The sequence below is a fragment of the Ornithorhynchus anatinus genome, chromosome 12, assembly GCF_004115215.2.
Source record: "Ornithorhynchus anatinus isolate Pmale09 chromosome 12, mOrnAna1.pri.v4, whole genome shotgun sequence".
Classification (NCBI taxonomy): Eukaryota; Metazoa; Chordata; class Mammalia; order Monotremata; family Ornithorhynchidae; genus Ornithorhynchus; species Ornithorhynchus anatinus.
The window spans coordinates 60,133,163-60,271,647 of NC_041739.1; the positions used below are offsets into that span (position 1 = coordinate 60,133,163).

The 138,485-nt window shown below is 55.6% G+C and overlaps 5 protein-coding genes across 7 annotated transcripts; 1 reads left to right on the top strand and 4 right to left on the bottom strand.

The window, feature by feature from the left end:
- Positions 1-4,429: 4,429 nt before the first annotated feature.
- On the bottom strand, positions 4,430-14,543 carry COMMD8 (COMM domain containing 8). Its single transcript, XM_029077038.2, has 5 exons — positions 14,449-14,543; positions 12,751-12,906; positions 12,341-12,493; positions 10,018-10,173; positions 4,430-6,903 (listed from the first exon to the last, which is right to left on the bottom strand). Exons 1-5 carry the CDS (start codon positions 14,512-14,514, stop codon positions 6,883-6,885), a joined length of 552 nt encoding a protein of 183 aa, XP_028932871.1. The 5' UTR covers positions 14,515-14,543; the 3' UTR covers positions 4,430-6,882.
- Positions 14,544-24,459: 9,916 nt separating this feature from the next.
- ATP10D (ATPase phospholipid transporting 10D (putative)) lies at positions 24,460-52,018 on the top strand. 2 transcript variants are annotated; one of them, XM_029076577.2, is made up of 23 exons: positions 24,460-24,547; positions 33,663-33,986; positions 34,976-35,170; positions 35,383-35,587; positions 35,965-36,050; positions 36,785-36,891; positions 38,144-38,275; positions 38,572-38,699; positions 38,835-39,087; positions 39,494-39,630; positions 39,896-40,084; positions 41,621-42,131; positions 42,710-42,816; positions 43,202-43,328; positions 43,575-43,759; positions 44,087-44,336; positions 44,534-44,610; positions 44,888-45,013; positions 45,329-45,529; positions 45,695-45,775; positions 45,947-46,051; positions 48,065-48,252; positions 50,466-52,018. In XM_029076577.2, exons 2-23 carry the CDS (start codon positions 33,703-33,705, stop codon positions 50,701-50,703), a joined length of 3,912 nt encoding a protein of 1,303 aa, XP_028932410.1. In that variant the 5' UTR covers positions 24,460-24,547; positions 33,663-33,702; the 3' UTR covers positions 50,704-52,018. The 2 variants fall into 2 exon arrangements, with proteins under 2 accessions (XP_028932410.1, XP_028932411.1); XM_029076578.2 differs by lacking the exon at positions 24,460-24,547 and adding an exon at positions 28,328-28,432.
- On the bottom strand, positions 51,985-82,341 carry CORIN (corin, serine peptidase). 2 transcript variants are annotated; one of them, XM_029076580.1, is made up of 22 exons: positions 82,205-82,341; positions 77,629-77,788; positions 75,316-75,699; positions 72,557-72,767; positions 68,076-68,257; positions 67,145-67,276; positions 66,532-66,639; positions 65,350-65,460; positions 64,588-64,710; positions 64,245-64,343; positions 63,411-63,642; positions 62,758-62,903; positions 61,861-61,968; positions 59,414-59,527; positions 58,852-58,962; positions 58,311-58,440; positions 57,794-57,934; positions 56,038-56,087; positions 55,355-55,529; positions 54,660-54,931; positions 54,292-54,425; positions 51,985-53,545 (listed from the first exon to the last, which is right to left on the bottom strand). In XM_029076580.1, exons 1-22 carry the CDS (start codon positions 82,274-82,276, stop codon positions 53,363-53,365), a joined length of 3,378 nt encoding a protein of 1,125 aa, XP_028932413.1. In that variant the 5' UTR covers positions 82,277-82,341; the 3' UTR covers positions 51,985-53,362. The 2 variants fall into 2 exon arrangements, with proteins under 2 accessions (XP_028932413.1, XP_028932415.1); XM_029076582.1 differs by lacking the exon at positions 64,588-64,710.
- A 5,116-nt stretch (positions 82,342-87,457) lies between these two features.
- On the bottom strand, positions 87,458-116,104 carry NFXL1 (nuclear transcription factor, X-box binding like 1). The gene is made up of 22 exons (XM_029076805.1): positions 115,736-116,104; positions 111,964-112,137; positions 111,146-111,255; positions 110,298-110,431; positions 107,482-107,660; positions 107,163-107,324; positions 106,963-107,063; positions 105,329-105,443; positions 104,052-104,176; positions 103,341-103,463; positions 101,484-101,574; positions 99,411-99,531; positions 98,872-99,031; positions 98,016-98,107; positions 96,743-96,764; positions 96,080-96,223; positions 93,603-93,769; positions 92,742-92,811; positions 91,199-91,303; positions 90,301-90,387; positions 89,623-89,676; positions 87,458-88,528 (listed from the first exon to the last, which is right to left on the bottom strand). Exons 1-22 carry the CDS (start codon positions 116,007-116,009, stop codon positions 88,352-88,354), a joined length of 2,787 nt encoding a protein of 928 aa, XP_028932638.1. The 5' UTR covers positions 116,010-116,104; the 3' UTR covers positions 87,458-88,351.
- Positions 116,105-127,026: 10,922 nt separating this feature from the next.
- Positions 127,027-135,707, bottom strand: CNGA1 (cyclic nucleotide gated channel subunit alpha 1). The gene is made up of 7 exons (XM_001517137.4): positions 135,601-135,707; positions 134,836-134,898; positions 132,817-132,852; positions 132,604-132,726; positions 130,040-130,147; positions 129,047-129,153; positions 127,027-128,429 (listed from the first exon to the last, which is right to left on the bottom strand). The coding sequence occupies exons 1-7, from the start codon at positions 135,705-135,707 to the stop codon at positions 127,027-127,029; spliced, it is 1,947 nt and encodes a 648-aa protein (XP_001517187.3).
- Positions 135,708-138,485: the final 2,778 nt, after the last annotated feature.

Below are 138,485 nucleotides of genomic sequence, written 5' to 3' on the forward strand. Positions count from 1 at the left end.
CCTCCAGCCTCTCCCTTCTCCAATCCCTACTTTAATCAATCGATAATGTTTACTGAGCGTTCACTCCGTGCAGAGCACTGCATTAAGCACTTGGAAGAGTCCAGTGAAGTTAGAGAGGAGGCAGCAGGTGTAAACAGCTCACTCAAACTTCACTCTGCTGCCCGGACCATTTTTCTCAAACATCATTCTGCACACATGTCCTCACTCCTTCACAGTTCCGTGAGGAGGCCTTCCCTGATTAATTTCTCATACCCGATCAATCATGTTTATTGAGCTCTATCACTTCGGCACTTCCAGATTCCCCCGTACACTTGCGTACTCGCAGCCTGCTCCCTCTGCCTCCTCCAAGCATTTCTGTATTTTTTGAAATTTCTTCCCCCTACCTGGAAATTATTTTAGTCCCTGTCTTTCTTGTTAGATTTTAAGCTCCCTTGGTGCAGGGATCATGTCTACTAATTCTGCCGTCCTCTTCCAAGTGTTCAATACAGTCCTCTGCCCACAGTGGACACTGATTGATTGCTATGTGTACATCACTGCACTAGGAGCTTGGAAGAATAATTTTAAGCTCCCTTGGTGCAGGGATCATGTCTACCAATTCTGCCATCCTCTTCCAAGTGTTCAATACAGTCCTCTGCCCACAGTGGACACTGATTGATTGCTATGTGTACATCACTGCACTAGGAGCTTGGAAGAATACAATAATGTTATTTATCAGCGAGGATATAGTCCCTGACCCACACAGGGCAAACAGTCTAAGAGGGAGAGAGAACAGGTATCTTATCCCATTTTACAGATGAGGAAATTGAGGCACAGAGAGGTTGTGACCTGCCCACGGTCATACAACAGGTAAGTGGTGGAACTGAGACTAGAACCCCCATCTCCCCACTCTCAGTCCCATGCTCTTTCCACTAGACTATGCTGCCTAGTGGAATAGTATAGTAAACTTAGTGATGATCTCTTCCCTTGAGAAACTCACAGTCTCCTTCTGCCCTGTACTGTCAAATCCCTCCTCACTGCCCATCCAGTAACATAGCCTGGCAAAGAAGGACCCAGGGTTTACCAGCCTAACGAAATGTTTAGCTAGTTAGTGTTCCAGGCTCAGTGGTGGGCGGGGTTCGGGGAGAGGACTGGTGTTTGGAATTTGAAACCGAACTTTATAGCCCTCAGGAGAACAGTACCTCCATCGCTCTTACCACCCACCTCTTGCCCACATCCTACCTCTGGCCTGGAATGTTCTCCTTCCTCATGGCAGACAGATAATTGCTCTCCCCCACTTCAAAACTTTATTGAAGGCACACCTCCTTCAAGAAGCCTTCCTTGACTAAGCCTTCCTCTCCCTTCTTCGCCGCTCTTACTTGCTCCTTCATTCATCTTCCCTTCCATCCCCACAGCACATATGTATCTCTTATTTATCTATTTATTTATATTAATGTCTTGTCACCCCCTCTAGACTGTGAACTTGTTGTAGGCAGGGAATATATCTGATGTTATACTGTACCGTCCAAAAAGCTTCGTACAGTGCTCTGTACTATACACGATTGAATGAATGAATGAAAGAGGGGGCTGAAAGGGGCAACGCTGCCAGGAAATATAGAATGCCTGAGAGCGGGTTCACCAGTGTCAATGCCCTAAGGCAGTTTCGTCTGCGCTCAAAGCTTTGGACGATAAATGTCTCCTCTCCCTCCCCTCCCCACGGAAAGTCTGGGGAATGGCTTCGGGTCAGTCCCGGTGCTTGGCTGGGAGGAAGCTATTTTTAATGTCAGAAGGAGATGGCCAGGGGCACATGCCGGCAGACTCCTTGCCTAGTCCAGGGCTGAAAGATCAAGAGAATGTGACAAGGTCAAGGGCACTGCAATCATCCAGGATCCCACTTCCGCCTCCTAGGGATGGATGTTTGACTCATTGCCACGGCAACCTCAAGGCTGACTTATTCCTGCTGATCTTTAAGGGAGGGATGGAATTCGCTCAAGAACGTTTGGTTCCTGGGGTTGCGGTTCCATGGGGGGCTGGGAGTGAGCCATGTGAGCAGGCCTTTGGCTGAAGCCTGATTTTATCGTGACTGAATTGAGCCACCTGCAGCTTTTAGTAACTAAGTTTCCTACATTAAGCATCCTTCATTTTTCTTCCCATTTGATCTTGGTTTCTGAGCCAGACCCCCTGCCCAAAATATGCAACTCCTCTGTGCCTATACACAATTCTTCACTTCCTTGGGCTATAACCCCCCACCACTGTTCTTGTTGGCTACTTTCACCATGATTTATTTGATTGGCACTTTGCCACTCTAGGAATGAGATGGGCAAAGATGGCCACAGGCATACAGAGTAAGGTGAAAGCAAAGAAAAAGACGAGGGCCAGACCAGCTACCGTGGAAGTGATAGTTTCCTGCTCCTTCCTGGCCCCTCAGAGTCCAGAGCCCCTGCCACAGCCACCCACTGCGGCACGGAGTGCTCTCCCTATCCCATTCATCTTCAAATTCTCAGGATCTTTACCAAACCTGGCTGGGGAAGAATTGACCATACCCTTCCAAATGTAGGTCAACTCTTAGTTCTTGAGGTGACCCCGGTCACTGTTCATTTAGAAAATAAGATCAAGTGGCCTTGAAATTGTGACCTTGGGTTTTACTAAATTCCCCACACACAGAATAATTCAACTTTCCCAACACATAGCGGCAAGACAACTTCATCGAGGATGTGTCTCTTGTTCCCTCCCTTCCAGGAGCCCCATTCACCCCCCGTGTTCCTCATCTCGGATGCCTCAGTCTGCTGGCCGCCTCTTGGGCCAGTATATTCTGAATATGTTTAAGCAGCACACCTGAAATCAACATAGGGCAGTCTGGAAAAGTGTATTCAAAATTACTAACAGCCAACCAAACTACACCCCATCTCGCACTCTTGGCTCCTTCTCAAGCAAACCTATACTTAATGTGTTTGGTTCTTATCGTTCTCTCTCCGCCAACTTTTTGATCGCTCACCTCCTTCTCCCTGCCTGGAGGTCCCTCCCTCTTCACATCTGGCAGAGCACCCATCTCCACATCTTCAAAACCCTTCTGAATGCACCTCTCTCCCAGGAGGCATTCCCTGATTGATTTCTCACCTTATAACCGCCCCCAAAACACTCTTCAGCCCCTCTGCCCCAGCTAAGCGCTTGGATACCTCCACTAATCCCAATACGCATCTATCTAGCTTTATACTCTATTACTTCCTCTTTAATGTCATTTATTTGAGAGTCTGGTTTCCCCACTAGAGAGTAAGCTCCTTGAAGGCAGGGATCATGTCTAACTGTATTATACTCACCGAAGTGTTTAGTTCAGTGCTCTACACATCGTAGTTCAAATCAACACTGAATACTGATTGTTTTCCCACTGGATGTACAGCCCTGTACTGGATGCTTGGCAGTGCGCACTATTGGAGAAGGCTTGTTGGAGTGGGGACCTGTAAGGATTTGTTTTTCCAGGATGTGAGGGAAAAGCAACCAGACTCATATTTCAAAGTTGGGACAAAGTTTCTGTAGTTCAGTGACTAATGCACAGAAAACTAGATACTTTACTAAATGTGCTGGTTCTTAACTTCAAGATTCACCCAACGGATATCTTCACACCTTGCCGGGATCAAAAAGCATCAAACAAATAAATCCTATTTAATTAAATACCCTAACTGACATGCTGATCAAGTAGTGTTGGAATACAAGCGGAGAAGGCCAGCCCTGGGCGGACAGGATGGGGGGGGCAGCAGAGAAGACCAGCTCTGGGCCAACGAGAAGGAGGGCAGGGGAGCACAGCAGAGATCAGCCCTTGGGGGGAAAGACAAGGACCTACAGAGAAGATCAACTCTTGGAGAGCCTCTGGCTCTGTTTTGGGGTTGTTTCCTTAGTCTCAGTCTTATGCACTCACCCTCAGCCCCCCTACATTCAGCCAAAGAGCCAGAATGCTCTTCTTCCCACCTGGAACCCTCTTCTTCCTCTCCTGGCCCTCTGAAGAACGGATCTCTGAACCTCTCCACCCTAGCTCAAGGTCTGTCCACAGCAGGTTGAGGCGGCACCACCCCTGCAGCCCCCACTGCCCCCCAACCCAGCTCACTTGCCCACCAGAGACAGTCTTGCTGAGGACCAGGATGCTCTCTCCTTCACTCCCACCCAAGGTACAGGTTCACTGTCCCCCCAACCCCCATCTCCCCTTTTCCTTCCCCAACCCCAGACACTACTCTGTCCTCATTCCTCCAAACAGCTAACTAGAGTGGAAGAAAAACAAGCCCCAACTCTGGGCTTCTACTGCTTTCCTGCCTGCCCCTACCGTCGCCCAGCTCCCCCTCTCCAGGCCAAGATCGGGAGCAGAAACCTGGCAGCAGGGACCAGGCTGGAAGCTCCCGTGCCCCCATCCCTGAGGGAATAAGGTCCCTCGGAGTCTCGTCTTTTGAATGACAAACACTGATGCTAAGTGCATTCATTTGATTTATTTTCTCACCAATACTACTCCCTCAAAGTAACTGTCTGTTGAAAGCCAGACAAGCAGCTCACACTTGCTCTCAAAAAGCAGGCGTCAGCATGTGCTTAGCAGCATTATTCCAGGTGTCACGTAGGGCTGTGCTGTGTGAGACATGTGGGGGGGTGGGGTGGAGGGTAGAGGGGAGGAAAGGGGGCAGCCCATGATGAGTAGCTGATTTACAATGGGATTGTGGGTGGTGTGTGATCGGTGAGGGAGGCGTGACACGTAGGCGGTTTGAAAGTGTGGATTGTGTGGATTTGTACAGGGCTCACTCATACACTAGGCTACTCATCAGCGGCAGGTTAAAACAAAATCAAAATCAATCCTGCATGTAATTAGTAAACAGAGCAAAGGGAAAGCACCAGAAAACGGCAAACACAGATACACACAAGCCAAAGGCAGCATGCCCAGGTACAGAGTGCCTCGTAGGGGTGCTGGCGCTAGCCTGGTGGACTCGGATGACCTCCATCGGAGCCCAGGGCCAAGTGACCGGTCTCCCTATCCGGTACGGCAGCTCCCTGGGGGAAATGACTGTGGGGGGCAGGGGAGGAGGAGAAGAGGGGGGAGGGGAGGGCAGCCTCGACAGGCGAAGCCCACCGCGCCGGTTGGGTCTCCTCCAGGGGCACCTGGATGCCTGCCTGCTCCAAAAGGGTTTTTCAGCCTCTTCCCCCCCACCACCACCTGCTCCCCAGGGCACCCTCTCACGCACAAAAGCGCTCCAAATCACAAGGGTATCGACCCCGTGGCCAGAGAGGTCTTCCAGTTGGTAATTCATAGCCACGATCACGTCTCCCTGCTGCTTTTGTCCAAAGGGGAAACATCCTAAAATTCTAAAGCCTATTCAGCCTTCCGGCAGGGTTTCCACAGCAACGGTGGAGATGGAACATTCTGTCCTTTTCAAAAATAACTGATCTGACGAGCCAGGAGATTCTCAGAAGCTCTCCCGGAGCTTCCCTTACCCTGCCTCAGAACCGCCCCGCCACTGGGGTCACCGGCTGCACCACAACAGGCCCGTCGGACAAACTGCCCGGGGCCCCGGTTGGTTCAAGCCCAAGTGGCATGGACAGTGGGTGGCTGTTTGTCTGGGGTGCCATCGCGGGGACGGTCCAGTGTCCGGCCCCTGCCCAGCACAGAAAGGCACCGGTCTCCTCAATTGCAGCCCACAGCCTTCCTCCGGCACCATTCAGCCCTGGGACCCATTTTCCTAGGCTCTGGAGCCGGGGGATCAGAGCACACTCTAGGTTCAGGCCGACTCATACAGGCCTGTGCTAAACGGTGCAAATGATATCACCACTCTTGGAGCTGGTGTCACAGGCAGCTCACGACTCACGTCTTCTGCCCCTTCGTGGAACCGCAGATCCGGGTGGAAACCGGGATCTCACCCAACCTCACACTTTTGGTGCCCCTGTGTTGCGCTTCCAGTCTCCTCTTTTTCGTCAACAAATGCACTGGCCATGGTGGGGACCACGTCCTGGCCTCATTTACCTCTTCCCTCCACGCCCCCAACCCACTGCATGGTTGGTGTTCACCCCACATGGCCTAGTTTGGGGGAACCCGTCCTTGGGCCGCAGCTGAAAGGTTTCAGGGATGATCATGAAGCCCAGATGGGGACTGGGTGTTGACTGGCCTCTGAAACAGAAGTTTCCTAGTGTGTGTGGGTAGATGGTGAGGACTGGTCTCATTCCCCAGGACTGGCCCGAGATGACCAGGGCCTCCCAGTTATGTCCAGTCCACAGGGATTCCATTTTCCCTAGTTGTAATGTAATCTCTCTCTAGACCATCAGCTCATTACGGGCAGAAACCGTGTCTACGAACACTATTATCCCGTACTTTCCCAAGCGCTCAATATAGTGATCTGCAAACAGTTCGCACACAATAAATACCACTAATTGACCAATCCTCTCTTTAGGCTGATTTGACCACTACGTATTTTTAAACACTTGGATTTCCAAACCATTTTAATTCTTCCCATGAGGCACCTATAACCCAAGACATGGATATTAACATACAAATGAGTTAGCAATATACAGGTTAGGATCAGATTAGAGTGTTGAGAAGACATTTTCAAGATTTTTGTACTAGAGTTCTGGGATTCAGAAAGCCCAAAGAACACAAATGTGCACAGGCTCATCACCAATTTCACTCATGGGACATAACAATCCCTCTTAGACACCAAAAATGCCACTGTGGTTTTCAGAGCATCTTCATTTCCCACGATGAGCCCGTCTGGAGGATTGGCTTTTGGGGACTTTTGCAGCTTGCTCCGTGGGTCTCGTCTCAGGGTGCCAAGGCCCATTTGGCTGTCCAGTCCAGGGGAGAGCCTCCACTCCCTCGGCCTCAGGAGGAGGAGGGAGCCCCACAGTGAGAAACCGGCACAACAGGCATCCATCTCCCCCCCACCGTCACTTCAACTGTAGGACAACCTGAGGGGACCAATGGAGGAAAGGTGAGAAGCCACTCAGAATGCACAGCTGGCTGGGCAGTTGAGTCCTGAGAGGGCAGGTGGGCAGGCGGGTGAACCCCAGGCTCTCCCGTCACATCCTCCCTCCTCCAGCCAGGGGAGGCGGTGGGGGTGGTCCATGCCCTAACGCCCTGGGGCAGGGAAGGGCCGCACGGATACATTCCTTGCTCAATTGCCATGGGAACTGTTTGGGCCCAGGGAACCCAGCTTGGGGCCAGAGGGGCATTGGATCATCGATTTATTCAATTGTATTTACTGAGCACTTACTGTGAGCACAGCACTGTATTAAGCACTTGGGAGAGTACAACACAGCAATAAACAGTCACATTCCCTCTCCACAACGGGCTTACAGTCTAGAGTTGGGGAGGCAGACATTAATACAGATAAACAAAATTAAAGATATGCACATGCGTTCTGTGGGGTTGGGAGGGGAAAAGAGCAAAGGGAGCAAGTCAGGGTGATGCAGAAGGGAGTGGGAGATGAGGAAGAGTGGTGCTTAGTCTGGGAAGGCCTCTTGCAGGAGATGTGCCTTCAATAGGGTTTTGAAGGGGGGAAGAGTAATTTTCTGTAGGATTTGAAGAGAGAGGGTGCTCTAGGCCAGAGGTAGGACGTGGGCTAGGGGTCCGCGGTGAGATGGAGGTACAGTGAGGAGGACAGCACCAGAGGAGTGAAGTGTGCTGGCTAGGTCGCAGATGAAATGTAGCAAGGTGAGGTAGGAAGGGCCAAGGTGGTGGGGTGCTTTAGAGTCGGTGGTGCGGAGCCTTTGTTTGATGCGACGGTGGATGGGCAACCACTGGAGTGTTTTGAGGAGTGGGCTGACGTGTCCTGAACGTTTCTGGAGAAAAATGATCTGGGCAGCAGAATGAAGAATGGACTAGAGTGGGGAGAGACAGGAGGCCGAGAGGTCAGTAAGGAGGTTGATGCAGTGATCCAGGCGGGATAGGATGAGTGATTGTATTAATGTGGCAACACTCTGGATAGGGAGGAAAGGGCAGATTTTAGCTAGGTTGTGAAAGTGGGACTGACAAGGTTTAGTGATGGATGGTATGTATGGGTTGAATGACAGAGAGGAGTCGGGATAACACCAAGGTTTTGGGCTTTGTGAGACAGGAAGGATGGTGGGGCCGTCCTTCTACAACCCAGCCCGCACACTCCGCTCCTCTGGTGCTAACCTTCTCACTGTGCCTCAATATCGTCTGTCTCGCCACCGACCCCGGCCCACGTCCTGCCTCTGGCCTGGAATGTCCTTCCTCTGCAAATCTGCCGAACAATCACTCTTCCCCAACTTCAAAGCTCTACTGAAGGCACAGCTCCTCCAAGAGGTCTTCCCAGACGAAGCCCCGCTTCCCCTCAGCTCCCCCTTCCTTCTGTGTCACCACAACTCACTCCCTTTCCTCTTCCCCCCTCTTCCCGCCCCACAGCACTTATGTATATATTTAAAATTCTATTTATGTTGTTGCCTGTTTACTTGCATTGATGTTTGTCTCCACACCCCCCAGACTGTGAGCCCGTTGCGGGCAGGGATTTGTTCTCTTTATTACTGTACTGTACTTTTCAAGTGCTTAGTACAGTGCTCTGCACACAGTAAGCGCGCAATAAATATGACTGAATGAATGAATGAATAAATGAACAGTCATGGGAAAGTCACGGGATGACAGGGTTTGGGTGGGAAGATAAGGAACTCTGTTTTGGGCATGTTAAGTTTGAGGTGACGGAAGGACATCCAAGTAATGATGAGGTTCAGTGGTTCATTGTGAGTGCTGAGGTGAAAAGGGGACAGAGATTTTAGGAGGAGACAGGTTTCAGCAAGTTAACAGAAAGCTGCCCTTTTGGGAGTTCGTGGCCCTACCTGAACCCCCTCGAGGCTAGTCTGAGATGTGGGATGGGAGGGGCTGGTGGCCCGGTTCAAACGGCCAGGGAGGCCCTCCTATTGCCGGCCCCCCACCCCGGCCCTCTGTGCCCGGGACCTTCCAGAGGCCCTGAGGCCCCTCCCTGCACCCGCATACCCGCAGAGCAAAAAGTGCCTGCCCAGGCCTTGGGCCTGGGCCTCCTGCAAGGCCGCTGCCCAGTTTGGGCAGGAGGAGGAGAACGAAGGAAGACTCAGGTGCTAGACAGCTAAGCCGAGAGAGCCCCCACACTAAGCATGGAGACAAAATGGCAGGCGTGGCACCATTCTAAATGTCATCCTTCCACTTGACTTCATTGCTGTTGCTTACTCCCCGGCACCAAACCCAACCCCCAAATCAACTGTCATTTCCATTCCTCCAAAATAAGGATAAAAGCCAACAAAGCCCTGGGCGCCCCAGCTGGCCCAGGGCTTCCTTTGAACACTGGCGGGACACTGGGGACCCGCCAGGAGACTCCCAAACCACTAGGCATTTAGTCGATTCTCACAGCTAAATAGTTTGGCCTGCGAAACAGCTGCCGTCTCGAGCAGAGCCCGGGCGGTCGGAGCCTTCGCACACACGTTTCACCGGCGCAGCAGGAGGCGTTTTCCTCCGGTACCACAGCACCATCCTCTGGTCAAAACAGTTCCTATTCAGACTCTGGGACGTTTTTGTTTTAAATCCCGCAGCGAAAATGCACAGTTTGTTTCTGGACTACTGTAGGCACTCAGTCAAGCAGCAGTCGTTGCTCAAGTTTAACTGGGTATGCAATAGATTGTAAGCTCCTGGAGGGCAGAGAATCGAGTCTAACTCTCCCAAACGCTCAGCCCGGAGTCATGGACAAAGAAGGCGGTCAGTAAATTTGGCCAACTGATCGAGAGGTACCTCTCAACCCTATCCCAGGGCCAGTGAAAAACAGCTGCCAAGGAGAAGGGGCAAGAGGGGAAGAGGGGGAGAGGAGAGAAGGGAGAGGTTGCCCCTATTTCCTGGGGCCTACTAGCTGCTCGGTTTGAGTTTGGAGCACTTGGGACAGTGAGACATACCCTCCGGGGGTGGTGAGAAGGAGGAAGGGGGAGGAAACAATCAAATACTACTCAATAGAGCTTGACATTGGCATAAGGGAAAAAGGAGGACACCAACTTGCCTTCAGTTCACTGGAACTTGACTACAAGCTAGGAGAGAACTAATACCTTGTTGGCGGCCTCCAGGGCACTGATGAGATTCTGAAGCTCGTCCTTGCTCATCTCAATGGAATACGGTTTCACTTCGCCATTTTCTCGCACATCGAGATCGAGATTCACAAGTGGCATCTGCAATGTGGCGAGCTTATCGCTGGAGAGGGCGAGCTGTTCAGAGGGCAGGGGGCAGGCAGCCATTGGAAAACAGAGGAAAAAAAAGTACGTCAGTGGAAAGTGCACCTTGAAGGACCCTGGCCTCCAACTCCTGTCGGTTTGGGGAGAAGGAAGGGTATGTTGCTCCCCTATATGTCCCTTTACTGTTGGAGTCCCTCAAGGCTAAATTCTGGGTCCCTTTCTATTCTCCATCCAAACCCAATCCCTGGAATTCAGTCACACCTACAGCTTCAACTACCATCTTATCTGAGAAGCAGCATGGTGTAGCGGGTAGAGTACGGGCCTGGTAATCAAAAGGTCAAAGGTCATGGGTTCTAATCCATGGGAAGCAGCGTGGCTCAGTGGAAAGAGCCTGGGCTTCGGAGTCAGAGGACATGGGTTCCACTCCCGGCTCTGCCACTTGTCAGCTGTGTGACTGTAGGCAAGTCACTTAACTTCTCTGTGCCTCAGTTACCTCATCTGTAAAATGGGGATTAACTGTGAGCCTCACGTGGGACCACCTGATTACCCTGTATCTACCCCAGCGCTTAGAACAGTGCTCGGCACATATTAAGCGCTTAACAAATCCCAACTTTTTTTTTTTTTAATCCCAGTTCCACCATTTCTCTGCTGTGTGACCTTGGGGAAATCATTTCACTACTCTGTGCCTCAGTGACCTCATCTGTAAAATAGGGATCGAGACTGTGAGCCCCACTTGGGGCAGGGACTGTGTCCAAACCGATCCGCCCCAGGATTTAGTACAGTGGCTGGCACATGTTAATCGCCTAACGAATACCGTAATCATTAAATTATTATTATCTGTATAAGGTTGATTTTCAAATCTACCTCTCCAGCCTCTAGAGCTCTCCTTCTCTGCAGTCTCACATTTCCTTCTGCATTTAGGACATCTCTACTGGCATGGTCTGCTGACACCTCAAGTTTAACATTTCCAAAACAAAACTCTCCATCTTCCCACCCAAACCCGTCCTTCCCCAAACTATCCCATAACTGTAGAAATCAAGACCACCCTCACTGTCTCATAATCCCATAATCTCAGCATTGTCCTCAACTCATTTCTCTCATTCAATCAGCATATTCAGACTGTCACCAAATCCTACCAGTTCTATCATCACAACACCTTTATAATCTGTCCGTTCCTCTCAATTCAAACTTACCACCATGCTGATCAAGCACTTATCCTATCCTTTCTTGACTAAGCTCCCTGCCTCCTATCCCTCCCCACTCAGATTTATCCTTGATTTTACTGCCCAGATAATTTTTCTAAAAAAAAACAGTTCTGGGCACGTCTCTCCACTTCTCAGAAACTTCCAACAGTTGCCCATCTACCTATGCATCAGGGGTAACTTTATAAGACATTCATTCATTAATTCATTCAATTGTATTTCTTGAGCACTTACTGTGTACAGAGCGCTGTACTCAGAGTACACTCAATCAGCTCTTCCCTTCCTTCCTCACCTCATAAATCTCCTTCTACAATCCAGCCTGCACGCTTCGATTTCTCTACTGCCGACCTACTCTCTGTACTGCAATCTCATCTGTCTTGTCACACATCCCTTGCCCACATCGTCCCTATGGCCAGGTATTCTCAACCCCTTCATATCCAACAGATCACCGCTCTTCCCATCTTCAGAACCCTACTAAATCCTATCTCCTCTGAGAGGCCTCCCTGACAAAACCCTCATTTCTCTGTCCTATCCCTGTGCACTTGACTGTGTACCCTTTAAGGACTCTGATACTCACCCCGCCGCCACGGCTTTTACGTACATATGCTATCCTCTAACATTCCCCTCTCTGTAATTTATATTAATGCCTGTCTCCCCCTCTAGACTGTAAGCTCCTTGTGGGCAGGGATCGTGCCTACCAACTCTTTTGCATTATATTCTCCCGCGTTTAGTAGATTGCTCAGCCTAGAGTAAACACTCAGTGAATACCATCGATTGATGATCATGTTAGCGGGAATAGGCTTCATTCCTGAACGCTGCTTTTGAGGGAAAGCCTTGCACCGTAAACTCCTCCCAATCCTCACCTAAAGCACAATTCCCAAGAAGAAGGCAGACCCTGCAAAGTGTATGAGCTACGCCAAGCGGGGGAGGCACCGGGGACACTGCCCGTGACAACAACAGATGGCTCTGGGAGCAGGGCACCCGGGGTCTGCACTCACCTTTAGTTGCCAGTCAAAGTCCTGCAGCTGGGCGGAGGAGATTGCAGTGACCTCCCCTAGCAGGGCCTGCCTGATCTCTTCTTTCCTGCCTTTCAAACACTGCATAACGGTTTCCTGAAGCCTGGGGCTCAGCTGACCCAACTGCTGCAGGGCCTGAAAAAGAAAAAGGAGAAACTGTTCTGCTTGGAAAGCACCAACTTCTATTTTTCTGTCACAGTTCTTTGTTTTGTGGAGGGTTTTTGCCCTCTACTTTTCCCCTGACGGCTTTGCAAGAAGGTGGTGAAGCAGAGCAGCAGGAGGAGCTGGAGGAGATTCTCGAGAGGTGTTGAACGCAGGTGCCCCTGGCCCATGGGACAGTGAGGGCTCTCGAGGCTCAGGGAGCCGAGTAAGGAAGGGGTCGGGGCCCTCACCTCTTCGTCGGGCCGATCGTGACCCACGGTGGTTTTGAAGAACACGGCGATGTCTTCCCGCATGGCTTCCCACTCGGCTGGATCCCAAAGTTGGTCTCCATTTTGACCCTGGGGGGCGGCACGGCCACAGAGGCTATCCACCGCCCTGTGCAGGAGCTGGGGGTGGGCAGACAGACACACACCATCATCATCATCATCAAGGGTATTCACTGCATGTGGAGCACTGTACTAAGCGCTCGAGAGAGTACAGTACAGCGTGGCTCAGTGGAAAGAGCACAGGCTGGGGAGTCAGAGGTCACGGGTTCAAATCGTTTAGACCGTGAGTCCGTCATTGGGAGGGGACTGTCTCTGTTGCTGAGCTGTACACTCCAAGGGCTTAGTACAGTGCTCTGCACATAGGAAGCACTCAATAAATACGACTGAATGAATGAAATCCCGGTTCTGCCACGTGTCAGCTGTGTGACTTTGCGCAAGTCACAACTTCTCTGTGCCTCCCTCATCTGTCAAATGGGCATGAAGACGGTGAGCCCCATGTGGGACAACCTGATCACCTTGTATCCTTCCCAGCGGCTAGAACAGTGCCCTAGTAAGCGCTGAACAAATGCCATCATCGCTATTTTGATTGTTAATGGAACTGGTTGTCTGGGCGCGGTCATGACTCTGGTCCTGGCCGGGGTCGCGGGCTTGTCCTCTGGTCATTAAGGCGGGGGGCACGCGGCCCAGGCACAGACAAGAGCAGGGCCCGCGTCCCAGAGGAGGTCAGTCACGACGGCCAACGCTCCGGCCATGGAGGGTGGTGGGCAACCCAAGCTTTGCGGGACCCCAACACGGTCGTGTCACTTTCAAGCTGAGAAGAGATGCACGCAGAGAAGCAGCGTGGCTTGGTGGCAATAATAATAATGTTGGTAGTTAAGCGCTTACTATGTGCAGAGCACTGTTCTAAGCGCTGGGAGAGATCCAGGGTCATCAGGTTGTCCCCCGTAGAGCTCCCACTCTTCATCCCCACTTGTCAGATGAGGTCACTGAGGGGCAGAAAAGTGAAGTGACTTGCCCCCAGTCATACAGCTGACAGGTGTCCGAGTCGGGATTCGAACCCATGACCTCTGGTTCCCAAGCCCGGGCTCTTTCCACGCTTCTCCAAGAGCCCGGGCTTAGGAGTCAGAGCTCATGGGTTCGAATCCCCACTTAGCTGGGTGAGAAGCAGCGTGGCTCAGCGGAAAGAGCACGGGCCTGGGAGTCAGAGGTCATGGGTTCGAATCCCAGCTCGGCCACTTGTCAGCTGGGTGGCTGTGGGCAAGTCACTTCACTTCTCTGCGCCTCAGTGGCCTCATCTGTAAAATGGGGATGAAGACTGTGAGCCCCACGTGGGACAACCTGATTCCCCTGTGTCTCCCCCAGCGCTTAGAACAGTGCTCTGCACATAGTAAGCGCTTAACAAATACCAACATTATTATTAGTCTTATTCTTATTTCGGGGCTTCCGGCCAGAGCGCGGCCTTCCTCTTCCCCTCTCCTCCCGCCCTGTGGGGCCTGGCGGGGGGGGGGAGGGGGGGAGGCGCGCGGGCGGGGCGCGCGGGCGGACGGGGCGCGCGAGGGGACGGGGCGCGCGCCCGCTGAGGGGGCGCGCGGACGGGGGAAGGGGCCCAGCGCGCGCGGCGGGAGGTCAAGGGTCGGGGCCCCAGGGGGCGCCCTTCCTCACCTGAGCGCCGAGCTCCGCCGGCACCTTCTCCAGCCGCCACAGCGGCGCTCCCTCTTCCGGCTCCATTCCCTCGTCACGTGACACCGCCCCCCTAATCCGTCTCCCTCACCACGTGACCCGCGCCGCGCGGCGGCGGATGCGCAGGCGCAGACGCGCGCGCCACGGCGTGGACTCCTCCCGCTGGCAGCCGTTAGGCGCTTACTACGTGCCAAGCCCCGTCCTAAGCTCTGGGGGAGATACCACGTTATTCCCCCCCCCCCCCCCCGCTTAATCCCCGTTTTCCAGATGAGGGAACTGAGGCACAGAGAATAATAATAATAATGTTGGCCTTTCTGCCCGGGCTTGGGAGTCAGAGGTCATGGGTTCGAATCCCGCCTCTGCCACTTGTCAGCTGGGTGACTGTGGGCAAGTCACTTCACTGGGCCTCAGTTAACCTCATCTGCAAAATGGGGATTAAGACTGTGAGCCTCATGTGGGACAACCTGATGTGTCTACCCCAGCGCTTAGCACAGTGCTCTGCACATAATAAGCGCTTAAATAATAATAATAATGTTGGTATTTGTTAAGCGTTTACTCTGTGCAGAGCACTGTGCTAAGCGCTGGGGGAGATACAGGGTCATAAGGTTGTCCCACGTGAGGCCCCCAGTTAATCCCCATTTTACAGATGAGGTAACTGAGGCACAGAGAAGTGAAGTGACTTGCCCACAGTCACACAGCTGACAAGTGGCAGAGCCGGGAGTCGAACCCATGACCTCTGACTCCGAAGCCCAGGCTCTTTCCACTGAGCCACGCTGCTTCCCAACAATTCCCAACATTATTATTACTATTAAGCGCTTACTATGTGCCAAGCGCCGTCCTAAACGCTGGGGGAGATACAAAGTCATTAGGCTGCCCCAGGTGGGGCACATGGGCTTAATCCCCATTTTCCAGATGAGGTAACTGAGGCACAGAGAATAATAATAATAATGTTGGAATTTCTTAAGGGCTTACTATGTGCCAAGCACCGTCCTAAGCGCCGAGGGAGATACAAAGTTATTAGATTGTTCCAGGTGGGGCGCATGGGCTTAATCCCCATTTTCCAGATGAGGTAACTGAGGCACAGAGAATAATAATAATAATAATAATATTGGCATTTCTTAAGCGCTTACTGTGTGCCAAGCTCCGTCCTAAGCGCTGGGGGAGATACGAAGTTATTAGGCTGACCCATGTGGGGCGCACAGGCTTAATCCCCATTTTTCAGATGAGGTAACTGAGGCACAGAGAATAATAATGTTGGTATTTCTTAAGTGCTTACTGTGTGCCAAGCACCGTCCTAAGCGCTGGGGGAGATACAAAGTTATTAGATTGTTCCAGGTGGGGCGCACGGGCTTAATCCCCATTTTCCAGATGAGGTAACTGAGGCACAGAGAATAATAATAATAATAATCTTGGTATTTAAGCACTTACTATGTGCAAAGCAGCATCCTAAATGCTGGGGAGGATACAAGGTGCTCAGGTTGTCCCACATAGGGTTCACAGTCTTAATGCCCATTTTACAGATGAGGTCACTGAGGCACAGAGAATTTAAGTGACTTGCCCAGAGTCACACACCTGACAAGGGGCAGAGCTGGGATTAGAACCCGCAACCTCTGACTCCCAAGCCTGGGCTCTTTCCACTGAGCCACGCTACTTCTGATTCTGATAGTCCACGCTCAGCGGGACTGGCTTATCCTGGCTTTTCTGCCTCCATGACCCCTCAGAGCTTCTTCTTATCTATTTATTTAATTATATTAATGTCTCGCTCCCCCTCCGTTCATTCGATCGTATTTATTCAGTGCTTATTGTACTAAGTGCTTGGGAAGGCCAATTCAGCCACAGATAGAGACAATCCCTGCCCACAACAGGCTCAGAGTCTAGAGGGGGGAGCCAGACAACAAAATATGTAAATGGGTATCAGTGGCCTCATCATTCATTCAATCGTATTTACTGAGCACTCACTGTGTGTAAAGCACTATACTGAGCGCTTGGAAAGTGGCAACAAATAGAGACAATCCCTACCCGACAACGGGCCCCCAGTCTTAAATAGAATTATAGATATATACACATCATTAATAAAAATAAATTGAATTATAAGTATGTGCCTAGATACACAAGTGATGTAGGGCGGGGAGGGGGATAGAGCAAAAGGGAGCGAGTCAGGGTGATGGGGAGGGGAGAGGAGGAAAAGGGGGTTTAGTCTGGGAAGCCCTCCTGGAGGAGGTGAGCTTTCAGCAGGGTTTTGAAGGAGGGGAAGTGTGTTAGTTTGGCGGATTTGAGGAGGGAGGGCATTCCAGGCCAGAGGTAGGATGTGGGCCAGGGGTTGACGGCAAGACAGGCCAGAATGAGGCACAGTGAGAAGGTTAGTACCGGAGGAGCAGAGTGTGCAGGCTGGGATGTAGAAGGAGAGGAGGGAGGTGAGGTAAGAAGGGGCAAGGTGATGGACAGCTTTGAAGCCAATAGTGAGGAGTTTTTGCTTCATTGTGGGCAAGAATGTGTTGATCTGTTGTTATATGTACTCTCCCAAGCGCTTAGTACAGTGCTTTCTCACACTGCGCTCGATAAATACGATTGAATAAGTGCTACTCTAGCAGAATTGTCGGTTCATTTGAAGATGACCCTGCCAACAGTGAAGCTCCTTCCATGAGGGTGACCTTGAGAAAGAATCTCTTGCGTGTTTTATCTATGAAAATAGTCAGGTACCTTTTCTCACCTTTCCTCCCCTCTGCTCAGGTATCAGGAGCGATGATGGAGAGATGTGTCCTATCGCCACTGGGACCTGCGCTTAAACTGTCTGAGGCAGTGGGGATGGTTCACCCTGAGCCATCGCAAAGAATAAAAGCAACACAAAAAATATGCAGTTGTCTGCTGCACGACTAGCCAGAGCAGAAGAGGAAAACAGCAGGGTGTATGCAGGTAAGGGTGATTGTCCTAGGGGAGCGCAGCCACACCGGGCCTCAACCGTGGGCAAAGAGAGCCCGTCTCTGTGAGCCACCCTCTGTCAGGCTATACTGTCCATCTGGGGCTGCGGGATTCACTCCACCCCAGGCCAGATCGCAAGCCACACGAATGAAACCCTGATCTCAACCGATTAAGTCAAAGGACCAGGATCAGCACCCCCTCCAATCCATACGTCACTCTGCTTCCCAGATCACTGTTCTGCAAAACTTTTCAATCCATGTTTCCCCACTCCTCAAAAACCTCCAGTGGTTGCCCATCCACTACAACCTCAAACAGAAACTCCTTACCATCAGCTTTACGCCACTCAGTCTCGTCCCTCTCCTGCCTCACCTTGTTGATTTCTTACTACAACCCAGCTCACACACTTCACTCGTCTAATGCCAACTTACTCAACTGTATCTTGAGCTCGTCTAGCTTGCCACTGAACGCTCTCGCCCTTGTCCTTCCTCTGGCCCACAACGACCTCCCCCTTCATATCCGACAATCACTCTCTCCACCTTCAAAACCTTATTAAAAGCACATCTCCAAGAAGCCTTCCCGCACTAAGCCCTCATTTCCTCTTCTCCCTTTTTCTTCTGAATCACCCTTTCGCTTGGATTTTCACCCTTTATGCACCCCGCCCTCGGCCCCAAAGCACTTATGTACATATCCATAATTTATTCATTTGTATTAATGTCTGTATCCCTCTCTAGACTGTAAACTCCTTTAGTGCAGGGGAATGCGTCTACCTACTCTTTTATATTACGCTCTCCCAAGCGCTTCCAAGCACACGATAGGTGCTCGATAAATACAATTAATTGACTACTTTAAGACAAAACTGTATCTTTGATTGTGAAGAACTTACAGATCACTTTCCTGATTTCATTTATGTCTCCAAACCTGCTTTTCAGGTCTCCCACGCACAGTGAGGTTGACAAAAGCATTCAAATGAAGTAAGTTTCTGAGTTGCAATGACCTGTTCTGAGCTGTTCCCACTGCCGCTTGCATAGTGTTATCCGTTGGTTCTCATCTACCACCTGGGGACCCGAGAGATTAGATTTTCAAATTCCAGTAATTTCAATACCCTCTTGTGATAAGGTTGTCTTTTGGTTGGAACAGCCGTGGAACGGTCTGAGTCTTTGGCACAAACGCTCGTCTGTTGGGGACCCGGCCTCAGAACCTTGGTGCCTTGGACCCAGCTTGGCCTCCCTGACCTCCCTGGCTCCAGTCTCTCCTCATTCCACTGTTCAGACTGTTTTTCTAAAAAAAATTCAGTCCGTGCTTCCCCACTCCTCAAAAACCTCCAGTGGATGCCCATCCAACTCCTCATCCAACAGAAACTTCTCAACATTGGCTTTAAAGCACTCAATCCACCTTGCCCACACCTGTCTTACTTTGCTGATTTCCTACTGCGACCCAGCATATTCACTTCACTCCTCTAACGCCAGCCTGGTCACTGTACCCTGAACTCGCCGCCCACCCCTTGCCCACTTCCTGCCTCTGGCTGGGCACTCTCTCCCCTTTCACATCTGACAGACCATCACTCTCCCCTTCTTCAAAGTCTTGTTACAAGCACATCTCCTCCAAGAGGCCTCCCCCATTCAAGTCCTCATTTCCCCTACTCCTTTCTGCATCACCCCTGCACTTGGATTCATACCCTTTACATGACCCACCCTCATCCCCAAAGCGCTTCTGTAAATATCCATAATTCAATGTTTGTCTCCCCCTGGAATCTGTGAGTCTTTAAGTCCCTTGTGGACAGGAATGTGTCTACCAATTCTGTTATACTGTACTCTCCCCAGTGTTTAGTCCAAAGGTCTTGAGGACACACCCCGAGATCTCCATGAGAGCACTCAATAAATACGATCGATTGTTCTCATGGAGATCTTGGGGTGTCTCCTGACAACAATTCCTGCCCTGACCCAGGCCCAATTTTGCCCCCAACTCTGGGGGTGACTCCACAACTTTGTTTCTGAAAGGGAGGAAAAGAGTCCTGATTCTCAGCTGACCCTTGGGGCTCTTAAATTTCCTGGTGGAGTTTTCTTTCCTCAGGCAGGTGATGAGCCCTTAACGCCTTTGCCCTGAGTGGCCAATGGGCCTTTAGAATAATAATAATAATAATAACAATGGTATTTTTAGGCTCCTAACTCCAGCCTCCCATAATTCCCTAAGTGAATAAAGCCTCCGACAATTCCTTAAAGGAATAAAACCACTTCCAGGTCTACTTTGGCCTTGGACCCCAGGGGAAGGAGTGACATTCTACCTTTTCCCAAATGCACAGCTAAAATCCCAGCAGGCTGGGTGAGTGGAGGTGTTGACTGCCCCCTTTTCCCGGCTCAGCTTGTCTAGGCAAGCCACAGAAGCTGCAAATCCATGGGGACTCCAGGCTCCTCCCTCGTTGTGCCTTGAGACATTTGAGTCATCGCTTCTTCCCAACCCTAATTTAAAGCTTTCAGCTCTCCGCTTCCACGAAGCCCCTCCCAAATACTGACTAGCATCCGCCGTTCCCCTCTGTCACCTCCCTGGGCAGTACTTTCTCTCCAAGCCCCAAAATCAAGGCCCCAGACCAACTCTTACAGCCCAACAGCTCAGTTCTGGGGAGTCTGGGGCTCGTTATTTTCCTCCTGAGCCGGGGAAAGTGTCTCTTCCAGTGGTGGAAAGGGTGAAAGGGAGGGGAGCTGCTGGCCTCTAGAGGGGAAGTTACCCTTCCTTGAACCTTTCAGAAGGAGTATGAATCAGGCCTACCTGATCCTGGGAGAGACCTGAGAAGCCATTTGGGCCACCTCGCTATGGTGAGGTAGAAGAGCCCCCCATCAGTGAGAATTAGATTCTGGAGAAGTTGCTGCCACGTTGTTCTCGGGGGTCCATTTTAGTGCTGCCTGATGACCCTCATCCAATACTTCTTTCTGTTCGTCCTCGATGCCTCTGCTCCTCTGCGCTCCCCACCGTTGTCCGTTCCATGTCCGGAGAGGGACGTTTCGCAAGGGGCTTTTGATATTGTGTTTCAGTGGCTGTGGGTGCCTTGTCCTAGAGTCCTTAGGGTGCCAGGATGATCAGAGACCCCAATTTTTCAGAGAGGAGAGGGTTTGATGATGGGGCAGGGAGTAAAATTTGATTTGGGAAGACGCACAGCCCAGCATCCTGCAAAGATGCCTTTAGGCTGGGAGACGAAGATCATTTACTGAATTCGGCCACCAGGGGGCGCCGTGGACTCTTAGCTCAGCATTATTCATTCATTTACTCGTATTTACTTTTCATTCATTCATTCAATAGTATTTATTGAGCGCTGACTGCGTGCACAGCACTGTACTAAGCGCAAAGGAAGTACAATTCAGCAACAAATGGAGACAATCCCTGCCCACAACAGGCTCGCAGTCTGGAAGGGGGAGACAGACATCAAAACAAGTAAACAGGCATCAGTGGCATCGTTATAAATACATAGAATTATAGATACGTACACATCATCCATAAAAATAAATAGAATTATAAATATGTACCTAGAGACACAAGTGCTGTGGGGCGGGGAGGGGGTAGAGCAAAGGGAGAGAGTCAGGGCGGTGGGGAGGAGAGGAGGAGCAGAGGAAAAGGGGGGCTTAGTCGGGGATGGCCTCTTGGAGGAGGTGAGCTTTCAGTAATTATTAATTAATTATTATTATGGTGTTTGTTAAGCACTTACTATGTGCCAAGCGCTGTTCTAAGAGCTGGGGTAGATACAAGGTAAGCAGGTGGTCCCATGTGGGGCTCACAGTCTTGATTCCCATTTTCCAGATGAGGCAACTGAGGCACAGAGAAGTTAAGTGACTTGCCCAAGGTCACACAGCAGAGAAGTGGCAGGGGCGGGATTAGGGCTCTGAAGGGGGGAAGTGTGCTAGTTTGGCGGATTTGAGAAGGGAGGGCATTCCAGGCCTGAAGCGACAGAGTGTCCGGACATTACCACCCAATCTGCTGGACACTGGAGCGCTTTCTCAGAAACACCAACAGACAAACCCCACAGAGGACCTTTTTCTGGCGAGGTGGATAGAGCACGGGTCTGGGAGTCAGAAGGTCATGGGTTCTAATCCCTGATTCCACCGCTTGTCTGAGCCAGCGCTCAATAAATACGATTGAATGAATGCTATGTGACCATGGGCAAGTCACTTCACTTCCCTGGGGCCTCAGCTTCCTCACCTGTAAAATGGGGATTGAGACTGTGAGCCCCACATGGGGCAGGGATTATGTCCAAACCGACTGACTTGTCTCCATCCCGGTGCTCAGTGCAGTGCCTGGCGCATAGAAAGCGCTTACCAAATACCCCAATCATTATTACTATCGTTATTCTGGAGACCAACGTAGCAGGGCCCCGAGACAAGTGGGGCCCTGACAATGATGAGAAGGAGCGTGGCTCAGTGGAAAGAGCATGGGCTTGGAAGTCAGAAGGCATGGGTTCGAATGCTGGCTCCGCCACCTGTCAGCTGGGTGACTGTGGGCAAGTCACTTCACTTCTTGGTGCCTCAGTGACCTCAGCTGTAAAATGGGGATGAAGACTGTGAGCCTCACATGGGACCACCTGATGACCCTCTATCTACTCCAGCGCTTAGAACGGTGCTCTGCACATAGTAAGCGCTTAACAAATACCCACATTATTATGATGATGATGATGGCATTTGTTAAGCGCTTACTATGTGCAGAGCACCGTTCTAAGCGCTGGGGGGTACAAGGTCATCAGGTGGTCCCACGTGGGGCTCCCAGTCTTCATCCCCATTTTTCAGATGAGGTCACTGAGGCCCAGAGAATAATAATAATAATAATAATGTTGGTATTGGTTAAGCACAGTTCTAAGCGCTGGGGGAGATACAGGGTCATCAGGTTGTCCCACGTGAGGCTCACGGTCTTAATCCCCATTTTACAGATGAGGTCACTGAGACCCAGAGAAGTGAAGTGACTTGTTCACAGTCACTCTGCTGCTAAGGGGCAGAGCCGGGATTGGAACCCACGACCTCTGACTCCCAAGCCCGGCCTTTTCCCACTGAGCCGCGCTGCTTCTCTAAGGACAAGGACACATAATAATAATAATGTTGGTATTTGTTAAGCGCTTACTACGTGCAGAGCACTGTTCTGAGCGTACATTATGCTCGTACATACGGGATGTACGTACACATTACAAACGTATTATATACAACCCGAAACCCGGTTGCATTTCTACTTCTCCAGAGCGTATGAGCTCCCTCTTTCAAGAGTTAAGCGGTGGAGGGGCTTTTCCCCTGGAAGGAGAAGTCGCGGCTGGCAGAGGATCAGAGGTGGGGCTTTTCCGCAGGGCTCATTTTCCTTCTCTCCCACGGTGGCGGGGGGCGGAAGAGCGGGGCTGCAGCTCCCCAGGACCGACCGTCCCCCCACCCTGACATTCCCCCATCAGGCGGCTTCAGTCCCGCAGGGCAGGGCTGGGCCGGGCCGGGCCCCCTTAGCTCGTCCAATCAGTAAAGGCCCCGCCCCGTCCCGCAGGTGCGGCCGCCGCGGGATTGGTTAAAAAAAGTCGTGGGCGGGCTTTATTGGGGTTTTTGGAGGCGAGGTCGAGCCGGGATTGGCTGCCGGAGGGGCGGTAGGGGCGGGGCCCAAGCGCCGGCTCTGTCTCGCACGCGCTTGGAGGGGCGGGGCTCCAGCGCGAGCTCTGTCCGTCTCGCGCGCGGAGGGGCGGGGCCCAAGCGCCTTCCCTCTGTCTCGCACGCGCTTGGAGGGGCGGGGCTCCAGCGCCAGCTCGGTCGCGCACGGGGAGGGGCGGGGCCCAAGCGCCAGCTCGGTCTGTCGAGCGCGCGGAGGGGCGGGGCTCAAGCGCGAGCTCTCTGTCCTGTGCGCGCGCGGAGGGGCGGGGCCCAAGCGCCAGCTCTCTGTCTCGCGCTTGGAGGGGCGGGGCCCAAGCGCCAGCTCTCTGTCGCGCGCGCGGGGGGGCGGGGCTCAAGCGCCGGCTCGGTCTGTGTCGCGCGCGGAGGGGCGGAGCTCAAGCGCGAGCTCTCTAATAATAATAATAATGTTGGTATTTGTTAAGCGCTTACTATGTGCCGAGCACTGTTCTAAGCGCTGGGGTAGACATAGGGGAATCAGGTTGTCCCACGGGGGGCTCACAATCTTAATCCCCATTTTACAGATGAGGGAACTGAGGCACAGAGAAGTTAAGTGACTTGCCCACAGTCACACAGCCGACAAGTGGCAGAGCTGGGATTCGAACTCATGAGCCCTGACTCCAAAGCCTGTGCTCTTTCCACTGAGCCACGCTGCTTCTCTCTGTCCTGTGCGCGCGCGGAGGGGCGGGGCTCAAGCGCCGGCTCGGTCTGTGTCGCGCGCTTGGAGGGGCGGGGCCCGAGCGCCAGCTCTGTGTCGCGCGCTTGGAGGGGCGGGGCCCGAGCGCGAGCTCTGTGTCGCGCGCGCGGAGGGGCGGGGCCCGAGCGCCAGCTCTGTGTCGCGCGCTTAAGGGCAGGGGCCCAAGCGCCAGCTCTGTCTCGCGCTTGGAGGGGCGGAGCCCGAGCGCGAGCTCTGTGTCGCGCGCGCGGAGGGGCGGGGCCCGAGCGCCAGCTCTGTGTCGCGCGCTTGGAGGGGCGGGGCCCGAGCGCCAGCTGTGCCTGTCTCGCGCTTGGAGGGGCGGGGCCCGAGCGCCAGCTCTGTGTCGCGCGCTTGGAGGGGCGGGGCCCGAGCGCCAGCTGTGCCTGTCTCGCGCTTGGAGGGGCGGGGCCCGAGCGCCAGCTCTGTGTCGCGCGCTTGGAGGGGCGGGGCCCGAGCGCCAGCTGTGCCTGTCTCGCGCTTGGAGGGGCGGGGCCCAAGCGCCGGCTCTGTCTCGCGCTTGGAGGGGCGGGGCCCAAGCGCCAGCTCTGTGTCGCGCGCTTGGAGGGGCGGGGCCCGAGCGCCAGCTGTGCCTGTCGCGCGCCTGGAGGGGCGGGGCTCGAGCTGCCTGTGTCGCGCGCGGGGGGCGGGGCGGAGCCCGCGGGGCGATCGCTCGTGAGGCGTCCGCGCCCGCGCCCTCCCCGGGTGAGGAGCGAAGAGAGGAGGTGGGAGGGCCCCGGTGGCCGCGCCCCCACAGCGGGGGGGGGGGGGGGAGGAGTCGGTGGTGGGGCCCGGGAGGCCTCGGACGACGCCGGGCCCGACTGTCCCTTCGGCCGCCGTCGCCGCCGGCCACCAGGTGGGTCAACGGCGGCTTCCCCGCGGGGTTTCCCCCCTCCTCCTCCTCCTCCTCCTCCTCCTCCTCCTCGCTGTCCTCCCTTTGCTTCCTCTCATTCACTCAGTCGTATTGGTTGAGCGCCTCCTCTGTGCCGAGCGCTTGAAACGTCCAGTCGGGCCACCGAGACCAGTCCTGCCCGACCACGGGCTCCCGGGCGTCTCTCCCTCCGCCGCACCTCGCTTTTCACTCCTTCTTAACAATAATAAGATCCATGAGAAGGTTGGTGGGTGTTAAAGCGCTTACTCGGGGCCGAGCACCGTTCTCAGCGCCGGAGACGAGGTCATCGGCTGGTTCCCGTGGGCCCCCCCCCCCCCCGGGGGGCTCACCGTCTGAACCCCCATTGTACAGATGAGGCAGTCGAGGCCCAGAGAAGTGAAGGGACTGGCCCAGAGTCACGCGGCTGACGAGCGGCAGAGCCGGGATTTGAACCCACGACCTCTGACCCCCAAGCCCGGGCTCTTATCACTAAGCCACACTGCTTTAATAATAAGGTTGGTATTTGTTAAGCGCTTCCTATGTGCAGAGCACTGTTCTAAGCGCCGGGGGAGAGACAGGGGAATCAGGTTGTCCCACGTGAGGCTCACCGTTAATCCCCGTTTGACAGATGAGGTAACTGAGGCACAGAGAAGTGAAGTGACTTGCCCACAGTCACACAGCTGACAAGGGGCAGAGCCGGGAGTCGAACCCATGACCTCTGACTCCCAAGCCCGGGTTCTTTCCACTGAGCCACGCTGCTTCCCCACTGCTTTCTCTCCCTCCACTCGTCCGTTACACCTCACTTTTCACTCATTCTTAATAATAATAATATTATGCTAATGTTGGTATTTGTTAAGCGCTTACTCTGTGCCAGACACTGTTCTAAGCACTGGGGCAGAGACGAGGTAATCAGGTTGCCCCACGTAGGGCGCACCGTCTTCAGCCCCATTTTACAGATGAGGTCACCGAGGCCCAGAGAAGTGAAATGGCTCGCCCGAGGTCACACGGCTGACGAGCGGCAGAGCCGGGATTTGAACCCACGACCTCTGACTCCCAAGCCCGGGGTCTTACCACTAAAGCCACACTGCTTTCTCTCCCTCCACTCGTCCGCTACACCTCACTTTTCACTCATTCTTAATAATAATAATATTATGATAATGTTGGTATTTGTTAAGCGCTTACTCTGTGCCAAGCACTGTTCTAAGCACTGGGGCAGAGACGAGGTAATCAGGTTGCCCCACGTAGGGCGCACCGTCTTCAGCCCCATTTTACAGATGAGGTCGCTGAGGCCCCGAGAAGTGAAGAGTCTTCATCCCCATTTTACAGATGAGGTCACCGAGGCCCAGAGAAGTGAAATGGCTCGCCCGAGGTCACCCGGCTGACGAGCGGCAGAGCCGGGATTAGAACCCACGACCTCCAACTCCCCAGCCCGGGCTCTTCGCACTGAGCCACGCTTGCTTCTCAAACCGACTTACTGTGCCTCTCCTGTCTCCCACCTCCAACCCCTTGGGCCTTTCTCCTGCCTGGCACCTCCTCCCCGCCCCCAAATAATAATAATGTTGGTATTTGTTAAGCGCTTGCTATGTGCAGAGCACTGTTCTAAGCGCTGGGGTAGCTCCAGGGTCATCTAGGTTGTCCCACGTGAGGCTCCCAGTTAATCCCCATTTTACAGATGAGGGAACCGAGGCACAGAGAAGTGACTTGCCCACAGTCACACAGCTGACAAGTGGCAGAGCCGGGATCTGCCAGGCCACAACCGTCCTCCTCGTCAGGCGCCCTCCCGGACATTTTTAATTCACTTTTACCTCTCTTTCTCCCACCCTGCTTTCGTCCCCCGCGGCGAGCACCTTGTGCCCATCGTGCCCTCTCCCAACCATCTGCAGTGCCTCTGTTCGTATCGACATAATTCGCTCAGTCGTATTTATTGAGCGCTCAAAGTGTGCAGAGCACTGGACCGAGCGCTTGGAAAGTACAAGCAGTTCTAGAGGGAAAGCTGGGATTGGTGTCCGGAGTTTTGACTTCTGTATTTCCCCCCCAATACTCGTATGTACTACATGAAGTCATTCTGAGATGGGGTGAACTGTAACCTGAGGGAGGGAACTGGATCGATATCGGCTTCACTTTCTCTTTTCAGTAGTAGTCGCGGAGATAGGAGTAATAGCTTAACTTTTACTGAGCACCCAGTGGGTGCTATGCGCTCGGGAAAAATAAAACGAGCAAGTGACGCAATTTAAGATAAGGTGACTACCAGTCGATGATGGTTTCTGCAAGGGGGAAAGGGGGCTGTTGCTTTTAAAAATAATTGTAGACTTAATGTACACACCCTGTTGCTTAAGCACTTACTCATCACCCTGTCCACCATTCCTTATTCCTCCTATCTCTAAATCACTTTAATGTCTGTCACCCCCGCTAGATCATAAGCTCATCGAAGGCTGGGGTCGTCTCTTCAAATTCCACTGTACTCTTCTGAGCTTTTAGTACAGTGCTCTGCACCCAGTAAGCGCTCGGGAAATACGATTGAATGAATGAATGAGTGCTCTGCCCACTGAGGTGCTCATTAAGTACGTTTGCTCTGTCCGCAGAGGGAATCGGGCAGCCACTGGGGTTTCTGAAGAGAGGAATGGGATGGTAGTGATAATTATGATATTTGTTAAGCATTATTACGTGCCAAGCGTTATACTAAGCGTTGGGGTAAATACAAGATAATCAGGTCCCACGTGGGGCTCACGGTAGAAATAGAGATTGAATCTCCATTTTGCCGGGGAGGGAATTGAGGCCCAGAGAAGTTGTGACGTGCCCAAGGTTACGCAGCGGGAAAGTGGCGGAGCTGGGATTAGAACCCAGATCCTCCGATCCCCAGGCCTGAGCTCTCTCTAGTAGGCCACGCTGCTCCCCTATTCCAGTGGCCCATTGGCAGCGGGGAGAACCACATAGGATGGAATCTGGAGAAGAAAAGGAAACTGTTGCCGCCTTGTTGGAGCTAGTGGCCGGCCACAGAATGGGGAAGCGGTTGGGCCCTTGTGTGTGGGGCCTGGATTGTTTGTTTGGATTTTGGGCTTTGGAGCCCACGGCACGGTAGGCCGGCACTGCGCCGGGCTGGCGTCGGTCTCCTGAGAACGAGCTCCCAGTCAAACCCGAGGGGGCTGAGCATCGGGGCGGGTCGTTGACGCGGCTCCACGAGAGGAAGGCGGGCCTGGGGTTGGCGCGGCCGATGCTCGTGGCCTCCGGTCCCCGGGGTGGGGTCCCCGGCAGTCAGGCCAGCCGGCCGGTACCCCTCGGACCTGTCTCTGGGATGGGACGAGGGGCTGGCCGCGTCCTGGAATCTGGAAAGGTGTGTTTCTTTGTACTGCGAGAGAGGCCTCTTTCCCACCTCCTTCCGGACTCCGGGAACACCACCTTCTGGAGCCGGTGAACCAAGCTTTGGTGAGGCTCGAGGCTCAGTGACGCTATCGCCGCAGACGGGTGTCCCCCCGCCCAGCTGCCGGTGAGTGCAGCCTCGCTGCCTCTTTGTGGGGAGAGACGGCTTCACGGGTGACTCGTTAGGTGCCAGAATCAGAAACCCCGCTGGGTATCATCAGGGTCTCAGTGAGTCGCTCAGCCTTGCCGGCTGACGGGGTCAGGCCTGGTTCATGCTCTTCGAACTGCATTTTGCTTTCTCTCTGCAGCGAGAAGGTCACGTGGGTAAGACCTTATTCCCCAGAGAAAATGCTCTTTCCAGAACTTCCCCATTAGGACCTCCCCTCTGATACTTTAGTTTCTGTTAGAGGAAGCCGGAAGAGTTCGGACTGACTTGGAGAACTCTATGGGTCTGTCCCGGAACCAGCCGATGGTACAACCGCCTCCGAGCAGCCTGCGGCCCAGAGTGTTCACGTAAGGGATAAGCGGGTCCCCGTTCGCTTCTCCTGCGTTCCGGTGCCTTTGCTTCTCCCGAATGACGGGGATGCTCATCCTCCCCGCCCCCTCCCCGGGGACCAGATCCTCCCCTCTTGGCAACCGGAAGAAGGAACCCGTTGGCCCCACCTGGGCCAGCCCCAGGGGAGGAGGAGGAGGGAAGACACCCCACAGGGGAAAATGGAGCCGACCCCTTCTCTGGTCCCCCACCAGCTCCCATGTGGAATCTCACACCTCCACTATGAGAAGGGCCCAGGGTAGGCAGCGGGTGGGAAGTTTTCGCTCTCTCCGCTCCCTCAAAGGGAGGGGGGCCGGCCGTGCCTACGGGCAGCGACCGACCCTCTGGCGCAGCAAAGGGAGAGGGGCCGGGAGAGGGTCGAGGGGCTCTTGGAAGGGAAGAACACTCAGCAGAGGGACCCGGGGAGCTTCTCAGATGAAACTAGAGGGGTGAAAGGGTTGGCTGGAAGCCCAGCAAGTTTCCGGAGCTCCCACGCCGGCTGGCGCAATCGAGAACTCAAGGCCGGCATTCCTGAAGCGCCCAGGATGCCCGCCGAGGACACCCAGTACCAACTCTGCCAACGATCCGGTCTGAGATCTTCAGTCGGATATCTCTGGCGATCCTGCCAAGTTGCTTGGGGTGAGATGGAGACCTGCTGCAGGCCTGGGAGAGGCAGAAGCACAGCCTGCCCCTGCACAGACGGGCCTGGGGGCCATTGTCCTGCCTGCAGGGAAGTCTGTGGCTGAGGGGGCCGAAGGCCCCCAGGCATAGGGAAGAGGTGTAAAAGGGGCCACCTGCTTGCGCCACAACCACCCACAACGTGGCTCGGGACCAGCTGGGCGGGCGCTGAGCGGAGTCCCTGGCCGGTGGCAGCGGCGGGGCCCAGGGTGGGGAGGGGCGGACTGGCGGGGCAGTGCTTTAACAGGGAAATGCTGCCAACTCACCCTTCCTGACCCGCCTAAGCCCTGGGAAATGCCAGTGACTGAACTAGTAAAGCCATATGTCTCTGTTCTCATGCTGGAGAGATTCCCGGGAACAGGTGGGCTGAGGAAAACTCCTGGTCCCCCCTCTCCCCATTTCCCTCCCCATCTGCCTGTCCCATCGCAGCCACCCATCGCAGCACCTTGCCCATGTCTCTCGGGCCCAGAACCTCGGCTTCATCCTCGACGCCTCCCCCTCTTTCAATCCCCATGTCTGTTCAGACACCAGATCCCCCCAGTTTTTCCTCCGCAGCATTTTCTTGATAAGCCTCTTCCTCTCCATCCAAGTGGCCACTACCCTGATAGAGACACTTGTCAGACTCGGGCCTGACGACTGCATCAGCCTCTTTGCTCGTCTCCCTATCTCCAGTCTCTTCTCATCTCCAGCCTGTACTTCACTCTGCTGCTTGGATCATTTTTCTGAAAGATCATCCTGGGTACATCTCCCCACCCCTCCAAAACCTCCAGTGGTTGGTTGTCCGTTTATCACCGTATCAAGCGGACACTCCTGACCTCTGGCTTGAAAGATTGTCCATCAGCTCTCTCCCTCTACTTATATGGTGCTTATACTTAATAATAATTGATATAATTCTTCTTACCATCCAGTGTATTTGAGCGTTTACTGTGTGCAGAGCACTGAACTAAGCGCTTGGGAGAGTACAATATAACAAGGTCGGGAGACAGGTTCCCTGCCCACGAAAGAGCTTATGGTTTTGAGGGGGAGGCAGATATTAAAATAAATTACGGATAGGTACATAAGTGCTCTGGGGTGAATAAAGGGTACAAATCTAAGTGCAAGGGCAACCCAAGAAGGGAGAGAGAGAAGGGAAAATGAGGGCTTAGGTAGGGAAGGCCTCTTGGCGCAGAAGTAATTTTAATAAGGCTTGGAAAATGGGGAGAGTGATGGTCTGTCAGACATGAGGGGGGAGGGAGTTCCAGACCAGAGGCAGGATGTGGGCAAGGGGTCGGCTGTGAGAAAGGTGAGATCCAGTTACAGCGAGTAGGTTGGCGTCAGAGGAGCAAGGTGAGCGTACTGGGCTGTAATAGGAAATCACTGAGGTAGGAGGGGGCAAAGGTGGCTGAGTGCTTTAAAGCCAAGGGTGAGGAGTTTCTGTTTGACGTGGAGGTGGATGGGCAACCACGGGAGGTTCTTGAGGAGTTGGGGAAATATGAACTGAGTTTTTTTTAGAAAAATCATCCAGGCTGCAGAAGGAAGTATGGACCAGAGTAGGGAGAGACGGGCGATAGGGAGGTTGCAAGGAGGCAGATGCAGTAGTCAAGGAAGGATAGGATGATTGCTTGGACTTGTGTATCAAGCAATGTTTTAAGCTCTGGGGTAGATACAAGTTAATCAAGTCGGAAACAGTCCCCGTCCCACGTGGGGAGGGAGAACGGGTATCGAATCTCTGTTGTAGAGTTGAAGAAACTGAGGCACAGAGAAGTTAAATGACTTAACCCAAAGTCACAAAGGAGGCAAAAGGCAGAACTGGGATTAGAACCTAGTTCCTCTGACTCCCAGGGCCAGGCTCTCTCCACTAGGCCACGTTGCTTCCCAGTGCTGAGCACTTAGTACGGTGCCCTTCCCATAGAAAGTGCTCAGTAAGTACCGTTGACTGATATCCTTGCTCGCCCGCTTGGTTCCTCTCCCCCTGCAGCCCAGCTCACCCACTTTGCTCCTCTCCCCCTGCGGCCCAGCGCGCCTGCTTTGCTGTTCTCCAGCTATCCTTCTAGCTAACCACTTCACCACTTTGGTGTCACCTAAGCCCTTACGAACTCACAACCCCCCATAATACTGAAATAGCTTTAAGTATATACCCTACCACTTCCTCAAATTGGTAATTTGAGTGTCTGCTTCCCCTATTAGGCTGCAAACTCCCTGAGGGCAGTCAGCATTTCTGCAGTCTGTGTTGTGCCCTGGCTGCTGGCCAGCAGTGGCCTGGGACGGGGGGCTCCTCGGCGTTAGATTTGGGAGCTCGGCTTCCTCCGGTCGGTTGGCTAGTTGGACTCCTGGCCTAGTGGATAGAGCACAGACCTGGGAGTCAGAAGAACCTGGGCTCTAATCCTAACTCTGCCAAGTGTCTGCTGTGCGACCTTGGGCAAGTCACTTCTGGGCCTCAGTTATCTCAACTGTAAAAAGGGGATTAAGACCGTGAGCCCCACGTGGGACAGGGACTGGGTCCGACCCGATCAGCTTGTATCTACCCCATCGCTTAGTTGAGGGCCTCGGCACAGTGAGTCGTGAGTGATCGTGGGGCGGGCTAGCTGGGAGAGGAGGCCACAGTAGCTCCATTCCCTGAGCTGGATTAGACCCGTTGTCTTTGTGGGCTTGGCGTGGCGGCAGTCCATCCGAGTCCAGGGAGTTCTGGGAGGCCCAGAATAGCGGTCTGGACCTCTGCCCTCCAGGAGTCGTCCACTCTGGTGCCGCGACAGGACCGGAACCCGGGGACTCTGGGGCCTGGATTGGGCCGGTTTGGGGCGCAACCGACCAGCCCCGGGCTAGGCGGGAGACTGTGATGCTGCTGGACTCTCCATTTAATAATAATATTGGCATTTATTAAGCGCTTACTATGTGCCGAGCACTGTTCTAGGCCCTGGGGTAGATACAGGGTAATCAGGTTGTCCCACGTGAGGCTCACAGTCTTAATCCCCCTTTTCCAGATGAAGTAACTGAGGCACCGAGAAGTGAAGTGACTTGCCCAAAGTCACACGGCTGACAGGTGACGGAGCCGGGAGTAGAACCCGTGACCTCTGACTCCTAAGCCCGGGCTCTTGCCACTGAGCCACGCTGCTTCTCGGTGACAGTGGGGCAGGGCGGGTGGGGCAGAGAGCAGTGCTGGATTAGAGGGTAGTGGGCCTGAGAGTCAGAAGGAGCTGGGTTCTAATCCTGGTTCCGCCACTTGTCTGCTGTGTGGTCTTGGGCAAGTCACTTCACTTCTCTGTGCCTCAGTTCCCTCATCTGTAAAATGGTATTTAAGACTGCGAGTCCTATGTAGGACAGGCACTGTGTCCGACCTGATTATCTTGTTTCTATCCCAGTGCTTAGAACGGTACCTGACACATAGTAAGCGCTTAACAAATACCACAATTATAATTATTAAATATCTTTCCCCGATCTCCATTTGCTAGGAGCCGAGGGGCCGCCCTCTCCCCTCCCGGCAGTCTTTGGGGGTCTCACCAAAGACTGGGATATGCTGAGAGGGGGGCTAGGTGCACCGTGCCAAGGCTACGTGGGTGGAGGCTAGACCAGTTTGGCCATCCTTCCTGTCAGAGCAGGGCAGCCATTTCCAGGAGGCGCTTGCTGACTGGCCCCGCTGCAATCTGGACACCGGGCTGGCTTGTCCGGCCTGGCACGGTGTGAGGTGCCCTTGGCGTCCACCTGGGGAAGCCATCTGTTCCATTTCCATCCCTCCCCGTCCTGCTGTGACTGGGGGAACCCGTGGCTGGTGGCCGGGCAGCGTCTGGCCGCCCTCCCGGTCTGCCGACACCTCAGTCGCCGGCTCCAAGCCTGTGGGCGGGCTACGGGCGGATGTTATGATTGGCTCCAGTCGCTGTCCGGAGGCCGAGGGCCTCCTCCCTGTGCCTGCTCTCTCTCTCCTCTCTCTGAGCTGCCGTTGTTCCCTTCCCCAAGCTTGCTGGGGAATCAGCCCCCAGCCTGGCTCCGGACCAGCCCTGGGGCAGAGTGTACAGGTGGCCTCACAGAACCCTCCGGGGGTTGGGGGCTTCCCCAGCTTCCAGAGTGGAGCATCCCCCGATCAGACTGTGAGCCCATCATTGAGCAGGGATTGTCCCTATCTGTTGCCGAATTGTACATTCCAAGCGCCTAGTACAGTGCTCTGCACCTAGTAAGCGCTCAATAAATTCGATTGAATGAATGAATGAATGAAAGTCGAGGGGGATTTTGAGATTGCCCTGGATGCTTGATGATCTCTGTTCGGGAGCAGCCTGTGGCCTGCGAGGCAGCGGAGGCGGAGCAGGAGGCCAGATTATGAGCCAGATTGAGCGGGGTGGAAGGCAGGGCGAGAGCCAGAGGGTCTGCGGCCGCTTCCCCCATTCCCCCAGGGGAGGCTGGCAGGGCTCGGGAGGGCGGCTCTCTGGTTTCTGGCTGGGCACAGCCCCAGGGTCACGGTTCAGTCCCAGTGGCTACACTGATAGTCTGTGCCAAGGAGAGGGCATTTATAAAGCGACTTGGGCTTTCAGTTCTCTGTCCCTGTGTCTGTTTGTTTCCGGCCAGATGACGGAGTGGAGCCGGGCCTCCCATTGGAGTTTTGGCCATGACGGCCCTTTTCCAGTGGGCCAGAGAGCAGTGGCGACGTCTGGTCTCCCCCGCCGCCGGCCGGGGGGATAGAGAGAGATCGTACAGCTACTCGTCTCTGCTGGCGTGCGGTCGCCCCCCACCGCCCCCCTCCGGCAAGCACAGGGTGGTCGTTCCGCGCCTGCCCCGCTCTCAGGGGGGTCACGAGAGCATGCTCGACTTCTACATGGACAATCGAATCCGGACCACCAAGTACACCCTCCTCAACTTTGTGCCCAGGAATCTCTTTGAGCAGTTTCACAGGTGGGTGGAAACCTTCCTCTGACTTCCTTCATTCTCGAGTGGTTGCTGATGATTTTGGAGTTGGCTCTGGATGCCGGAGCCGGGGGCAGGACCTTGGTAGTGCCGGGGATTCCCACTCTGGTGGCAGGGTCTCAGGTTTCCTGGACAACTAATCCCTAGGCGCTGCCTCTCTGTCCCTCTGGCCCAGCCCTCTAAGCTCTTTTGTCTTGCAAGTGAAGTGTGCCTTAGCCTAAGCCCCCTTCCTCCTCCACCTTGGAGCATTAGCCTTTTCTGGAGACAGGGGACCGGGATCAGCCGGGAGCGGAGTGGAGGGTTGGGAATCCCATGCTCTCTGAGCCACCCTCTTCCCGTTGCTGCCTGCTGTCTGTCTTGTACGGCCTTATCTCCGACTGGTCCCTGAGGACAGCGAGAAGGGCGGCTGCTGGGTCACCAAAAATGACCTCGATCCACTTAGCGTGTTTTCAGGTTACTCTAAGGGAGCCATGTTCCAGCATATGCGAGGCTCAGTTTGCCATGAAGTGTGGGCAGCGTCCACATCACCTTTCTTCCAGAATGAACATAACATGTGGGTCTTGTGGAAGTGATCTTGGACACTACCGGAGGGTGTCGAGGCTATGGGGAGGAGGTGAGGCGGCCCGGCCTATTTCCAGGGTCGAGGTCGGGGCCTCGGAGGGTGTGTTGTCGCATTTTGGAAAGGTCCTGCGGAGCCGTTTGTGCAACTTTGCAGTGAGGTTACCTGTCCGTACTCCCAAAGTCAGGCTATCCACCCAGTGGTGCACAGGAATCCCAAGCAGCTGGAGTTGGTGGCGGGTGAAACGCTTTCCCAGAAGGCAGAGTTGGGCGCTGGAAGCTTTGTGTCCACCCACCGTCCCATCTATTGGGAGGGTCTCAGATGGAGCTTGAACTTCTCCGTTTTTCAGAGAGATCTTAATTCCGGGCATGTCGCCCTCCGGCCTGAGTGGCAAGAGGCTGCCTACGTTTTATTTCAGGGCTGCCAATCTGTACTTCCTATTCTTGGCGGTGCTGAACTGGGTGCCACTGGTGGAGGCTTTCCAGAAGGAAATCACCATGCTGCCGTTAGTGGTGGTCCTCACCATCATCGCCATTAAAGACGGCCTGGAAGACTATCGGAAATACACCATCGACAAAAAGATCAACAACCTGCTCACCAGGGTGTACTGCAGGTGACGGGAGAACCGGGCTGAGGCGGGGGGAGTCGGGGACCGAAGCCGGGCACCTGCCAGTTGCCAACATCTAGCTGAAACGTGCCCTTCGCCATACTGCCCCGTGTCCCTGTGGGGCCCTCTCCTCCCACCCCCACCGTGGGGAGGTACTGGCAGGAGGGTGCGCCTCCTCCAGGGGCCGACTGCTCCTTCAGTGGCAATACGCATTTCAGGACCCAGCGGCAGTACGTGGCCCGGCGCTGGAAGGACGTCAGGGTCGGAGATTTGGTTCGCCTGTCCTGTAATGAGCTCGTCCCTGCAGACCTGCTGCTGCTGTCCTCCTCCGACCCGGACGGGCTGTGCCACGTCGAGACCTCGGGCCTGGATGGGGAGAGCAGCCTGAAGCAGAGGCTGGTGGTGCGAGGCTGTTCAGAGCCGGTAAGGCCCTGCCCAGGCCCTCTCCCCAAGTGCCCCATCTCACCTGGGTAGCAGGTGTCATGGGCCCGTCGGGAGTCATGGATGCCAGTTGGTCACCCGCATGGTTCCTGGCCAGGAGGTTCCGGATCTTAGCCTGCCGTGTCCCCTCGCTGTGGGGCTGTGGGGCTGGGGACCTGCAGATGGGAGGGATTGGGCTCGCCGGGGGGCAGTGAGTGGGGGTCCTGCTGCCCGAGTCATCCCTCAGTTTCCCCGTGGTGGCCCCATCACCTTCCCCAGCAGAAGCGGGCAGACCGTCCCGCCGCGGAGCCCCGGCCTAGCCCCATCCTCTGGGTGAACTCTGGGGACCGACGTGGGTGCATGTTTGTCCCCCGACTTAGGACTCTGAAGTCAATCCCGAGACCTTTTTTGGTCGGATAGAATGTGAAAGTCCCAATGCTGACCTCAACAGATTCCGCGGTTACCTGTGAGTCACCCCGAGGTGGTTCTGGAGGGAGTGGGGTTCTTGGGGGTGGGCTGAGGGATATAGGCTCCAGGGGGCATTATGGTGGACTGCAGTTTGACCCAGCTGTTCCTCAACATCTCGCAGGCTCAGTGCCCATCCTTGGGGCTCTGGAGCCTGGTATTTAGTCTATCCAATCGATCAATGGTATTTCTCGAATGCCTACTGGGGGCTGAGCACTGTTCTAGGTGTTTGAGAGAAAATGATCCCATAGACAGTCCCGGCCCACAAGGAGCGCACAGAAGGATATTAAATTATTGATTAGAGGAATGGGAGAGTATAGGGGAAATGCACATAAGTACAGTGTGGGACTCGGGGGGGGGGCGGAATACCCTGTGCTGAAAGGCTGTGGATTCAGGTGCCTAGAGAGGGTGCCTAGAAATGGGGGTTTTGTCAGGGAAAACTTCTTAGCAGCTGGTTTGGAATGTCCACCCAATCACTTTGAGTGGTCTCCGTGGACTGAGCTTCACGACTCCGAGGTCACTGGGGTGGAGGGTGGACCAGCCGTGGCTACGGTTGTTAAACTAGATTTACCAGCCGAAGTCTCTATGGGCCAGCTCTCGGTTTCGAGTCGAGCCACCACCCAACGTTCCCGAGCCGAGGGGCAGGACACCGATGGGAGAGCAGCCCCGGGGCTGCGTGGCCCCACCGCCGCTCTGCCCGTGGGGTTGAAGCAGCCGCGTCGTTCTGTCTGGCAGAGAGCACGCCACCCGGGAACGAGTGGGTCTCAGCAAAGATAATCTGCTGCTGCGGGGCTGCACTCTCCGAAACACCGAGGCGGCCGTCGGCATCGTGGTCTATGCAGGTGGGTCAGGCCTCTCACTGTCACCATCACCAAGAGCGAATGGCTGTGAGCAGGTGGGCACCTGGGAACATACACTAGCTGGAAAAGGCATGGCCCTTGCCCTTGAGAGAAGCTCCCTTGAGAAACAGTAAGGCCTAGTGGAAAGCGCCTGGGCCTGGGAATCAGAGGACCTGTGTTCCGTATAATCCCGGCTCCGTCTCGTTTGCTGTGTGATCTTGAGAAAGTCACTTAACTTTTCTGTATCTCAGTTCTCTCATTTGCAAATTGGGGATTCAATACCTGTTCTTTTGGCTTTTTTTTTTGTTGTTGTTTTTTTAAAGGGTATTCATTAAGCACTTACTACGTGTCAGGCATTATATTAAGTACCGGGATAGATACAGAGTAATCAGGTTGGACGCAGTCCCTGTTCCACATAGGGCTCACAGTCTTAATCTCCGTTTTATAGATGAGGTGACAGAGGCACAGAGAAGTAAATTGCCCAAGGTCTCATAGCAGGCAAGTGGCAGAGCCGGGGTTAGAGCCCAGGTCCTTCTGACTCCCAGGCCTGTGCTCTATCCACCAGGCCACATTATTCTCCATCCTACTTAAACCGTGAGCCCCATGTGGGACCTGATGGTCTTATATCTACCCCAGCGTTTAGTACGCTGCTTGGCTCATAGTAAGCCCTTAACAAATACGACTATTATTAAGCTCCCAGACAAATTCAAACTGGCAAATAGAGAATATAAATGTACCCCATGAAAGGCTGAAGTAAGGGAATCATTAAAGAGTAAAGGAGCAGATCAGTAGTATTTGTTGAACAGCACCTACTCTGTGCAGAGCCCTCTGGACTTGGGAGGGTACAGAGGAGTTTAGTGGCCTGATGGTTGCCCTCGAGGAACTTAGAATTTAGTGAAGGGACGGGTAGCTCCCCACCACTCCCGACCGTGCTGAGGTGACTGGTGGGCTGGGAAAGCCCGAAAGGCAGGACTGGGCCAGGAAAGGGAAGACTGGCCCAGAAGGCAAGGGAATGGGGCCTGGGAGGCACAGGGAGAGCCTAGACAAGGGTTTGGTTCCTCTTAGTTCAGGTGATCAGGGGAAAGAGGAAATTCTGTCCTGAGAGGAAAACTCATTGTTTTCACGGCGCGCCCGATGCAGTCAGCCTACCGGGGTTGTGCCCCATCCCCACCTGACTGGCCTGCCTGGGTTCCTTGGGTTTGTGGGGCCAGTCGCGGTCGTGTCCGGTCACGGCCGTCCGGCTTGGGTTCTGCAGGCCACGAGACCAAAGCCATGCTGAACAACAGCGGGCCCCGCTACAAACGCAGTCGGCTGGAGCGGCGGGTCAACACGGACATACTGTGGTGTGTTCTGCTGCTGCTCCTCATGTGCCTCATCGGGGCTGTGGGTGAGTTGGGAGGGCCCTAGTCAGGTGAGGGAGTCTTGGCCGCTGGCCCCGTTGGGTGCTGCTCCTTCCCGCTGGTGGGGCGGAATTCCGTGGGCACCCGTTCCGTTGGTATAACAAAGAATCCCCCGCTGGCTGGTCCCCAAGTCCCCCCGGCCCCATCCTGTGCTCCGGTTGCGGCACCGGGCCTCTTGGGGGATTTGGGAAGGAAAGGGCCAAACCCCTCAGAGTGGGGGCGGGGATGGACCAGCGGCAGCGCCGCTTTCGCCCCATGTGATTGGGTTCGGTTCTCTGGCAAGGCCACGGAGTCTGGCTGAGCAGCTTCACGTCGTCACCCCCCTTCGCCGTCCCCGCGCCGGATGGGCAGCCCCTTTCTCCAGCCTCGGCGGCATTCCACATGTTCTGGACCATGATCATCCTCCTACAGGTAACGGTCGCCTTCGGGCCCTCCCGGTTTTCTGCCTCCTGGGCCGCGGTGGCCCCCCGGGACTCCCGGCCGGGACCAGTGGGGCTGCGGGGACTGCCTGCGACCTCTCAATTCCCCCGCTTACCGCCCCTGCAGGTCTTGATCCCCATTTCTCTGTACGTCTCCATCGAAATTGTCAAGCTGGGCCAGATCTACTTTATCCAGAGTGACGTTGACTTGTACCACGAGAAGACGGACTCGAACGTGCAGTGCCGGGCACTGAACATCACCGAGGACCTGGGGCAGATCCAGTACCTGTTCTCGGATAAGACCGGGACCCTGACCCAAAACAAGATGGTCTTCCGGCGCTGCAGCATTGCCGGCCAGGATTACTGCCACCGAGCGAATGGTCTGTGTGGGGCCCGAAAACAGTCTGACTGCGGGACGGCGGGGCGAGACGTCCCTCTCTCCTCCCCACCGCGTTCCCACTTCGGCATTCCCTGGTCCGGACGGTCTGGGCTTTGCAGTGGGGTGCTGGTCTCCTTTACCCTCTCTGTACCCTGCAGAGGGCATTCTCCTCACTGGTCCCTGCTCCCGAACGCCACCTTCTTCCGTGCCTGCTCCTTCAGGGGAACCCCGGGGTATTTTGGGGAGGAGAGAGATGGCAGTTGATTTCCCAGCCTGTGTCCGTGTATGTCCCCCAAGGAGTCCAAGGGCTGATCCCTGGCTGGGGTGTTCTTCCTCACTGCTGTCATGTGGGGAGGAGGGGAGGGCTCTCTTGGACCTCCATGCAGTGCTGTGTGGCTCTCCCCTAGCCAGGAGGCTGGAATCCTACCACGAGGCCGACTCCATGGATGAGGACTCGGCCGACTCCCCGAAGAGCCCGGCGGGTCAGGGGCCCGGCCCTGGGGGTGTCCACTCTCGCCCCACGACGGCGTTCAGCAGCCCCATTGTAAGTGCTGGGGGTGCCCGGAATCCTCCCGTGTCACTGGGGTCACTCGAGGCACCTGGAGCCCTTCCCAGCGGGAGGGGGGCGGGGAGCGGTAAGCAGCAGCCCGCTCCGAGGGCCCGCCCGTGAAGGGGTGGGATCCGGAGAGCTGTGCTCTTGGGCCGGGGCCAGGGAGGAGCGTGGGGGGAGTCCGGGATCACACGGCCGCAGGGGCCACCGGCACCGCCGCAACCCCCCTGACCTAGACGTTTGGTCCCCCGGAGTCCAGGAGACGGACGTGGTCCCGGACCCCGGCCTCTGGCAGGAGCTCAGCCAGGCTGCTTCCCAGTTGGCGTCCCGGCCGGGGGACGCTGACGATACTCAGTCCCCCAAGCCGATGCATGTTGTCGACTTCTTTCTGGCCATGGCCATTTGTAATACAGTAGTCGTCTCTGTGCCCGACCAGCCCCGGCAGAAGGTAAGAAAAGACTCTCTCGGGTGTGCGTCCTTGGGAGCCGGGAGGAGCCAGGGACTCGGCTGTCCAGAGGGAACACCGGGTGCACAGGGTGGTGTCCGTTCAGGGCGGTGGCCTGACCGAGCAGGGCAGGGGGTAGCCCACTGCGTGTTGTAAGGCTTGGGGCGGGAGGTTTGGAGGAGGCAGGGAGACCGGCGAAGGGGCCGACGCCACGGTATGCTCGGCGAGGAGAGAAAGAGGCGGATCGGGGTGAGCCGGTGGGATTTGGAAGGAGATGGCATAGGCGAATCGAGTGATCACCAAGAGTGGGGAATGACCCTGAGGTTACGGCGTCCGTGACGGGGAGGATGGCGGTTTTACTGCCTGAGAAGGGAAAGGGAGGAGGAAGAGTGGGGTAGGGGGAAGGAGGAGGAGGTCAGCTTGAGGCAGATTGAGTTTGAGGGGCCATGGAGGTGTTCCAGAGGCGAGAGGAGAAGAGGGAGTGCGAGTCAGATGAGCGGTTGGGTTCGGGGGGCAGATTTGGGAGTCCCCGGCATAGAGGTGGCAGTTGAGGCTGTGTGAGCAGATGGGCTTTTCCAATAGTGTGAGGGCAGAGTGAGAAGAGAAGATCCAGAACAGAGCCGGGGGGCGGGGGGGTAACACCCACAGTAAGAGGATGAGAGGAGGAAGAGGGACTGGCAGGCGAGACGGAGAAAGAGCGGTCAGAGGTGAGAGAATCGGGCTCGTCCCGGGTCAGCCTTGCCGAGGCCCGATAGAGTTTCCGGGGGTCGAGGGGAGGGCAGTCCGTGGCATCGGAGGATCTAAGATCACGGCGGATTGTCGCCGTCGATTCTTAGAAGGCCGGGGAGGCCCCCGCTGGGGCTGCCGCTGTGACTGTCGAGATCTCCGGTGTGAGCCGCGAGGAACCCGAGACCCCGCCGCTCCTGTCGTATCCATCGGTGTTCTTGTCTCTGCGCTTTTGGATTACCTCTCCTTGGGTATCTGCCACCACTTTCGCTGCCCCAACTTATCCTTAGTCTGGGAGCCCCTTGGGGCCTGGAACCCTGGCCTTGCTCTCGCCTGCGGATTCCTTTCTGGAGCTTAAGCCGTAGTAGGCATTTAATGAACTTGTGACTGTTACTAGTATCACTAGGCCTTTGCACTTGGCTCATAGGAGGCGACTGGTGATCTTAGACTGAAGCGAAGGGGCTGGAAACCCGACTGCAGTGGACCAAGGAGAGGCACCCCTTCCCCCTCTCTCCACCCACCAGCACACAGTAGACCTGAAATGGGCCGGGCCCAGCGGTCGGCCCGCACTGGGGCCTGAAGACGAGGCGGCCTGGGGCTGGAATGTGGCCACCACTGCCCCGGGCAGGTGGAAATCTGGGCCGATTTCCTCTGGGCCCAGACTCCTCCTTCCCTTTGGACGGGGGCATCCACCCCGTGGCTTCCTCTGCTGTGCGCTGAGTGAGGTGCCCCTGGTGGCAGGTGGGGCCGGGAGATTTACCCCTGCTTCTTCCCCACCCTCCCCCCTCCCTCCTGCCCTGTCATCCCCCACAGGTGAGACCGTCCTCGCAGGCAGGGCTGCCCGCCAAGTCCCTGGAGGAAATCAAAAACCTCTTCCAACGCCTCTCGGTCCGAAGGTCGAGCTCGCCGGTGCCACCCTCGGGGAAGGAGCCATCCGCCGGAGGCCCGGGCACCGGGGTTGGCAAACCGTCCCCGCTCGGCCCGGGGAAGTCGGGGTCCCCAGGCGCCGACTGCCCCGAGCCTCCCCCTGGCCAGCCCCCGGCCTCGGGCCTGTGCTACGAAGCAGAGAGCCCAGACGAGGCCGCGCTGGTGCACGCGGCGCGGGCCTACCGCTGTACCCTGCAGGCCCGGACCCCCGGGCAGGTCACCGTGAGCCTGGCGGCACTGGGGCCTCTGACCTTTCAACTCCTTCACGTTCTGCCCTTTGACTCGGTGAGGAAGAGGATGTCCGTCGTGGTCAGGCACCCCCTGTCCGACCACGTGGTTGTGTACACGAAGGGCGCGGATTCCACCATCATGGACCTGCTTTTGTCAGCCTGTGACGGTAGGTCGCTGGGGCCCCCTCCTCCCTATCGGTTCCTCCTCCCTCCAACCCCCAGACAGAAGGTTTTATTTTGTTAAGCGCTTACCGTGCCAGGCACTCTACTGACTGCTGGAGTAGATAAAAGAAAATTGGGTTAGACTCAATCCCTCTCCTGAATAGGGCTCACGGTCTTAATCCCCATTTTACAGATGAAGTGACTGAGGCCCAGAGAAGTCAAGTGACTTTCCCAAGGTCACACAGCAGACACGTGGCAGAGCTGGGATTAGAACCCAGGTCTTGAGACTCCCGGTCTCTTTGCACTGGGCCACGCTGCTTCTCTGACTCAAGGATGACGAGGATTATCCCGCTGCCTCCCCTGGAGCTGTCTCAGCCCTGGTCCCAGCTTGGGTGGGCTTAGTCCAGTGCCCGCTCCCAGAAAGCTAGGATCCTGACTGGAATTTCAGTCTGAAAGGCTCCTGTGGTGCTTGAGAGTTTTCTCAAGGACTGCCCCGGAGGCGGCCTGCCCTCGTCGGATGGCGGGGTTGGGTCGGAAGGGCCGAGACCACTGGAATCTCTTCCTCTTGGCTCATCCCTCTCAGCGGGCGATGGTCCCGGGCAGCAGCAGATGGCGGTCAGAGAGCAGACCCAGAGGCACCTAGACGACTATGCCCGCAGGGGCCTGCGCACCCTGTGCCTCGCCAAGAAGGTGAGCCGCCTCCGCGCTCTCGGCAGCCCGGTTGCGGGCCCCCACCCGACCAGACTCGGAGCTGTAGGATATGGTGCCGTGGGGCACCGTCGGGGCTGGGACGACCCTTTCCGCGGGTCCATCTGCCCGGGCCGCCTCCTTCCCTTGGGGAGGGCCCGGGTCCTCAGCTGGCGAGTAAGCGTCTCTGCCCTCAGCTCCCAGAACCATGGGGACAAGGTGGGGGCAGTCCAAAGCGGGTCCCAGGGTCGGGGCCCGTGGCCTTGGGCTGGGCATGATTGGAACAGGGGCATCACCTGAGGCAGGAGGTAGGGGTGACCATGACAACCCCTCTCCCTCCTCCTCCCTCTTCCCATCCCCGACCTCTTCTGTCCCCTACCTTCTGAAGGTGCTGAGCGACGCAGAGTATGCGCAGTGGCTAGAGCGTCATTCGGTAGCCGAGACCAGCATTGAAGAGCGGGAGCAGCTACTCCTGGAGTCCGCCGTCAGGCTGGAGAAGGGGCTCACCCTGCTCGGTGGGTGGCTGGAGGGCAGGTGGAGACCCAGAAACCAGAACCCTGGAGACGTGGCGGGGCCGGGAGCTGGAGCGTATTGGGAGGGGGAGGGACGAGGGGGAGGATTCCTGCTCCCCTCCTGCCCTCCCTGCCCCTGCCTCTGCCCTTTCCCCTTGGCCCCAGGCCGGCCCAGTGGTCCTGGAGGCCCTTTCTGTGTGGCTCCGCACACCTGCCCTGCCTGACCCTGTCTGTGCCTTGGTGTCACAGGGGCTACGGGCATTGAGGATCGCCTGCAGGAGGGGGTTCCCGAGACCATCGAGGCCTTGCGGAGAGCGGGAATCCGCATCTGGATGTTAACCGGGGACAAGCAGGAGACCGCCATGAACATCGCTTACGCCTGCCGCCTCCTGGAACGGGACGACAGGGTGTTCGTCCTCAGCACGCAGAGCTCGGTGAGTGGATGGACGCGGGGGTTTAAGGGAGGGAAGGATTTGCCTGTGGCCCAAGCTCCCTCTCACTGGGCCCCCGTTCCCCGGGGAGGATCAATGATCCTCCCAGCCGAGGGTGGACGGTGCGGCCCCCGGGCCCGTGAGCGGCCGTATTCAAACGTGGTGAGGGTGACTTTGGGCAGCGCCCAGATTCTGATTCTTCAAACTGATGTTTTGGGGCCTCTGTCCTTAGGTACGGCCTCTGGGCATTTCCGGGGAGGGAGGTCTGACGGCAGGGCCGGGAGCGGGGACGTGCCGACCTCCCCGCTCCACCACGTGTCCCCAATCCAGGATGCCTGCGCCCTGCTGCTGAGCTCCATCCTGGAGGAGCTGGCGGGTCTCCCCGGCGTGAGACCGGCTGCCGGGCTGGTCGTGGATGGGCGGACGCTGGAACTGGCGCTGCAGGAGGGGCTGCAGAGTCGATTCTTGGCCCTGACCGGCCGCTGCCGCGCCGTGGTCTGCTGTCGGGCCGCGCCGCTGCAGAAGAGCCAGGTGGTCAAACTGGTGCGCAGCTCTCTCCACGTCATGACCCTGGCCGTCGGTCAGTCTGCTGGGGAGCCCGGCGGGATGGGACCGGACGGGCGAGGGGGTCCAGGGGATGGGTTCAGCTGCGACTCCTTGCTCTGGAGTCTGGCTGCTGGGCACACAGTGATTCCCTAACAGTCGCAACCTTCTTTCCTTCTTCCCTGTCCTCCCCCTCCGGTCTCTCCCCCACTGCCCCGGTCCTCTGCCGCAAAGGGGATGGCGCCAACGATGTCAGCATGATCCAGGTGGCAGATATTGGCGTCGGGATTTCAGGCCAAGAGGGCATGCAGGTAGTGTAGGTAGTATGTCCCGGGAGGGTTGCGGGGGTATTCCGGCCACACAGTCTGACCCACTCCCACACAAGCCACCTCACTGACCCGCTGAGTTTAGGGTGGCCGCCTGGTCCTGGCTGGGCCCTGTTGGTCGGTTGGGAAGGCCCATGGAAGAGGCCGGGAACGGGACCTGGGGATTCAGAGGGATGCGGGGCAAGTAGTTAACCTGCTATGGGTCGTCTCCACGGAGAGATGGCCGCCCTGGACCTCGCCGACCGCCTTCCCTCCCCCGCAGGCCGTGATGGCCAGCGACTTTGCCGTGTCGCGGTTCAGGGACCTCCGCAAGCTACTGCTGGTCCACGGCCACTGGTGCTACATGCGGCTGGCCAACATGGTCCTCTACTTCTTCTACAAGAATGTGGTACGGTTGCCCCGGGGGAGAGGCCAGGGAGGCAGCGGCGGGTGCATGGGCTCTTCTGATGTAAGGGTGTCCCCGGGCCGGGCTGCAGATGGACTCTGCTGCGGCCCCTGCTGGACCCCTTCCCGGCCAAAGGCGCCCAGGGCATCGAGCTACTGTCTTGGCCCGTGGTTGGTCGAGCTATACCGTCCTCCCTCTCCCCCTGCGGCCGGGCGTTTGGGAGGTTGGTTCCTGACCGTTGCCCCTCCTCGCTCTGCCTCTCGGACCCCCGCTGAGGTCGAAAGCATTTCTACCCCACACCCACCTCTGCCTCTCCAGACCTACGTCAACCTCCTGTTCTGGTACCAGTTTTTCTGCGGGTTTTCGGGGACATCGATGACAGATTACTGGGTCCTGATCTTCTTCAACCTCCTGTTCACCTCCGCGCCCCCCATCGTCTACGGCATCCTGGAGAAGGACGTCTCGGCTGCTACCCTCCTCCGGCTGCCCGAGCTCTACCGGTCCGGCCAGGAGTCCGAGGTGGGGCCCGGCCCCGGCAACCCCCTCGGACTCCTCCCATCGCCCCTCCGGGCTGGGTCCTGCAACCCTCGAAGCGAGGCTGACCGACGGGGGGACCCGGCCCTGGCAGGGTGTCTGACGGCTTTTTTTCCCCATGCCCCGGTCCCACTCCCCCCCCGGATCCAGGCGTACTCACCGCTCGTGTTCTGGGTCACGCTGCTGGACGCCTTTTACCAGAGCCTGGCTTGCTTCTTTTGCCCGTACTTCGTGAGTATCCTCCTCACCTCCACCCCCACCCCAGTCGCTGCCCACTCTGGGTTATGGTTGCTGATACCGACACCCTCCCGCCCCTCCGCCCCTCCCCGCCCCACCTCCATGATCTCCCACACATCTCGGCCCAACCCCCTGCCACCCTCCCACCTCTCTGTCGCTGTGCAGGCCTACCGCGGCTCGGACGTTCACATCTTCACATTTGGGAACCCGCTGAACACAGCAGCCCTGTTCATCATCCTGCTGCACCTCGTCATCGAGAGCAAAACCCTGGTGAAGGCCTCCCCCGGCTGCCGTCCCCTCTCCCCCTCCGCAGGGCTCACAGCCGAGCCAGGAGCTTTGGGCCTTCAGGACCTGCTCCTTTGCCCGGACCTGCCCCGCCGGGGACTGCCTGCTCCAGGCCTCCTCCTCCCCACCTCCTTTCCCCCTCGCCTGAGCCTCCAACTGGGGAAACGTACCAAAACCTGGCTCTCGGCCCAGCGGTGGGGACCTCTGGGGCGGGGGTGAGAGCGTTTCCTTGCCTCAAATGGCATCGTGGTCAGTTCATTCAGTCAGTTGTATTTATTGAGCGTTTACTATGTGCAGAGCAGTGTACTAAGCGTTTGGAAAGTACAATTTGGCAACTTAGTCAATCTCTATCCAACAACGGGCTCATGGTCTAGAAAGGGGAGACAGACAACAAAAGAAGTAGGCATGAGTAGCATCAGAATAGATAAATAGAATTATATATACATCATTAATAAAGTAAATAGAATAATAAATACGGACAAATATACACAAGTGCTGTGGGGCAGGGAAGGGGTAGAGCAGAAGGAGGGAGTAGGGGCGATGGGGAGAGGAGGAGGAGGAGAAGAAAAGGGAGGATTCAGTCTGGGAAGGCCTCCTGGAGGAGGTGGGCTCTCAATAGGGCTTTGAAGCAGGGAAGAGACCTTGTTTGGCAGATGAGCTAGTTTGGCAGATGTGAGGAGGGAGGGCATTCCAGGCCAGAGGTAGGATGTGGGCCAGGGGTCGACGGCGGGACAGGTGAGAATGAGGCACGATGAGGAGGTTAGCGGCACCAGGGGAACGGAGTGTACAGGGTGGGCTGTGGAAGGGAGGTGAGGTAGGAGGAGGCAAGTTGATGGAGAGCTTTGAAGCCCGTAGTGAGAAGTTCTAGTTTCATGCGAAGGTTGATAGGCAACCACTGGAGCTTTTTGAGGAGGGGGTGACATGCCCTGAGTATTTCTTTAGAGAGATAATCCAGGCAGCAGAATGAAGTATAGACTGAAGTGGGGAGAGAGGAGGATGGGAGATCAGAGAGGAAGCTGAGAGGATGCAGTAATCCAGTCGGGATATGATAGATTGTACCAACAAGGTAGCGGTTTGGATGGAGAGGAAAGGTGAAGGTGAGACCGGCAGGTTTTGGTGACGGACTGGATGTGTGGGGTGAATGAGAGAGCGAAGTCAAGGATGACACCGAGGTTGCGGGCTCATGAGACGGGAAGGATGATAGTGCCATCCACAGTGACGGGAAAGGCAGGGAGAGGACAGGGTTTGGGAGGGAAGATAAAGAGCTCAGTCTTGGACGTGTTGAGTTTTAGGTGGTGGGCCGACATCCAGGTGGAGATGTCCTGAAGGCAGGAGGAGATATGAGCCTGGAGGGAGGAAGAGAGAACAGGGGAGGAGATGTAGATTTGGGTGTCATCTGCCTAGAGATGATAGTTGAAGCCGAGGGAGCAAATGATTTCACCAAGGGAATGCGTGTAGATGGAGAACAGAAGAGGACCAAGAACTGATCCTTGAGGAACCCCTACAGTTTAGGAGATGGGAGGGGGAGGAGGAGCCCGCGAAGGAGACTGAGAATGAACGGCCAGAGAGATGAGGAGAACCGGGAGGGGACAGAGTCCGTGAAGCCAAGGTTGGATAATGTGTTGAGGAGAAGAGCGTGGTCGACAGTGTCAAAGGCAGCCGAGAGGTTGAGGAGGATTAGGATAGAGTAGGAGTGTTCTCAGAGGAAAGCACTGAGCTGCCCCGGCTGCCTGCTCCGATTGTGGCCCCTCTGGCCAGGATGGGGCCCCAAGGCGGTGGTCAGAGTGGGACAGTTTCCATTTGGCTTCCTCAGGGAGGGGGAAAAGGGTGGGAAATCCCACCCTGGATGGAAACTGATCTGGGAGGTTTCTCCTGTAGGAAAGGCCCCTCTAGGCGGGTGTGGCCCCTCTTCAGAGAGCTAGCATCACACTTGACACCCTCCCACTCTCCCACCCTTCCCGCTCTCTTTGCCTCTGTGCCCCCATCTCCCGTTTGCAGACCTGGGTTTACTTGCTGGTCCTTGCTGGCAGCATCTTGCTGTACTTCATCTTCTCATTGGTGTTCGGGCTCACCTGCGTGACCTGCAACCCGCCCTCCAACCCCTACGGGATCATGGCAGATCACCTGTGCGACCCCACCTTCTACCTCATCTGCGTCCTCACCCTCTGCGTGGCCCTGCTGCCCAGGTAATAATAATCATAATATAATAATGATGGTATTTCTTAAGCGCTTACTATGTGCCAAGCACTGTTCTAAGCACTGGTGTATTTATAAGGCAATCAGGTCATCCCACATGGGGCTCACGGTCTTAATCCCCATTTTACAAATGAGTTAACTGAGGCACGGAGAAGTTAAGTGATTTACTCCAAGTGACACGGCTGACAAATGGCAGAGTCGGAATTAGAACTCATGACATCTGACTCCCAAGCCCGTGCTCTTTCCACTAAGACACTCTGCTTCCGCAAGCCCCCTCGCGCCCTCCCCCCAACTACCTGACCGGCGCAGCCTGATGCCTGGCTGTCTACTAGTGGGGCAGAGCACCTGGGCACTGTCCTCCTCCAGGGTGGGCCAAGCGGTGTCGGGCCTGGGAGCGTGGGGGGCCAGGCCCACGGCTCGAGTCTCGCTGGTGTTCAATGGCCAGAACGATGAGGAGGAGGGAGAGGATGCGGGTGGAGGCCGGCGGAGAAGGTCAGGGCTGGTTGGTGGATTTGGGTATGCGTTGGGAGCATTTGCCGGGGCCCCCGGACTGGGGGTGAAGCCGTCGGGTTCGCTCTGAAGACCAGAGGGTAGCCCTGGGTGGCAGATGGGGGGCATCGTCAGGGCTGGGGGAGGATTTTTCCCAGCCATATGTCATGAGGGTGAGGGCGGGCAGGCCCTCCTAAAATAGGAAATCCCCAGCCAGAGCACGTGGGAGGTGGGTCTGGACCTGGAAATGGAATGGGATTCGTCAGTAGTCAGTGTTTGCACAAGTAGTACTGGGTGGGGTGAGTGCACAAATGTGGAGTTGGCACAGGCCTGCCCAGGCAGCGGTTTGTAGGATATGACATGGGAAAGCCACAGAGAGAAGGATTTGTGATTTCAGAAAGGCCTTGAAGACCTGGAGACCAGTGGCCCACCATCAGGATATGAAGAGGGGAGGAAGTTCCAGGCAGGAGGGAGGGTGGGAATCAAGAGGTCAGCAGTGGGAGAGACCTGACTGAGGGCCTTAAAGCCAACACAACGGTCAGTTGTTTCTGCTAGAAATGGGCAACCAGTTGCAGGTCTTGGAGGAGTGGGGAGATGAGCAAAGACCTGAAAATGACCCAGGCAGCAGAGTGAATGAAGTCTGGACTGGAGAAGGGAGAGGCTGAGGCAGGGAGGTCAGTGAGGAGGCTGATGCAGGAGTCAGGTCAGGATATGACTAATGTTTGGACCGGTGTAGAGGCAGTTTTGATGGAGAAGGGGTGGATTCTGGAGCTGGTGTGGAAGGAGAACCGGCAGGATTTAATCATTGAATTAATATGGAGGTTGAAAGAGAGGGAGGAGTTGAGGCTAATGCTGAGGTTGCGGGCTTGAGAGACGGGAAGAATTATGGCGTGGTCAACAGGGATGGGAAAGTGAGGAGGAGTAGGAGTGAATTTGGGAGGGAAGATGAGTTCAGTTTTCAACCGGGTGAGCCTCGTGGCTAGCGAAACAATCGGGGAGGAAAAGGCCTGGTGGTAGCAAGGAAACACAAAACAGACTAACGGGCCGAGCTGGGAGCCAGGGGTTTCAGCGGCAGGATCGGAAACCTGGGGAAAGGCCCTGCTCCCTGAACCTGCGCCGACTGGCCTGTGAAACGGGGCCCGTCGGGCAGCCCGGGCCAGATAGTGGTCACGTTGTCACCCTTCCACCACAGGCCCTGACATCCTCTGCCACTGGGTCTCTGCCTCTGGCCTTGAAAACTTAGCCTGTGAACATGCAGCCCTGCCCCTTGGCAGTCAGGGACCACCCCTGAGGGGCTCGCCCGGCAGACCGAGGTCACGCCCTTCCCCTCCCTACCCCAGGAGGCCTCTGGAACAAGGAGACTCTGCATCAACCTGGCCTCCGGGAGGCTCGGGGTGTGTGTGTGGGGGGGGTGTGCGTGCGCGCGCGTGTCCGGCCGACGGGGAAGTCGGGGGTGGTGGCCTCTGGTGGTCTCCATGCCTCCGGCAGTGCTGTCCGGCCTCTCCCTGTCTGGTCTTGGCCACCCACCAGCGTTGACTCCTCTGTGGCCACGAGGGCCAGGAATCCAGGTCCAGTCTCCGAGCCTCCCCGGGCCACTGCACTGATTCCGGTCTCCAGCCTGGCAACCGTCACCCGGGCGGCTCTGGTCTTCCAGCCACCCTGTGCCTCGTGCCTCAGGCCGGGGAGAGCGGCTGAAGCCCCTGTTTCCACGTAGGTTCACCTTCCGCGTTCTTCAAGGAAGTCTCTGTCCGTCTCTGGTGGCCAAGGCCCAGCTCCTGGACAGCCTGCCTGAGGAAGAGGTGGGGGATGCCCTGAAGACCTGGGAAATCGCCCAGTCTGAGCGGGAATGGAGGAGTCAGGGGCAGGCGGATGGGAGCGGGGGGACTGAGCTGGGCCTGAGGGTGCGAGGAGCCGGCCCTGAGGGTCTGGGCCCGACGCACACCTGCCCGTAGAGGATGGGCCGTGGCAGTGGCAGCGGGACTAAATTCCCCAGCAGGGATGGAGAGTGTCTCCTCTCTGCACCGAGGGTTGCCCGGCTTGAGCCACTGGCAGGCAGGTCGCCTGGGGAGCCAGGGGAGGGACACCCCTCTCTCCCCACTACTCTCTCCTCTCTCCCGGGGCCTGGCTCCCATCCCCTGGTGGAGGGTCGGGGGGCGGAAGGAATCTCTGGAAAAGTTTCTGGCCCGTGGATTGCCGACGTCTTAGGCATTAGCTCCGGCTTTGGCGGGCGGCAATTGGCGCGGCCCGCTTTGGGATACGGCAGAGCCTGCGAACCCCCCCGGCTCCGCTCAGGTGTCGGGGGCGGCTTCACCAGATGAGTGCTCTGGAAAAGCCACGCCCCAGGACTCGCCGCGGGGCCCATGCGGGAGGCCTCCCTCCACTGCTCTTCCACCACCGTGTCCAGGCAAGGTAGTGCCAGAACTTCTCCCAGTCCTGCCGTCGCATTGGAGCCGGAGCCTGTCCTGCGGCTGAGTGTCCCATCGGTGTGTGCGTGTGCGGTCCCGGGTCACACGGGCACGAGTGCGCGTGGAGGAGGCCGCAGACACTCTCCCAAGGTCACCCTCTGGCACTCTGGGCCCCCTTGTTTCAGGTCTTTAGATAAAGTGGAAAAGACTGCGGGTAGGGGACCCTGGTTTTTTTTTTTTTTGATGGGGTGGGCTCTAGGGAGAAAGAGAATGTCTCCTTGGAGATGGATGGTGGGATGGCAGCAGGGTCACCCCCTGCTGGCCGTCCACTCCTGCCTATGTTCTTGAGAGGATCGGGGCAGAAAGGCTACTGTGGCTGTAGAGGAAGGGACTCGACCAAGTTGTGTAGGGTCGAGCTGGCCAGGGAACCTGGACCCAAAGATCACCCCGATGGTGGGGGGGGTGGGGCGGGCAGAAGCGGGGCTCAGGGGTGTCAAAGGGTCCAAGAGAAGAACTGACCTAACGGTGGTCATGCGGGCTCAGGACCACAGTGACGGGCCGTATCCCAGAAGTGGGGGCGCAGGGGGACACTGGAAGGCCACTTCCGATCCCCTGCATGGGGAGCGAGGCTCTAACTTGGTGGTGTCAAGGGAGGAAGGGTCTCAACGTGTTGCACTGTAAAACCCTCAGGTTCTTGGAGCTGGCGGCTGGGCCGGGGCTCCTGGGGCTCCCGCGGGACCCCCTTTGCCCAAGGGACTTGGGGTAGTCTTCCTTTTTTTACAGATTCTATTTTCCAATGATTCCCAAACTGCAGGCGCTCAGTCCAGGTTATTGTAAGATTGAATAAAATCAATTTTATTAACACAGTGCCACGTTTGTCAATCACCCCAAGTGCTTAGCCTAGACCTACACCCATGTATTCCCAGAGGGAGGAAACTGAGGCCAGGAGAAGTCCGTTTATGGCCCTCTCCTGGCTACGGAGGGCCGACCTGGTTCTTTGCCCCTCTGCCTCATCCCTGCCCCCACAGGGGGCAAGCAAAGCTGCTCACGCGGGGCTGTGAGCCTGACCCCGCAGCTGGCATGGCCTCATCGGCCCAAACCCGTGGAAAGGAGTTTCAGCGTCTCTGGAGCCGCAGCTGTCCTCCCGTGCGGGATCCGGGAGCTGGGGAGAAGCTCGTCGATGGGAGCGTGTCTCTCAGGGGGGCAAGCAAGGGCAGGCCGAGGACCAGAGACACTGGTCACGGAGCAAACTCTTGCAGCCAGCTCCTGATCCTCCTGTTTTTAAAGGGCTGCCGAAAAGGGAGATTATTTGAAGCTCTTGGAAGATTTGCTCGAGATCGGAACTGTGGAGACGCAGCTTAAAACAGGTGGGTTCAGTTTTTCGGTTGGTTTGTCTTTGTGATGAGTGGGCCAGAAGAGACTGCAGCCAGAACGCTTTGGAAAACTTTTCAAAGCGTTGTGACTGTCCTCGAGCCCGGGGTCAAACAGAGCCCAGTGATCCCGGGAACTCTTTGCCACCCACTACCTGGGTCTCCGGGCAGGCTCCCGGCCCCTGCTGTGGACCACACCTGTCTCGCTCCCAGAACCAGCTCCGGGCCGTCCGAGCCACCGAGAGCTACCGCTAGGGCCGGGCTGGCCCCGGGGGTGGTATTCAGGGGGAGCCCTGGACTCTGGAGCTTCCAGCCAGTTAGGTACCCCCACCTTCCAGCCCCTACCATTCATGGTAGGCACGAGCGGGCTTGAGCTAAACACCCCCCTACCCCACCACAGGATTGCCCGTCCCCTCATACTTAGCATCAGCAACCCTCCAACAAACAGGTTTCTAAGGTGGGTTGCATTGGCACCACTGGCCAAGCAGCCCACCTCTTGCGTGAGTTGACTCCTTCAGCCCCGCTCACTCCGTCCTCTCCTGGGCTGGACTGACAGACGTGGGAGAGAGAAGGCACCCTTTTGGCCTTGTGCTAGCTGCAACTCACCTGCATGAGCAAGTGGGTCAGGGTTTTTTCATAGGTTGGGGGGGCAGCGGCAGCTTCCGCTCTCTGGGAGCATCGGGTCCCTCGGCTCTTAGGTTCTGTCCCTTCCCCAGGCCAGCCGGCACCAGTGTAGGGGGCGGGGAAATACGCTCTGGGTTTGGGGGAGTCTGAGCAAACCAAATCAGGGCAACGCCCCGGGCGGCCAGCCGCCCCGCGCCCACCTTCTCCGGGACTCAGTGGAGCAGGAAGGTGCGGATGTACAGCTGGCGTTGAATCCAGTGGACGAAATGGGAGATGTTGCTGTAAACGCCGGGGCCCCCGAGCTTGGAGAAGCAGACCGAGCCCCAGGAAGTCAGGCCGAACAGCGTCCACCGCCCTCCAGTGCTCTCGCAGACCAGTGGCCCCCCACTGTCCCCCTGTAGAGAGAGGAAAGGATGAGCCATCGGCAGAGCCGCCCGCCTGCCCGCATCTGCATGTTGTCTCTGGCCTCCCCTAAACTCCCCCACCTCAACTCAGGATTGCTGGCGGGGCAGAACCAGCCACCACAAGGGTGGCTGCCTTGCTCCTGACCCCTCCCTCTCTGGCGTAGTGGATAGAGCACGGGCCTGGGAGTCAGCAGGTCACGGGTTCTGATCCCAGCTCGGCCACCTGTCTGCTGTGTGACCTTGAGCAAGTCACTTCACTTATCTGAACCTCAGCTACCTCATCTGTAAAATGGGGATTGAGACTGTGAGCTCTACATGGAACAGGGACTGTATCCAACTCGATTTGCTTGTATCCAGCCCAGGACTTAGTATAGTGCCTGGCACATAGTAAATGCTTAACAAATCCCATCATTATTATTATCATTAATGTCATAGCTCAGGTCCAGTGACCAGTAACAGGCTGCCAGGGCTCAGAATAGGATGCTAGAGTGGCAGCAGCAGGAAGCCATGGCCAGCCTTAGGCCTGGCGCTCCTTCACAAAGCATGTGCGTGACCAGTCCACATTTGAAGGGGACCAGGGAGGCCCGAGGTCTTAGGATGCTTTAGGCGTCTTCACTTGGCTGTTCGCCTGAAGCCCGCTGGGGCAGACAGACTGATGGAGGGACAGATAGACAAGCACGCACCCGTCTCTCCCCGCCCCTGGAGGTGGGCACGCAACGGCAAGGAAAGGGTCCTACCATGCAGGAGTCGACAGTGCCAGCCTCGAAGCCTGCACAGAGCATCCTTGCCGTGATGGTTTTCACGTCGAAGAAGGACTGGCACTGCTCTGAGGCGATGATCCGCACTTCTCCTTCCTGGAGCTTGAACGGCACTGGGGGGAAACCAGAGAGGGTTGGGTCACCCTGGCCCCAAGATAAGTGGGCTCGGGTGCATGTCCCAGGCCTGAACCCCCCACCAGGGACAGGGAAGGGAAAGCATGTCTCCGGACTCGGCTGGACCGCCCTCAAGATAATCCCCCTGATCTGTGGGGGTTAGCCTGGTGCAGGCTTCCCCGCAGCTGAGCATGGGGGAGAGTGCACAGAGTTGAGGGCTGGCCCGGGCTTACTCTTGTGACCCACGTGCCCCCAGCCTGTGATGGAGCAGTAGGTGTCCGGCTCCACCAGCTGCCCCGGTCTGGGCAGGCATACGGGCTGCACATAGTTGGTCTGACCAACGTCCTCGCTGAGCTCCACAAGGCTGATGTCGTAGTCCACCACGGCTTGGCTGTAGCGGGGGTGCAGCACAATGTTCTTCACCAGCCGGGTCTGCGTGTGGGCCGACGGCTGATCCAGGTTGCTGAGGCCAAGGACCACTTTCCACGGGGTGGAAGTCTCTCTCCTTGGATGGGCAGAGAGGAGGGAGTGAGATGTGCCCGTGCCCCTCCTCCCTCCAACTCTCCCCTTTGTGGAGGCCGCCCCGTTTTAGGGGCCCAGACGCCTCGGATCGCGGCCTTGTGAGTGTGAAGAGAAGGGAGGTTGCAAACTTGACTGAGGTCAGTCTGTTTCAGGGTAAGCCCCCAACCACCACCCCCGTAGTTGTCTCGGGCCCACCGGCCTTCTGCGACACTGTCTGTGGGCTCTCTGGACCAGACTTTCCAGGTTGGATCTTGGAATCCTCAAGTTCTCTCCGTTTCTCTCAAATGAACAGGGTGATGCCCAAGGGGCTCCCCGAAGGAGCAGGGAGATGCCTAGAGGAGGCTGGGTACCCCCACAAACCCCACCCTATAGGCTGGGTACCCCCACAAACCCCACCCTATCTTACCCCTCAAAGCAGTGAGCGACGGTCAAGACCCATCTCTTGGTGATGAGCACACAGCCGCAGATGTGCCCGCTGGGCTCCGTCTGCAGGGAGCACTGCCACGGCCAGCGCCCGGGACGGCTGGTCCTGCCCCCGACGACCCTGGTGTTCAGCCGTGCCATGGGGCGGCGCCCACAGTCTGCAGCCGATATGCATCGGGGTCACGCCTGCTCCCCCTCATCCACCCTGGTCCGCCCTCCCCCGAACCTTGTGGCCCCTGGGCCATGGGGCAGTGCCTGCAGGCCCGTAGCAGGGTCACGGCTGTACGAGTGCCCAAATAGAGATCGAGGGCTGGGCTGTAGCTGGACACCTCTTCTCCCCTAGCCCCCACCCCCAGTGGCTACCCACACCCGATCTCAACCCTCGCCGACCACTCTAGGCAGCCTGTCTCGGAAGTCTGGGGTTAGGGACAGCTGCCCAGCCAAGGCTCCCCGTTTCCACACCAAGCAGACACTTGCCTGGACCAACAGTGATTGGGCTGTCCCCGGATACCCGTGATCCCACCCGCAGAGCCCCAGCCCTCTGCTGCCACAAGATTTGTGGCGTCGGTTTCCTTTGCCAAAAACAGGCCCGACAGGGCCATAGGCCAGGGTTTGGGGCTCTGGTTTCTCAGCAGCCCACTGTAGCTGCCGCACTGCCTGGCCTACCTTGTTGGGCACAGAGAAGGGAAACCTTGCTTTGGCTTTGACAGGTCTGCCTAAGAGGGAGACAGAGAGGGACCCGGTGAAATGATTGTTCACGTGCCAGGAAGGGCTCCTCACTCCCCCAGTATCGATGGCGGTGACCCGGGTGCCCCGCTGGCCGGGCCCTGTGGAGGGGAGCTGTCACTGGAGAAGCCGGGGAGCCGGAAAAGTGGCGCTGACACCTGGCCGGGGCTTGGGAAACAGAGGGAGGGGTGCGGGGAACTGGCTCGACAAGGGTCTATGGACTCTGTTGAATTGTGTGATAGCAAATTCACAAACTGACTTCTCCACCTGCCAGGGCCACGAGCATGAACACTCTGGCTTTGTGAATAGAGCATGGGCCTGGGAGACGGTAGGACCTGGGCTCTAATCCCAGCTTTGCAACCTTTCTGCCCTGTGACCTTGGAAAAGTCACAACGTCTCTGTGCTTAAGTTACCGCATCTGTAAAAAATGGGGATGGGTGTGAGTCCCATGTGGGACAGGGCCTATGTCCAACCTGATGAAGATGTATCCACCCCAGTGCTTAGAACATTGTTTGGCACATAGTGTTTAAGAAGTACTATAATTATTATTTGTTATTATGAGCACAGCGGTCCCCCGGACAGCCACGTCCCAGTCGGCCCAGACCAGACCGTAAATACTATCCCTCAGCGGGACTAGATGCTGCCTGGACTACAAGCTCCAGAGTAAACTGGAGCCTGAGGTGAGCGGGTGGAGAGACCCAAGTCTTTTCATAGATTAGGTAGATCGAATTCAGGTTGTGAGTGGATTGCAGAAGATATTCAGAGCAGGGTAATAATAATTATGATATTTAATTCAACAGTCTCTGACGCATTCAGGGGCTCAGAGGGCAAGGCGGCTCGCTCTCGCTCTCTAGGCATGTCAACCTCTCTCTGTCCTCTCCCCTTCCAATTCTATCGGTCTTTGCTCACTTACCTCTGTCTCTCCTTCCCCAACAATCTCCCTCTCCATCTATATCTTTGTCCTTCAATCTCTGACCAACTCATTCTCCATCTGTTTGTCTCCACCAAGAGTCTCTCCTTGTGCCTCCCCATAGCTCAGTCTCTGTCCGCCTCTGTCAATCTGTGTCTCCTCATCCCGTTCATTTCAGTATTTCTCTCTACCACTCTCTCTGCCCAGCTGTTTCTGCCAATCTCTGTCCAGCTGTGTGTCTCCACTGTCTTTTCATCTCTGCATCTGTCAACCAGAGAAGCAGCGTGGCTCAGTGGAAAGAGCATGGCTTTGGGAGTCCAAGGTCATGGGTTCAAATCCCGGATCTGCCGCTTGTCAGCTGTGTGACTGAGGGCAAGTCACTTAACTTCTCTGTGCCTCAGTTACCTCATCTGTAAAATGGGGATTATGACTATGAGCCTCACGTGGGACAACCTGATTACCCTGTATCTCCCCCAGTGCTTAGAACAGTATTCTGCACATAGTAAGCCCTTAACAAATACCAACATTAATTAATTAACCTCTATATATCTGTGACTTTCTCTGCCTCGGCCTGGGTGTCTCCACCTCTGCCCATTTCTAGGCCTCTGTCTTTCTACCTCTGTGTTTCTTTCTCTGTGTTTTTCTGCCCGTTTCTGTGTCTCCCCATCCGACTTGCTGCATCCCCTTTTGTCTCCCCCGTCTGCTTACGTCTGTCTCTCTCCCACGTGTCCCTAGTTGTCTTCTCTAGGGTCCCGCCCCCCGCCTGGACATCCCCAACTTCCTTACCCTGCACTCAGCAGCCCTTGCAGTGGTGTCCTCAGCCTCGTGGCATTTTCTCTTCTGATCTGCCAGTCCGAGAGCAGGTTCAACCACTGGCCCGACTCCCGGGGGACTGCTCCTCGCACCATCTCTGTCCTGGATGCCTCCCTGAAACAAGGGTCGGTGGGTGTGGTGAGCCAGGCAGACCAGCCTGCACAACCCCATCTCTTGTCCTGGGCACCGGTGCCTGCCCAGGACCCCGGCCTGACCTCTGAGAAGGGGAGAAGCAACCGGGACCTTGCTTTGAATGTTCATAAGGGAATTTTATGCTCATCTGTCCCAGAAGAGCTATCTCCCCAAACAAAACCGCCCTCACCAGCCCAGTGCTTGAGATACACGGGCCGCCCTGTCCCTAGCAGGGCCCCCGAAGGGACTCTGGACCTGCCCTTCTCCCCACAGCCTGCTCGTGAGAAGTAATGGATATGAGAAGCCAGGCCATTCCCACCCACTGCCAGGTCTTGTTGCGACCAACTACTGACCTTACCCTAAACCCATCTGCTGGCAGGCCAGGTGACTCAGTGGCTCTTCCCACTCGTCGGCACACACGTCGTGGTCAGCGGCCGAGCGGCGGACGGTCAGGAAGGTCGGAGAGTCCCCGGCCTTCGACAGGGTCACTGGGACAAAACCACAGCCATCTGGGTAAGAACCTTTTTGCTTCAGCCACTGTATTAAATGATACCCAGTGCGCTGGGGGACCATCCGGGCGCCTACTCCTCTAGAGGCAGGGTTGGGGAGGAGGATGGACACAGGGGGTTTGGGAATGTCCCTAGTTGGTCCTGGGGAAAGTGGACAACCTGGTGGCACCTCGCCAGAGGGGAAGGGAGGGCCATTTACCCAAAGCAACGGGAGCCTAACATCTCCCTCCAAGTCCCGTTCCCAGCTGTGCCTTCTGTGCCTTGGCTGGTCAATGCCATCTGTGGTCTCCCTTACCCCAGTCTGCAGGGGCCCGGGGGTTTCTGGAGTGGGGTGACTCCTGGGCACAGGGGAAGAGGCCCGGGAGGAACTGTCCCGGAGCCTCGACTCACCGCAGTCCCACTCATCTGAACCGTCTGCACAGTTTAGCTGACCGTCACACCACAGGTCCCGGGCCACGCAGGCATGGTTGGCACATTCCAGCTCATCCTCTTGGCACCATGCTGGCTGGCCGGCACGGACACGGGGAGGGAGGGGAGGAAGACAGAGTAGGCATGAGTGACTGAGGGCGTACAGCTCCCCCTCCCGCCACGGTCGGCCTGCGTTTGTGTTAGTGGCACCATCTCTCCTGCTGGGACCTCCCCCCACGGACTGCTAGACGGTTGGCCCCCGCGGGCCCCGGCCCAATCACCTTCACTCGGCCACTTCCTCACACTCCAGACCAGATGGTGGGAGAGGAAAGGTTCAGTGGTTTTCTGATCCGTCTCAACTACAGATTCACTGATGCTCTTTTCTGGGGTTCCAGCGGGTGTGTGTGCGCATGCACACACACTTGTGCAGGGAGAAAAGCATCGGGAAACACTGAACCTCCAGCCCCGCTCTGGGGCCTGCTGCAGTTCCCGTTTGGGCGGTGGAGGGTCAGGGCGCCGGCCCTGACAGTGGGAATCAACTCACAGCAGTTTCTCTCATCCATCTGGTCAGGGCAGTCGGGAAAACCATCGCAGACCACTGTGGGCTGGATGCACAACTTGCTGGCTGGACACTCCCACAGCCCCCTCACACTGCAGCCTGGAAGCAGAAATGCAACCTGTGGGGACTTGAACAGGGGGACTGTGAGGCCCAGGCTGGCGGGGGCTGATCTGGGAGCTGCGCATGGGGTCGGTGGGCTGGCCTGACAAGGGGGACTTTCCCTGACCCCACCCCAAACTCCGCAGGGACTTTTAAGATCCTCAACTGTTTCCCTACCCCTTTGCAGGCACAGGTCTGTGGAGGCAGTCCGCTGACTCCCCAAACCCTACAAGAGCCCTGACTACTGCTGCTGGCCGCAAGTTTTTATTTTATTTTAATGGTACTTAAGTGCTTACTTTGTGTCAAACACTGTTCTAAGCACTGGGGTAGGTACAAGCCGCATGGCTCGGTGAAAAGAGCCTGGGCTTGGGAGTCAGAGGTCATGGGTTCTAATCCCAGCTCCTCCTCTTGCCAGCTGTGTGACTTCAGGCAAGTCACTTCACTTCTCTCTGCCTCAATTACCTCATCCGTTAAATGGGGATTAAAAACTGTGAGCCCCACGTGGGACAACCTGATCACCTTGTATCCCCTCAGCACTTAGAACAGTGCTTTGCACATAGTAAGAGCTTCACAAATACCACCATTACTATTATTAATTAGGTTGGACACAGTCCCTGTCCTACATTGGGCTCATAGTCTAAGTAGGAGGTAGAACAGGAGAACTGAGGTACAGAGAAATTAAGTGACTTGCCCAAGGTCACAGAGCAAGCAGTTGGCAGAGTCAGGATTAGAACCCAGGGCCCATGTGGGGTTCACAGTCGCAATCCCCATTTTACAGATGAGGTAACAGGTACAGAAGAGTGAAGTGACTTCCCCTAGTTCACACGACAGACATGTAGCGCATCAGGATTAGAGCTCAGGTCTTTCTGACTCCCAGGCCAATGCTCTTTCCACCAGGTCATCCTGCTAGTTCCACTTTTTTCTAGGCCACAAAGAGGCAGTGTGCCCTAATGAACAGAGCAAGGGCCTGGGAGTCAAAGACCTGGGCTCTAATCCTGACTCTGTGAACTGGGGCAAGTCACTTGACTTTTCTGTGCCTCGGTTAACACATCTGCAAAATAGGAATTCAGACTGTGAGCCCCATGTGGGACATGGACTCCATCCAACCTTGCATCTATCCCAGTGCCAAGAAGAGTGTTCAGTCCATAGTAAGTACTTAAATACCAGAAAAAGAAAAAAAAAAAAACCTTGCGCAGGGGCGAGCCCTGGCTCATACTGTAAAGGCTCAAAGAAGAAAACACAGTCTAAGAAAGGGATGGCTGGCTTTATTTTTTTAAATAGAATTAAGTGCTTACTATGCATCAGGCACCGTACTAAGCACAGGGGTAGATACAAGGTAATCAAGTTGGACACAGTCCGAGCCCCACAAGGAGTTCACAGTCTTAATCCCCATTTTACGGATGAGATAACAGGCACTGAGAAGTTAAGTGACTTGCCCAAGGTCACACAGCAGACAAGTGAAAGAACCTGGGTTAGAATGCAGGTCCTTCAGAATCCCAGGCCCATGCTCTATCCTTTAGGCCTCCCTGTTATCTCCATGCTGGAAAGCCAGGGTCAGTCAAAACCACACTACCCTCTCAGTCCACTCCCCCTCTGTCTTGTTTCCCTCCACTCCCAGGAAGAAGGGTAGACGGTTGTTTATAAGAGGAGGCTCAGAATCCCCACCAACGCACACCCGGGAGATATCCTGGCAGGGGGGGTCCTGTCAACTCCCCGGAAGCCTGGACATTTACCCTGAGTGTGAACCGGATGCTGTAATTTGATTTAAAAGCTACCACAGAGAAAGTAACCACCTGAGCTAAGGGTAAAAGAAGAAACGGGGCGAGAATGGGGGTCAAAATGGGGGAGAGGGTAGTGAGAGCAGCGTGGGGCAGGGGAAGATGAAAGTACCAGGAAGTAAAAGCAGGCTGGGTTGGAGGGGGCAGGGATAGTGCGGGGTAGGGGGAGTGAAAGGGGTTTGGATTTGGGTCCCAAGACGTTGAGCAAAGCGTGATGGGGGGCAGGGGTGGGCAGGCTCTCGGTGGTGACCCCCAGACCCACAGGATCAACACGGGCCTGGCAGCCACCAGATCACGGGAGAACAGACGCTTCCGCCCAGCCGCCGGGGCTGGCCCGGAAGGCCCCGGGGACAGGAAGACATGGACCCTCGGCAGCCCGTGGACCCTCGGCCCATCAGCCCAGTCCAGGAGAGGTCAGTGCCGGGTCTCACTGGCTCGGGAGCCCCCTGCCGGGTCACTGACCCTAGTGGCCTGTCTCTGACCACATCGACCCTCCTTGCCCGCGGCCCCTCCCTCGAAGCTGCCCCACCTCCCATTCCACGCCCCGCTCCTCACCGCAATCTTCCTCGTCGCTGCCATCCGTGCAGTCAGCCTGGCCGTCGCACCTCCTGGCCTCCAACACGCACCGGCCCGACCGGCACTGGAAATGCTTGGGCGAGCATTCTGCCGACGGCACAGCCCAAGCTGAGCCCCCGGCCCCGCGTCCCCCCACTCCCACCCGCTGACCAAGGGCAGAAAGCAAAAGCTACCGCTATGAAGAAATTCCTCATTCGTGGAAGTCAATCCATCCCTCCCTCTCCCAGCTCCTCCTCAGGGCTCCCAGAAAGGGGAGATCGGGGCACAGGAGGAGAGAGACCACGGTCAGGGGCAGTGGGCCCCGAGGCCAGCCCCTGACGCTAAACTAAGATCACCAGGGAGAACTCAAGCCCGTTTGAGGGAAAAAGAGGGTTTTTTCTGGGCCCAAACCTTTCCTAGCAAGAACGGGGTGGTCCTTTGTATGGGGGTCTAGGGAGCAGCCCAAGTCTGCAAAGGAGAAAAGTGAAAGAGGAGAATTGCAGAGATTCCTCCGCTCTAACTGCTGCGCCTTGGGCAACGGGGCAGACTGGGCCAGGGATTGCAGGAGCTGGTGGCGGGGTGGGGAGCGGGATTCCTAGTGCAACTTGGGGAGGGTGCCTTGGGGGTTGAGTCGAAGCAACCCCAGCCGAGGCAAGAACGTCAGGGACCCCTGCAGGAGACGGGGTGGGTGCCGTCACTGCAGCAAGAGAGAAGGGAAACTCCTGCCCCCTGTCCCATCCCCCTCCTGTCCCTGCCCCTGCCCCTGCCCCTGCCCCTGCCCCTAACCTATTACAGCCGGGACACAGCAAGAAGTGGTCTAAGAAATCAAGGGAGAATCCCCGGGGCTCAACACAGGAGAGCCGTGGATGATGGCCTAGATCGGTCACCGGCTCACACCTTGCACATCTTTGCCGGGCACCAGGCAGGTCTCGTTGGAGGAGCGTGTGTCCGGAAACTGGGTGCAGTCCACGTCTTCGGGCCACTGCAGCCCCACCACCCCCAGCACAGACTCACAGCGCTCCTTGGCCTGCTCGCACAGGGCCCTGGGGAAAGAGGCGGAGGTGAGTCGGGGCAGAAAGCGGGGGGCGGGGGACTGGGCTTGGAGAAATTGACCCCTAATCCCACTACCTCCCCAAGCAGAGAAGCCAAGAATTCATGGGACTGGTCCCTTCCCCAGGGCCGGGACTCGAATCTGTCTACCCGTCTTCGCCCCAGGCTGGAAATCAATTGGCGCCTCCTACTAACTGGGAGCTCAAGGGGGCTGGGGGTCCACAAGAGTTTTGAGGCAGGGAGGGTTGTCGTTCAACAGATTTGAAGGGGAGAGTTTCAACTTTTCCAAATAAACAGTCGAGCAAATTCAGGCTCCTAATCACGGTTCATGTGAACTGGCTATATTAGGGCATGCGCGCACTCAAAGACACGGGCCCAGAGAGACAGAGAAATCAGCGCAGTTGCCAACAGACGGGTCCTTTCCCCTCCTCTCTTGCGAAAAAGAGAGGCCCACTGAGGGTCAGATGATCGAGCCCTGCCCAGCCCGGCCCCCGAGGTACCTGCAGGGTGGGAGGCGGTGACCGGTGGTGAGGTCGCACTCCGGGACCAGGATGGTGCAGGCGAAGAACATGAGGAACTTGTAGCAGTGGGTCTGCACTAGCGCCGGGAACATGGAGGCCTCCCAGCTGACGGAGGCCTCCTTCTGCGTCTGGTGGCCCAGGAAGTTGGGGAAGCGGGTGTGGTTGTAGGGCACGTTTAGGCATAGCTCCAGCGTCACCGGCTCGCACTGTCCTGGTGGAGAAGATGGGGCACGCCTCTGTTCGGGCATAACCGACGGTGCGAGGGCTCGCGCGGGGGCGCTTGGGTAAAAGTCACGGGGTTCAGGGCTCTGCATTCAACCCCAGAGGGAGGGTTTGTGCCCAAAAGGCTTCCTCATTTTGTCCCCTTTTGGGCTGAACTGGGCAACGAGGCAGGCCGGACCAGGGATCGCAGGGGCGCGGGGGTCCTAGTGCACTGGCCAGCGGACAGGTCCCGGCGGGCGCCCCCAGACATCAGCCGGCCCGAGGCCCATTGAGACTGTCAGCCCCACATGGGACAGGGACTCTGTCCAACTCTATTTGCTTGTATCCACCCCAGAGCTTAGTACACTGCCTGGCACATAGTAAGCGCTTAACAAATACCATCATCATCATTGCAAGCTGCTCGGCTTGCCGACCGTGACCTTGCCCTGCATGTAAACTCGATGGCGTCTGCTAAACCTCCTGCAGTCTCCTGCACGCTCAGAACAGCGCAGACGCTCCCTTAATACCACCAACTAACCGAGAGAGTCGAGGGGGGGGGCACCGCAGGGGGCTGCCCGGGCAAGCGGAAGGTGGCGTCCTGCCTCTACTTACCGCAGCTGGTCTCGCTGTCCCCGGGACAGAGGCCGGGACAAGGGCCAGAACAGGGGCTGAGGTGGCAAGGCGGGTCCCCCTCCGGGCACGGAGCCTGGTCTGGGGGCGACAAGGGAGGAAGCTCCCTGGATGCCGGGCTTGGCCGCCCCCGAGTCCCGGCCGGCAGTGCCGCAGCTGGGGGGACGGTGAGGCTGACAGACTCCCGGGCCGAGACGGCCCTTCCGCTGCCTTGGTGGCAGTCCATGCCGGGGACAGGGGCCGGCCAGGGTCAGACCCCCGGCTTCAGAGGTTTCTCCATTCCCCCCCAGGCAACCCCGCATCCTGGCCAGGCCCGACCGCCTACCCTGGGGGTCGACGCAGTCTTCCTCGTCACTGCCGTCCCCGCAGTCCTGGTCGCCGTCGCACCAGAAAGCACCGGGGACGCACTGGCCGTCGCGGCACTCGGCCAGCCCCTGGCTCACACAGGCTAATGCAAGCAGAACCGACTCACCCTTCCCACCTTCCCTCCGCCTCCAGCCTTCCCCGACCTCTCCCGTTCGGGGCGTGGGGAAGCAGCCATTCCCAGGAGAGGCTCTGGGGCCCCTGGGGTGGCGGTGGCTTGTTTGGAACCCTCCTCCCCTCTCCCCTTGTCCCTGAGGCCTCATCCACCCGTGGAGAGGGAGAGAGTAGCACTTTGTCCGGCTCGTGGCCAGACATAAGGGCTCTTCCCAAAAGTTTATAATAATAATAATAATAATAAAAAATAATAATGATGGTATTTGTTAAGCGCTTTCCGTGTGCCAAGCACTGTTCTAAGTGCTGGGATAAATATAAGGTTATCAGGTTGTCCCATGTGGAACTCACACTCCCCATTTTACAGATGTGGTAACTGAGGCCCAGAGAAGTGAAGTGACTTGCCCAAAGTCACACAGCTGACAAGTGGCGGAGCTGGGATTAGAACCCATGACCCCTGACACCCAAGCCCATGCTCTTTCCGCTAAGCCACACTACTTCTCATTGCCTGCCCACCGCTCCTCCCTCCCCGGGGCACCAGCTGGGCCACGAACACCCCTGCTTGGTCCCTGGTCCCCAGGGGTCCAGGAGGTCCCGGGGGCGTGGGGCTTACAGCAGTTGACTTCGTCAGATTTGTCGGCGCAGTCGTGGTCACCGTCGCACACCCAGGCCATTGAGACACACCGTCCGTCTCCACAGCGATGCTCCATCCCCGAGCTGCAGGCTGCGGCGGCGGCAGGGAAAGGACAGGGACGGGGAGAGGACATTCAGTCAATCGGCCGTATTAATTGAGCGTTTTCTGTGAGCGGAGCAATGTACTAAGCATTTGGTAAAGTATAATACAAAAGAGTTGGTAGACACGGTTCCCTGCCCACACACCCACTCATAGTCCAGAGGGGGAGACAGACATTAATATAAGGAAATAATTACAGACATGTACATAGGTGCTGTGGGGTGGAGGGAGAGGTGAATAAAGGGAGCAAATCAGGGTGACGCGGGGCCAGCGGCCGGGTCGGGGTACAACAGACCCCCAGCAGTGGAGCCCCAGACTGCCCATGGGGACAAACATCCCAGGATCTGGGAGAAACAGATGATTTGGAATGAAATACGGGGGAGGGGAATGGGGGAAAAAATCACAACAAGCACACAGACTCTACACCAGACCCGATCCACTGCCACCCTCGAGGTGGCCTGGTCACCTGTTCCCTCTGCCCCATCTGCCGGGCGCCTTCCCGGGTCACAGGGAGCAGTTGCGGGGAACCCATTAAAAGTTACCCAACTCCTCTTTCCTCTCTCCCAAATCTTTCCGCTCCCTCTAGAGCAAAAGAAAAACTTTCCCTCCAATTTCATCCAATTCTCCGGCACAAATGCCCATCCTGGGGCATGCGACGGGGACAGCGGTGAGAGTCCCCACGTCCCGATGGGCCGGAGTCTCTGCCTCACTCTCCCCAACCCAACGACAGCAGCCGAGAGTTCCCGGTTGGGGCCGGAGAGACTCCCAGATGGCAGCTCTCTGCCCTCCGATCCCTCGCAGGGCTTGCTCCCCGGGATCCTTCTAGACTCCCTGTTGTTGGGTAGGGATTGTCTCTGTTACCAAATTGTACTTTCCAAGCACTTAATATAGTGCTCTGCACACTGTAAGCTCTCAATAAATACGATTGAATGAATGACCCACCCTTTGCCGCTCCAGGTTCTGTCCTCAGAAGCGATGTGGAGCCCAAGCTGCGTCCCCATCCCTGGCCCCCTGACCATCCAGCCTCCCGACCCCTGGATCCCCGCCCCCGCCCCCGCTAACCGCAGCTCTGCTCGTCGCTCAGGTCGCCACAGTCGTCGTATCCATCGCAGACAAAGCTGGCGTTGAGACACTTCCCCGTCTGGCAGCGGAACAGGCCTTCACTGCAGTCTGCAAACCAGCCAACGGAGACAGTCGGGTGGCCGCTCGGATAGACCGACCCCGGATGGACCGTCCCCTGGCCCCTTGAGGGTGAAGCTCGGGACAGCCTGACAGGGTGAGTGCCCACGAACCCTGCAGGCCCTCCGGGAGCTCATAACTGACAGTGTGCAGAGCACTGTGCTGAGTGCTCGGGATAGGCCGACAGGGTGAGTGCCCACAACCCCTGAAAGCCCTCGAGGAGATCACAGTGTCTCTACTTTACTGAGTTGGGCGGCTGCACAAAACCTGACCCTCCGAAACCCCCCGCAGAGCTCTGACACTTCCCTCTAAGAACAGAACTGAGGCCCTGAGGCCTGGAGCCCCATCAGGTGTCTTCCCTCTGTCCTCCACAATCCTGCAGACACCGGTCCGAGCCGTGGCCGGACTCCACCCCACCCTGGAGTCCGCGATGGTCAGAGTGTGGATACGGGACCAAGCCATCCCTGAGCTCAAGCCAAGAGACCCAGAGACGTACTGCAGCGGTCCTCGTCGCTCCAGTCCCCACAGTCGTTGAAGCCGTTACAGCGCAGCTTCAGGGGCAGGCACATCCCGCTGGCACAGGCAAAACTCTCCTCCTCTCCTCCTCCTCCTCCTCCTCCACACAGCCCTGCGTGTGTGGGCAGAGCATACACAGTTACAGAACAAAGCTCCGTTCTTGTTCTGTGGATTTCCATCTTTGAAACACTCCCCGCCCTATTTCTTTCCCAAAGGGCATTCCAGCTTTTCCACCTCAACGAAGCACTTGGGTTCTGACCCCTCTATTCCTGCCTAACAGGTATGTAAATGTCTTTATACTCTTATTACTTCCCTCTGCCAGTAATTTATTTTATTGTCCGTCTCCTCTGCTAGACAGTAAGCTCCTTGAGACCAGGGATAATGTCTATGAACTCTACTGTCCCCTGCCAAGTGCTTAGTCCAGTGCTCTGCACAGGGTAAGTTCTCAACAAACCGAATGGATAGATGTATAGATGAACGAGCAGAGCTGAGACAGAGTACTCCAGCCACTTTTTATTTTTATGAACAGTTCCTTCGGCTCAATGCCACCACTCTCACCAGGGTGGGCACTAGGGGAAGCAAATGCTCCCCATCCCCTTCCTTTTCCTTCCCAGCATCCTCCTCTCGGCCCTGAACCTGGCCACTTTCTCTCTCCTGTGACCAGAGGCCCAGAGAGAAGGTCGAATTGGAAATGGACCGTCTGTTGGCCGGGTAGTCCTGGTGCCCAAAGATTACTAAGGGGTGTAAGGGAATAAGGAGGGTCGGAAGGAGGCTCGCTGGACATGAAGAATAAACCTGATCAGAAACAGTAAGGTTGGACGAAAGGACATGGTCCAGCGGCAAGCCTCTCTCCCCCATCACCGGCAAAGCCCAAGGAGCCCCAGATCTTACCCTGGAGCCAAGGCACCTACCTTGCTTTCCTCCTTCTGACTCAGGTGAAAAACAGTCCTTGCCAATGCTGTCGCCTCCAGTTCCGTTTGGAAAGCGGGAGCATCGGAGAAGCTCCGGCCATGAGGAGTTTACTAACCTCAGGACGGGCTCACAGCCTTCTCTGGCGGCCTCACAGAAGGACTGGCAGGGCAGAAGGCCCCGGCTGCAAGGGAAAAAGGACCCGTTCAATTGATGGCCACAGTCCCACCCACGCTGGCTATTTCCCCGACTGGTGCCCGATCAGTGTCTGCTTCTCAGACGCCCCGAGGTGGTGCCAATCTATGGCCTCTTTTTTTTTTCCCTCTGCCCCATCCTCGCTAGACTGGAGACTCCCTGAGGTTATAGATCGAGTTATCATGTCTACTCAATTGTATTGTCTTCAACCAAGCACTCAGAACACCTAGATTGGGAGCCCCTTGTGGGACAGAGAACGATGTCTGAATTGTGCTGATTTTGTATTCGTTCCCAGCGTTTAGAACAGTGCTCAACACAAGGCAAGTGCTCAGTAATATCAACTGTCACTGCTGTGTCCCTAGGAGGTGCTCAATCAATATTCTGGATTGAATAATTGACCAAATCCCCAAATTAGGGCCTTCCACCCAAAGCTAAACCTTCTCATGGAACTTTTTGTTCGTTTATAATATTCTCTGGAAAATGATTTGAAAATGGTAAAATCCTCTGGAGCAAATGCATAGATCTTATGCGTATGTACAGGTGTGTGTGAAGAAAATACTCACGGAGGGGTGAGGGTTTGACCGGGACAGCCCTAATTAGATGAGGGTCTTGGACTCTGGGAAGCAGCCATTCTGCCTTCTTCATGGCAGCCCTCCCATGCCCGGCCCATGCCCGCCAGGATTGGGCAAGCTTCAATCAGCTCGGCTGCCTTCCTGAAGAGCCTGACTCTTTCTCATGGGTTTTCATACAGCTGTGCCTCAAACCCACCGACCATCCCGGTCACCCTTCTCAGTCCCTCCAGAGAGGCGGCCACCGAGGAGGACCAGAGGGTTCCAGGTTCAGAGGCAGGTAGAGACAAAGCTATGGCGTTTTTGTCTGAGGGTGTCCTGCAAATTTTCCCGGGATCAGCCTTTCTATGGAGAAAATCCCCAAGAAGCAACTTTCACTTTGCCAAGGACACGAAACAACACATCTGCGTTATGGGAAAGAAAGTGCCCTGAAGGAGCTGGCTTCGTCCATCTGCCTCGACTTTCTGACTTTGAAGAGGAGCCGAGGGCTCCTGAAGAGTGTGTTTCCCTGGGAAATCAGGCAACTTAAAATGCCATCGGGCTTCTGGTCTAAAAATAGGTTCTGAACCGGTGAATGTGCTTCTGGAATGACTCTCTCAAGAAGTGTCCCTGGCTTAGGGACAAAGTTCCATGGCCGGATCCCAATCTATTAACAGCAGCCGGACTTCGCATCCAGCCATCCCTCCCTGTGTGAAGAAGCCGGGGACCCCTGCCCGCAGCTTAATTCTTGCCCAGAGTGAGGGAGGGCCCCCCCCACTGTCCCCAGCCGCCCTCTGGGACGGGTCTATCAATAGTGGCCTGGCGGTGGAAGCCTCGCAAACGGCTGGGGACAAGGCCCTGTGCAAAGCGTAGCACAGCCCCCGCTCTAAGCACAATCTCGCCCTGCTGGGTCCTGGGCGGCAGAAAGTCTGAGTGCATGCCGGGCCAGATCAGGACCAGGGCCACACAGCATGTCTCAGTGCTGGTGGAGGAGGAGGGGAAGGAAGGGAGGGGGAGAAACTGCCAGGCCACCAGAGTCCCAGGAGCTGGGAGCTGGCCCGCTCATTGTACCACCTTTTAACCGGGAGAAAACATGTCCCTCGACCGTTACCGTCGGGCTCATGGTCACTGCTCTGCTCCGCAGAGAGAAGCCAGAACATATCAACCACCAAGTTCCACCTCGTGGAACAACCAACACCCTCAGACCATCACGGGGGACGCTTCCTCAACAATGGGATGGCAGCAGTGGGGCCCCATGAGAGTTGGCCCGGCAAGCCCACGTTAGCGTCTTCCCGCTTGGGCTGCCTCCCAGATTGATATTCTACAGTGTCTTCCTGTGTACATCTCCCCTAACCTCAAAAACTTCCAATAGTTGCCCATCCCCCTCCAGAGCACATCCAAACTGCGGGTCATCAGCTTTCAGTCCCGCAGTCAGCCCCTAGCGATTCTTCTCCTACTCCATCCCCCAGCTCACACTCCACCCCTCCCAAGGTTATCCACTCACTCTCTGTGCCTTGCTCTTGACTTGCCCTCTGCCTATTTCCTCCCAATTTCAAATTTGACAGATTGCAGCTCTTCTCATCTTCAAAGCCCTTTTCAAATCGCTCCTCCAGGAGGCTTCTCCTGATTGGGTCTTCTTTCTCCCGGGTCCCACCCTCCCAATTCTCACCTCAGCACCTTAAGGTCACCTTGGCACTTGGGCACTCACACCCACTCCCAGCACTTCTGGCCAGACTGATTTTTTGCACTCAGCTCTCTAAGCGGCTACCCATGCCTAGAACCTTCTTTCCATTCTCTTCTTCCTCCCAATTTATTTAAGGATCTGTCTCCCCTGATAGCACGTAAGCTTCTTGAGGGCAAGGATCATGTCTACCAACTTGATTGTATTGAACTCTCCCAAACGCTCGCTCAGTACAGTGCTCACATACAACAGACACACAATCAAAACCACTGACTTTGTGCACGACTGTGTTCTTACAGGACAGTCAAGGAACCACTCTCTAAACAACTCCTTTGGAAGACTCACCAACAGAGAAGCAGCATTGCCTAGTGGATAGAGCACGGGCCTGGAAATCAGAAGGACCTTGGTTCTAATCCCGGCTCTGCCACTTGTCTGGTGTGTGACCTTGGACAAGTCACTTAATTTCTCTGTGCCTCAGTTTCCTCGTGTGTAAAATGGGGATTAAGATTGTGAAGCCCATGTGGGACATGGACCTTGTCCAATCTGATTAACTTATATCTACCCCAATGCTTAATACAATGCCTAGCACATAGTAAGTGCTTAAAAGAAACCTTTAAAAAACAAAACCATACCCAATTGAAAAAAAAAACAGAGAATCCCCAGAGGGGTCAGGAGACACCCTCAGCATCGATCTGTGACCAGTAAAACCAAGAGTTCAAAATGTGTGACATTGGCCACTCACTCATTTTGGAAAATGGATGAACTTAATATCCTACCTTTAAAGAGGAAGAAAGTTTCCCCACGTCAAGTAAATTGTTTTGATGGATCAAGATTTTATTTGGAATAACTGAAAAGAAAGGAGCAGGGGGGCCTGTTGTCTGGTTTTCATTTTGACCACAAAGCTTAATATCGCTCTAGAAAAGTCATAGGCAGAACCAATCGATCAATCAGTCAAACAGCCCTCTATGACTTAAGGGTTTACTCCCGCTCACTTCCCGAGGGCTGGTCCTCACTAAAGACCTGCAAGCTGGATGCCTCCAGCCCCTTTGGAATACCCCTGGGAGAAGTGCCACGGACATGGGTGGCCCCTCAGGAAGTCGGGCCAGCTGCTGGGGTGCCTGCTCCCCGTCCTGGCGGGAGTGAGGAAGGGAGGGGGCCCTGAACCTGGGTGTGTATTCAACACCCTAATGTGCGCTGATCAATCAGTGGGACTTACTGAGTGCTTTCTGTGGGCAGGGCACTGACCTAAGCGCCGCTGTGGGCTATCCAGGTCCCGGAGACCCAGGCAATAGGTCTTTCTGCCACACTGGATAAGAAATCCAAGGCTTGACATTCAAGAGACATCCATTGCCCCTTGGAGTGATATCGGAAAATACTTGATCAATCTGCCGGAATGCTGACTGTACTTCAAAAGCCCAATCAATCCCTGTACCTCAGGAGGTGGAAATCCAACGGAGACGATTCCCAGTGGTCCCGACAAGGCAACCCTGATGCTGAAAGCAGTGTCTGTGTCTGTATATAGCCAACTGCAGCTCACCCAACTACTCTGGCGGGCTGTGGGGACACCCCCCGCCCCACGCACCATCCCCCAGCCCTGCTGCCAGCTGCAGCCATCACTGGAATTCACTTTCCCCGGCCCTGGGCTGGGTTTCAAGGAATTTCTTCCCAGCAAGAAAATAGCATTTCCTTCTCAGAGGACTCCACTGCAGTTGGGATTCTCGGGGAGGAGGAGGAGGAGGGAAATGGTCAGCTGGGATTCTTGGGGAGGGGGGAGAAGTGCCTAGGTGGGATTCTTGGGGAGGAAGAGGAGGGAAATAGTCAGCTGGGGTTCTTGGGGAGGAGGGGGAAGTGCCTAAGTGGGATTCTTGAGGAGGAGGAGGGAAGCAGCCAGCTGGGATTCTTGGGGAGGAGAGGGAAGTGACCATCTGGGATTGGCAGTTACTCATCCAGGAGTTAAAGGCCACCGGCTTAGCCGAGAACTGTCACCGGGCTGGGATTTGCCGCTCAGCCTCCTGCCACGCCTGGCTCTCGTCTCCGACTCCTTTCAGTTCCCAAATACCTGTCATCCCCATCCCCGACACACTGGGGAACGGCCAGGCTGCAACCAAACAGCATGATGTGTCGATAGCAGTCGAGGCGGCTGAGGTAGCTGAAGAACTTGAGGAACTTGGCCAGCTCTACACCTCGGCCGAGGGACAGGGCCGACGTCAGGGTGGTGTGGTTGTACGGCAGCTTCCGGCACTGGCTGGTGGTGATGTTGACGCAGGCCCCTGGGAATCAGAACCTGCATTCAGGGCGGTCAGGGTGGGTCTGACCCAGGAGGCCTCTAGGTTCCTGGGAATTGGCCACCAGAGATAACAATAATAATAATAATTAACGTGTTTGTTAAGTGCTTACTATGTACCAAGCACTGTTCTAAGCAGTGGAGTAGATACAAGGTAATCAGGTTGGACAGCGTCCCTGTCCCACATGGGGCTCACAGTCTCAATCCCCATTTTACAGAGGAGGTAACTGAGACCCAGAGAAGTGAAGTGACTTGCCCAAGGTCACACAGCAGACAAGTGGCAAATTAGAACCCACGACCTCTGACTCCCAAGTCTGTGCTCTTGTGACTAGGCCATGCTGCTTTTCAAGCGGTGGTTCTTAGAGAAGCCCATCTGCCCTGCTCTTTGGGCTCTTGGTGCCCACTGGAAATGGCAGCGGAAATCAACCTGGAAGCCAATGTAGGAGGGAAAACACAACCAGCAGGAGCAGAGAATAGCCCACTCTCCCAGTTACCCAAGATCCTTTCGTTATAAATAAACTGCCAAACAGATGACCCTTTATGGCCCAACGTGCCTTCATAAGGCTCAAAAGCCAGAATGGTTTCCCCGAGGCTCAGATAAACAATCCAAATGAACTCCTGGGATAATACACCCAGCTGGAAAGTGTTCTTTCAAGGCAGGCCCTTTCACAAGATCACCGATCCTGCCTCTTTCCGGCGGGGGCCAAGGAAGAGGCACCTCGGAGCCTGAAGCTCCCCTTCCTCTCTCGTCTTCCCCGAGGCCATGCCTGATTCTCTCTATGCCGCCTTCCCACACCCCTTCCTAACCATGATCCCTGGTCTCCAAATGAGGGAACACTGGGCACGAGGAGTTAAGTGAGTTGCCCAAAGTTGTCACACAGCAGGCAAATGGTGGAGTTGGGCTTAGAACCCAGGCCTGCGCTCAAGCCACTAGGTCACTCTGTTCCCCTAATGTGTCCACGGTGTGGGAAGCCTCTCGTGGTGGACGGGGGACAGCGGCGGCAGTGGGCGGAAAAGGTCCCTGGGAGGCCTGGGCTGAACCTCACCTCATCTTAGTGCTTAAATTTCACTGACCCCACCATTTGTCTTCAATCCCCCCACTCCTCAGTGAGGCACTTTGGAAGGAAGCAGCGTGGCTCAGTGGAAAGAGCACGGGCTTTGGAGTCGGAGGTCATGGGTTTGAATCCCGGCTCAGCCACTTGTCAGCTGTGTGACTTTGGGCAAGTCACTTAACTTCTCGGTGCCTCAGTTACCTCATCTGTAAAATGAGGATTAAGAATGTGAGCCCCATGTGGGACAACCGGATTCCCCTGTGTCTACCCCAGCGCTTAGAACAGTGCTCGGCACATAGTAAGCGCTTAACAAATACCAACATTATTAAGGAGCAGGAACACTTCCAGACCCCTGGGGGCCATTTGGGCGCCATGGCCCTCAGCACGCATATACCCGGAGTCACAAACCAGAAAACCGTCAGCCTTCCATTGGACAGGCCTTCTCCAGTCCGGAAAACCGTCAGCCTTCCATCGGGCAACCCTCGTAACAGTCCAGAACGACTAAGCCGTTAGGCAACTCCCCACTCCTCAAGAACCTCCAGTGGTTGCCCATCCACCTCTGCAAACAGAAACTTCTCACCACTGAGTTTAAAGCCTTCAATCACCTTGACCTCTCCTACCTCACCTCGCAATTCTCCTACTACAACCCAGCCCGACCTAATGTTAACCTTCTCACTGACCCTCAATCCTGTCTATTTCGCTACTGACTTCTTGCCCACGTCCTGCCTCTGGCCTGGGACACCCTCCCTCTTCATGTCTGACGGATAATTACTCTCTCTCCCTCCTTTACTCCAAGAGCCCTTCCCTGATTAAGCCCTCCTTACCTCTTCTCCCTTCTGCGACTCCCTGACTTGCTCCTTTCATTCATTCCCCCCCTTCCCAGTCCCACAGCACTTCTGTGCATATCTAAGATTTATTTATTTATATTAATGTCTGTCTCCCCCTCGAGTCTGTAAGCTCATTGTGGGTGGGGAACGTGGGTTTATTATTATATTGAACTCTCCCAAGAGCTTAGTACAGGGCTCCACACACAGTAAGCACTCAATAAGTACGATCGAATGAATGATTGAATGAATGATCGCTCCCTCCACTCTGTGACAAGTGTTGATGACACTTCGCTACATGCCAATCAAACAGCATTCAACGCCTGAAATAGAAAGGCAAAAACTGTGTCTACAGAGCCCTTGCTCATTCCACCCCAGACGAGAAAAGCTGCGGGATCCTGAAGCTTCCGGGCTTCGGACACCATACTTTAAGTTCCTCGTTTCCCCTCGTTGGCTGCTGCCATCAGGAGGGTGTAAGCTCTGCTGGGGATCAAACTCCTGAAAACAGGATCATCCACATTCCAGCCCATTGGCCTCCCGCTGTCCTGAAGAGAGAACCTCACTTTCCCTGAAAATCCCAGGAGCTCCCACCTCCCCAGGTGTCCTAGAGCTCGGGAACTTCAGGGCCGGTGGGGAGGTTGTGTGACCTCTGCCTTACCTTTTTTCAGAGCCACATCTAGCACAGCAGTCGAGGAGATCACACTGCTTGAGAGCTTGCTGGAGGGTGGAGTGGGCCTGTCAGTTTCCTCTTCGATACCAAGCAGCGACTGGGAGCTATCGGCCAAAGGCGTCCTGGTGACCGGCAACCTGGGTGTTGAGGAGTTCCACAGAAGGCTTCCCAATGGTCTTAAGTCCCTGTGAGTGCGGTCCTCGAGAGGGGTGGTGGTCCCAGCTGTGGTCTGGGGGAGGGGGTCTCCCAGCGCCACCCCATTGGGGTCACCAGGCAGCAGGTTTGTTCGTGGGATGGTGGGGCCCGGGCTGGGCCCTGTGGAGACCCGCCAGGCTTCCCCGCTGGAGTTCTGACAAGCCTCTTCCCCTGAACCTGGAGAGAGAACAGGCAAGGAGAGCCACGATAATGATGAGCGTGGCCAGACCCAAGAAGAAAATGCAAACCTCTTTTAGTTTTCACTGGCAGAACGCTGTTCTTCTCAGCACCATTTCGAGATATCACTTTACCACAAAAGAGTCTGAGAATTCCCCAAACAATAGTACCTTGTTCTTAGTGCTCTGGGGATCAGCCCTACCTCCAGAGGAAAATTCCAAAACTTTAAAATGGAAAACAACTTTGTTTTCTGTTCAGTGCATTCTGTCAGATAATCCGCCCTCAACAAGAGAAAAACAGATTAGACCTGCCACTGGAGAATGCCAGACAATGTCTGAACAACCGAATACAAATTAAAGATCACTTTTGCCAAAGAGTCACCCACAGATAACAGAAACCGAAGAAGAAAATGAAAAGGTGCGGCCACAGTCTTTGGGAAACATCTCTGCCATCAACTAGCCATCAATCCAATCATCAGGCATCTCCTTTCTGCTGTCCCGAGCCAGAGGAGATGGGAAGGGGACGCGGAAAGTAAGTGGCTACAGACTGTTACAGCTTTTTAACTGGCAACTCGTGAAAGAAGGCAAAGTTAAGTCACCCTCGAATCCACCTCACTCGACAGCTATAATTTTTAAGTGCTCACCATGTGCTACCCCTTAGGTGGGGTAGATACAAGGCAACGTGGTTTTGTAGACACAGTCCCTGACTCACTGTGGGCAGGCACTGTCTACCAACTCTGCTATACTGTACTCTCCCAAGCGCTTAGTACAGTGCTCTGCATACAGTAAGTGCTCAATAAATGAGACTGATTCATTGATTGACACACCGAGGCTCAAAATCATCCTCACTCCCATTTTGCAAGTGGGGAAATCACGGCCCAGAGAGGTTAAGTGGCCTGCCCAGAGTCAGACCGCGGGCTGGAACCAAGCCTCCTGATCTCCTGAGCTTCAGATCACCCTGAGCTCTCTCTCCAGGCTGCCTCCCAGTTAAAAGGAATGTTTTACCTTCACGGGGCAAATACAAATTCCCTTAATCTACTCCCAGTTCAGCTTTATTCAAAGGGAGAACTCTGTTCTGTGTTTTTGGTCTGAAAGGGTTTCTAGGTGAGAACATTATTTCCACGGTTGTCTGTCTCTAAAGCTAACCCAGAGAATATCCGTTCCTTAGATCAATCCAAAGGAACCAGCTCTGGCCTGGGCCCACCTAGGCTCCTGTCCACTGGGCCTCCATTTCTTGGGAGTGGTTCTCTGGAAAGGAGTCACTGACCACTGCACGTTTCCACTGCCTCCACAGACTCCAGCTCGCACCATGAGCAGTTCCGAGCCAAGTGAAGACCTGTTTCTTCTGCCCACCTGCCAGGGGCCCTACTGATCACTCAAGCCCCTGGGTCCCCTTGACTCCCCCATCAAAAACACCACACACACACGCACAGAGTCAGAAAGATCTTTGTGTCCCTCAGGAAGCAGCGAGAAGGGTCAGGTAGAGCCTTCTAACTTTCCCGTGCTCTCTCAAGCACTCGGTACAGTTGGGTCCGAGGGCCGCCACTACCCCTTCCCTCTCTCATCCAAGGTTAGAAGTCTCAGGGTGGGGCCCAAGCCCCCTCCCCGGTCCCAGCTGGGTCTCTGCCCCTCCGTGCGGGATAATCCTGGATCCTATCTGGCCGGTCAGGCAGCCATGAGAGTCAGAGAGCCCTCACTGCACCGAACAAGCACACAGGCAGAAATCAGGAATCTACTTTCTCAGGGATGATGCAGAAGACCAGTTGGTTTTCCACCTCTACGATCTGCAACAGCAAAATTCCCATTTTCCAGACCCAATCTTCAAATGAGAACCAAAGCTCTGGCCATGTCCTATTTCCTGCCGAGATGAATCACTCCAGGTGAAAAGGCTTTGTGGGGTGGAGGAGCATTGGGGCGGGGGGTCACTCACCCTCAAAGGGCAGCAGGGTGGGCAACAATGTGGCCAGCAGGAGGGCAAGGGAACAGACACCGGAAATGAGGACCAGCAGGTACAGATGGAGGCTTTTGTTGGGGGCCACTTTCTTAGGGCCATCGTCTCCCAAGTCCTCCTCCTCTTCAGTCACCGAGGCCTGAGGCACAAGAAAAAAGTTGGTTTCGGCACCCACCCGGCAAGACACCCTGATGCACCTGGAAAGGAACTGGGTGGTGCTTCCAAGTAGGGACTCTCTGACTCCCCTCCCCACCCCCCCAAACCCAGCAGCCTTCTTCAGTGTGGACAAAAGGGGCCCAAGTGGGGTCCTTTGCCCCTTCTGGAGGCCCCTCCTGCCCACAGGCAAGATTCTTGAAGGCAGCCAATAGGCCCAGAGAATCAGGAGTGCAGGAAGACCCGTGTCCCAGCTGAACCTCGGAGCAAACTGCCCAGCATAGGTATACAGCCCTCTGGGCCAGCCGGTGACTGAGGTCACTGCCCCAGGAGGCAGGTCATCAGTCAGCGGGAGTGATCGGGCACCAAGTGGGTGCAGAATGTTGGGCTGAGCGCTGGAGAGGGGACTGTAGAAAGGATCCCAGCCCCTTTGGAATGTATGGGCTAGTGGGGAAGATGGACACTAAAATCCATGGCAGACAGGAGAAAATCATTCGGACTCAAGTTCTATTCCTTTGAGCCATTGAAAGGTCTTCAAACACCATACTTGGGTCACTGAAATCATAGTTGCGCTTTGGTATTCTGGAGACTGCTTGTCCCAAGACTGGATTATATTTAATTCTTAATGCCATACTGTAAATATCATATAAATATGTTTCCCCTTGGTGGGTCAAAAAACTTGTTTTCTCTCCCAAGCTATCAGGCTCCCTTTTTCCAGGAAATTATTAGTTTCCTGGCAGAACTAATAATAATAATGGCATTTGTTAAGTGCCTACTATGTGCACAGCACTGTAGAAAAATAAGAAAATAATGGTATTTGTTAAGTGCTTATGTGCCAGGCACCTGTATTCATTCAATCGTATTTATTGAGCACTTAGTGTGTGCAGAGCACTGTACTAGGTGCTTGGAATGTACAATTTGGCAACAGATAGAGACAATCTCTGCCCAACAACAGGCTCACAGACTAAAACGGGGAGACAGACAACAAAACAAGTAGTCAGGCGTTGGTACCATCAAGATAAATAGAATCATAAATATATACATATCATTAACAGAGTAATAAATAATATATACAAATATGCACAAGTACTGTGGGGAGGGGAAGGGGGAAGAGCAGAGGGAGGAAATAGGGGGAATGTACTAAGCACTGGGGTAGACCCAAGACAATCAGGTCCCACATACGGCTCACAGGCTCAGTAGGAAGGAAAATAGGTATTGAATTCCCATTTTGCAGCTGAAGGAACTAAAGCACAGAGACATTAAGTGACTTGCCCAAGGTCATACAGCAGATATGAGACAGAGCACGGATTAGAAACCAGGTTTTATGACTCCCAGGCCTGTCGTCTTTCTACTAGGTTACACTGTTTCTCCAAGGAACTCCACCTTGCACCCTGGGCACTCTTGGATGCTTTGCTGAATTTCACTACTGTGAAGCTGTGAAAACCCAGAAACCTACGAGGCTCGGTGCAGTCAGCCGGGAACAGAGCTGGGAAGTGAGGCAGCGTCACACCTCGACCCCCCACCTCGCCATACACACCTGCCCACGTAAGCCCATTTCTTACTATGCTGACGAGGGGATCTTGTCACAGCCAGTACAAGATCCGTGCTGCGGGAAGAGTGCCCCTGCCCCCACCCTCCCGGTCCACCCCTGCCTCATGGCCACAGGTGTAGTGGGACTGCGTGTCGCAGCCCTGCTGAGGGAGCGCACTCTGTCCAGGCCTCAGCAGGAGGGTGGGGCTCTGGACCCTTTTCTCTGTCATAGGGCATAGGGGTCGTGGCCAATCGGATGGGATCCAACACCACACTGTCCCACCCAGGGAGGGGAGAAATCCTCTCTCAGTCAATTAATGGTATTTACTGGGAACTATGTGTGGAGCACTGTACTAAACACTTGGATGAGTTCAGTCTAACAGATGGTAGACCGGTTCCTTGCCCATAACGAGCTGACAGTGTAGAGGGAGGGGCCTCACCATTACAATTGGCCAAGGGGGCAAAGGGGTGAAGAGAGGTTAGGCCCAGAGACCTTTGCCAGAGGCCCCACCCACCCCCACTCCCGAGCCCAGAGTAAGAATCGTTTCCCCACATGGGTCGGCTCTCGACTCTCTTGTCTCCGCTCGGGGCCCGGGCTGCCCACGGGCTGCCTCCCGACTGTGCCTAAAACAACCACCTGAGCTGCTCCTCAAATTCCCTAAGTCCTATCCCTACGACACTTTTACAGCCTCCTAAAAAGTCACCCTAGTGTAGGAGTGACAATTTGGGGGTTTGGCAACCCCGTAGACTGACAGCTTCTCGAGGGCAAGAGCCCACGATGACGACTTCTGTCATAGGAGAAGTGAGCCCAGCACCTCGCCCATCACTCTACTGCCCGAAGAGCTCACCCCATGCTCTGTCCAGGAGGATTTCCGTTTAATTATTCCTTTGGAGCCACTGCGGTTTCACAGTGTCCAGACAAGATCTCACTCTCATTTAGCATTTTGAATCCAAACGGAACTCCGGGTTTTGATGGGTAGGGAGGTGGTGGCCCAGCAAGGCAGGAGAAATTTGGGGAGACCCACTAAGGCTGCATCAATTATGCAACTCCTTCACCATATGTGCTAATACACCAGAGAAAACTGTTACCAACTACGGAGTAGCGGCAGTTTTGTATTTATTATGCTACGGGGAAATTCAAGCCGGATTGAAAGACGCAGAAGGGAAAGAGTCCTTCCAGAGTGAGAGGTTGAGGATGGCAGTCAGAGAGGGAGGAAGGGTAAGCAAAGTATTTTTTACCAAGTGAGAGGGAATGGGGTCGGAGGTGTCGGGGACAGATTCTGAAAGCGGGTGGACGTGCTCAAGAGATGCGAGAAAGGATGTGATGACCTCCTGGTGGTGAGGGAGACTATGGAGAGCTGACAGACACTGGATGTTTTAAATATTTTCAACAAAGGAATTGGCAAGGTCATCAGGGCAAGAGAAGGGGGGGGCGGGGGTGGAGACAAGGTGTTGGGGGTGGTTCAGGAGAGAGTTCTAGGTCTGGAATTGCTGATGAGGGCAATGGGCATGGGAGTTGATGAAGGAGGAGAAGTAGTGTGATTGAGCAGCAAAGGGCCCCTGGGGGAAAAGCAGGGATGGAGCGGGGAGAGGCAGGGGTGTTGAATGATCCTTGCTGGGTCACTGGGGGAGAGTCAGGGATGGAAAGCGAGGTCGGGGTGGGGGGAAGGATGGACGGACAGGACTCAGGAGTGTTGGACGGTTCCCTACCTGACCATGAGGATGAGTGGGTGGGTGGGTGACCAGGAGGGCAACCAGTACAGAGTTAGTCCCTCCAAGTACCCCAGTGTCCCTGTCGGGGACAGAGTCCTGGGCTAGAAAGAGGCAGGATGATATTTCTTGCAGTTCTTTGAGAAAGTGTTCGAGTCATGCCGGGAGCTGAACAGAGTGGGGACGTGAGTTTCTGCACACCGGTAAACGCTCTTCCTGAGAAGCAGCGTGGCTCAGTGGAAAGAGCACGGGCTTTGGAGTCAGGGCTCATGAGTTCGAATCCCACCTCTGCCACTTGTCGGCTGTGTGACTGTGGGCAAGTCACTTAACTTCTCTGTGCCTCAGTTCCCTCATCTGTAAAATGGGGATGAAGACTGTGAGTCCCACGTGGGACAACCTGATTCCCCTATGTCTCCCCCAGCGCTTAGAACAGTGCTCGGCACGTAGTAAGTGCTTAACAAATACCAACATTATTATTATTATTATTATTATAGCCCGGCGGGCTCAGAGCTTAGTCTCAGGCCAGAAGGCTTGGCGCTTGCCGGTGCCGGTGGGCTGCGGGGTCCCGGTGGGCTGCGGGGAACCGGTGGGCTGCGGACCCTTTGCTCCTTTCTCCTTAGCTCCCCCAAGGCGCGCAGAGGCCAGGGCTCTCGGAGGGGGGGAGAAGTCTCCGGGCACATGGCTCAGAGGAAAGAGCCTGGACTTGGGAGTCAGAGGTCGTGGGTTCGAATCCCGGCTCTGCCACTTGTCAGCTGTGTGACTGTGGGCAAGTCACTTCACTTCTCTGTGCCTCAGTTCCCTCATCTGTAAAACGGGGGTGAAGATCGTGAGCCCCACGTGGGACAACCTGATGACCCCGTATCTACCTCAGCGCTTAGCACAGTGCTCTGCACATAGGAAGCGCTTAACAAATACCAACATCTTTTTTTCTTTCTACCTTCTTCGGGCGGGGCCGTCCGCGGTCCTGGCCGGCGGATGGGGCGGTCGCCGGGTCCCCGCATCCCCGGGTCCCGGCGGGGGGCGGCGGCCGGGGCGAGGGGAAACTGAGGCGGTGGAGAATTTAGCTCAACCTCATCGACCCCGCGTGCGGTGGGGCGCGGAAAAGGGAGCCGGGGAAAGGGACGAAAAGAAGGCGGCTGGCGGGAGGGCGCGGGGCTCTTACCGGCTGCGGGGCCCCGGCGGGGCGGGAGCGATGGGCGGGCGGCGGGGCCGGGACCTGCTGCAGGGAAAACATGTCCCCACGGCTGTCGGCTCTCCTTCTTCTCTTCCTCCTCCTCTTCTCCTCTTCCCCGCGCTCCCGGCGCCGCAATTTGTCTGCTGGGCCCGTCCCGGCCCTGCCCCCCGCAGCCCCCCGCAACTCCCCGCCCCTCTCCGCCCCTGCCTGCGGGGATCCGGGGGGGGCGGGCGGATTGGGGCCCAACCGGTCCGGGCCCCGGGGTCCGCACATTCTCACCGCTTCCCGGACCAACTTTCGGCCCCCCACCCTCACCCCTCTGCTCGACGCCGAAAAGTTCCCCCCCCCCCCCCGCATCCAGGACCGGCGACCCGCGCTACAGAGCCGCACCTGCTTCAAGCAGCACCGCCTTTTCCCCATTTAGTCATCATCATCGTAATTATGGTATTTGTTCTAAGCGCTGGGGTAATAATAATGTTGGTATTTGTTAAGCGCTTACTATGTTCTAAGCGCTGGGGGAGATACAGGAGAATCAGGTGGTCCCACGTGAGGCTCACAGTCTTCATCCCCATTTTACAGAGGCACAGAGAAGTGAAGCGACTTGCCCAAAGTCACACAGCTGGCAAACGGCGGAGCTGGGATTAGAACCCATAACTTCTGACTCCCAAGCCCGGGCTCTTTCCACCGAGCCACGGTAGATACAGGATAATCTACGCAGAGAAGCAGTGTGGCACTAAGGAAAGAGCCCGGGCTTGGGAGTCAGAGGTCATGGGTTTGAATCCCAGCTCTGCCACTTGGCAGCTGTGTGACTGTGGGCAAGTCACTTCACTTCTCTGTGCCTCAGTTCCCTCATCTGTAATATGGGGATTAACTGTGAACCTCACGTGGGACAATCTGCATCTACTCCAGTGCTTAGAACAGTGCTCTGCGCATAGTAAGCACTTAAAAAATGTCAACATTTCTTTCTTTCTTTTCTTAATCAGGTTGTCCCACTTGAAACTCACAGTCTAAATCCCAGTTTACAGATGAGGTCACCGAGGCACAGAGAAGTAGAAGCAGCATGGCTCAGTGGAAAGAGCACGGGCTGGAGAGTCAGGGATCATGGGTCCAAATCCCGGCTCCGCCACTTGTCAGCTGACTTTGGGCAAGTCACTTAACTTCTCTGTGCCTCAGTTACCTCATCTATAAAATGGGCAGTAAGACTGTGAGCCCCACATGGGACAACCTGATCACCTTGTATCCTCTCCAGTGCTTAGAACGGTGCTTTGCACATAGTAAGCGCTGAACAAATGCCATCATTATTATTAACCGACTTGCCCAAGCTCAGAGAGCAGACAAGTGTCAGACCCGGGATTAGAACACACATCCTCTGACTCCCAAGCCCGGGTTCTCGCCACTAGGCCAAGCCGCACTTCCTGCGGGAGCACTGTGTGTGGAGCACTGTGTGCAAAGCAGGGCCCGGCTTCCACGGTCCCTCACGGGCGCCGGTGGAAGGGCCTGCCCCGCCCGATGACACCTGCTCGGGAAAGCCCCTTCCTTTAGCAGGCGGCCAGACTGCTCTGCACGCAGTTTGATTAATTAATGATACACCAATTAGTTAACAAATTAATCGGGTGAATGATTGATGGATGGCTTGATTGAGCCGGGCCAGGCCGACAGCTCCGCCGCTGCCCCCCTCTCAGCCCCCTAACGAGGACCACAGGGCCGGAGACTGGAAATGGGAGCGAGGCTCTAGGGCTAATGATGATGATGATGGTATTTGTTAAGGGCTTACTCTGTGCGAAGCACTGTTCTAAGCGCTGGGGTAGATATACGGTTATCAGGTCGTCCCATGTGGGGCTCACAGTCTAAATCCCCATTTTACAGATGAGGGAACTGAGGCACAGAGAAGTGAAGTGACTTGCCCGAAGTCACACAGCTGATAAGCGGTGGAGCCGGGATTACAACCCACGACCTCTGACTCCCAAGCCCGGGCTCTTTCCAAGCCACACTGCTTCATAATGATAATAACAATAATAATGATACTATTCCAGCGCTCGCTCTGTGCCAAGTGCTGGAATAGATATAAGAAAATCAGCTCCCCTCTAAAATCCATATGTTTGTTTTTTGGGCAGTCCATGGTATGGTGGCAAGAGCATGGGCTTGGGAGCAGAGGAGGTGGGTTCTAATTTTGCCTCTGCCACTTGTCTGCTGTGTGACCCTGGGCAAGTCGATTCACTTCTCTGTGCCTCAGTTACCTTATCTGGAAAATGGGGATTAAGACTGTGAGACAACCTGATTATTTCATAGTCACCCCAGTGCTTAGAACAGTGCTTGGCACATAGTAAGTGCTTAATGAACACTATTATTATTATTATTATTTGCAAAAGCCTTCTCCAACACCTCAAACAAATCAGTGCTCTTTCTACCCTGTTTTTTCCACCGTCCAGCTTTCGGATCCAGGCAATGTCACTGGAAATACCATAGAATTGTCAATTTGTATTTTGGTGGCAATCGTCACATCAGCACATTTCATGACTCTTTCCAGGCTCCTCATAGCAAGTCTTTCTAACATTAGTCTTTGGTGTATTTCTTGACTACTAGGTCCTTACTGTTGTTCCCAGGAGAGGAAAAAATGTCAACTATTTGAATCTGCTCTCCACCATTACATATGTGTTCAAACTTTCAGTTGTCATAATCTTTGTTTTCATGACATTCAAACGTAGGCCCATCTTTTTGCTCTGTCCTTAACTTCCAAAGTGGTCTTTGGAAGGCCAAATGACTAGACTTAACATATTTTGGAAACATAATCAGGAGGACTAATGTTCTGGAGAAGACGCTAATGCTAGTAGAAGTCCAGGGAAAACGTGGAATGGGCAGACCGGCAGCTAGATGGACAGAGACCATAACAACGATAACAAAAGAACCGTTAGAAAGGTTATGGATTATGGCAGAAGGCAGGACGATCTGGAGAAAGTACATCCATAGAGTCGCTATGAATCGGAAACGACTCGTCACTTGATAATAAATAAATGTCAGCTCCCGAGCTGTTCCCTTTTGGCAGGGAGGAGGGGTGGCACCACACTTGAGGAGAGGGGCCTCTCCCTTTCCTTCCCCTCCCCGCTGAGGGTCCCGAGGGTTGAGGCTACTGGGGCAGCCTCGGCAGGACCTTGGGGATCGGGAGGGGGTGGCTGGAGTCACACTTTTACTAACGGAGGCTAGTAACGACTAACCGCCTGACCTGATGGCTTAGGTCCACCACGGGCCCTTACTTTTCACACTGCTTTGAGGAGGGAGGGGGAGGGCGCAGAGGCGAGGGCGGAGAATTGAGCCAGGAACGCAGCGCTGGTCACTTTGGCAAAATTACCAAAGAGAATGGGGAATGCTTTTGTGGCTGGGCCATTTCTTTGGACCACCAGAATTCAATAAACTCAACCCCCAGAATGCTGGGGTAAGTGGGTGCTGGCTCCCCCAACCTCGCTGGGCTCCCCCTGGTTGTGGGGCATCTGCATGTGCCCGGTGACAGGGCCTGCCAACACATCTGGGTCTTACTTGTAAGACAATGAACCTTTCTGATGTGGGAAGCCAGAAGGAGAATCATGAAGGAATTCTCAGAAAAAGACGCAGAGAGGCTTCAGAGACATCCTGCGGCCCGCCATCCGCGAAAGAACAGCGGGACATTCTCACCCAGGGCCCCGACTGACCCCGGGACCCAGTTCACTCCCGGCTGGCCGCCAGATCCCTCCATGTTCCTGCTGGCCCAGCCTGGCTGGCTGCCCCAGCATCCTGATGCATTGCCAAAGGTTTGGGGGTGCCAGCCCGAGGTTTGCAAGCACACCAGGAGAGAGCCCCTGCGGACCGAGGGTTGGGAAAAACAATATGAAACACCGGAAAGCAAAGCCTGAGAATCAAGTCAGAAATCTTCCGCCCAGCAGGCTGAGGCTTCCATCTACGTCTACTTCAAGAACAAAGAGGGCATGCACCGGTCACGGCAGACACGGAGCACTGTTCAAAGCGACAGTCCATAAGGGCAAATCTGCAGTAGCCCTGCCTCCGACACCGACCTGTGGCTGAGGTGGGGCTCATGTGAGAACCTGGTGCGGGGCCGGTGATCTCTATCTGTGCTCGCTGCGCAGCTCCACCTTGACCTGGTCTGATGGTAGAATTGAAATCTCTGCCTGGAGGGCGAGGGGGAGGAGGGGGAAGGCCCAATGACCCAGACTCCTGAACCTCAAAAGCGTATAGCCAGAGATGGAGCATGCAGGTCGTTTACAGGGAATCTGTGGAACAAAGGTCAAGGATGCATCCATTCAGGGTGGGGATCGAGTAACAGTAGGGCCCATGCAGACCTACTTGGGCAGAAGGGATTCACAGTGGGGAGTTCTGGGGGCTCACAAATCCTGCCAGAGGCCCAGCAAGGCCCAGCTCCAGCCTGGCTTTCCAACTTTGATGAATGGCTGGACCTTAAGTGCCAATGACCCCCTCCCCTCTGCCCAACATGCGCACACATGTGTCCATGCTCACAATCCCCCCAGCACCAACTAGTCTGGGCTGCTCCCACCCTGAATCACAGCTCCAATTCCATCATCGTGGGGGCTGGGCCTGGGATCCCCTACCAAAACCCAGTTCTGCTCCTGCACTTTTGGATGTCAATGAGGAAGGTAATCATTTGGCTCCTCTGAGCATTTGTCTGGAGAAAGAAATCCCTTCTTCACTTGGTTCCTCCACTATATTCTGCTTCAAAGGAACTTTAAGAAAAATTATAGTCATTTTGTCAAAAGCACACTTGCCCCTACATCTGCTACAGAATCTGCAAACAGATGGTGCCGACACTAAATACCCAGATCGGCGCCCACATTTTCAAACCTTTTCATTTCCTCTTTAAAGTGTCATCTACAGACTGTCCTCTTTAAATTCCAAAGGGAATTATGGTATAGCTTACAAATGTTCAGTGGAAGAAATCACCCAGCTCAGGACATTTTGGAGAAAGAATGTTAACAGAGGCTTGTCCTCCGAGGAGAGCACCACTGCGTAGGAGAAATGTGTTTGGCAAAAGGCAGCTCAACTATCCGTAACTACCCGTGTCAGACTTCCCGCGCCTTGCCTGCCATCCCCCATCTCTACCCTCCCCACCCGTATCCCCAACAGCCCTCTAATTTCCACACCCGCCTTCACCCCACGACAGAAGGACCGCAACCGAGACTTGTCTGTTGCTGGCAATGAGAGAAGGCCCACGTCACTAAGAATCTCCAAGACACCTTGTGCTGCTTCGTAATAAAGAGGGGTTTTATTAAATTTAGAGTTTTACACATTAGTATTGTTCCCTAGCTTTTTTATGTCTGCATCTTCCCAATGCAGATCTGAGAATGAAAATCTTTGGATACTTAAAAGGTGCACACCTCCAAGTGAAATAAAGAGCGACAGCACGGAGAGGGTGGCCACTGTCTCACCCACCCTGCAGTGTTCCAGAGCGGCATTCCAGTTGTTTGCTTTATACCGCTTGTAGAAGAGCCATGAGAATTCCAAAATTTGAAGGCACCTTGAGAGCGTCCTCTTAAGTTTCACCACCAAACCGACTTTCACAGCGGTTCTGTTTCAAAGAGACAGTCCCCCACGGAGTAGGAAGCCTAACACATTTGTTGAAAACAATAAACGGACAGCTTGTTGGAAAAAAAAAAAAAGAACTTTCCTTCCAAAGCTCCAACACTTTAGCAAAGCATTTCTGGGAAGGGGAATCGCAAAATGCAGCTAAGAAGCCCCCGGAGAGAACCTATAGTGTCGATAGGCCATTTCCGGAAGCCACAACTTAAGGATGGTGCTCATCTTCGTGTCTGATTGGAAAGGGCGGGCAATGCGGTTACCTGCTCAGAGGAGAAGCTGTCTTCTCAGGAGCAGCAAGGCTGCCCAGACACAGCGCTTCTCCCACAGACTCTGCGTGCTCCAGTCTGACCCGAAACGTCACACCACTGAGAAGTGAGATGACCGTGCAGGGAATCCCTGGGCAAGCGTGCCCGACACTGCAGTCCGATGCCCACTCTGGACCACCAAGCCCAGCCGGACGTACTCCCCCCTCCAACTTCGATCTGTGAAAGGACAATAAGGGGCCCCACCGCACAGCCGGCCTTTTCTGAGCCCAGCACGATGACCGGACCCTTGTCAGAGCCCTCCTTGGGTCAAGTACCACGCCAGCATAGCCGCCGCCACACCGCAAACGGGCACAAGAAGGAACTTTCTATATCTTTGCCATGCCGACGGCTCAGCTTCCACCTCATCTCTTTTCTTGGGCTTCTTTCTCCGGCCTCTCAGTCGATTTTCGAAAGCCTCGAGTTCAGCCTAAGTCATAAAAAAGGTAGATGTCACGTTTGGCGTCTGTCTTAGAGAGCGGCTAGTTTAGAAAAAAAACTAAGTTGGTTTGGAAAGCGCTTTCACTTTATGAGGAGAAGGTGGCTCAGTGGGGAGAGCTCTGTCTGGGCAGGAGGGTGGCGGGGGAGGGGGGTAACGATATGGGAGGATGAATACTCCCAATTCCGGGGGCCTAGGTGAACCCACAAAGCAGAGCTGAGGGAAAGATGAGTGGTCACCGAAGGGAACTGTTAAGTTCCTGTTTGGGAATGGGGTCCTCTCTCTCCCCTCCCAAGGCCCTCCGAGTTAGTCCAGACTGGGTCCCGAGCCCTTCCTCTCAGGTAGGGGTAGCACCCGAGAAGTGGGCCAAGAGTTCCTGAGCTCTGGACCCCTCCAGGGTCTCCTGGAGAGTGGTGGCTGGGCCTTCCCGACTTGCCTGGGGCCCCAGCACTGAAGGATCCCACCTCTCCCTGCCATGGGACAGACTGGAACAGACACCCAAGAGTTTGGGAACGAGAAAAGCCCGCTAACTGGCCGGTTCAGGTGTGCTTCCCTCTGACTGGCGGGAACCCTCGGGGGAAGGTTCTTCCCCGAGCCTTAGGACATCCATCAGCCTCATCGACCCACAGTGCGACACAGCCTTCTGGGGCAGTACTTTGGAAAAGTGGGGGACCAGGTTCTGGAGCGCTGTACGCTGGGGACCTCTGTGGCTCAGAGCAACCTCCTCGGCACAGCCCGACTCCCGGGGAGCACCGGAGCCCGAATAGCTGTCTGCATGCCGGGCCGGGGAGGCCACAGCAGTCTGGTCCCAAGGCCCGTGGTTGGGGACCCCAAGACTCTTCCCTGTTGATCTCTGCCACCCTCCATCCTGGATTCTTCAAGTTTTTAAACACCAGTGGTGCCTGAAATTTCCACGTTTGCCCACCGCCGACACCTAGCTCGGAGCCCAAGGCAGACGGGGCAGGCATCCCATTGGATGCTCTCGGGCCGTCCGACCACAGCACCCGGCACCCGCAAAGACATCGTCACGAACCAGCTGTATCTCAAAACTACCGTCGACAATCGATTGAGTCTGTTTTCGCTACCTGCTGTCGCCGCTTCGCCTCTTCGCCAGCTGCCTTGGCTTCCGCTTCCTTTATCTGTTCAGACATTGGCAAATGCATAAGTGGAGTGAGCTGCCGCTTCCTTTCCCACAAAGCTGACCGGCAGCCCAACTCCTCCTCAAGGAGTCCCCGGAAACAGCGAGATTTCAAGAACAGAGCCCAGGGAAGGATTTAAAGGGTCAAAAGGACCCAAGAATTTCCCTTAGCGGACTGGAGTTTTGACCCTCAAACTACCTCGCTCGGCGGGAAACACCATATACAGCCAGCAATCCCGGAGCGCGGGGAATATTCCAGACAAATCCAGCGGTAGAGTTGGCTTCTCCCAAAAGCACGAGCATCCCACCCTCCCCAGACGGACATGTTGTTGGGCGAACAATCCCCACTTCCCGTGGGGGTGGGGAGGCCGGGTCTGGTGGGGGGGCGATCATCAGCTGCGGGACTCTGCAGGCTGGGAGCTGGGCTGGACACCTCCCATGTAAGTGCCACCGAGGGAAGAAGGCATGGGGGGGTCCCCCACAGTCTTGGCCCCAAGCTTTCGGTGCTCTCAGGCCAGTACGCCAGAGTTGATCCGGCTGCCCTCAAGCCTGCCTGGACGAGAGAAGTTCCTCCTATCTGGGTCCCTCCTTGCCCACGCGGAACCCCCAAGTGGTAGAGACGAACCTCGGACGCCTTCCGCTTCGCTTCCCTGCACAGCGCGTCGCAATCCAAGGAGACTTGCCCCTCACGGGCCTTGGAGCACGGCAGTTCCTGTGATCAACAGATGTGGTCCTGCAGCGTTCTCCCCAACCAGCTCTACCACCCCTGTGGCTACCATGGCGAGGCTCCCCACAGCCACCTGCCCCTTGGGACAGCTCCAGGAGCGTCCAGCTCTGCCAGGAGCAAGTCACGCCCCAGCCCCACCGGCGCCACTCCCGCAGCGACCATTTTGCCCAAACTCCGAAAACCTGCTACACGCGCCCCGAGGCCTTGGCCCGGCCTAAGTCGGTTCCATCTCTACTCCTGCCCTCCCCCAGGAGGGGAGCCTGCTCCCAGGATGGGGGGGGTGACCCCAAACTGCCCACACGCCCAGGTGACAGAGGCCAGCACAGCTCCGAGTCAGGCCCGGAGGACCCTCAGGGTCCTGCCACCCTCGAGAAGACATGGAGCTTACGATTTTGAGGGGGGAACAGAGATGCAAACAGATGAATGGGCAAGGAGAGGCATAAGGCCAGAATAAGGGAATAGCCGCTGGATAAGCAGAGTGGCACAAAGTGTTCAAAGGTGCTGGCCTGAGTCTTGAAGAGGATGGGGGTGAGGAAGGCCAGGAAGCAACAGCCAAGAGGGGGAGGGCAGGACCCAAGGGCAAACCAGGAGGCGAGTGAGACCATAAGGAATGCAAAGACAAAGAGAAGAGCAGTAGAGGAACGAGAAACCTGAGAACCAGGTTTGCCAGCCTCCGTGAGGCCATCACTCATACTTCCTCTCTGAGAAAACGAGGCTCTTTTGCAGGTGAAAAGGAGGTGTCGGGGAAGGGGGGCAGGGCAGCTACGGAGGAAAGGGAGAAGAACCTGGAATCTACCTTCTTGAGCCTCTTGCATGGGCATCGGAGTTTCACCTTCTGATTGCAATTGGGAGTACAGTCACCCGGGTGGCAGATCTCTTTGCAGCGATGTCCGCATGGCAACTAGCAGCAGAACAGACACATGCTTGAGGTGTTTCCAAGCAGCCCCCCTGGGGGTTTGGGGGCCGGGATGGGTGGGGGGGAGTATCACTCTCCGTGGAGACACACAGCAGCTCTGAGAGAGGTCCCTCAAATACCTGACCTGGATTCTGAGCACACCTCCGAGTCTGGGAACCCCTCCCCGCTTCCCCCAACTTGATGCTATTACAGGGCTAGTGATTAGGCGCTTCCTAGGTGCCAAGCACTGTCTTGAGCCCTGGGGTGGATCCAGGCTAATCCAACTGGGCCCAGGGCCTAGGAGTGCAGGAGAGGAGGAACCCTACGGGCAGGCCAGAGAGGTCATGTGACTGTAGGGAGGATAGTAGGGGGAAGAGGGAGAGGGAGATGTGAGCTGCGGTACAGTAGGAGAGAAGGGCGGTCAGGTAAGAGGGAGGCAGCAGACAGCTCAGGGAAAGCCTCCAAACCAAAGGTCAGGAGGCTTTTGCTTCACCCAAAGAAATGGGTAGCCCCCGGAGGCAGAGTGGCCGGAAGTTACCAAAGGAAAACAATTTTTTAAAAGTTTTCAAGTAAGCTCTGGCTTCTAGGAGGAAGATGTTGCCCACTCAACAAAGGTCAGAGCCCTCTTACCCGCTGCAGATTAGCCCCCCGTGGGTGCAGAGCAGTACCGAGGCCAGAACAAAGGCATCGTCTGCGGCCAACCGCATCCAGGCTGGGCCCAGGCCAGATGCGAACACAGAAGGACGGATGCAGAAGTGGTTGAACTTCGCTAGGGTGGGAAACTGGGAGGGACTAGGGTTCTTGGCACTCCACCCCTCAGCTGGCGGCATTGAGGAGCCCACCTTCTCCCGCTCTGGGGCAGCCGGCCATTGGCGTGGGGCCCGAGGAAGGTGGCTTGCTCCGCCCCCGTTCGAGGGGAGGTCTCTGTGGGTTGGCCATGCCCACTGGGAGTCCCAGCAGCCCATGGTGGGGCAGCAAGACTCTGTGGTCCTGGAATGGGGGGCACTCAGAGAGGCAGCATGGCCTAGTGAAAAGAGCACGGGCCCGAGAATCAGAGGACCTGGGTTCTAATCCTGGCTCTGACACTTGTCTGCTGTGTGACCTACGGTACTTCACTTAACTTTTCCGTGCCTCAGTTTCTTCAACTGTGAAATGGAGATTCAACATCTGTTCTCCCTCTGAATTCAACCTGTGAACTCCAGCTCAGGGACTGCGGGGCAGGAAGTGTGTTCAACCTATCTAATCTCTATCTACCCCAGTGCTTGACATAGTAAGTGCTTAACAAATACAAGAAAATAACTTTCCCAGTGCATCCCCTGGTGCTGGAGGGGCAAGGCCCACTGCTGGCTAGATGCAGAGAGGAACCAGCTGAGGGCGCAGACCCGAGCAGAGGAGAAGGGAGGAAGGCCATGGCCCGCGTGGACCACCCCTACCCAGAGCTCACCTCTTTGGGGCACTGATTCTGGCAGCAGCCAAGGACGGCCTTCTCTTTTTCACTGGTGGAAGTTAATTTTCTGAAAACCACAGAATGGTGGGGAGAGAGAAAGAGGAAGAGAGGGAGAGATTTGCAGAGACATGCTAACAGGCATCCGTGGGTGGCTGAACCAGTGCCCAGACAGTAACCCAGGTTCTGAACGTCACCCCAATTAATAAATCCCCATGGTGGCCAGGCCGTAGAAGGTCCGGGAGAGCAGGAGACGTGTCCCCAACCTCCCCCCACTGCCTGAGAAGGTCCCCCAGCTCCCAGGGGCCTCTAGTCCTCCCCAACAAATAGTCCTCCTCCAGCCCCAATTCAACTCAATCAGAACAAGCAGCGGGCAGGGGGCTGGGGGCAGGGGACTGGGGGAAGTGGGGAGACAAGAGCTGAGAACCACCACCCGACATTCTGCTTTCAATGGAAGCAAAAGGCCACAGTGCCAGTCGACATTCATCCGTTAGCTATTGCTCGATAGGATTCCGGTCACTCATGCTTATGTTTAAGATGGGAAGACGGGATAAAATGGCAATAGGACTTGTGCTTCAGAAGTGATTTTTCTCCATCTACCCCAGAGTGGCTATGATGGGTTTGGGCCGTTGTTGTTTAGGGGGCAGGGGACACCACGTGAGCGCTTTACCCCTTCCCTCATCAAGAGAAAGCAAATGGTACTTTAGGGGGCCTAGTCTGTGCTCCAAAGAACCCACTGGCATGCGCCCAGGTTGCCGGGGAGGAAAGCCCACAGCACTGTGGCCGCAGGTACGGTGACCTGACCTATAGCAGCCGCTGGGTTCCAGCCACAGAGGCAAGGAGCTCCCTTGATGTACTCACACACAGGCCACGTAGAGGCTGGAGATCTTGCAGTGGCATTTGATCCTAAGCATCTGCCCACAGGGAGGACAGGCTCCCGGGTGGCAAGGCAAGACGCACGGGTGAGGGCAGCCTGCCGGACGTGATTTTGAACACGCCTCTTCACACTGGAGACACTCGGGTTGGGCCTGGAGATAGGAGAATGGAGAACAACAAGGGATGTCAGTCTGAGGGAGAGGTTGAGGTTCAGAAGTCGGGGTCCCAGCACCAGTTGAGGTCCCATTTGGGGTCCAGTTGAGGAAGATCAGAGATCTGGCAATGGGATTCTGCTAAAAAGCCAACTCTTTTCTCCAGTTCCATGAGTTGGACACACTGTGGGGTCCGTCTCCCCCATTAGAGCGTAAGCTCCTCCAAAGCAGGGAACGGTGTCTCAGGCTTTTATTGTAGTCTCCCAAGGGTTCAGAACAGATCACTGCGTGCACTAAATACCAGTACTCCAAACTACTTCTGCCGCTCAACAACCACCAAAACTGACAGTCAGAAGGGTAGTCAGGGCTGCCCCAAAGATTCCCACCCACAAGCTTCTCAGTGGATTTTAACGGAGATCCTCTCTTAAAGGCAAGAGGTTTCACTGTTGTGGAGAGGTCTCAGAAGTCTCCAGGGGTCTCTGTTCTGTCCAAAGACCCCCATGGGAGGGGCAGGAGGCCTTGGGCAGCGGATGGAATCTCAGGGCAAATGATCCCCCAACACGCCGCTGCCAATGGCTCCCACCCCTTCCGATTTCCAGACCGTGCTACATTCTGCAACACACACCAGATTCTCCAAAGTAACGGAAATCCTGGGAACGGCTCCTCGCCGGGCTCTGCCAAGCACAACACAAGTGGAAGAATAGCCAGAAGGCAGAGAGGAGCAGAAAGGCGCAGAAGGCGGAGCCTGGCAACTTGTTGCACCTAGCACTGATGCCCTGGTCTCTAACCGGCCCGTGATCACAATCAGGGAAGAAACATGCTCAGCCCAGTTGAAAGACTTATCTATCTGCAGGACAGCAAGAAAACATGCACTTTCTATGAGAGTTGAGAGCCCAGGATCCTGGAGCTCCGGGGGATACACTTGCAGGTAAAATCTTTGGGCTTCTGCTCTGAAGGAGATAGAAATGGGCCTGGGGCCATTTAACCTCATAAACCTTGACTGACAGCATCCCCGGGGCCCAGGACCCTAGCACCAAGGAAGGACAGGTTCCCCTGAAGACAGAGCGATTCTGTTTTCAGTCCTGGCCAGGAGCAGGTGGACAAATCACACCCCGACCACGGGCCACCGATCCCATGGTTTATGTGCTTGAGAGGCCTGGACCAACGTCCTCTATCAGAGCCTTATGGGAGGAGGTTCCCCAGCCTCTCGCTGCCCCACGCTGAACCATTTGCCCCACTCTCTCCCCGGGACCGGGCCTGGAACGGATCCCTTGAGGGCCCCGTGAATCACCCAGTCTCACCCCCACTGCAGCTCACTGACCGCTGCAGCAACAAGGGGGACCACCTTGCCTAGCCCCCACCTTCACTTAGTGCCCCAGGGATGGAAAAAGGAAGGGCCCGGCCAGGTAATGACAGAAAAAAAAGAGGCGGGAGGTGGCAGGACCTGCTGGTGGGGAATGAGAACCCGCCTCCCCTTCCCTCAGGCACCTGCCTTGGAGATCCTGTCTGGAATCAGGGAGCCAGGCAGCGTTCTGCTGGGAAGGAAGCCGGGGCTCAGGAGGTCAGTTCAGTCAGCTGCAGCAGCTCTGGCCGCATAACAACCAGGCCCCAACACTGGCCCGAGTCCTGCCCAAAAGAACCTAGCCACATCCTCCAGGGATGGACTTCTGGCCTGTTCAGCTCTGAGGGCCTTGGGAGCAGGACGGTTGGCGGTGAAGGAGCGCTGGAAAGGGATGGGTCCACACTAGCCATCGGGTAGGGGGGGAATTGGGTGCATCACTCTGGCACAAGCTTTTGGAACATTTAGGGGATCTCCAAAGTTGACTATCTGGAAGTGATTCCACGTGAAGGGTCAGCAGACACAGTTTGAGAGGTTTCCCCACTTTCTACGGTCTTGTTGGGAAATCCTTTGCAGATGGGTATGAAATGAGAAGCAGCACAGCCTAGTGGAGAGAGTCTGGGACTGGGAGTCAGAGGACCTGGGTTCCAGCCTCAGCTCCACACTGGCCTGCTGGACAACCTGGGACAAGTCCCTTCACTTCTCTGGGCCTCAGTTTCCTCAGTTGTAAAATGGGAATCCAAAACCTGTGAGCCCATTGTGGGACAGGGACTTGGTCCAACCTGACTGTGTTCATTACAGTGTTGGGCACATAGTAAACACTTTGTAAATTCCAGAATTATGTTTACAAAATGAATTCCCGAGGAACAGTGGGCCCGTCAGGGAGTGCTCACAGAGCCCTGCGGGCCAACGGCCTATGTAGCAACCCCCAGAACTCCCCGGGGAGCAGCCATCCTCCGCCCGCCTGGTACCTTTCTGCCTCCGGGAGCTTTGCTATCTTCTTGGGTGACACGGTGACACTCCTTGGTGCACGTGTGATTCTGGCAGTCCAGGGAACGGCCACAAAACCTCTTGCAAGAGTAAGGGATGGCAGCATGGCAAGGCAACGGACTCACCTGGAAAGGTCAAACACAAGCTCACCCGAGGACAGGGACCGGCCGGTGAACCCGTTGCGTCCTCGCGCACGCGAGCTTACGGGGCACTGTGGCGAACCTCATCACCACCTCTTCAAGGACATGCGACTGCAGGAAATCGCTGCCCAGAAGGAACGGGCCGGGGGCTGGCTCGGAGGGTGCCGATGCCACGGCCCGGGGCCTCAGCCCAGGCTACTCACCACCAGCCACGATTTACTCGCAAACCCAGATTCCCGTTCTAATCTGTACTACCATTCACTCCCCAAAGTGAACGGGGAGCCTCCCCAGATGTTAACCCCTCGTTCCCTCCCTATCTAGGGCCTGGAGTTCCCGCCCCCTAAATAGCGCATAAACTAGCCCGAGGGCTCTTCCGGAGCAGCTATCAAAGCCCAACGTTCATTCGCAAGACCACAACAGCTTCTGACCATGCTCCAGCTGGGGATCGGTCCCAGTGAAAAGCCACATCCCCTACTCCCTCCACAGCTTCTGCTTCTTACTCACCTCATGCTTCCCTAGGCATTCCCTGCAAGACAAAGGGGGAGAAACAAGTTACCGGTATTGCCTGTGCAAAAATCAACCGCAGCACCAGAAGCTGACTGGGGGTACGCACGGCTCTGGGGGAACTGTCAGCTCAGCACTTCACCGAGCGCCTTCATTCCCATGTCACCTCAGAGCTCTTTACACACTTGAAATATCACCCACTTTCACCAGCTTCCTTGCAGCGACGGGCACAGATCGGAGAGAGGCTCTGCCCTCCACCCTGGCCGTGACCACCTGCCTGCCCCTGGAGACAAATGCCCTCCTCAAAGACTACCTGCTTCAACGGTTCTTGGGAAGGAGATCAGGACGGAAGACCTAAAAGCTCAGATGGAACATTGTGGGAAATGTTGAGCATCAGAGGGCACCAAGCCAGAGCACAACTGGAGCCCGGAGGGCCGTCTGTTCATTCAGAAAGAGCAGGCCCAGAGGGCCAGACGGGGCCTCCACAATCCAAATCTCAGCTTTCCATCTCTCCTTGGCACTCCCCTCCCACAGCCAGGCTCCAGGAACCGTGACCCAAATGCTGGCCCCTGAGAGCTCTTCACTGTGCTGCTGAGGGGCCGGGCCACTTGAAGGCACGGGAGTTTCACTAGAGCTCTGTTAATCCCAAAACCAAATCGGATGTCCTAACTCGGGGTCGAGGATCATGCAAAGTTGAGAGCTCTGAGACCCGGAACCATCTCGGCGATGCCCAAGAGGAGGAGTCCAACAACCCCCGATTTGGACAAGGACCGTGCCTCGCCATCTTTGTGGGTCCAGCTAAAGCTCCCCATATCTGTCACCAGTAGCCGAGGCTCCCGGGAGGCCACTGCAGAAAGCCTCTCTGATCTGGGGCCCTGAGCCGCCACTGAGATTCCCGGGGGTCCAGGGGCTAAGCAGGGATAAGATGTCAGCTTCTGCCAGAGGGGCTGCAGGGACCCCACCATGGCCCCACTGTAGTTTGTGACACGTTCCACCTCAGACTCGTGGAGAGAGGAGACCCAATCAGATCCGTCTGCCACAACGCCAGGCGAGTACTGGTCCTCAATTCCGACCCCGGAAGGCCTATGACCCTCCCTGGCCGCCACTCAGCTTCGGGCCCCTTAGCCTCTGGGCACTATGGGGAGCCGTGGCCAGTCCAATAAGACCACTTCAAGGGCAAATGGGAGGCCCCCAACCCGGTGCCCCGAGTCCGGTGGGCCCAGCCACCCACCCCCACCACAGACCGATTCGGAGAGGAAGGCCGCATACTCACGTGGGAATAGGGACGAGACACGGGGGACACGGCAGAGCCTTCTGGATAAACGCCGGCTCGGATGGCTGTTCCCAGGGGCCTGCGGGCTGGGGCTGGGGACAAAGGGAAGACATGAGTCTGGTTGGGACACAATATTGCCCTCTACCTCGAGGAGACTCTCAGACCCCCACCTCAGTCTGGAACTTGACAACTTGCCAATCGTTCCTGGGGGCAGGAGGGCAGAACTTCCCCTGGAGACTCGAGGAGTGAAACGAGTAGCATCACTGCCCTCCTCCACGACCCCAGTGGAAATAAAGGTAGGCTTCCAGAAACCCCAGTCCTCACTCCCCCAACTCCACTTGACAACCACCTCTGCTGGTCACTCACCCAAATTCCTCCATCCAGCCAGGAAGACCTTCCCAGGCCCAGCCCAAATGAGCCTCCGGGCCAGAGTCAGAGTTTAAGCCAAGCCAGAAGGTCCCGGGCTCAGTTCGGGAGAGGCCCCGCTGTCTCCCTGTTCCCTCAGCTCCAACCTTGACCTCATCCTGCCCAGCTCACTCCACACCAGCGAGCTCTATTCACCCACCCTCGCTTTCCCTCCAATCCCCCACCCTCACCGCGCCTCCACCTCCACTCAAGCACTCCCTCCCCCGCAAGTCCCAGCCACACAAACTCCACTGGCTCCAGGTAGCCCGACCACTCTGTACCCAGAACCCCTCCTCTCTGGGCATGGTCGGCACTGGCTGTCTCAGCTGTTCAAATGGACCATTTTTGGACCCCCTTCGCCCCAGTAAGGAAACGAGTCCACAGGGAAAAGCTGGTGAACCGGCTTTCCTGGCCTTTTGTCCGGAGCCCAGGCCCGCCAGCTCCCCCTCACCAGGCCAGTCTGCTTCACGAGGGCTTGGTCGTGGCAAGCAGCAGGACACAGATGGCCACATTTCTCCAGAGACTTCTGGCACGGCTGGCGGCAGGGCGGGCAGGCGCCGAAGTGACAACGGTGAGTCTCTCGGTTCGGATGATGACAAGTCGAAGGCTGGCTGAGCAGCGGCAAGAGACAACAGGACACAGATGGCGTTTACAATCCGCGGTGGAATGAGGGAACCCCGGGAACAGAGAGAGGTGACACTACCGTTTGATGGGGATGGGGGGAGGGGAGGAGCAGCCAGTCTTGGCGGGGTTGGGGTGGCAGTAAGCCACCGCCACAGTCCTCTAAAGACACCAGAAGGAACTGCTTTCCGGTGGGCGGGGAAGTCAAGGGTCAGGTAGCCTGATGGCAAATGAGAAACCAGTGCGAGAACAGACAGCTGGGGTTTCCCACTCCAGGAGCCACAGCCTGGGGTGAACCTGGTGACTCGCTCCAAAGACAATCCAAGGGCCCTGACTGGCGGGGAAGGAGGGTGGATGGCCAGAACCCACCTGCACAGCTCCTTGCACCGGGGGGGCCGGGTAGTCCGCTCCCGGCCGCAGGGCACGGTCACCACCGTGTTCCCACAGTGGCACTTGACAGCGACGGTCTCGGGGCACGGGTAGCAGCTCCCTATGGAGAACCCGTCGGCCGTTAAAGAACCAGTTCTCTTTCCCTGCACTGGCCCTCGCACGCCCTCCCCGTCCCCTTCCTCCATTCAGCTCGAGCTCTCCGGCAGGCCCCACCCCTCAGCAGGCCATACCCTGGTCACCGGCCACGCCCCCCCAGCCAGCCCTTTTCTGCCCATACTAGCCACTGCTGCAGGTCGATATGGAGCTGGCCGCAACAGGGCATGTCACTAGGCCATGCCACTCACCTGACCGGGGCCACGGCGCAGGCCCCAATTTCTACCTGTCTTTACAGACCAGTAAAATCAGCAAGCAAGATGTGCTTTAGGGAGACGCGGCATTTGTTCTCTTACAGCTAGAAACTCTGCCCAGAAACATTTCCAGAAAGGAGGAACCATCCAGAAACTAGAGCAAGTCAAGCCGACCCAATTCAAGCACTTGAGGCGGAGGGATTTGATGATTCCCGACCCACACTCTGGCAGTGCTGGCTTGACCTTCTGGAGACAGGTTGACTAATGGCTACGTCGGGTGACGCTTTGGAGCCAGACCCCTTCTGGCGCCTTCCGGCCATTTCCAAGCCCAACAGAGTTGGATCCGTCCCTTATCTGCATTGTGCCGAAGGAACAACTTATCAAATAACCTTTCCTTCATTCAGGCTATTCAGCTGGGGACCTCTCAATGGAAAATGAGAGATGGAGAACAAACCAGATTTGAAAACTGTTTTTTTCCCCCATCCTGGTACTCTCCAGTCACGTGACTCAGGGACCGGCGGCGGCATTCTGGCCCCCAGAAATATTCTTAGCCAGAGTACCCGGGTGGCCTAGGAGGAGGTGAGGCCCAAGCAGATGGAAAGAGGAAACGGGGCCCACCCGAACACTTGCCAGTAGCGACTGAGCATGCAACATGCCCACAAGTGACCCTTGGAAGAGAACAGCAGCATTGGCGGCCATTATCCCTGTCCTCGAGGAGCTCATAACAAATCAATTCAAGGACAAGCCCCGCTCTGTCACCTTGTTACCCGCCACAGCCTGAGGCTCTGTGGCCCCAGGCCCTGAGTAGAGAGGATGTTCCTCCTCAACGCCGCCACAGCGTGGAGCGTGGCCGGGCCTGGGCAGAGAGGCTGGGGTGGACCCGAGCCAGAAGCCACCTGAAATGTGGGTGGGGAAGCTTGAAGTGCAGCTGACTGTCAGACCAGAAGGGCAGCTGCCTGGACGGGAGACTGGAAAAGGTGAGGGGCCTGGAGGCTACTCCCCCGGAATGCTGCTCGGATCGTTCCCACAGGGCTGCTTCTCTCCTCGGGGGCAGGCAACCATCATCAGTCCTTCCCTATCTGGACTGGGAAGACCCTCAGGGGGTCAAGGGCAGGGTTTCAGGGATCCATCACCCTCGAGTCTCTCTTCAAGCCCAAAGAATGCCTTCGGCCATCGCCCCGGACCAAGGTAACAAACTGAACTAGAGGAAAATCACCCCAAATCTATCACTGCCACACACTACCAGCCCCAATGCATCCCGGGGGCAAGACTAAGTTGACAGGCTTTGAGTCCCCTCAGTTCCGCTTTTAGTCTCCAGATGGAAGTTTGGGCAGGGGCAGCTGATTACACACTGATTGAGCTATTCCATTGGAGCACTTCCTATTTATGAGTTCCCTTACTTCTGGTCCCATTTCAAAGTTAGCTCCTCAAGGGCAGGGATCTCAAAGGCTAGTACAGTGCTCTGTAGCCAGTAGGTGATCGGTCTGTATCATTGACTGCAAAAGCAGCCCGGAACCCAAACTTCGAGGAAGGAGAAGGTGAATGGGAATACCATCCCACCGCGCCAGGCTCCCCCCGACACACGTTTGCTGGTCTGCCTCCCAGTGAGGACCTGCTTCCCCTCCAGGGCAGGGACCCCTCCTCATCTCCACTCTAAGCCACAAGCACCAGGATGGCTTCCCAGCATTCCCAATTTCCCCGTTACCTCTGTGGCAGACGGAAGGACACTTGTGATTCCGACATCCGAGTGTTCGGCCACAGTTCTGGTCGCAGGGTGGGCAATTTCCGGGACAACACTAGACAGGAGACACATGGAACCCTGGTGACCGGGCAGCCGCTGCCACGGAGGAAACACAGAAGGGGTGGCAGAGCGCCCCCGGCCCGCTCATCGGCCACATCCCCTGGAGTTCGGATGGAAACACACAAGGCCCTTCATCGATCAGAAGGGGGTGCCCACCCCAAGGTCTCAGAGACAGGCCCGGCTGCGACACGCCAACTGCGGCTCCAAATTGCAGGGCTCAAGCCTCCTATTGCATTAGATGCCACCTGGCTGACCCCCGGCACATTGAAGCATTGATGGTGTTTACCAAACACAATGCCCAGTACTGAGCATTTGGGAGAGAACAACAGGAGCATCACACACGGTGCCTGCCCTCAAGGAACCAAAGCCCTCCAAAAGCTCTCTTCTTCCCCAGAAGTCTACTAGGCACCACACCCCAGCAGCAATGATGGGGCAACACCCAAGGGAAGACAGCTCGCTTCCATGACGTTGCTTCAGGACCCTGGGAACGTGCCTAGACACAGCAGGGATCCCTGGGGCCTAGGAAAGCCCATTTTTTCCCCCTCCCCCTGCCATCTGTTCATCCAAAAGGAACTCTGGCCTTCAGGACGATTTACCTCTCAGGTGAATTAACTATCTCTGAGGAGGAAATCAACAACCCAAAACAAGACCCAACACTTGACGAGCCTTCAGATGTGGGAGATGACCGGGGTGGGGAGGGCGGATGGGTGGGTGGATGGAGAGAGGGAGGGAAAAAGAGGAGTGGTGGTTTACACCGCAGGGCGACTGAGGCAGAGCTGTGAGGGGAAGAGAGACAGAGAGACTCCAACAGCTGATGACCGCTTTGCTCAGTTCACAATGGCACCATTGAATGAGGACAGCGGGAGCCTTGCGTGGAGTCTCCAACGTGGGGCAGTCTCCCATCTGGCTCCAATTTGGTGAGGGGTTTGGGGGAGGGAAAGGGGAGAAGGAGATGTGCCACTGCTCCAAGTTCAATCATGCAAGACTCAGCATTTCTAACAGTTAAGATGAAATGCGTTTTCTTTTCTCTGGGAACTGACGTGTGGGTTCTTTGGCCGGGTGGACACACGCCACCGGAGGCCAGAGAGGAGGTAAAAAATTTGCCACGTCGGCAGTCCAACTTCCAGAGAGCGGCTCTGGCGCTGCACGTGCCACCCCCACAGCCTCCGGTAGACAAGGCACTGGGGACTCGAGGAGGCAGCTCCTGCGAACCCATCATGGGTCCCCACCATGGGATGGTTGAGGAGAGAGGCCAGGCCCTGGGAGGTTTCCGCCCACGCTGAACCCCTGCTGATCCCCATCCACCACAGAAAGGGACAGCAGGCAAGGCCCACGCCCACATGACCTCGCCATGGCCAGGCGGGCCCAGGTCTCAGGGAATCGCTAGAGGGTCAGGTCTGTTTCGGGGAAGAGCAGGCTTTCACAGTGCTCGCTGGGACCGACTTTGATCTTGGCCACTTAACTAGTTGACTCCCGGGCAGGAGGCTGGGGGTGTTCAGACCATTCAGGGAATGGCCGGTTACCTTCACTTGCCAGGTTCAGAGGCAGGTGCGAACCAGCAGTTTCACATTCCAGAGCCATTGTAATTTTCATCCGGAAACGTCCACTGACACACTGACCGCCTGGACAACCAGAAGCCCATTCCGAAGGCCCCCGCCTCTCCAGGAAAGTAGGACGCGCTACAGCACCAAAAGGAGAGGAGGAGGGGGAAGCTCTGGTGAGAGGTTTGGGAAGCCATCCAAGTGGCCCCACCGGACCTACCTTCCTCTTACACTGATGCTTCTGGCAGTCTCGAACTCGAACACATTTGGTCTCACACTGATAGGGCTTGTGACACGGCATTCGCTTGGTGTGCTTTCCGCAGCGACAGTGCTTCTCAACTTCCTGGAGGAGGAGGAAAACGGAATCTGCCAGGACTTACACACTGCCTGCAAACACGGAGGCACCGACTCCAAGCGGCAAGGACCCTGCCGCTGCCAGGAGGTGGATCTGGCCAAGCTTCCCGAGTTAACGGGGATGGTTGGAGGAGACTTGACAACTTTCCTATGGGGGAAAGAAGCGGCCTCTCACCCCCCGAACTGCCGGAGGATCCACATTGTGGTTGACGTCACCCGTCTCTGGACGCAACAATCGAGGCCAGGCCGGGTGTCCCCGCACCCACAGCTCGCCTCCACTCGAGACCCGAGAGCCAACTTGGCCCTATCCCACCCCGTAGGGGCCAGGCTGAGGGCAGGGCCACCTCACCTGACCCGGGCATAAGGAAACTGAACTCATAAGTAACTGACAGAGCAACTGGAGCCACAAACCAATCCCGAATGTGGGGGAATCCTCCTATGCAGTAAAGGATCCACGCCCAAAATCCCTTTTCTTGCAACAGTAAGAGGTGGGGGCCAGGCCCCACTGCTGCTCCTCTAAACAAGGCCCTCCCAACCCCGCCCGCCCATCAGGCTCATTCGGGGGAAGGCGACCAACCTGTCTGCATATCTCACAAGGGCCTCGATGGCAGCGCTGAGAACACCTGTGGAGTCCACATTCCAGGACTTTGTCACAACTGTCCCCACAGGTCGGCACGTCTTCCGTACACGGCAGGGAGAACTCTAAATGCAGACAGAGTCACAGTCGGGAACACGAGCCTCAATAAGCAATAACCGCCTCCTCATTGGCATGGCAGGGATGTGGGCTGGACACAGGCTTGGGGCGCGGGCCTGGCTGCACCGCTCTACCCAAGGAGCGGCAGATCGGGGAGGGAGCCGCAGAGACCAGAGAAGCAGCATGGCCTAGTGGATAGAGTACGGGCCCGGGCGTCAGAAGAACCTGGGTTCTAATCCCAGCTCTGCCACTTGTCTGTTGTGTGATTTTGGGCAAGGCACTTCACTTCCCTGTGCCTCAGCTTCCCTATCTGTAAAATGGAGATTGAGACTGGTAACACTATGGGGGAGAGACTGGGTCCAGCCTGATTATCTTGTATCTATCCCAGTACACAGTGCAGTTCCTGACACATAGTAAGCACTTAAGAAATACCACAATTATTACTATTACTATTATCAGGCCCAGTCCCAGTTTTCCAAGCGTAAAGCTCGGCAGCAGCGTAAACGGCAGGCTCGGACTGGAGGGAGCAAAACGAGGCTCGTGACTCATTTCTCCTTAGGCTGTATTTCAGGTGAACAGCCATGCAACAGGAGATTCTGGAATTATTCATCACAGGATTAAAGGAAAGCAGCTACCGCCACACCGGATGAATAACCTTGTATGTTCTCCGCTGGAACAAGAAGCGGCTCTGGCTAGACAGGAATCGCTTCCGGCCCAGACACGTGGGTGAGGTCTAAACACAGGGGCTCCGAGAAGAGCTGCCTGGGGAATCTGCTCCACCCTCCATCCCAAGGTGTGGAGAGCCATGGTCAGTCACGGTTGCTGAGCACCACACCCGGTGCTGAGCACCTGGGGGACTACCACACCCAACTCCTGCCTTCGGGGTACTGGCCCTCTGGCAGGCCAAGCCTGGAGCGGAGGTGCCAACGAGACCACCAGACCTCTGGATGCCAACCGAGGTTATGGGGGCAGGAGGCAGGGTAAGGGCCACAGGTGGGCAGCAGCCACTGTAGCGAGCCCCACCCAGCAAACCCAGGGGAGAATCAAGCGGGTCCGGAGACTGTTCGTCCTCCAGGACTTTGGGTGAACAGCCAGCCATGCCATCGCAGGCAGGCGGGTGGGCCACTGTCCAGGGAAGTGGCAGGGAAGGCAACTCTTACTGGTTTTCTCACACGGGCAGGACCGTTTCCCAGACCGGGGACACTCTCCGCAGGGCCCAGCATGGCAAACCCGCTCACACGTGTGACTGCGGCACGGCAGCGTCCTCCCACACACCTGCAACGATCGATTGAAAGTTTCTATTGAACACTTACTGTGTGCTTGGGAAAATACAATACAACAGAGTTGGTAGATGTGGGTCCCTTTGCACATGGAGCTTACAGAGGGAGACAGATATTAAAATAAATTACAGATGGGGGAAACAATAGAGTCTAAGGACCGGGTGATAAATGTTGAGGGGAGAGTAACGGTGCTTCAGGGGTACGCAGCCAAGTGCCTAATTGGTGACACAGAGGGAAGGAGAGATGGGGAAATGAAGGCTTCTTCAAGAAAGACCACTTGAAAAAGATATGACTTTAATAAGGCTTTGAAGGAGGGGAGAATGGTCATCTATCAGATATGAGAAAAGAGGGAGTCCCAGGCCTGAGAGGTAGGGGCTATCGGCAGGATAGTTGAAATTGAGGCACATACAGTAAGTTGGGTTAGAGGAACGGAATATGTGGACTGGGCTGTAGGAAGAGTTCAACAGGTGACAGAGCTGAGGGAGAACTCATTCGGTGCCCTGGAGCCAACAGTAAGCATTTCTGTTGGATGTGGAAGTGGATAGGCTACCACTGGAGGTTTTGGAGGAGTGGGGAGAAATAGACTTGAATGGTTTTTCAGAAAAAAGATCCAAGCAGCAAAGTGGAGTATGGACTGGAGAGGGGAGACAGAGGAGGCGGAGAGGTCGAGGCTGGTGCAGTAGTCAAGGCAGAAAACGTAAGAGCTTGGATCAGCACGGTGGCAGTTTGGATAGAGGGGAAAGGGAGAATTCTAGAAATGTTGTGAAAGTAGATTTGACAAGACTTTGTGACAGACTGAATATATGATTTGAATGAAAAAGATGAGTTGAGGATAACACCAAGGTTATAAGCTTGTGAGATAGGCAGGATGATGACGCTAGACCATAGCATCTAGATTCTACGCAGTAAGTCCACTGTGGGCAGGGACTGTCTCTCTTTATTGCTGACTTGTACTAAGTGCTTAGTACAGTGCTCTGCACACAGTAAGCACTCGATAAATACAATTGAATGAATGAATGATGCTGTCTACAGTTATGGGAAAGCCACTGGGAGGAAAGGGTAGGTGGGAAGATAAGGAGTTCTGTTCTGGACACGTGAGGTTTGAGGTGTCGGAAGGATATCCAAGTGGAGATTGTCTGAAGGCAGGAGGAAGAGTGATTTTGCAAAGAAGGAGAGGGGTCTGGCTGGAGAGGTAGGCCCCCCCCACCACACACACAAAAACCTATGCTCCCGTGAGGACACTGTGGGCTCAGCCAGCCGAGAACTTCTCAGAACAGGAACGTTGCCTTTCTAGCGTGTAGCGAGGGCTCCAGGAACGAGGCTAGAGCAATACCCAACCGTGGGCCCCTGCCGGAGGTCAGACTCTCCGCTCATTCTGAGATCATCTTCCCAGAGTCCCTCTAAGACAAACTTTCATTCTGGGAACAGAAAAACGGGACAGGAGGGGTGCTGAACCATGGCCCCGGGGCTGCCCAGTGCTCAAGGCCCAGGGGCCAAGCCTCTGCGACACTCACCCGGTCGCAGTGCCACAGGGGACTGGCGCAGAGTCTTTCGGCCGCCTGTTTGCCACAGACACACTTCTGTCGGCTCACGCGCGGGCAGGGCTGACAGCTTCCTAAGACCAAAGAGGCAACGGCAAGTCAGATTTTCTGGTCCGCCTCCGCTTCCAGCGCTGGTTTACCGAACTCTCGCAAGACAAATGCCGCCCCCTTACCTGCATGACAGGGGCTCTCACATTTGTGCTGCCCGCACGGCAGAGTGCGGCCACAGGGCAGCTGGCAGGACCAGTCCTTGGCGCTGCAGCGGCGGGGCACGGGTCTGGCCTTCCCACAGTAACAGGAGGTGGAAACCATCTTCGGGCACGGAGGGCAGGGGCCTGGGAAGTCGGGTGGAAAACATCAGGACTGAACAGACCAACCGACAGGAGGTGGGCAATCCCCCTCTCCGGCGCTACCACACATCCCTCACATTGCTGGCAGGTCCTTCCGCCTGCCTTCCCCCCGACCCCCAAACTGGGGCTGGCCCTCGCTCACCAGGGTGACAGAGGAGCAAGCACTTGTGCCCACAGGGAGGTTTGAATTCCCTCTCGCACACTTGGCCGCAGGAGTGTGGCACGAGCCAGGGGTCCAGCGGGGGATCCTCCACCTTCCCACAGTAGCAGTAGTAGCGGGTCGGTGTCTCCGATCGGTGGTACTCAAAACGACACTTGGGGCTATAGCAGGAGAGAAGGAAAAATGAGCAGAGAGAACTCCGTCGGCTTCCACTTGGTGGCAAAGAAAGAGAAGTCAGTCTCCTTCAACTTAGGAAGCAGGTGCTCAATTTTCACCTTCGCCCAAGGGACATCCATCAGAACAGCAGCCCCCACCCAGAGGAATCTCTGACACAGGAAATGATTCCCACTTGGTGTATGGTGTGACGGTTTCCTCTGATCTTGCCACACAATGAAAAGAAGTCCTCTCTGGCTCCCTAGCAGGGGAAAATGTCCTCTGAGAGAAAATGGAGGTGGACAGAGGGTACGTCCCCTCCTGCTCCCCAGTCACTGCCCGTTAGCCCAGGAGGCAGAGCAGGAGGAAGCGACTGCTCAGAGAGGCCGTGGGGCCTGGAACAAAGAGCCTGACACTGGGAGTCTGGAAGCCCGGGGTCTAGTCTCTAGTTCCAGCTCCGTTTCGGGCCAGTTTGGGAACTTGAGCAGGTCACTTAGCCTCCCTGGGCTCCAGCCTCCTCAGCTGGAAGATGGGGAGAAAACATCAGCCTCTTAGGAGTCCTGGCCCCTTGACGGGATAGTGACCCGATCCAAATCCAACTCTCTTTTATTTACCCCAGGCCTGAATCCATAGTGCAAGAATTAATTTCCTGGCTTAAAGTCAGGGCCCGAAAACTCTTTGAATCAATCCCGATGCATCCAAAACCACCTCCACCAGAACCAAACTTCTTCACCCTAAGGAGTGATCCTGAAACAGGTTATTGCAGAAAGAAAAGCCCGAAAACTCTCAGCTGTTCAAGGAGGCCCCCCAACGACCCTCGCGTTCTCTCAGGAGACGGTGGAGTAGTTAGGGTCCGCTCCTCATGAGGGCGAGAGGTTGGGCCAGCGGATCGGGACTTGGTCTCGGGAACTGAACTAAGGACAGTGGAAGAAAAGGAGGGAGGGAAGCCTGGAGGAGCAGGAGAAGGAAGGAAGGGGAGGAGAAAGGGGTGGCAGCAGCAGCTCTGCTCTAGAAGGAAACAGTGAGCTTTGCCCTTCCATGGTGACACCAGAAAGATCAGCAGAGCAAAGCCTGGAGTAGAGTGGGACAGGCCTGCTTGGAGAACAACCCCCGACTGACCCAAAAATGCCAGTAAATGGCCATCTTAGTCAAGCCGCATCTGTTTTCGCCTTCGATTCCCTGAAGACTCATTAGCTACTGCATTTAAAGACATGAGACTTTTGGGAAAGGCAAGAAGTCATCACAAAGAACCAGATAAATCACCACCCTCTTACACATACTCGCACTCCTGGAAACAAAAAGCCTAAAGCTCTCGGTTCCAGATCTGTGGCCGAGCGCATTTTGGGGGAGCGAGAGCGAGCGGAAGCTCCGGGCTGTCAAAGCAGTTCCGGAACCACAGTCCCGCTACCATCCGTCGCGCTCCTCTAGCCCCCTCCCCAACTGTCCAGTCCTTCAGTTAAAATGTGACTGACCCAGTGCCACTGTCCATCCGTCACTCACCCTCAGCTTTGGGGAAGGAAGAGTGGAGCTCGGGGGGCCCGGGGACTCCCCGGCCTCTACGTAGGCCCACTACCATCAGCCTGAGCCCCCACCCCACCTTATTATCGGCTCTGACCTGCTGCCTTCCTGCTCTCCCACCACAGGACCCCACTCACTCCCACCAAGTGGAAAGCAGTATGGCCTAGTGGATAGAGCTCGGGCCTGGGAGTCAGGACCTGGGTTCTAATCCCGGCTCCGCCACTTATCTGCTGTGTGACCTTGGGCAAGACACTTCACTTCTCGGAGACTCAGTTCCCTCACCTGGAAAATGGGGATTAAGACTGTGAACCCCACATGGGACGGGTACTGTGACCAACCTAATTAGCTTGTATCTGCTCTGCACATAGTAAGCACTCAATAAATATGATGGAATGAATGAATGAATGAATCTGCCCAGCCCTTAGAACAGTGCTTGACAGATACTAAGTGCTTAACCAAAATGATATTAATAATACCAATAAGTGAGAAGCAGGGCTCCACCTCCTGCCTCTTTCCCACACCCCACCTCTAATTCATGCCGCCAGAACTTCAGAAAGACCAGGCAGCTCCCAAGGTGTCCTCCACCTCAGCTCCCGCAGTCAGCGTGGCCGAGAGCTCCACGGTCTAGTTTCCCACAACACAGGGGGGAGCGTCACGACCCTGCCACGTGCTTCGTCCCCAACGATAAGGGCGCCAGGACCCTGCCCAGCCCAGACTCCAATGCAGGCATCGGGGAGGCGGGTGTCCTTCCCCACATCTCCTTGAGGGTCAAGTGGCTTCTTCTGCGAAAGTTTGAAGGGCTTCCACAATTTGCAAAAACATTAGCGAGTGCTCAGATTTGGAGGCTGGGACATCCCTAGTGATTTTTCAGGGGTAGCCACTTTGATGAGCTTCACCTAAAAATAGCTAAATACCAGGTAGAGGCCTGAGCCAGGATGACACGCCCCATTTCTCCAAGGTTTTTGCTAGGGCTTGGATAGAAAGAGACTAACTCAAGGACCTTCCTGCTGATACCCAGACTCAGGGTTCCTCGTCAGGCTGTCAGGGCAGTCTTGGCCCTGCTGACAATTGGCTCCAGTTCTCAGATGTCCACGAGCCCGGCGGGCTGACTGGCGAATTAAGTTTACCATGGCCAAGGATAGTCTCTCTTCCCGAAGTCATCATCCGTCAGGGGAGAAGAAACGAGGAAAAGACTATCGCGGGCCCACTTCTGGATACACGGCATGTGAAAGATACAGAAACATCCAGAGCAACTCCAAACCTACATGGAGAAATCACCAAGTTAATCTCCAAGACAGCTATTGAGCCAGAAGCGGGTCCCACAAGGTAATTCACTTCTAAACTCACCCTGCCTCCAATTTCCTCTACTCCTTTTGTTTAGTGCCCCTAGAAATCGACATTTAGAGAGAGGAAATTCTGAAAGAAGACTGTTCACGAAATTGTACTTTTCTAAAAAAAAAACCCCACAAGCCTCTGGCTTTTAAAAAGAGAAAAACGGGCAAAACTATTGTTAAAACAGTGGTGAGTTTGCCAGTGAGATGAAAGGAAGCAGCATGACCTAGTGGACAGAGCATGGTCCTAGGAATCAGAAGGACCTGGGTTCTAATCCTGGCTCTGCCACTGGTCTGCTGTGCGACTTTGGGCAAGTCACTTAATTTCTCTGTGACTCAGTTACCTCATCTGTAAAATGAGGATTAAATTGTGAGCCCCCTGTGGAACGTGGACTGTGTCCAACCTGATTAGCCTGTATCGACTCCAGTATCTACTTAAAACAGTGCTTGGCACATAGTAAGTGGTAAATAAATGCCATAAAAAAACAAAAAAAACCCAAAGAGAGTGGGGCGGGGCCTGGGCCAGGCATCTTCCTGCAGTGATGCGGCTGCCCGGTGGCACACCCGGGGAGCACTGGAGGGTGAGGAAAGGAGAAGGGAGGGGAGGAGGGGAGCAGGTGGGGTGGGTCAGTAGGGAGACTCACCGCTTGGTTTCTCTTGACCGAAGCAATGCAGATCAGACAGGTCAGAGCTCCTGCCTGAAAGGCTTCGTTCACATACTGGCGAGTGCGCTCCAATTCACTTCCATCACCCCCTGGGGGCAGGGGGGAAAAGAAAAATTATAAATGGAAAGACTAGGCAGAACTTCCTGTTCTGACACTGGCACCAGCTCAACAGCGCTCAAGCACACTGATCAAGGCATCTCGTATCTACCCCAGTGCCTGGCATACTTTAAGTGCTTAACAAATACCATAAATGAAACACAACATGGCGGATTCTCCAAACAGAGAATGCCAACAGAGCCCGCAGACCAGTTCTCGTCGGCACGTGAAAAAGGCCAAACCAAATCAGATGGAGAAGAGCCCGGCGCTGGAACTAACTGACGTTAGGGGGGAATGTGGGCAAATCCCCCCCATTAAAAACCGGCCCTCCGCATCCGACCATGATCGCTTCACTTGAAGAGATCTTTTGGCTAAATGCATGTATTTTAGCCAAGACGATCTTAGAATGGTACTTGATTTGGGGCAGTTGATCTTTACATCGTCTTGGGACTGGAGAGTGGGAGAGAAGCTGATGAAAGGGAAAGGGAAAATTTAAAGTCAACTGGATATTTCGATCTCTCACTCCCTTCCCAAGGTCCATGGAACAAAACCCAAGGCCGGGAACTTTACGGAAAGCGGATGACTTTTCTAAGCTCGCTAGATGTTGTCGCCACCATGGTGTTTTACCCCGGGCCCGCCCCCGTGGACGCGGACGAAATATCATCTCAGTGAAGTTCCTGGAGGAAAAAAAGGTTTCTCACCAGTCTGACTGGTGTACGTTGTAAATGTTTTGGCCATGATTGTCCCGTGTTTCCCTTCAAAATCTCCATCTCCTTCTTCATCAGATGAGGAGCTAAAGGGCCCATCCACAAACTTCTTGGCAGCCGCCTGATTGGCCTTCTTGATTTCCTCAAATTTTTCCTGAGATGTGAGCTCTGTGAAAGAGAGGGAACTGACCATAATTTTTCTAGAACATCTCCTGTTCATGGGAAGGGCTAGGGCTTTAATAAATCCTACTAAATCACTCCACCACCCACTCCCAAGTCTATCTACAGCTGAGCCTTGAGACAGTCCCCGGTGAAATCAATTGTCCTCGGCAGGTTTAAAACCCTAGTAGAGCCCTCTTACTCTACATCTCAGGACTCTTGGATATGAGAGTTCACCGAAATTGAAGTTCTCCCTTTTGGCCACTATCTTGCTGATGACTCTCAAGATGTTACATCTAAACCCTAAATCCCAGAAATACAGTGGACAATCAATCAATAGCATTTATTGGGTGCTTACTGTAATCAGACCCCTGGACCAAGCACTCGGGAGAGTCCAACACAATAAAGTTGCTTAGACCCGATCCCTACCCTCGTGAAGCTTACAGGCAAAGATGGCTTTCAGGAGAGGACGACAGCCAATTCAATGCCACTAGACTAATCACTGGAAAAGTAAAGGAGAAAGCGACCGGAGGCAGTTGGCACATTGGTGGAAGAGTAGAGGGAGTTTTCTGTTTCTGGGATCTAGAGGCTGTGTCATGTAGAAAAGGAAAATCCTGCATTTCCAAGTCCCCAGCCTCAGAGCTGCCCTGCCAGCCGCTCCCGTGCTTAGGCAGGGTTTTGGGCCACTAGCGCATGCAGTCCCCCAGGTGGTAGCGAGGCTGCGGGCACGGACCACACCACCTCTGCGGTGGTTTCAGGATGGCAACTTGGAAATCAAACTATTTCCACTTGAATACCAGCCCCTTGTTGGGCCCAGGACAGCCTTCGAGGCCATGATAGCCATGTCTCACTTGTTTTAGAAGGGCCAGAAGTCGGCCTCAAGACACCCGGACCAGGGGGTGGGAAGCGTCCTTGAGCTCCGGATACCACCAAACTAAGTTCCACTGAGCCTATAGGCACCCCCCCCCTCCAGCTACCACAGCATCACCGATGACTGACGTCATTTACACCCTCTGCCCAGACAAGGAAATAATAATGATGGTATTTGTAGGGAAGCAGGGTGGCTCAGTGGAAAGGGTTCGGGCTTGGGAGTCAGAAGTGATGGGTCCGAATCCCGGCTCTGCCGTTTGTCAGCTGGGTGACTTTGCACAAGTCTCTTAACTTCCCTGTGCCTCAGTTCCCTCACCTGTAAAATGGGCATTAAGACTTTGAGCCCCACGGGGGACAACCTGATCACCTTGTATCCCCCCCAGCGCTTAGAACAGTGCTTTGCACTAGTAAGCGCTTAACAAATACCATTATTATTATTAAGCGCTTACTATGTGCCAAGCACTGCTCTAAGCACTGAAAGAACCCCAAAGGGAAAGAACAACCCCAGCACCCGGGGAAGACAAAGTGAGCTTTAAGGAAGACACCCCCGAAGACCTCATTTTTAAGAAAGTTAGTGCTCTCGGCTGGCCCCATGAAGGGCGGTTACCACCCCCAACACTGTACTTCGATGTACACCTGCTCTGAGCAGAGAGGATGGGCTACTCGGATGTCTTCTGGCTGGGAAGTCCTCAAAAAAGCCCAGAGGACCACAAAGATAGCCAACCACCCCCTTGGAAAAAACAGGCGACGGAGGGGAGGGGATTGAGGATGTGTCGACATCGGGGGGCAGCAAGAGGCCACGGTCTAAACCTTAAAAGACGGGGCAAACCCTGAGCTCCCAGAGCCCTGCGGAGACCCGCTGCCCAGTGATGCACAGATGGACGACTGTGGAAAATCCGATCGAGGAGCTCTGGGAGAGGAGCAGGATGAGAGTGGCAGCTGGCTTCCCACCAAGCTGCAGCTCTGCAGACAGGCTGCAATTCCCAGCTCCAAACAGTGGCAAAGCCCGGACCTCACAAGTGTCACATCCTGACTCCCCGAGGAAAGAGTTCCTGCAGCACCTCCTTCCTGCCGGACTTTACACCGGATCCTGATGAGGAGGTGGAAGCCTTCGGCTGGCCAGCTGGCCAGAACGGAGGCAAGGCTCAGTGCATCCTCTCTGGCCAGGGCCGAAAGCAGAGCGGAAGACCAAGGCAGCTCGGCACCCACGAGGTGGCTGACTGGGGACAGGGAAGACCACATGGGCCATAAGCGAGGAGGACAGAAGAGGTGCCGCAGAGGGCCAGTGGAGCCAAAACGGAGCAGCGGGGGGCGGGGGGAGCAAACGGAAAAGCCGGAGAGAACCCATCTCAGAACTGAGGGAGGGACCAAACGTCCAACGGAGCTATTCAAACTGTGGGCGCTAGATAAATACTGACTGACTAAGGAAAGGCTCTGGGAGGTATTTCCAGAACAGACTCTAAAGAAAGGGGGATTGATTTCCTATCATCCCAACAGAGATTTCCCCACGTTGCCCCTTCAGAAATTGTGTCCCCTTCTCCCTGCCCCCAGGGCTACACCTGACCGCTTCCTCTTCAAAGTGAGGTATTTTAGTTTCAGCCTCTCCACCACTACGTGACTGTAAGTTCCTTGCAGGGTAGGGATCATGACTAATTATTGTATTCTCCCAAGCACCTAGTTCAGAGCTCCGCAACAGTAAATGCCCATGAGACTGTAAGCTCCTTATGGGCAGGGAACAGATCCACCTACTCTTTAATACTCTCCTCTCCCTTGCACTCAGAACACTGCTCTGTACAAAGGAAGCGCTCAACAAATAGCACTGACTGACTGATTACTCCTTGATGGCAGGGATGGTGACTACTAACTCCACTATACTCTCCCAAGCACTTAGAGAAGCAGTATGGCCTAGCGGCAAGAGCACTAGCTTCGGAGTCGGAGGACGTGGGTTCTAATCCCGGCTCTGCCCCTCATCTGGTGTTTGACCTTGGGCGCCTCACTTAACTTCTCTGTGCCCCAGTTCCTCCATCTGTAAAATGGGGATTAGGACTGTGAGCCCCGCGTTGGACAACCCGATTACCAGGTAACCACCTTAATGCTTAGAACAGTGCTTGGCACATAGTAAACACTTAAAACTACCAGAACAGTAGGCGCTCGGGAAAGGTTAATGAATACAGCACGGGCCCAGAAGTCAGAAGGGCCTGGGTTCTAATCCCGGCTCCACCACCTTTCGGCTGCGTGACCTCGGGCAGGTCATTTCCCTGGGCCACCTCATTCGCAAAACGGGGATGGAGCCTGTGAGCCCCACACGGGACAGGGGCTGTGTCCCACTCGATTTGCTCGTATCCACCTCAGCGCTTAGGACAGTGCCTGGCACAGAGTAAGCGCTTAGGTAATACCATAACTGTTATTGGCTATTATTGTTATTAAAAGTGCCTGCCTGAAAGGGCTCGGGCTGGGCCGGTGCCCGGCAGCCCCTGGAGCGGGGCTGGTGATGACGATGATGGCATTTGTTAAGCGCTTACTATGTGCAAAGCACCATTCTAAGCACCGGGGAGGATACAAGGTGATCAGGTTGTCCCCCGTGGGGCTCACGGTCTTAATGCCCATTTTCCAGACGAGGTCACTGAGGCCCAGAGAAGCAAAGTGACTTGCCCAAAGCCACACAGCCGACAAGCGGCGGAGCCTGGATTTGAACCCACGACCTCGGACTCTTTCCACTGAGCCACGCTGGTCTCACCGCCGGCTCCGGGGGTGGCACAGCCCGGGGGTGGGGGGCCGCCGCCGCCAGCGTGCCCCGAGGGATTCCCGGCCGATGATGGTGATGATGAAGAAGATGCTGCTGCTGCTGGTCCTGGTCCTCGTCCCGGGCGTCGGCGGGGCCCCTCGGCGTCCTTGTCCTGGGGTCCGCCGGGGCCCCGGCTGCGTCCACCATCGCCGGGGGAGGCCCGAGCCCGGCCCCGGCCCCGACCCGCACCGCCGACCACCGCCGCCGGACGCCACGACAGGTCCATCCCTGCATCGAGAAACACGGAGGATCGCGGGGAGTCCCGACGGGGAGCACGAGGACAACGACGAGGAGGCCCGACGGGGAGGACGAGGACGGGGAGGAGGAGGCCCGGTGGGGAGGAGGACGAGGAGACCTGACGGGGAGGACGAGGATGGGGAGGAGGAGGCCTGATGGGGAGGACGAGGAGGAGGAAGAGGAAGAGGCCGGATGGGGAGGAAGAAGAGGAGGAGGAGGTGGAGGAGGAGGTCCGACGGGGAGGGAAAAGAGGAGGAGGAAGCCTGATGGGGAGGAGGAGGAGGAAGAGGCCGGATGGGGAGGAAGAAGAGGAGGAGGCCTAATGGGGAGGAAGAAAAGGAGGAGGGGGAGGCCTGATGGGGAGGAGGAGAGGAAGAGGCCGGATGGGGAGGAAGAAGAGGAGGAGGCCGGATGGGGAGGAAGAAGAGGAGGAGGCCTGATGGGGAGGAAGAGGAGGAGGAGGGGGAGGCCTGATGGGGAGGAGGAGAGGAAGAGGCCGGATGGGGAGGAGGAGGAGGCCTGATGGGGAGGAAGAAGAGGAGGAGGCCGGATGGGGAGGAAGAAGAGGAGGAGGCCGGATGGGGAGGAAGAAGAGGAGGAGGCCTGATGGGGAGGAAGAGGAGGAGGAGGAGGAGGCCTGATGGAGAGGAAGAGGAGGAGGAGGCCTGATGGGGAGGAGGAGGAGGAGGAAGAGGCCGGATGGGGAGGAAGAAGAGGAGGAGGCCGGATGGGGAGGAAGAAAAGGAGGAGGCTGGATGGGGAGGAAGAAGAGGAGGAGGCCTGATGGGGAGGAAGAGGAGGAGGAGGAGGAGGAGGAGGAGGAGGAGGCCTGATGGAGAGGAAGAGGAGGAGGAGGCCTGATGGGGAGGAGGAGGAGGAAGAGACTGGATGGGGAGGAAGAAGAGGAGGAGGCCGGATGGGGAGGAAGAGGAGGAGGAGGCCGGATGGGGAGGAAGAAGAGGAGGCCCGACTCCGGGGTTGGAGGGGCGATCAGGGACGGGGAGGGAGGCCGGGAGGCCGAAGGGCGGGAGGGGAGGCTGCGGTCATGACGGGGCGCCCCCAGAGACTGCGGGGGACCCGGCTCTGTCTGTGTGTGTCTGTGTGTGTGTCTGTGTGTGTGTGTGTGCGGGCGGGGGGCGCAGAGGGGAGAGGGCAGCGGGATGGGGCGGGGGGACGGGACGGGCCGATGGCGGGAGACCCGAGGAGAAGGGGAGCGGGCGGCCGCCCCCTCTGAGCCCCGGACGGCTGCGATCGGGGATTCCCCCGTCCCTCCGCCCCGAGGGAAAGGAGGAGGCCGGAGGCCGACCGGCCCGGGACCGCTCACCCGCTCGGCCCCGGCCCCCGGCCCCCGGCTCCCGGGCCCCGATCCCCGGCCGCCGCCGCCGCCGCCGCCGCCGCGGCGCCCACCCGCCCAAGGCTACGTCTCCTTTCCTCCGTCCCTCCCCGGGCTGCCCGCCCCGACTACAACTCCCGGCCGTCACCGCGCCCGACGCGGGGCCGCCCGGAGCTTTGTCTTCCGGAGGCGCTCCGGACTCCTTTTCTCCCCGAACGGCCTCGGTTCGCCCAGCACGCCGCCCCCACCCGGACTACAACTCCCGGCGTGCGCTGGGGGCCTGGCGGCCGCTCCGCCTCGCCCTCCCCACCCGGACTACAACTCCCGGCGTGCACTGGGGGCCTGACGGCCGCCCCGCCTGGCCTTCCCCACCCGGACTACAACTCCCGGCGTGCACTGGGAGCCTGGCGGCCGCTCCTTCTCGCCCTCCCCTTCCGGACTACAATTCCCGGCGTGCACTGGGGGCCGGGCGGCCGCTCCGCCTGGCCCTCCCTACCCGGACTACAATTCCCGGCGTGCCCCGGGAGCTGCCTCCAAGGCCTTTCCTCCCTCGCCTCGAAGACCCTTCCTCCCTCCCTCCCTCCCCTTCTTTCCCCCGTTGGCCTTCCTCTTTTATCCCTTGCGCCCCTCTTTCGCCGGGCCTTGGAGCGGGGTGGGCAGCACCTCCCGCGTCCCCCGCCGCCCAGCCCGGAGGGGGAAGGAGCGGGGAGAGGGGCGGCGTTAGGCCGGACCTCAGGTAAGGATGGCGAGCAGCGGGCTCAGCGTCGCCAGTCCTGCCACTAGCCTCAGCGATGGAAGGAGGAGAAGCAGCGTGGCTCAGTGGAAAGAGCCCGGGCTTGGGAGGCAGAAGTCATGGGTTCGAATCCCGGCCCCGCCCCTTGTCAGCTGGGTGACTGTGGGCAAGTCACTTCACTTCTCTGGGCCTCCGTTCCCTCATCTGGAAAATGGGGATGAAGACTGGGAGCCCCACGTGGGACAGCCTGATTCCCCTGTGTCTCCCCCAGCGCTTAGAACAGTGCTCTGCACATAGTAAGCGCTTAACAAATATCAACATTATTGTTTCATCTCCGCCCCTGTCCTCTCCCCCTCCCTTCAGGCTCGCATCTCCTCCTGCCTCCGGGACGTCTCCACCTGGATGTCGGCCCGCCACCTAAAACTCAACATGAGCAAGACTGAGCTCCTCATCTTCCCTCCCAAGCCCGGTCCGCTCCCAGACTTCTCCGTCACCGTGGATGGCACGACCGTCCTTCCCGTCCCGCAGGCCCGCAATCTCGGTGTCATCCTTGACTCGTCTCTCTCGTTCACCCCACACATCCTATCCGTTACCAAGACCTGCCGGTTTCACCTCTACAATATCGCCAAGATCCGCCCTTTCCTCTCCACCCAAACGGCTACCTTACTATTACGGGCTCTCGTTATATCCTGGCTAGACTACTGTGTCAGCCTTCTCTCTGACCTCCCTTCCTCCTCTCTCGCCCCGCTCCGGTCTATTCTTCACTCCGCTGCCCGGCTCATCTTCCCGCAGAAACGATCTGGGCCGTTGTCACTCCCCTTCTTAAACAACTCCAGTGGTTGCCTATCGACCTCCGCTCCAAACAAAAACTCCTCACTCTAGGCTTCGAGGCTCTCCATCACCTCGCCCCTTCCTACCTCTCCTCCCTTCTCTCTTTCTACCGCCCACCCCGCACGCTCCGCTCCTCTGCCGCCCACCTCCTCGCCGTCCCTCGGTCTCGCCCATCCCGCCATCGACCCCCGGGTCACGTCCTCCCGTGGTCCTGGAACGCCCTCCCTCCTCACCTCCGCCAAACTGATTCTCTTTCCCTCTTCAAAACCTTACTTAAAAATCACCTCCTCCAAGAGGCCTTCCCAGACTGAGCTCCTCTTCCCCCTCTACTCCCTCTGCCATCCCCCCTTTACCTCTCCGCAGCTAAAGCCTCATTTTCCCCTTTTCCCTCTGCTCCTCCACCTCTCCCTTCCCATCCCCACAGCACTGTACTCGTCCGCTCAACTGTATATATTTTCGTTACCCTATTTATTTTGTTAATGAATTGTACATCGCCTCGATTCTATTTAGTTGCCATCGGTTTTTACGAGATGTTCTTCCCCTTGACGCTGTTTAGTGCCATTGTTCTCGTCTGTCCGTCTCCCCCGATTAGACCGTAAGCCCGTCAAACGGCAGGGACTGTCTCTATCTGTTGCCGACTTGTTCATCCCAAGCGCTTAGTACAGTGCTCTGCACATAGTAAGCGCTCAATAAATACTATTGAATGAATGAATATTATTAAGTCACTTCTCTGGGCCTCAGTTCCCTCTGTAAAATGGGGATGAAGACTGGGAGCCCCACGTGGGACCACCTGATGACCCTGTGTCTACCCCAGCGTTTAGAACAGTGCTCTGCACATAGTAAGCGCTTAACAAATACCACCATTATTATTTATTAAGCACCTACTATGTACAAAACACTGTGTGGAAATGCAGACCCGATCCCCGGCTTCCAAGAAGCTTCCAGTCTCAGTCGTATTTCATGAGCGCTTACTTTCATTCAATCGCCTTTATTGAGCGCTTCCTATGTGCAGAGCACTGTACTAAGCGCTTGGAATGGATAATTCACGTGGGACAACCCGATTCCCCTGTGTCTACCCCAGCGCTTAGAACAGTGCTCTGCACCTAGGAAGCGCTTAACAAATACCAACATTATTATTATTATTGTTATAATTCGGCAACAGAGAGAGACCAACCCTGCCTAACGACGGGCTCACGGTCTCGGAGTAAAAGAGGGGGCTGGTGACAAGCCAATAAGGAGAGATGAAGCAATACGAAGAATAAAACGACGTGAGTCAAGGCCCAGTGCAAAAGAAAAGCGGTATAGCGGTGGGACCCTGTGGCTAGAGGAGCAAAGATTCAGGCTCCCCCTTTCTCAGAGTCCAACTGTCAAAGCCATAGCCGGCACAGCTTTTCCAGCCACCTAAATTTTGGGAAAGCCATGGGGTACAGCTGCTTGTGTTCTTCCCACTGTGGTGGCGCAAGACACGGGATGAGGAGTAAGGTCAGGGTGGCAGGGGGGTGCTTCTTCATTCAATAGCATTTATTGAGCGCTTACTATGTGCAGAGCACTGTACTAAGCGCTTCTTATCTCTCTGGCCCTTCATTCTCCGTCTCCTCCGTGGGCTCCCCCTCCCACCCCCTAACTGTAGGGGTTCCTCAAGGGTCAGTTCTTGGTCCCCTTCTATTCTCCATCCACATTCACTCCCTTGGTGGACTCATTTGTTCCCAGAGCTTCAACTATCATCTCTTTGTGGGTGATACCCAAATCTACATCTCCTCCCCTGTTCTCTTTCCCTCCCTCCAGGCTCACATCTCCTCCTGTCTTCAGGACACCGCCACCTGGATGTCCTCCCGCCACCTAAAACTCAACATGTCCAAGACTGAGCTCCTTATCTTCCCCGTCTTCTCCCCGACTTTCCCGTCTCTATGGACGGCACCACCATCCTTCCCGTCTCGCAAGCCCGCAACCTCGGTGTCATCCTTGACTCCGCTCTCTCATTCACCCCACATATCCAGTCCGTCACCAAAGCCTGCCGGTCTCACTTTCACACCATAGCCAAGATCTGCTCTTTCCTCTCCATTCAAACCGCTCCAGGATATGACTGGATGACTGCATCAGCATCCATTCTGACCTCCCAACCTCCTGTCTCTCCCCGCTTCAGGCTATACTTCACTCTGCTGCCCAGATTATTTTTCTAATGTTCTAGGCATGGCACCCCCTCCTCAAAAATCTCCAGTGGTTGCCTCTCAACCTTCGCATGATGCAAAGACTCCTCATATTGGCTTCAGAGCTCTCCATCAACTTTGCCCCCCTCCTACCTCACTTCCCTTCTTTCCTTCTACATCCCAGCCTGCACACTTTGCTCCTCTGGTGCTAACCTCACTGTGGCTCGTTCTCACTTGTCCCCTAACCCACATCCTACCTCTGTCCTGGAATGCCCTCCCTCCTCAAATCCACCAATCCCACTTCCCCCCTTCGAAACCCTACTGAAGGCTTATTATAATTATTATTATTATAATGAGTAATAATAATAAGCACTTACTCTGTGCCCTGCACTGTACCGTGCACTAAAGTAGATACAAGTTAATCAGGTTGGACAAAGTCCACAGGCTACACATACTCTAAGTAAGAGGAAGAACAGGTATTGATCTTCCATTTTACCGAGGCCCAGAGAGGTTAAGTGACTGTCCAAGTTCACACAGTAGACCAGAGGCTGAGCAGAGAGCGCTGAAGGAAGCCTCTGGAGAGAGTGTTGAGTGAAGGCCTTCTGCCAGCGTCGCAGAACATTTGCATCAGGGACAGAGGGAGGGAGAAAACCAGGAGGGAAGGAGGCCAGCTTGCCCTGATTAAAATGAAACAATAATAATAACGCAAATGACGGTGGTATTTATTGAGTACTTCATTCATCCAATGGTATTTATGGAGCGCTTACTGTATGCTTATTCTGTGTCAAACACTGTGCTAAATGCCGAGGGCGATAGAAGATATTCAGAGCGTGGCTCAGTGGAAAGAGTGGCTTAGGAGTCCGAGGTCGTGGGTTCTAATCCCAGCTCCACCACCTGTCAGCTGTGTGACTTTGGGCAAGTCACTTGCCTTCTTGGTGCCTCAGTTCCCTCATCTGTAAAGTGGGGATTCATAATAATGTTGGTGTTTGTTAAGTGCTTACTATGTGCCAAGCACTGTTCTAAGCGCTGGGGTAGACACAAGGGAATCAGGGTGTCCCACGTGGGGCTCACAGTCTTCATCCCCATTTTACAGATGAGGTAACTGAGGCACCGAGAAGTTAAGTGACTTGCCCAAAGTCACACAGCTGACAAGTGGCCGAGCCAGGATTCGAACCCATGACCTCTGACTCCAAAGCCCGTGCTCTTTCCACTGAGCCACGACTGTGAACCCCCCCCCGCCCCCCACAAGTGGGACAACCTGTATCTAGCCCGGCGCTTGGAACGGTGCTCGCCACATAGTAGGCGCTTAACAAATACCAACATTATTTATTATTACTCCATCCAGCATTTCCACTCTTGAGAGGGAGGTAGAGAGGCAGGTCTCAATCGCATTTGACAGGTGAGGGAACTGTGGCTCCTATGAGATTTGGTCGGGGTCACAGAAGTCAGGGTCAGGCCTGTTACTCGAACCTAGGGCTCCTGCCGCTCAAACCGTCTGCGATGAAACAATCCTGCCTGCCAAGATACTGTCTCTACTTCGGACAACTCAGCGACGGCAGGAGGATGGACCACATTTCCCATTAGCTCGGGCTGGGGCGAGGGGGGAGCTGCGCCTCTATCGCCCCCTCGTGGACCAGACGCGGACCGGTGAGCTGACGTGGTCGGCAACTAGGCCCTTTTCCCGTCGTGCCATTGGTGCCCTTTCGTAAAATGGCGTCTCCGACAACTTGGCCCTTTGCCAAGATGGCGACTGCTCTCTTCCGGAAAACGGTGACGTTGCCACGCTTTGCCCTTTCTCAAAATGGCGGCAAGGCCCTTCCCAAACGGCGGCGTCGGCGCCCCTGCCCTTCTGTAAAATGGCGGCGGCGGCCACGCGGCCCTTTACTAAGATGGCGGCCCAGGCCACCTTCCGCTTCCCCGCCCTTCGGAAAAATGGCGACCTTGGCAACTCTAGCCCTCTCCAAAATGGCGCTACAGCCTGTCTCGAAAGTGGCCGTATCGACGGGCTTGTCCTGCCTTCTGAAAGATGGCCACACTGGCAAATGTGCCCTTCTCCAAATGGTTTGGTTAGGTAGCAGTGCCTTCTGTTAAGGGGGTGTTACTGATAAGTGGACCTTTCTCTAAATATTGGCAACGATCGCACTTACTCAAAATGTTGTCGTGTGCCAGGTTATGTGTTTTACTCTCCCAAGCCCTTAGTATAGTGCTCAGCAGACAGTTAGCGCTCAATAAATACCACTGATGGGTCCATGTCCTAATCGCTCACACCCCCTTTGAAGCCCTACTGAAGGCGCACGTCCTCCAAGAGGCCTTCCAAGATTCCTCGGCCTCCCCTCCCTTCTGCGTCACCTCGACTCACTCCCTTTGCTCTACCCCCCCCAAACACCACGCTTATGTACATATATGTGTATATTATGTATATTTGAGAAGAAGCATGGCTTAGTGGAAAGTGCACGGGTTTAGGAGTCAGAGGTCATGGGTTCTAACCCTGCCACCGCCACTTATCGGCTGTGTGATTTAGGGCGAGTCGCATAACTTCTCTGTGCCTCAGTTCCCTCATCTGTAAAATGGGGATTGAGACTATGAGCCCCACGTCCATGTTCAACTCATTCATTGAGTGAATGAAAGTGGGGCTCGCGGTCTCAATCCCCGCTTTACAGGTAAGGTAACCTGGGTCCAGAGAGGTTAAGTGACTTGTCAAAGGTCATATAGTACACAAGTGGTAGAGCCGGCATTAGAACCTAGGTCCTTCTAATAATGATGGTGTTTATAAGTGCTTACTAGGTGCCAAGCACTGTTCTAAGCGCTGGGGTAGATAGAGTGTCATCAGGTTGTCCCATGTGAGGCTCACAGTTAATCCCCATTTTACAGATAAGGTAACTGAGGCACAGAGAAGTTAAGTGACTTGCCCACAATCACAGCTGACAAGTGGCAGAGCAGGGATTCGAACCCATGACCTCTGACTCCCAAGGCCGGGCTCTTTCCACTGAGCCACACTGCTTCTCTTAGGTTGTCCCTCGTGGGGCTCAGAGACTTCATCCCCATTTTACAGATGAGGGAAGCGAGGCCCAGAGAAGTGACTTGCCCGAAGTCACACAGCTGATGTGGCAGAGCAGGGATTAGAACCCACGACCTCTGACTCCCAAGCCCAGGTTCTTTCCACCAATAATAATGTTGGTATTTGTTAAGCGCTTACTATGTGCCGAGCACTGTTCTAAGCGCTGGGGTAGACACGGGGGAATCAGGTTGTCCCACGTGGGGCTCACAGTCTTAATCCCCATTTTACAGATGAGGTAACTGAGGCACCGAGAAGTTAAGTGACTTGCCCAAAGTCACACAGCTGACAAGTGGCAGAGCCGGGGTTCGAACCCATGACCTCTGACTCCAAAGCCCGTGCTCTTTCCAGTGAGCCACGCTGCTTCCCTGCCAAGCCAAGCAGCTTCTGACTCCCAGGCCCGTGGTCAGACCACTGGACCATGCCCTTCTCCAAGTCAGCCTCCCTGTCCATCTCCCAAAAGGCAACATCCCCAGGAGTCTTCTCCAAGATGGCTGACTGCCCTTCTCAAATAGGGTGCCATATTTCATTCCGCTCTCACCTAAGCAGTGTGGCTCAGTGGGAGAAGCCCGGGCTTGGGAGTCAGAGGCCATGGGTTCGAATCCCGGCTCTGCCACTGGCCAGCTGTGGGGCTGTGGGCAGGTCACTTCTCTGGGCCTCAGTTCCCTCGTCTCTAAAATGGGCATTAACTGTGAGCCTCACGTGGGACAATCTGATGACCCTGTATCTACCCCAGTGCTTAGAACAGTGCTGTGCACATAGTAAGCGCTGAACAAATACCAACATTATTATTATCGGTAGTATTATTATGATTAAAATGGCAGCTCTTCACTTTGTGATCCCAGCTAAGTGGGGCCCGCTGAGGAGCGCCCGCATTGACAGCCTAACCCCCTGTTGCTGCTAAGGGTCAGTCCGAAATAGAGAACCACCCTCTCTGAAAACACGCCAACAAGCTGAAGGAATTGAGACTTCTACCGTACCCCACACTCTTCTGTTTTACATAGAATTAGGGAACAAACCTAAAAACTGCCAAATGAAAAATCTTAAATGCTTTTTCACTTCTTCATGATGATGACTGTGGTATTTGCTCAGGGCTTAGTATGGGTCAAGCACTGTCCTGGGCCCCGGTTACCTTATCTGTAAAGTGGGGATTACGACTGTGAGCCCCACTTTCAGTCATTTATTCAGTCATATCTGAGTGCTTTTGGACTGTGAGCCCGTTGTGGGGCAAGGATTGTCTCTATCTTGCCGAATTGCACATTCCAAGCGGTTAGTACAGTGCTCTGCACACAGTAAGTGCTTAGTATGTGTCAAGCACTGCTCATTCAATAGTATTTATTGAGCACTTACTATGTGCAGAGCACTGTACTAAGGGCTTGGAATGTACAGTTCGTCCACAGATAGACAATCCCTGCTGGGTTAGATACAAACTAATCAGATTGGACACAGTCCCTCTCCTCTCTGGGGCTCAAAGCCTCAATCCCCATTTTCCAGATGAGTTAACAGGCACAGAGAAGTGAAGTGATTTGCCCAAGGTCACACGACTGACAAGTGGCAGAGCTGGGATTAGAACCCAGGCCCTTCTGACTCCCAGGCCTGAGCTCTATCCACTAGATCACACTGCTTTTCTAACACTTCTTAACACTCTCAGGTCAAGGCGGGCTGAAATAGATTTCTAGATCCATCAGCCTGTTCGCCTCAACCTCAGTCAACTCAGTGCAACCGGGTGATGAACGAGAGAAGATCGCTATTATGGAGAGTAGAATCTACCTGCTTTTTGGAATGAGGTGGACAGGGGTTGGGTTTAATCCTCTCAGTGAAGGGGTCCCCGTTTGGCCTTTGCCCCTGGTGGGGAGGCTCTCCCTAGGGTCAGGGGATGCTCTTGAACTTTTGGAGGGTCCAGAAGACCACGACTCCTCAGCAAAGACGGGGCCAAGGGGAACCGATGGCCTGTGGGGTGAGGTCACCAGGGGCTGAGATTCGGATAGGGATACGGATTCGGATCCTCTCGCTGCCCAGGGCCTGGGCCCTCTGTAGCCACTGGGAGCTGATTTCCCCTCCCCTCTCCTCCCCAACCTGCTCACCTGCACCTCACCCCCAAAAGCCCCAGAGCAGAGGATTGGTGTGGGAGGAAGGGTGGGTGCCAGCTCCCCTCCAGCCCTCAGGGAGCAGGGGTCCCAGCATGAGGGCCAGGGTAGGATCATAATAATTCTGGTATTTTTTTAAGCACATACTATGTGCCAAGCACTCTGCTGCAGCTTACTTGCTGCCCCCCAGCAAGCAGCTACAGAGCCCCTGCCCTGAGACCACCCCTGGCTGGACAGGCTGCAGAGGTGCTGGGCTAAACAGCAGAGAGAAAGCAGGCAGGGCTCCCTTGCAGCTCACCAGGCCCAGGAGGAGCCAGGATGGGCATCAGATGCACCGTCAGTCTCTGTAGGAAGGTCGGAGAGCCACCCCCAGTGGCCCACATCCCCAGCCCAGGGCCCGTTTCATGACAGCCTGAGTTTACACCGATTTATCAGGAAATCTTAGGTGCCACCTCTCCTCTGGATGCAAGGTCCGAGGTGGAACAGGAAAGACCCGAGTGGCCTGCGGAGCCCAGGACAAGCTTCTTTAAACCTCGGCACAGGGGAAACAGAGAAACAAAGATGGCAGAACACAACTTGCTCTCTGCGCGGATCTTCCCAAAGGGTTCGGTTGGGAGAGACGGAGCCCAGCGCATCAGTGAGTTGGAGCCGCTGCCGGACCAAGGGTCACAGCCGGCCCGGTGAGGCTGTGAGGTGCCCGGCGTCCCCCCCTGCTCCGCACCCTTAGGCCCAGGCCAAAATGGTGGAGAGACGACGGCCTCTCTCCCGGCCCTGCACCCCTGGGGGCCGACCCCTCCTCCCCAGGCAGAAATGAGGTCCATTAGCCCCGGGAGGGCTCCGGCGGGTCTCCGTCGAGGTCAGGAAGCAACTGGGCCGGGACAAGTGGCTTCAGGGACTCTTCCACCTTGGCGAGCCTCCGCTTCAGCTTCTGCTGCATGGACTCGTACTCGGCCAGCATGCGGGCGAAGCGCGTCTGCAGGACGTCCACGGCGGCCTCCACCCGGGACACCTTCTCCCCCAGGTCCTTGGGGTGGCTCCCCGCGTTGGCGACGGTCAGGTCCAGCAGCCCATCCTTCAAGAGGATCTGCTTCCCCTTCTCCTCCAGCATGGCCTTGGCGTCTGGGTACTCGGTCAGTGCCTCCACCAGGTCGTCCTTGGACAGGCAGAAGAGGTCGGAGTAGCCGATGCTCCGGATGTTGGCGGTCCGGCGGTTGCCGGCCCTGCTCCCCGGGATGTTGAGGATGCTGATCTCGCCGAAGTAGCTGCCGTCGCTGAGGACCACGAACTGGGTGAGCCCGTCGTCGGCCACCACGGCCAGCTTGCCCTCTTTGACGATGTACATCTCGCGCCCGATGTCCCCTTTCTTGCAGATGTAGTCCCCGGGGCTGTAGACCTGCGGCTGCAGCTTCAGGACGAGCTCCACCAGCAGCCCCGCCTCGCAGTCGGCAAAGATGCGCACCTTCCGGAGCGTGTCGAGGTGCACGTTGATGGCGATCTCGGCCCTCAGCTTGTCGGGGAGGTACTTCAGCACCTCCCTCTCGTCCACCGCCTTCTTGTTGGACCACAGGTAGTCGAACCATTTGATGACCCGCTTCTCCAGGTCCTGGCTGACGTTCCGGAACCGCATGTACTGCTTGATGGCGTCGATACGGGCCTGGAACTCGGCCCGGGCCGCGTTCATGTTGGAGATCATGGAGCCGATGTTGCCGACGATGGTGGCGAAGATCAGCACCCCGATCAGGAAGTCGACCACCACGAAGAAGTACTCGGAGTCCCTCACGGGCGGCGGGGTCTCCCCGATGGTGGTCAGGGTGAGCGTCGACCAGTAGAGGCTGTAGACGTACTTGCGGGCCAGGCGGCCGAACTCGGGGTCCCGGACGTCGGGGTAGACCCAGGTGTCGGCACCGAAGCCCACGGCCTTGGAGATGGAGTAGTAGACGCAGGCGTTCCAGTGGATGATGATCACGATGTACATGACCAGGTTGGAGATGCGGAAGACGTTGGGGTAGCTGGTCCGGGTCTCCGTCCGCTGGAAGAACTCGAACATGCGGGAGACCCTGAGCAGCCTGTTGAGTCTCAGCTCGGGGTAGTTCCAGCCCAGCTTCAGGAAGAGCAGGTCTGTGGGCACCACAGACAGCACGTCCAGCTTGAACTGCACGGTGGCCTTGTACTTCTCTCGGAGCTTGAGCTCTTCCTTCACCAACAGCCCCTGTTCCAGGTAGCCTGAGAGAGAATCTGGGGGTAGTTACCGCCTTCCCCCTTTTTGGCAGGCGGGGAGGTAGGGGTTCTCTCTGAGCCTCGAGGAGGTTTTGGGGGGGGGCCTTTCTCCCTAGGTCTATCTAACGACGCATCTGCGTTTCCTCCCGAATGCTTTTTCCTGATTCTGGGAGGTCCCAGACTGGGGTTGCGGGAGGGAAAGAAGTAGGTGGTGAGGGGGAAGGAAATAGGAAGTGAAACGCCACCCCACCGGGCCCATCCCGTCCCACTGGAAAACGACCGGAGAGCAGGTCATTCTCCAGAGGGTCCGAGGCCAGGTTCCTGTGGTCCGGAGCCGGGGGTGTGCCTCGTCCCCTAGGAGTAGAGGACGCGAGAGCGGACAGTGTTTTGCTTTTGTTTTGGGTTAGGGGGAGGCCACCCTCGGGTGGGATGGTGCAGTCCCCCTCGCCCCACCGGGAGCGCCTTATTATTTCTCCCCTTCCCTGAGCAGGACCGAATCGCACTCCTCGGCCTGCTGCTACCCCTTCCTTCCCGCACCCTAGCCGTCGCCCCGGAGACCTGTTCGGGACCCCCAGAGTCGGGGTGCGGCCCCAGCCTTCCCGTGGAACTGTCTGTGGATCTACCTGTCCTCGTTCGCACAAACATATCGGCCAGGTAGACCCCATCCGAGAAGTAGTCGAAGAAGAGCCAGGACTGTAAGTAATCTGACTGGAGCTCCTCGAAGCAGGCTCTGGGAGGGAAGGGAAGGGGCAGGGGTCAGGACCCAAGGATGCCCACGGGCCCGGCGGCTGCGGGGCGCCGCGAGGGGGCGCTCCAGGGGTGGGGGGGAGAATGGAGGGAGGGCTGTGGGCTGCCGGGGAGGGGGCGGGGCCTGGGGGGAAACCTCCAGGGGAAGGGGCGGGACCTGGGGTGGAATCACGTCCTCCCGCCGTCCTGGAATGCCCTCCCTCCTCACCTCCTTCAATCTAATTCTCTTCCCCTCTTCAAATTCCTACTTAAAGCTCACCTCCTCCGAGAGGCCTTCCCAGATTGAGCTCCCCCCCTTTTCCCTCTGCTCCCTCTACCCTCCCCCTTCACCTCTCGGCAGCTAAACCCTCTTCTCCCCTCTTTCCCTCTGCTCCTCCCCCTCTCCCGTCCCACCCCCTCAGCTCTGTACTCGTCCGCTCAACTGTATATATCTTCATCACCCTATGTATTTTGTTTATTTTGTTTAATGAGATGTCCATCACCCTGATTCTATTTGTTTGCTATTGTTTTTATGAGATGTTCTTCCCCTCGACTCTATTTATCGCCATCGTTCTCGTCTGCCCGTCTCCCCCGATTAGACCGTAAGCCCGTCAAAGGGCAGGGACTGTCTCTTTCTGTTGCCGATTTGTCCATTCCAAGCGCTCAGTCCAGTGGTCTGCACATAGTAAGCGCTCAGTAAATACTATTGAATGAATGAATGAGTGAATCTCCAGGGGAGGGGCCTGGGGGGTGGAGCCTGCAGGTGAGGGGGCGGGGCCTGGGGGTGGAAGATCCAGGGGAGGGGCAGAGGGGTGGAACCTGCAGGGGGAGGAGGGCAGAGGGGCAGAACCTCCAGGGGAGGGGGCGGGACCCGGGGTGGGAGCTCGTACCGGGCAACGATGATGGTCCAGTTGTACATGACGGGCAGCGTGATGCAGAAGAGCCAGCGGTAGTAGGTGTTCCCGGACGGGTCGATGACCAGGACCTCTCTCTTCTCCCTGGCCGGAGGGCGGCCGCGGGGGAGGCCAAGGGCCGAGGGCAGCGTCACCCTCCGCCCACCTCCCCGACCATCCTCCGCCCACCCTCGGGGCCGGGCCTCCTCCCTCCCACCGCCGGCAACAGCGTGGCCGGCCCGGCCGGCCGTGAGGTCCCTTATTTCATGGACTGGAGGATCGGGGGGCTGGTGCGATCATAATAATTATATTCGTTAAGCGCTTACTACGTGTCGAGCATCGTTCTAAACGCTGGGGGAGATACAGGGATCATCAGATTGTCCCACGTGGGGCTCAATTTTTTAATCCCCATTTTTACAGATGAGGTCACTGAGGCCCAGAGAAGTGAAGTGACCTGCCTAACATCACACAGCAGATAAGTGGCGGAGCCGGGATCAGAACCCACGAGCCCTGACTCTCAGGTGTGTGTGCCTGGTCCAGCTTCTTTGTTTTGTATTCGTTAAGGGCTCACTATGTGCCGGGCACTGCACCAGGCAGACAATCGTAATAATCATGATGATGGCATTTGTTAAGCGCTTACTCTGTGCCAAGCACCGTTCTGAGCGCTGGGGGGATACAGGGTAATCAGGTTGTCCCACATGGGGCTCACGATCTTCATCCTCATTTTTCCAGATGAGGTCACTGAGGCCCAGAGAAGTCAAGTCACTTGCCCAGAGTCACACAGCTGACGAGTGGCGGAGCCGGGAGTAGAACCCATGACCTCTGACTCCCCAGCCCGGGCTCTTTCCTCCGAGCCACGCTGCTTGGGACCGCAGGTCAGGCTCGCGGCCCAGGGCCGGAGTCTCCCCGGGGTTGGGGGCGCACGTAGGGGCACTGCCGTTTCTTCCACGTGAACACGCTGCACCCCCTCAGACCCATGGGGTCAGACAGTAGCTCGCCATCCCCCAGCAGCGCGCTCTGACCTGGGAACGGCTCACAAATCTGCCATTTCACTACCATGGATGCCTCTCCCCACGCAGCCGCTGGAAGGGGCGCCCAGACCATCTCCTCACCTCAGAGGAAAAGGGTTTTTGTGCCTGTGGCACACCTGCCTTCCTCTGTCTGCTAGATTGTAAGTTCCCTGTGGGCAGGGAATGAGGCTGCTGTTTCTACTGAACTACCCTAAGTGCTTAAGACAGAACTCAGGGGACAGTCAATCAATTCTTTCGTTGGGGTGATTGGAATGAACATGGGGCTGGGATTTGGGAGACCTCGGCTCTAGTGCCGGCTCTGCCCCTGGCCTATTCTGTGATCGAGGGCAAGTCACTTAATCTCTCTGAGCCTCAGTTTCCTCATCTGTGTAATGGAATAATACCGATCTCCCCCTACCTCTCTCAGAGAGGTGTGAAGATAAAATGAGAAAATTGCTATGAAAGTGCTCTGGAAAAATTAAAGCACTAGAGAAGCAGCATGGCCTAATGGGTAGAGCATGAGCCTGGGTGCCCGAAGGACCCGAGTTCTTTTTTTTTCCTGTATTCGTTAAGCACTTACTATGTGCCAGGCACTGCACTAAGCATTGGGACCGTAAGCTCATTATGGGCTGTGTTACCTTGGGCAACTCACAACTTCTCTGTGCCTCAGTTCCCTCATCTGTAAAATGGGGTTTAAGACTGTGAACCCCATGTGGGACAGAAACATTTATCAGCCCCAGTGCTTAGTACAATGCTGGCACATAGTAAGGGCTTAAAAAATACCGTTAAAAAAGCACTCTACAAAAACGAGGTATTATTATTCTGACAACGCTAGACATAAAAAAAGATAAAATGCATCACAGTCCACCAGTAAGTGATTCTCAGGTCAAGCAAGAAGTGGATTTTGTTTCATGCACTTGGGCTGAAGAAGTATCGGGCCAGATTAATTTTTGTAAATAACAATCAGTTTAGAGTCCTAATGGTTTTTAGAGAGGGGATTTAGTCCCTTTGTCCTGATGCTTTCCTGGGAATTTGTGAAACTGCAACACACAAACTACCCTTTAGAGAGGAAACTCCTTGTGGGCAGGGAAGGTGTCTCATACTCCTCTTTGGCTTTCTTATGCATGTAGTAAAGTGTAACACACCCAGGAGGTGCTCATTAAATACCATTATGACACCTACTTCACAATCATTTGCTTGTGCGTTGCCCTGACAAATCCTTGGTGCACTGACCTCAGGCCATCCTGAAAATGCAGGGGAAGAGTGACAGATGGTCAAGGGCCAAGCCCTTTCTTCCAGACTCTGAGGGGTCCTGAGCATGTGTGTGTGTGGGGGGGGTTGGGGACCAGGGGGTCCTTGGGGACTAACCACCATGGGGCCACTGTGGCTGTGGGGACAAACTGAAGCTTTCTGCTCTAATCAGACTCAGCTGAGCTGTTCCTCTCCTCGGGATTTCCCCCTGGCATTTCCCTCTTCCCCTCCAACCCACACCAACGAGGACAGGCTGACCTGGCTGGGAACCAGAGGAGAATCCTTGCAAACAGCACTTACGCTTCCTTCTTCACTTCGCTCTTCTCTGCCTCTTCTTTCTTCTTTTTCTTGTCCTTCTCCTTCTTGTCTTTGTTCTTCTTCTTGTCTGGGTCCTTGTTCTTCTCTTTCTTCCCCTCTGTCTTGCTGAAAAATGGGTTGTGCCTTATGAGAGGGGACCAGAACACTTGAATTTCTGGGTGCCTGATTCACCTACGGACAAGGATTGGGACTTACCCCTTCTTTCCCTTGTTCCGTTTGTTTTTCTCCTCTCTGAGAAAGAAAGAGATTTTTGTCACGTTTGCAATACCCTGGGCCTTGCTTTCCTCAGCTCTAACCCCTTTTGGTTCCCCTCCCTCAGAGTTTGGGAGGAGAGGAGTGGGGAGTAATCAGCCCCATTTCCCTGGGGTCCCCTCCCTCCCAGCTCTGCAGGGCCCGTGAGGTCTTGGTCTGTACCCCTTTGATCTGATGGAGTGTGTCAGTGATTGGAGAAAGCTAGGGTGAAGAGTTTGTGGGGGGAGGGAGACTTGGAAGATGAACATGAACAGCTTGCATTTATCATTTATCAACTAAAACATTAAATTCATGTCTCACCATTTCTCAAAAACCTCCAAAGGCTGCTCACCACCTCTGCCTCAAACAGAAACTCCTTAATATTGGCTTTAAAGTACTCAATCAGCTTGCCTCATCTTACCTCTCCTCACTGATTTATTATTGCCCGGCCTGCACACTCCACTCCTCTACTGTCAGCTTACTCACTGGGCCCCGATTCATTCATTCATTCATTCGCTCGTATTTATTGAGCACTTACTGTGTGCAGAGCACTGTACTAAATGCTTGGAAAGTACAATTCGGCAACAGAGACAATCCCTACCCAACATTAGGCTCACAGTCTAGAAGGGGGGGGAAACAGACAACAAAGCAAAACAACTAGACAGGCATCAATATAAATAAATAGAATTATATATATACACATTAATAAAATAAATAGAATAATAAATATGTACATATATACACAAGTGTTGTGGGGCCGGGAGGAGGGTAGAGCAGAGGGAGGGAGTAAGGGTGATGGGGAGGAGAGGAGGAGCCGAGGAAAATCTCATCTCTCTCATTACTGACCCCTTTTCCCTCATTCTCCCCTAGCCTGAAACTCCCTCCTGCTCTATGTACGGCCAGACTACCACTCCACCTTCAAAGCACATCTGCTCCAAGAGGCCTTCCCCCATCAAGTCCTCTTTTCCCCAGTCACTGTCACTCATTCATTCATTCATTCATTCATATTTATTGAGTACTCACTATGCACAGAACACTGTACTGAGTGCTTAGGAGAGTTCAATACAACAATAAATAGTCACATTCCCTACCCACAAAAAGCTTACAGTCTAGGACAGTCGGGGCGGTGGGAGGGGTGTCTCCCTTCTACATCAATCTATGCACTTCAATCTATGGCCTTTGGACATTTGATAGTCGCCCCAACCCCACAGCATTTATCCACCTATCTTTAAATTACATACTACAAATTACCTATTCATATTAATTGAGAAGCAGCGTGGCTCAGTGGAAAGAGCCTGGGCTTTGGAGTCAGAGCTCATGAGTTCGAATCCCAGCTCTGCCTCCTGTCAGCTGTGTGACTGTGGGCAAGTCACTTAACTTCTCTGTGCCTCAGTTACCTCATCTGTAAAATGAGCATGAAGACTGTGAGCCCCACTGGGACAACCTGATTCCCCTGTGTCTACCCCAGCGCTTAGAACAGAGTTCTGCACATAGTAAGCGCTTAACAAATACCAACATTATTATTATTATTAATCTCAGCCTCCCCCTCTAGACTGTAAGCTCAATATGGGCAGGGAATATGCCTGCTCATTCTGTGGTATTGCACTCTCCCAAGCGCTTAATACCATGTTCTGTACATAATAAAGCACCCAGTAAATATGATAGATTGACTGATTGGAGAGAGGGACATGGAAAGCAGAAGCTGTGAATGCTCAAACCTCAGTACGGATCGATTGGAAGATTGATGGGCCTCGAGCCAGCAGGGGTAGGGCAGCGGAGTCCTCCTTCCCCTTTGCTCATGATCGGATACCCCTGCTGGACAGACGTCCCCCGGGGCTGGACCCCAATCTGTCCTGAGGACTTGTGGCAGGGAGCAGGACACTCCCTACTGAGTGGGAGTCCTGGGCCAGGGTGGCGCTCCGCCCGACCCGGAGGTTTTCTCCTGCACTGACTAGCTCAGTGGCACGAACGCAGGGTACTCACTGCTCCTTGTTGCTGCTGTTGTTCATGTTGCACAGTGCCACGGCCCCTGGCAGGTACAGTGCCCTAGGGAAGACCATAGAGTAATGGGTCCCCTGGCACTGCCAGGGCTTTGGTTGCCCGAGGGTCAGTGAACCTGCCAGGCAGGGAGGGAGCTATGGAGGAATTGGGGGGCAGGGGAAGGGGTAAGAGCCAGGAGTGAGATCTCCTAGAAAAAGGAGTTGGCAGAGCCAGGCAACACGGATTTGACCCCCTCCCCTGTGGGGTGCTCCTTCTGCCCTCCCACGGTCTGCTCCCCCACCAGGAATACCCCAAGACCCAGGCACCAATCCAAGATGTGAGGTAGCTCCTGTGTTTAGCTAGGTTTCCCATCCCCCCATTGTAGGCACGGTCCAGTCCACGGGCTGGGTGCAGGAACCCTGGGTCTAGTCCCAGTTTTTCCTCTGGCTTGCTGTGTGACCTTGCACCAGTCACCTCCCCTTTCTGGGCTTCTGTTTGCTCATCTTTAAAATACAGCTGATGATTGTTGCTTCACTGGAAATCATGGACAAGATGAGATTGGTGTTGTGAAGGCAATGAGCAAAGCTGGCAGGGGCCGGGCCAAGGCTGATTCAACCGTGGCTCTCCCGGAGAAGAGTCTTGGATACTCTGCTGCTGGGTCTGGGCACTGGCTCGGATTTGGGCACCTCTGGGCTTGGGCAGCCCTGGCAATAGAATATGCAGGTGTGATTTCCTGGACACGAGGCACATCTTAGGGGACCGGCCTACCTGCTCTCCCCACTTTCCATTCGTATGATCTCCTTTTCAGGGTCTTGCACCAGCAGCAGGGGGATGCATGCAGAGGAGCGCTGGGTGCTCACCGGCCTGCTCGTCATGGTCATGACTGGCACACCGGGAGGGGGTACGGTGTCCTTCCGTCCATCCATCCAGGGGCTGGCAGGGGTAGAAGTGGTGAGGGCAGATGGGCAGTCGATCAGTGGTCCGTCTCCCCCTCTTAGAATGTGAACTCACTGTGGGCAAGGAATGTGTCGGTTTGTTGTTGTATGGTACTCTCCCAAGCACTTCATACAGTGCTTTGCACACAGTAAGGGCTCTATAAATACGACTGAATGAATGAATGATACTTATTGAGCACTTACTATATGCAGAGTAATGTACCTGGGAAAGTCATATATAATAGAGTTGGTAGACAGGATCCCTGCCCACGAAGAGCTCACAGTCTTCAGGGGGAGAAAGACTTTGAAGCAATAATCGTGGTATTTGTTAAGTGCTTAATTTGTGCCAGGTACTATTCTAAGCGCTGGGGGGAATAAAAGCAAATCGGGTTGGACACAGCCCCTGTCCCACATGGGGCTCACAGTCTCAATCCCCATTTTACAGATGAGGTAACTGAGGCACAGAGAAGTGAAGTGACTTGCCGAAGGTCATACAGCCGACAAGTGGCGGAGCCGGGATCAGAACCCATGACCTTCCGACTCCCAAGCCCGTGCTCTATCCACTACGCCGTGCTGCTTCAATAAACTACAGCCAGAGAAATGGCAGAGTATAAGGCTAGAAACGTAGGTATTGTGGGGCTGAGGGTGGGGTGAATATCAAGTGCTTAAGGGGGACAGATCTGAGTGCGTAGGTGATGCAAATGAGGGCTTAGGCAGACAAGATTTCTTGGAATTGAGATTTTAAGAGAGCTTTGAAGGTGGTGGGTATGGTGGTCTGTCCGATATGATGGGGGAGGGAGTTTTAGGCTAGAGGAAGGGTTTGGGCAAGGGATCAGCGCTGGGATAGACAAGATCGAGGTACGGAGAGAAGGTCGGTGTTACAGGAATGAAGTTTGGGGGTTGCATTGTAAGAGGAGATCAGAAAGGGAAAGTAGGAGGGGGAAAGCTGATTGAGTCCCTTAATGTTAATGGTAAGGAGTTCCTGTCTGATGCAGAGGAGTTTGGACAATGATTAGAGATTTCGACAAGTAGGGAGATATGGACTGAACTGTTTTCCAGACAGATGACCTGGGGACTAAAGTGAAGTATGAATTGGAGAGGGGAAAGACAGGAGGTAGGGACATCAGCGTAGGGGATTGGGTCAAGGTGAGAAATGTCGAGTGCCTGGATCAGCGTGATAGCAGTTTGGATGAAAAGGAAAAAACAGATTCTAGAGATCTCGTGAAGGAAGAAAAATAATAATTATGGTATTTAAGCACTTACTGTGTCAAACACTGTTACGTGCTTGGGTAGATGCAAATCAATCAGATTGAACACAGTCCCTGTCCCACCCGTGACTCACAATCTAAGTAGGAGGGACAACTGCATTTTACGATAAATTGAATGTGCAGGTTGAATGAGAGAGATGAGTCGCGGATAACGCTGAAGTTTTGGGCTTGTGAGATAAGGAAGAGGTGGTGTTTCGTACATTGTTGGGAAAATCCAAGGAAGGATGGGATTTGGGCAGGAAGATGGGTTGTTCTGTTCTGGACATATTAAATTAGAGTGGTCAGCGGGACACCCATGGAGGGGAGGTGTGAAGGCAGAAGAAAATAGGAGACTGCAGAGGAGGAGTGCAGGGCTGGAGAGCTGGTCAGAGGTGGAAGTCGGGGCCGGGCAGGCCAGGAGGATGGGGCGGGAGTCGGAGGGCGGGGCTCGGAAGTGCAGGGGCAGGTGGGGCACTCCTGAGAGCTTCCACCCAGCGCGGGCACTTGGGCTCCTCGCCCATCCAGCTGAGCAGGTTGACTATCTGGCACACACGACCGCCGCTGCCGCCATCCCCCGGCTGCCTCTGGTCATCTCTGGCTCAGAGCAGGGAGCTGCCGGTCGGGGATTGGAAATTTAAGGCTAATTTAAGATGGGAGAGAGAAAAACAAAATCCCAGATTCAAGGCACTTGGCCCCCTCCGCCACCGTTCCCCTGCCCGCCCAGCCCCCTTCCCCCTGAGGTCTGCAGCAGCTCGAGGTGGGCGGTCCTGCCGCCATCTCAAGCTCAGTGCATCCAAAACCCAACTCCTCATCTCCGCACCCCACCTCTACCTCTAAATCTTCCTCAACATTTTTCCTTCCCTCCTTCACAGTCGGCAGCACCACCATCCTCCCCGTTTCTCAAGCCCCAAAGTTTGGCATTATCCTCCATTGTGTTCTATTCCCCCAAGCACCAAATTCAGTGCTCTGTGTACAGTGAGCACTCCCTCCCCTTCAAACCCCATATTCAGTCTGTCACTATCTCATTGATTTTTCCTCCATAACATCGCCAGACTCTACCTCATACTCTCCATCCAAGCTGCTACACTGCTGGTCTAAGCTCTTGTCATAACCCAGCTCAACACTGAATCAGCTTCCTCTCTGACTTCTCTGCCTTCAGTCTCTTCCCTCTCCAGTCCATCATCATCATCATTATTATTAATAAATATAATTAAATTATATTATTTGTAAAGCGCTTACTATTTGATGCTATTGAAGTCTGTCTACTTGTTTTGTTGTCTGTCTCCCCCTTCTAGACCGTGAGCCTGTTGTTGGGTAGGGATTGTCTCTATCTGTTGCCAAAGTGCACATTCCAAGCGCTTAGTACAGTGCTCTAAACACAATAAGTGCTCAATAAATACAATTGAATGAATAAGAGATAGGCACTATACTAAGAGCTGGGGTGGATACAAGCAAATTGGGTTGGACACAG

Bases quoted from the DNA above. Each gene is read 5' to 3' on its own strand.
- COMMD8 (XM_029077038.2), bottom strand. From the start codon at position 14,514: ATGGAGCCGGAAGAGGGAGCGCCGCTGTGGCGGCTGGAGAAGGTGCCG. The intron at 12,494-12,750 runs GTGAGGGCCCCG...TTTCTTTTTCAG, and splicing joins ACGATCGGCCCGACGAAGAG to GCCCTGCAGCAGTTGGGTCA. The intron at 10,174-12,340 runs GTGAGTGCAGAC...CCCTCTGAACAG, and splicing joins ACTTTGACTGGCAACTAAAG to CTCGCCCTCTCCAGCGATAA.
- ATP10D (XM_029076577.2), top strand. From the start codon at position 33,703: ATGACGGCCCTTTTCCAGTGGGCCAGAGAGCAGTGGCGACGTCTGGTC. The intron at 35,171-35,382 runs GTGACGGGAGAA...TACGCATTTCAG, and splicing joins CTCACCAGGGTGTACTGCAG to GACCCAGCGGCAGTACGTGG. The intron at 40,085-41,620 runs GTAAGAAAAGAC...CATCCCCCACAG, and splicing joins CCGACCAGCCCCGGCAGAAG to GTGAGACCGTCCTCGCAGGC.
- CORIN (XM_029076580.1), bottom strand. From the start codon at position 82,276: ATGTTTTCCCTGCAGCAGGTCCCGGCCCCGCCGCCCGCCCATCGCTCC. The intron at 64,344-64,587 runs GTAGGCGGTCGG...TGTCGCCCCCAG, and splicing joins AGACTGCGTCGACCCCCAGG to ACCAGGCTCCGTGCCCGGAG. The intron at 53,546-54,291 runs GTAGGACCCTTT...CTCTCTCTACAG, and splicing joins GCACTGTCGACTCCTGCATG to GGGGACAGTGGGGGGCCACT.
- NFXL1 (XM_029076805.1), bottom strand. From the start codon at position 116,009: ATGGACCTGTCGTGGCGTCCGGCGGCGGTGGTCGGCGGTGCGGGTCGG. The intron at 107,064-107,162 runs GTAAGGGGGCGG...CTTTGGTCTTAG, and splicing joins TGAGAGCCCCTGTCATGCAG to GAAGCTGTCAGCCCTGCCCG. The intron at 99,032-99,410 runs GTGGGTTCTGGC...GCCGCTGCTCAG, and splicing joins CGGTGCAAGGAGCTGTGCAG to CCAGCCTTCGACTTGTCATC.
- CNGA1 (XM_001517137.4), bottom strand. From the start codon at position 135,707: ATGACGAGCAGGCCGGTGAGCACCCAGCGCTCCTCTGCATGCATCCCC. The intron at 130,148-132,603 runs GTAAGTGCTGTT...CCCTCCGGCCAG, and splicing joins AGCGAAGTGAAGAAGGAAGC to GGAGAAGAGAGAGGTCCTGG. The intron at 128,430-129,046 runs GTAGATCCACAG...ATTCTCTCTCAG, and splicing joins GTTTGTGCGAACGAGGACAG to GCTACCTGGAACAGGGGCTG.